A 121,896-nucleotide genomic window follows, 5' to 3' on the forward strand; every position below is an offset into this window, starting at 1 on the left:
ATGGATTTAGAAGTGTAGTGTAGTTTTGAGTATAGTTCGGTGTTGTTGGTCATGTGTGCAGTGTAGTAATACGTGTTCGGGGGTTCCTGTTAGGTTACCTTTTTTTAATAAGTTGTAGGTATGAGTTTATTTTAGTGTGGCCTGTTTGAAGTTTAGTTATTTCCCTAATAATTCTCTTGGTTCTGTGATAGTTTGTTTTGTTTTGGTTTTTTTGGGTTTTTTTTGGGGGGGGTGGGGTGTTAGTGGCTTTTGTAGCAAGTGTTTTAATTTGCTGTTTGATTCCTGATATTTGGTTTGCCACTTTTGGAAGATTTTTCCCTTAATGATATTTTTAATTTCGGTTTATATATTGGTAGGTTAATGCTTATTTCTTCTAGTTTTACTGCTGATTTGGCTGCTTTGTCGGCGTGTTCGTTGCCATACACACCGACGTGAGCAGGGATCCATATTAGTCCTATCTCTTTGCCTAGTTTGATGAGATTGATTTTGAATATCCGAAGAATTAGTTTTGGACCCTTTTTGTGTTTTTATTTTTAATTGCCCGGGACCCGCTCAGTGAGTCTGTGAGGAATAAGTTTTTTTGGAGTTTTTTTAGTTTGGTTGCTATATAAGGCTGTTACTATTCCCGTTAGTTCTGCTGCGAAGATTGATTGATTGTTGGGGAGCCTATAGGATTTGCTTTCTCTTGTAGGTTTGTTGATGTGGGTGCCGAAGCCTGTACGTTTTGTATCCGGGTCAAAGGATCCGTCTGAGAGGATGTGACACCAATTTGGCCATTTTTTTGTGTATGTATGCTAGTGTCGTGGTTTTGGCAGTACTTGGGTCTGTTTCTGGAGAGAGTTATGTCTATTTTTGGAGTTTTCAGTTTGGGTATAAAAAAGTTATTTGGCGCTGTATTTAGTTTTAAATCGTTTAAATTGTGTGTTTAGGATGTTTACTGGGGACTAATATGGGCTTTTTCCGAGCTAGCTTGGAGTCTGGGGCTTATGTTATTTTTAAGTATTCTGTGGATTTGTGGGTTATCTTGGTTGGAGGCCCAAAAATTTATTGTAAGTTGTTCTCGGCATAGGTCCATGGGGATTTCACATGTTTAAAGCCTGCAGTGTTGTATGCGGTGTACCCTGTTGTGTGCGTATAGTTTAGAAGTGATTCCAGAAGGTTTTGGAGTTGTTGTGTAATTATTTGGTAAGAGGTTAGATCTAGTCCAGTTCTAGGTTGTCGTCTTTTGGTTATTTGTGGAATTTCATTTCATTTTTTGGGAATTCCTCACTGAAGTTGCTGTTCCTACTAATGGATGAGAAATGGTTTGCTAGGTTGTTTCCTTTTTTTTTAGGGTTTGTTGAATTATTTATGTTTGGTGGGTTTTTTTGTTCGTTTTATCCCTCGGATTGCGTGTAGTTTGCGCCATACAGTTCTTGGGTCTGTTTGGTGGTTTATTTCCTCGCAGAATTTTTTCCAATTTTTGGCCTTCGCCGTTTGTGCTAGATTTTGTACTTGGTGATTTAGTTGATCATGATGTGCTAGTTGTAGATGCGAATGATATCGTTTAGCTCTATTAAATGCCTTTTTACGCTTTTTCTGGCTGTTTGTATTTCCACCAAGGTACCGTGGTTTTGCCTATTTTGAGTATTCTGTAAGGGATAGTTTCCTTTGCTATGTTAATTATGCATTCAGTCAAATTTTGGCAGTATTTTTCGGGGGTATTATTTTCCAGGTCGGCTGGGTTGACCTGTTGACATAATGTTTTGAATTTGTCTGCCTAATTGTAATGGAATTTTGGTTCTTGGGCCTCATTTGGGTTTTCTATATTGATGTCTCCTATGGTTATGTGAATTGGAAAGTGGTCGCTGCCGAGTGGCTCCTCGTGCACTTCCCACAAAGTGCTTTTGGCGAGGTCGGGGATACATATCGTGAGGTCTATAGCCGACATAGTGTCATATATTTTATTATATCTAGTTAGTTCATTATCATTTAAGAGTATTAGATTTTTTTCTTTGATCCAGTCGGCGATTAGTTTACCGTGTTGGTCTATTTTATCCTCCACGCCACCGGAGGGGTGGTGGGCGTTGAGGACCCCCAAGAAGATGGTGGATTTTTGGCCTTTTTGATTAAGGGTTTCTATGTAATCACTTTTAATTCGTATTAGTGTTCAATGGTAGATGTTAAATATGTTTATTTTTATTTTGTTGTGGTGAGCTATTTGAATACCATTTGCTTCTAGATTTGGTGTTTTTATATTTCCTTGAAGTTTATGTCCTCCCTGACACATATGATTAGGCCATTGGCATTCATAAACACTTATGATATACTGCGGATAAGGTGTCGACAAACTTGAGGGTAGACGACAAGACAAAGGTTGTAGTTCTAAGAAGTGTGATGAAGTCTATTGGTGCACGTTAGGTCGTGTCGGCTTTTGACGAAGTGTTGCGTGGATGGCGTCTGTCTGGACTGCTGGAGTGGTCAGCGATGCCTAGTTTGACACGAGTGGGTAGTCTTGACCCCAGCAGTGATAACTCACTGGATGCCTATTGTGTAATTCCTCTTCTTTAAATGACATTGTTATATACTTGTTACAACCGCTGCACAATATACTGTGTTGGAATTTCCGCCATCCAAAGTGTGTATTGAGGCCGCGAAACATTTCATGCGGACAAAGACCACTCGCATTTTTCGCATTGAATTCACGCTCGAGTTAATTTCAAGATTTGCAGTAGTTGGAATTGTACAATCGACTCTGCTTTGAGCAGAGATTTCTTATAAATGTTGAAAAGGTTTTGTCGCTTATATTATACATGGATGAGCATAATGATTGATATATGACGTTATCATATAACTGGCATAGTGTTGTCATCGGCGAAAATAAGTCACTCTAATGTCTCCTTGATCCACTTTCCTTATACAGTAAACTATGGTTATAACGAACACAGAGGATCACTATATTTTAGTTCGTTATAACCGTAGTTCGATTTAAGTTATGTACAGCATATATACAGCAAATGACCGGGAGCAAAACAATTAATGCCTTATATCCGTCAGTTCGTTTCACAGCCGAATTAATGGGGATGTTAACAGCGATCAAATAAATAGACACGAAAAAACCCTAATCCTTTCAGACTCATTAAGTGGGCTCCAGGCCATAAAAATCCAATCTTAAGAGCTTGTATTCCAACAGATATACTACCTCACAGGTCCACAAACTAATGTTATTGGATATACCTTAAGATCTTGTATTCCAACAGATATACTACATCACAGGTCCACAAACTAATATGTATTTGATATACCTTAAGATCTTGTATTCCAGCAGATATACTACCTCACAGGTCCACAAACTAATATGTATTTGATATATCTTTACAGCTTGTATTCCAACAGATATACAACCTCACAGGTCCACAAACTAATAATATATAATATATGTATTTGATATATCTTTACAGCTTGTATTCCAACAGATATACAACAGGTCAACATTGAGGCTGAAAGCTGCTACACCATAAAGTTTTATTTCACTCGAGTGAAAAATCCAGGTATAGTTTGGATATATACAAGTATAAACAGACACACACACCCCAACCACCATCGCATGCCTGCCAATCAATAATATCTCAAATTCCGCCCCACCCGGCTCACCCAAAGCCAGTCCACACAAAACACCCACCCAACTTATAATCAATGCTGGCTATGGCCCCTCATCCCAGAGGCCCCATCTGGTAAGGTATACATCAAACTACGGATAACCTATACAATCTTGACCTATGCAATATCTGTCACGATAAACCAAATGGTGTTTAATATCTCTCACAGTGGCTGACAAATATGCGGTGTCATAAATCAAATTACTGTAACCCCCTCTAGGTGCCCAGACGGAAATACTCGTAAATTATCGCAATACAAACAAAATATTTACCCACACCCAAGACTTCCACGTGACTGAATAAGGGAGAATACCAAAACCCAGATATGTATTAGAGAAGAATAGCTAGGCGTCACGCTGATTTGGGCTATATTCTAGCAATTTCACGACTTTAAACTCCCCCAACTCAACTATAAACCCTATATCATCTCCATTTCCCCTGCTACTCAGCTATAAACCATATATCATCTCCATTTCCCCTGCTACTCAGCTATAAACCATATATCATCTCCAATTCTCCAGCTACTCAGCTATAAACCATATATCATCTCCAATTCTCCTGCTACTCAGCTATAAACCATATATCATCTCCATTTCCCCTGCTACTACAGCTATAAACCATATATCATCTCCATTTCCCCTGCTACTCAGCTATAAACCATATATCATCTCCAATTCTCCAGCTACTCGGCTATAAACCATATATCATCTCCAATTCTCCAGCTACTCAGCTATAAACCATATATCATCTCCATTTCCCCTGCTACTCAGCTATAAACCATATATCATCTCCAATTCTCCAGCTACTCGGCTATAAACCATATATCATCTCCAATTTTCCAGCTACTCAGCTATTAACCATATATCATCTCCATTTCCCCTGCTACTCAGCTATAAACCATATATCATCTCCAATTCTCCAGTTTCTCGGCTATTAAAACTATACACGTATCTTCTTCATTTCTCCAGCGGCTCCGCTATAAATTCTTTACTATTTCAGTAACCGATTCTCGGCTATAAATCCTGTCATGAATTAACAGTTCAAACTCAACTTTTCCTGCTGGTCGGCCTTAAATCCTAAACCAACTCAACTTCTCCAGCCACTCGGATTTATTTTTTTAATGTGAAGTTTACACGATATACGGTTTTGCCAAGCTCCGACGTTCATACAGTTTGGCCCCCACTCTATGCTCAAAATTGAAATTCGGGAGGATTAAGGGGATTAGGGCAGGGGTATTATAGTTTGTTGCCGTGAACGCTAGCTAGCTAAAAAACTATGTCTTGTGTCGGCAATGGTCAGGAGATGGAACAGACTATACAATAGCACACATTCACACACATACACACAGACTGCATTTGGGCTCAAATGGGGGATTTTAAGCTAACAGGGAACTAACCCTGTGAATGAAGATTCAAATTCATATTGCGTGCCCCTAGGCCTCACTACTATATACCAATGTCTTTACTTTCTGTCAGTTCGCTGAAACCTATTTCCCAAATTCCTCAATATGTTCTCATAGCATGTCAGCATACAAACAGTTTATTAACCTCATAAACCCTATATCGATTCAGTTTTACCAACTACTCGGCTATAAACCCTATATCAACTCAGCTTCTCCAATTACTCCACAGAACTCCACTACTATCAACTCCACTTAATCGACTGCTCAACACCCTCAAAGACGTTTCTATCAAATTGCGTACGCGTACTTGAAACATATTTCTACCGACAACGACAACAACCAGAACGTTTTGTTTAACTTTTGACACTGCCCCTAAAATACTAAATCCCTGCCCCTGAATCTCAAGGATCACCCCCGAGTCTGCGCAGAACACCCACTGTGATGTATGGCCGCCACAGGGTTGCCCTCTCCTTCCATGTGTGTTTACCTTGGAGCCGCAAGCAAACACTGCCCGAGACAAATGAATTACACATACGCGGATATCATTCAAAACAATTGTGTGTGGACACTTATTGCAAACATGCTACTGGGCAATTAACTGATTATACACATTAGTGTTTAATTAATAAACGATTTGGACAAAGGACATGGAACTGGATAGTGGTTTTGACGCTCGTCCATAACGGTGGTATTGATGGCGGCGTCATCTAATCGACGCTCATTTAACCTTGTAAAGCGTTTTATTAGTCCCATTGTTCCTCACCACAAGAATAATTTTGTAGTTGGTGTTATAACCAAAATGTTTGTTGTTTATTCTTTATTGTAGAAAACATTAAAAAAACGGACGTTAAAAATCACCGCAAAAAAATATTCCAGTAAAATAATTATCAGTGAATTCGGTACTGTAAATCTAATTCACACTGCAAAGTAGACACAAATTATGGATAACAACTTCTTTATTTACTGTGAGGCGACGTTTCGGTATAGATCCTTATACCATTGTCAAGTAATGATCTATACCGAAATGTCGCCTTTACAGTAAATAAAGGAGTTGTTATCCATAAATTGTGTCTACTTTGTCATCCGTCAACTTCTAAGTAATGCCTATCAAACAATTTGATTCACACCTACCCACGAGGGAGTGTTCTCGTGAATTAAACTAAAATGCCGGGCAAACTAAAGTATACCCCCATGTTTGATGTTGGCTAAAAATGAAACAAACAAGAAGTGGTTATTCGATAGTGATGTATACTCTTTAAAACAATAGCTTAAAATTTCCAAAATTGTATGACATATTAGTTTATAGTTATAGTTGTATGGTAATAATGAACGAATTGGTAATACAATACAACTGGTAGTGAAGTTTGACAGTAGATGTTATGACAGCCAACGCTCTTGAAGATCTTCATTATCCACTACTTTTAAACGTATATTTTATACGAGAATCATAGTCATGGTTTGGACCTCAAGTGTGCAGTGTTCTGAGCCTAATCACGTTTTGATAACACGCGTAATATTTTTGTGGTCAAATTCAATTTTCTTACAAGTGTGTGCTTTTCTTTTGCACGACAGTTTCGGTCACACGAGAATAAATATAGTGTGTCAGAATTGACGCCACCCGTTTTCTGTATTTATTTTATTTTGTGATGAATATATTTTGACGAGGTTCAATATCACCATCCAGGTGCAAAACTATCTGAGGTGGGACACAGATAAGGTACCTAAACGAGCACAACTCATCCTAAATGAAGTAAGACAAGTTCTATGGATGAACAACTTCTTTATTACAATTAGTGCGACGTTTCGGTGTAGATCCTAACACCTTTATCAAGCAAGTGATGGACAGTGCTAAACAACATAGATAAATATGCTTATTAACACCAATGGAGACGTGGCAATCTCAGCTACCATAGAACTTGGCTTACTTCATGACACCAACTTCTAAATGCCACTTAAAGAAGTCATCCTAAATGGATAACGTACTGAGACAAGACGTATTTAAGCGCTTGATTAACCTGGCATAAACGTGAATATTCATTCTGTATATATTCATGAGGAATTGGACTCTCTTTGATGTGTATAGCCTGAGGAACTGTTACATAGCCCACAGTGAGGCTTCGAACGATTTTGTAGCATCGTATATAAGGAGGATTAAAACACAAATGCCCTTCAGGTGTTGACATCAGCGTTCAAACAAAATGAAACGACAAATTCATATATTACTTAAAATGCATGAAAGGCATCAAATCACATAATGAAGTATGTGTTAAATGGTTCTCATTCGTCTACTTGTTTTGGAATGAAAGTGTGGGGGGCTGAGAAAAACACCCTGCATACCCCCGTCTCCACCCACCAACCCCTACCAACACCCTCACCCTCACCCTCACCCTCACCATCACCATCACCCTCACCCCTTCCGCAAACCTAATCGTTCCCTAACCCTCCAGAGTTGCCTATGCTGGTTTAGCATGTGTGTCAATGTGAGCATCTGGTTCTGGTCGTAAGGTTTTTGCCCTCAGTTTAACACACAGGAAGTGAAGCATTTCGCAAATATTCTCTTGGAAGTATCGCTTTCTGATTCAATTGTGGGTTTTTTCAGAATTGTATAACAGAAGAATTATAATGATGACGGGATGTTTTGGTTTCTTCTAGATACTTTGTTGCAAATCGCTGTGTGTAAAACGTTTTTAAAGATTGTAATCTTAGATCTCACTAGTAAGATGTGGTTTACGTCTCAGTGTGTGTCTCGAAATAACTTCGGCAGTAGAATCTCAGGATATTCTTGTTGTGAGCACAGTTATTGAGTTTTTCAATAAGTAATACAGCTTATTGAAGGATCTTTCATCTTTGTATTGGGTTTTGTAATGCAGTGTGTGTGTGCGCGTACGTGTGTGTGTGTGCGTGCGTGCGTGCGTGTGCGTGTGTGTGTCCAGTGCCGGTTTTATACAGCTTACCGACTGAAAAATCGTGATATGAATACCAGACTAAGATGAAGTATACTTACTCTGAGCTGACCAATACTTGTTTTACCCCCTTAATGACGAGCACCAGGCAGGACAACAACAAGTACCATCTTTTGATATGATGAGGCCAGGAATCGGATATCCGACCGTCCGAGTTCCGGAAGGCGCTCGGTCCACTTCAGATGTCTAGTTTACAGACTGAGAAAGCCACTTCGTTCTTGTCGTAACAGCGGTAGTCCATGCTACCTTGAGGATATGAGTTGAGACGCTGTTGGCGGGGAGAACGACTTGTTCATCCAGTAATATTTGCCAAATAACACTTCACATAAGAAAAGTAGAAAATTGAGGTGTATTTTTTTAAGAGGTTGTGTATGCGCGTTATCTTCATATTCCATATGGGCGGCACGGGTTGCCCAGTCATCTAAGGCGACGCCATTCGCTGTGCAGAATTGCTTCCCTTGGGCACGCCAGAAACCTATAATTGTGGATTCGAATCGAGGTTCGCCCATATGATGTTTCTAGGTTTGTAAACACCGTATCCGTTTCCGTGGACGCCTGAGACCTGCATCACTTCGGGATGTCCTGCCACATCAAGCTGAAATGCCCTAATATAACTGGAATACTGTTACAAACTTACTCACTCACTCACTCATATTCCGTATGGGTTCATACAGAATACTTTCCAATAAAGTGTTGCAAGTTTCTTTTTTTGCCATGAATATTTCGAAGTGAAACTTGAGACAAAGCGGAGATCTTGTCTTTAACATGATAATCTGCAATACAGTGACATGTCCTGTGGGCGTCCTGTGGGCGTCCTGTGGGCGCTCGATAAATGAAGGACAGAGGTATTCAACATTAAGAAGAAACGCAGTTTTGAAGATATATGGTGGATGCAGGGTGTTGGGTTGTACACATATACATGCCTTTAATCCATACGTTTGATGGACGATAGCATAATGGAAGAAACGGAGACATGCTTCAGAAGATGTAAATGATAAACAAATCAATTCCTTTCATTAGTTTGTTAGGCACAAAGCCCATTTCTGGTGTCCCCCGCCGTGATATTGCTGGAATATTGCTAAATGCAGCGGAAAACCATACTCACTCACTCAATCAATCAATCACTCAATCACTCACTCACTCAATCACTCACTCTCTAACTAACTAGTGGCATGTTCAGAAGGAGGTCATCACCACAATCTTTTTTAGGTTTTTCTTTCAGTCAGACTTTTTTTTCATTACCAAGAACAATACAGTCTAAACTATATACAGGTGTCTTCTTGTCAGCTGTACAAAACCATGTAAGAACACGTGACACTTTTTTATGGATAGAAACTTCTTTTATTTTTTGTCATGACGTTTCAGATCTACTTCCTGCTCCTTCCTCAGGAGAATTGGCCGGAGCAAGAAGTAGCTCTTAAACGTCGTACAACGAATAAAAGAAGTTGCCATCCATAAAAAAGTGTCATGTATTCATGTTCTCCCAACTTCTAAATGACTATCAAAGACTTTAAAACCAAGTACATTCTCTTGAAAGTAAACATCGCAAATTTGACAGCCCTTGATATATTTGTATTCCCACGCCCAGTTCCACATTTACATTTTAAGTTTATCTCAGAATTAACAAAAGTAATATATTATAGATGGACGGGCTCACACAATTTGTTTGTTTGTTGTTTAACGCCGCACTTAGCATTCCTGTAAATAATCGAATCTGGAACAGACAATCCAGTGACTGACATCATGAGCTTCGATCTCAGCAGCTGGGATACGATGACATACATCAACCAAGTCAGCAAGCCTGACCACTCGATCGCGTTTGTTGCCATGGGTTCATGAAGACCGATTCTAATCCGGATCTTCAAAAATATTTCATACAAAATCCTATATATTATATTTATAAAGACATTTTATTGATAATTATTCAAGCGACAATTAATAAAAAATTAAACCTACACCAACAAAAATGTTTCGCATTTCTTACTTCATTTGCATGATATAGATATTTTGCTAGATTTGTTATAATATATGTGTCTGGTGATGAGTGAAGCCTATTAGATTTATGAACGCTAGCATGACAATATAACTTTGCTTTGAGATATTATAGTTGCCGTAACTTGACATACGATGGACAAATAAGCAGGAAGTGGTACTCGGTTTCAACACAGTCTAATTTACAAAGTTTCTTAAATTTCTTGGGATTTTATAATGACGTCCATTCTCAATTTCCAAAGTATGACAACTCAGTCTGAATCTCGTGAGGGTTGTTTTCATATTTCGCGAATTTAAGAATGACAAATATGGTTCACATTTAACATAAGTTTTAAAACAAGCATAATATGACATTTTTTTTTAACTTGCAAGAAGTTCACTATGTCAGATCCGCTGAAAATTGTCTTTCAAACGTTGTTTAAACATATTAAGAATTACCTTACGGTTTCCATACATTTCGAACCTCCATGCATCTCCGAACCCAAGTTTACAAAGACAATTCCTTAATTTAGTTACCCAATTGACACGACCTTGTTCATCATACAGGTACAACATATTGTAGCACTTTCCTGGTAAACGGCATCTTTAGTATGTTCAACCAATATTTCACACATGTGGTCAAAGCACATACACCACACATCTGCCACACTCGCCCAATACAACATTGTTTGATGCGGATAATTTTATACCCCCAAACCGTTTAAAAGCATATACGGCATGATCTTCGCATCGAAAATTTGGAAGTAGAAATCAGGTGAAAAAGGTTGTAGCGAATGTATACCTCTCAGGATAGTTATCCATACCCTTTTCGCCTGCAGGGCAATCCTATCCATAGTTTTAGTCCAGTTAAGCCTATTATTAAAATACAAACCCAAGTAAGTATAACCGCAAGCAACTTCAACCCTTTTCCCTTTGTAAAACCACTTTTCGAAACGTGACAAACAACCACCATTTTTTAATACAAAAACTTTGGTCTTAGACATATTAACTGACATTTTCCGAGTGTTACAAAAATTCTCAAGGACGCTTAATTTCTTCTGGAGGTTAGAAACACTAACACCAACGAGTATCAAATCATCTGCAGACAGAAGTGAAAGGATGTGGATAAAGTCTGGATGGAGCTGTACACCAAACGGACACTCCTCTAGATCTTCCATCTCAAGAACTATTTCATTTATTAAAAATCTGGAACAAGAACGGGCTAAGTACACAGCCTCGCCTGACACCCAAAGGACAATGGAATGCCTCAGACATACGATTGTTAGACCTTACACTTGCCTTAACGTCATTGTATATTGACTGCAACATTCTACCCATTTTGTACTTAATCCCCGTTTATAAAGCAAACTCCAAAGAAGGTTACGGTGTATGGAATCGAACGCCTTAGAGAAGTCAATAAAAGCGACGTAAAACTTACCCCCTTTACGTGAAAGGAATCATTGTACAAGAGCATTAAGGACAAAACAGTTATCTACTGTGGAATGCCCCTTCCGAAAGTCTGACTGGCATTCAGAAATATCACAAAGTGTGTCTTTCCAGAAAACTTATCTCTTGCAAAGAATTAAAGTGAATACTTTGCTAAGGACACTCAGAAGGCTTATGGCTCGATAGTTATCTAGAACCGTTGCGTTATCTTTCTTATGTAATGGAATGATAATTCCTAATGCCCAATTTTCAGGAAAAACACCATTTTCATACATACTGTTGAATATAATTTCCAAGTAAGGAGAAATAACATCTGATGAGTGTTTAAGGTATTCGCTTATGATATGGTCAACTCCAGCTGATTTATGTTCTTTAAGGCACGAATACGAAGAATGTCTTCTGTCAGTTCATGAGATTCACATAAGTACGGACTTTTATCGTCACTGTCAAGAGGATCAGTATTTGTGTATAATGTTGAGAAATATTCAGCCCACTCTCCCGCGGAGATAGGATTCTGATGATGTTGACGCCCGGGCACACGTTTGACAATGTCCCAAAAACGTTTGGAGTCACCAGTTGAGTTTATCAGTTCTACTCTATTACGCTGTCGATACTGGTCCCCCTTTGTCCTACACAAGGCCCTGTACTCATTGCGTACCTTGTTGTACTTGGCTAGATGTTCAGTGCTTTGAGTAACCCGAAAAGTGTTCAGTGCATGACAGCGTTCGTGTTTTTAGTAAGACATTCGTTGTCATACCATGGGGAGTCACTATGCCTTTTACATCTATTCTCCCTTTTGAACACACAAGCGGCAGACCGAACAGCATCTGTCAGTAGAGTCACTGCAGTAGATGCATCTGAGAGTGAATATAAAGCTGCACGTTCTAGCATATCAGTGATATATGGCGACGATATATTCATCATGAATGTCTCACGAAGTTTATCAGTCCATATGTATTTATAATGTAACTGACTATCCTCAGGTTCGAACGCATCTCCCCTATGACGAATGCTCACATGGATTGGTAAATGGTCACTTTCTGAACGGGACATAATGTCAAAGTCTGCAATATGTTGAAATATATCTGTTGATGCTAACGCACAGTCTGTGGGGCTGCATCCTATGTCCTATGAAAGTGAAGTCGCCGGAGTGTGCCCCAACCCTTCCATTGCTAATATGGATGCCCAGAAGTGAGCACATTTCCAGGAGAGATCTACTGAACGTATTCACCTTCTGGTCGCTAGATATTCGTGGCACATCGAACTTGGTTAAATGGATGGTATAATGTTCATCCCCTTCCACATACAGAATGATATCATCTCCGATGTAGTCTTGTTCTGTGCCAGTTCTGCTGTTTAAATCCCCGAACAATAAAATAGAAACATCTGGATACTTTTCCAACACACTCAGTAATAAGTTCAAAAGTAAGTCTGCACCATTGCGACTATCTTTGTCATCATACCATGACGAACCTACTGGCTGAATATAGCTAAAAACACATAAGACATTTAAGTCACAACTTAAAATGTCCATGTCAAACAACACGGTTGCCTGTTGTGCTGGGTCGCTTAGTACAAGATCTACATCTGCCTGTGGCCGTGGGTCGCTTAGTACAAGACCTACAACTGCCTGTTGTGCTGGGTCGCTTCGTACAAGATCTTCAACTGCCTGATGTGCTGGGTCGCTTAGTACAAGACCAACAACTGCCTGTGGTGCTGGGTTCGCTTAGTACAAGATCTACAACTGCCTGTTGCGCTGGGTCGCTTAATACAAGATCTACAACTGCCTGTTTTGCTGGGTTGCTTCGTACAAGATCTACAACTGCCTGATGTGCTGGGTCGCTTAGTACAAGATCTACAACTGCCTGTTGCGCTGGGTCGCTTAATACAAGATCTACAACTGCCTGTTTTGCTGGGTTGCTTCGTACAAGATCTACAACTGCCTGATGTGCTGGGTCGCTTAATACAAGATCTACAACTGCCTGTGGTGCTGGGTCGCTTAATACAAGATCTATAACTGCCTGTGGTGCTGGGTCGCTTAGTATAAGACCTACCGTTGCTTTTAGTGTTGATGATGCATCTGTGAGCCGTGGTGCAAAACCTGGTACATGTGTTAGCCGTGGTACAGAATCTGGTACATGTGTGAGTCATGGTACAGAACCTGGAACATGTGTGAGTCATGGTACAGAACCAGGTACATGTGTGAGTCGTGATACAGAACCTGGTACATGTGTGAGTTGTGATACAGAAAATGGTAGAATAGTTAAGGTACAGAACCTGGTACATGTGTGAGCCGTGATACAGAACCATGTGTGAGTCCTGATACAGAAAATGATACCTGTGTAAGTCGTGATACAGAACCTGGTACATGTGTGAGTCGTCATACAGAACCCGGTACATCTGTGAGTCGTCATACAGAACCTGGTGGAGTAGTTAAGATGCAGAACCTGGTACATGTGTGAGTCGTGGTAGAGAGCCTGGTACATGTTAGAGTCATGGTACAGAACCTGGTACATGTGTTTGCCGTGGTACAGAAAATGGTACATGTGTGAGTCGTGTTACAGAGATTGTTTGATGTGTCCCGATTGTACGCTTTATTTCACGCTAAGTAGAAACGCCACGATTATACTGTGAAATGTTGCGTTACTGCCCTTACATCACGTCACATACATGGCGCACAAGTACATGTACGTGTGTGTAGTGTAAGTTCTGGCAATCATTATACGTAATCGGACACGAAAGTACAGTTATGATTCTTGGAAGCAGACATCAACTACTGACATTTAAAAGGTAAGTGACCAACTAAGAAGTAACTTAAACTGTCCGCGAGACAAACTTATATACACTCTTCCAAAAAAGAAACGCACAGGTAGTATGTTGTTCATTGAACCTGACTACACAACAAAACCCGGTGTATAAATTGGATATATATTATTGGAAAATGTTGGTGGCCTGATATTCGACAAACGGTGCGTCAAAACGCAGCCATTGTCGATTTGCAATGTTTTAAACGGCTTTTTTTATACTTTTTCAATCAGTAAAGCAAAATACACAAGTTATGGCATTCTTAACTCGTGGTGGTGGCTATAAAAAGGCAATCATAAGTCAATCATTTGTCATTTAATTGTCAACATTTTTCTAGTTTGAAAATGCCGAGACTCAGCGCTGGCGATCGGAACATCGCCACAGGAGGTATCCAAAGAGGAGAATCGTAGTCTTCTGTTGCATGCCACTTCAACGTCCACCACAGCACCATTTGCCGCCTTTGGGACCGATACACACAGTTCAATTCCACTGCAGACCGTCCGTGAATCGGCCGACCAAGCGTAACCACCCCTCCATCGTCAGCGACGCCTGAAATGGAGCCATACTTTAGAGCCTTGTGGTTTAGTGTGGTTTAGCGATTAATCAAGATTTCTTCTTCACCGGCGAAATGGAACAAAACGTGTTTATCGTCGTCGAAATGAACGTTTTGCCCAACATTGTGTACGTGAATTCAACAATTTTGGTGGACAACGCTCCCTCACACAGCTCGTGTCACGGTAGACTTTCTTCATAATGCCAACATCAACCCCCACCCTGGCTGTCGAGATCTCCAGATCTCAACCCAATCGAACACCTCTGGGATGAACTTGATCGACGTGTACGTCAAACATCAGAACACGCCGCAGACACTCCCACAACTGGCCAACGCGTTACAAGCAGAATGGCGCAGAATTCCGCAGGACAGAATTCTTACCCTTATCCAGTTAGTGCCGAGGAGATGCAGAGCCGTGATTGCTGCCCGGGGCGGTCACACGCGATACTGTTTTCAGCGCAACCCTGTGGACTTTTGTGACATGACAATGAACAGTTTTCAATGCCTTTGTTCAACAACATGTGACTATCGAGCTCCAAAATTTCATATTTGTATCTATGATATTAAATTTAATCGACTTTATTGGGTACAATAAATTTACTAAAAATCTACCTGTGCGTTTCCTTTTTTTGAAGAGTGTATATAAAAGTGCATTTGTCCCCGTTGTTGAGTGTAAGATGGTATTCTTGTATGTTTTTCATAATGGCATCCGACTCGATGGTCAACATTTATGCCGCCTCAACAGATACTCATACCTGCTTACTGTTATTTAACCCTTATAAAATTAACTTCAGCTAAATTCATCTTACACCCCTCTACCCCTGGGTTCATCTTACACCCTCTACCCCAGGGTTCATCTCACACCCTCTACCCCTGGGTTCATCTCACACCCTCTACCCCTGGGTTCATCTTACACCCTCTACCCCTGGGTTCATCTCACTCCCTCTACCCCTGTGTTCATCTCACACCCTCTACCCCGGGGTTCATCTCACTCCTCTACCCCTGGGTTCATCTCACTCCCTCTACCCCTGGGCTCATCTCACTCCGTCTACCCCTGTGTTCATCTCACACCCTCTACCCCTGGGTTCATCTTACACCCTCTACCCCTGGGTTCATCTTACACCCTCTACCCCGGGGTTCATCTCACACCCTCTACCCCGTGGTTCATCTCACACCCTCTACCCCGGGGTTCATCTCACACTCCTCTACCCCTGGGTTCATCTTACAACCCTATACCCCGGGGTTCATCTCACAACCTCTACCCCGAGGTTCATCTTACACCCTCTACCCCGGGGTTCATCTCACTCCCTCTACCCCGGGGTTCATCTCACTCCCTCTACCCCTGGGTTCATCTCACACCCTCTACCCCTGGGTTCATCTCACACCCTCTACCCCGTGGTTCATCTTACACCCTTCTGTCCAGGATTAAACTTACATCCCTCCACCAAGCAACACTGGCGTTCTGATGTGATTCATAGACTGTTGTTACTTGAGTATTAAAGCTCCTATATACTCTGTCGTTAAGAAATATGACGAATTATCACCCTTTAAGTTCACTTGATGTTTGTTCAAAATGTCAATGCACTTAATGTATGTCCTTAATGACTCGGTGCCCACCAGAAAGCTGAGATTTGCACGAACCTTGTTGGGGTATTGCGATGTGACGGCATTACAGTTCGTGTTGTTAATCAGCAGATCGTGATCTGATATCTTCAGTGAGCTGTTTTACGTGGGCGAGACGCCTGACATTCTTCGAGTCCTGTCCCACGATATTTTTCAAAAGTGGGTCCAAGTTTGTGGATCTGTTGAGGTTGCGTGAGGTAGGGGTGGTATCGGTACAGGTGACAGCTTATATTGTTACCTTTGTCAACTGTCAACTACCAACTGTCTTCTTACATTTTAATGAACTACACACACTGGATGATATATAAGCATATGGCATTCAAAATATAGGGAACCAGGTTCCATTAGATCCCGCCTGGGACCGGTCGGGATTCTAAGACTATTGTGTCAGGAATGTCGTATTCTTAAGGTTTTGATGAAAGTTTCCTCTGTATAACTATGACAGGTTATACATGTATTCACACTGGCAGCATGGGCTCTATACTGGCATATTCCCCTACTTCTGGGTCAACGACGGCCTCTGACTATTTACTGTCATCGTCCCGAGTCAAGAGCGTCCACTAGCCTTTTTATCAAAGACTTGTTTCCACCCTTGCCACATCAAGCCCACTTTCCTGTGCTAAATAATAAATATGATTGGACTATCGCACATATCGATAGTCCAATCAGAGAACGTTGCACAAAATCAACATCCACGTCTGGTACACCTTTGTATGAAAGTGATATACCGCTGCCTGTCTTTGTTGACACGTCTTTTTCATCTTTTAAACCCCCAACGATTGCCTATGTTTTCTATGTCAGGGAATGTATTCGTTATCTGTTCTACTAGGTCGTCGCCTGTGGTAGTCACCATCTTTGGGAGCTATACAAAATAAGAATAGCGAGCTGATTGGATATCGCGGTTTCATTACAAGGGGCACAACTCGTGATCTACGCAAGGTGGCGCCAGAATCGAGCCAAGAAAAGTGCCCTTAAAAACTAAGCTTTGATACAGGCTAGTGGACAACACTTTCCTCGGGAAGTTGATTTCCGATGGGAACTGAACATGAAGTCGTCAGGGCATACTAGTTTACAACATGCTTGTTGGAGATCGAGGGTGTAGCAACTCGGTGTGTCGATATCAGGATCCGTTGTTCAGGGGTTCGACTCCTAAAGTCGGTCAATTTTGATCCTAGGTCTGTTAGCACGATGACAGAGCTCAATGATTTTAGCAGAGTGGTGAATTCATGTTTTGTTCCTTTGGTCTTTACTCGGCACTTACAGAACCAGACTGAGTAAATGGTCACACAGGATCAATGCATAATCAACAAAATATTCAAATACACAGATTTAGGTTTACAATCAAATGGAGTGAGTTGGGTTTAACGCTGCTTTTAACATTTTTCCAGTCATATCACGGCGTTTCAGCTTAAGGGGGGGAAAGCCGGAAGTGACAAGTCACGGAAGTTTACCACTTCGGTGAAACCAACGAGCTCGGGTATGGCGCTGACAAACCTAGAAACATAATCGGGGCGAACATAGCGTGTCCAAGGGACGCAACTCTGCACAGCGAATCGCGCCACCTTAGACGACTGGGCCACACGTGCCCCGCAATCATAAAGAGGTAAGACAATGGGTCAAATAAGTGGCAACAACAATACATATCTGGCCTTTTGTCGAATGTCCAGAATAGTTTTCGAAGCGGGCAGGGATTCGGTATTCACAACTAGGTATCCAATCCGCTCTTGGCAAATAGATTAGGTCGTAATGGGTCCAATTTACTTCTTTTCGCTCTTACATAGGTAAAGTCAGCGTTCTAGATAGAAATTGTCCCCAGCAGAAATTTCTCGAATGATCAAACCTAATATGGTCATGTAAACAACAAGGGGCAGATAACTCAAAATGGACTACAAACTCCTAGTGGAAAGCTCCAGTCGCTGACCAAAGCCACAATATTTGATATGTTTTGCTTGTAGTTTAGTATTTGGTGGCCATTGACAGTTACATGGGCGTGGGAGGGCATTTTTTTAATTGGGATGGTTTGCCATTCTCCTATTTTTTGAAGAATGATGACATTATTTCCTTCGAAGCAAAGATATCCAAGAAGAATATAAACGTATTTAAAACCAGTGACAAACATTTAATTGTTTATTGCTTTGAGGTTTGATTACATATTGCATTTAAGGATTGACTGTAGGTTTTTTTCGGTTCATTGAGGTATGAATCGAAAAACCAATGTGCAAACTGTATAAATCCGCGTAACGGATTCTAACAAAAGATTGCACATCAGTTATTCGATTCATACCTCACTAAACCGAATAAGATACACAGTAAATGCTTATAATTATATTCGAAAACATGTTTTATCTACAATAGTTAAACCAAAAACAGGTGTATAAGAAGACAAAAAACTGACGACATTGATAAACATTCCAGGTGTAGGAATACATACTGTGGCGTGACATGAATCAGGGGATTGTTTAATTTATGCACATAACTTGACACACCTACAAAGTCAGTAGCCAATCAACGGAGAGTAGGATCAAAACAATGCCCATGGGACCTGTCAGTCAAGGCAAGAGGCGACAAGAAGTGCAACAGTCAGATTGTAACAAACCGGAACAAATATGTGTCCGGGAGAAGGCTTCTCTTTCAAATGACATCAGTTAGCGCCAGATTCAACCATAAATTCCCTGAGAACGGGAAGGCACAGTTGGGAAAATGCTAGATTTCAAGTTAGATATGAAAGCGGAAGACATGAAAGTTCTGGAACCGAGGCGAGCGGGAAAAAAACAGGCGAGCGAGCCTGCACGTTTGCTGTTTTCATTCCATCTCTGCCTTCGTTCTCAAAGGACAATGAATATGCATGAATTTCGCTAAGTACCCTGTGCATGACGATACTCTTTAGCAGAAAAGGAATTCCCACAAATGTAATTTGGATATACCGACATGACATTCCGCAGTAACAAAAGTAGTCCGTCTCGGTGGGCGTGGCTTAATGTTTTACATTCATTGGGAAATCAGTTCAGCTAATCAGAATGCAGGAATATCAATGAACACAACGAAAATATTTAATTTCAAAATAAACACGGAATTTCAATAATGATATTGTTAAGCATGACAACCAGCTGCATGCAGTATACAGACAATGTGGGCCGTTATCTGACTGAACCATACGGAATTTGTCTCAAACTATTCATAAAGAAATTCAAAGAAATTTCAAGTTGAAAATGATTGATTTTATGTAATGTAAATACAAATAGTGGTGCCAGGATCCATTTTATTTATATTAGTAAAATTTGATCATATTTTCCATAAATCTTTGACTGAAATTGCATATATTACTGCACCAAAAGATGTTGTTTTGGGGGTTCTTTACATTTTATTACATGTAGATCATTCTCACCAATTACATGAAAAGCATCTGACGTGATGACCAGAACTTAAAATTCATCAATATTGCTGGTCATGGCAGCTGCACATTTAGCTACATTGTAGTATTCTGACAGTTTAAATTGAATATTTTTTAAAGTTAGCACTCTTTGATGTATATTTTCGTAAATGAGCTGTTTTTACAAATTTGACTGTTATATTTAATGGGTCATTATTTCTTTCTGGGAAAACAAGTACATTCCCCTAGTTAAGGACGATTTTCAAATCTGATTTCTCAAGAAGCCAACTTTCCAAATTTGTCAAAACTTGACGATTTCTTCTCCATTCCCAAAACACATGTTTTATAGTTTCCAATTCTAATTTACAAAAGTCACATGTTTCATTGTTGACATAGGCCATTTTTTGACAAGTTGTTAGTAGTTAGGATGGTGTGTAAAATGTTGTATTAAAACCACTGTATTAAGTTTGGATCATGTCACATATGTTTTCTATTTATCGTTGTGGCTATCTGTCTACAGTTCGTACTCCCATTTTCTAATATGATGATTTTTACGGCAGTGTTTTTCAATTAATGTTGAATTAAAAAATAACGTCATCCCTCATCTTCTTTTAGTAGTTGGGTGGAAGAGAGGGAATTCAATCTTCAAACACAGATTGGAAATATGGTCATACAGAACCTATTATTCCTAAGAATTCAAGTCAATTGGTATCCACATCATAAATCTCTTCGACTTTCGGAAAGATCAGAAAATGGCCATTTTTATCTATTAAATCGTAATAAGCCCGACCCCATTCATGTTCAATCTTTCACAAAATATACGTTCCTTATCAGTTCTGATTTAGTTGTTGTGGCGAATCGTTTGATCGAGAATGTCTTCATTGTTTATGGAAAGAATACCTTTTGTGAAGTCAGATCAAGCTAAAATACAATCATGATAAAAGCGTTTCTTATATTTGGGAGAATATTTGGTTTAAACTGATTACAATTTAGTTTCTTTGTTTTAAATGAATTTAACTTTTGTATATTTTTTTCAAACATCGCACACCATTTTGATTTTTTTCTTGTAATATCGTTGTATTATTGAAATCTTTTCAGCATAAATTGATTCTTTGAATTTGTGGACTTTGAATCCTCCGTCATTTGTCCAACAAATTATCTGTTTCATGTTTATCTTATCAGGCTTTTTTCTCCGTACAATCTTAAAACGTGTATTTGGAAACTATTAATGATATTATCTGATGGATTAGGTATGGGTGAAAAAAGAGATGGTTAAAATGGATTATAATATTATATTTCTTCCCAGTTGTGTCAAGTTTCTGGCTGACTTATACCTATAATGTCTATATTATTTCTTATCATATTTGCTTGTATTTAGACACAAAGTCAGAACAAGTATGATGATAGGGGTCGCCCTAACGCCTCAGCACAACATGTCCTTTTGCAATGAAATCATTTTATACAGTTAACTAGTCTACCAATGTCATCTTCCCGAGGCAGGAGAGTTAACTGAACTAGGCTGGAATTCCTGGGCTCGACCGTAGCGCCACCAGTGGCTCTTACGAGTTATGTTCTTTCTATGCCTCTCCTATTGACCAATCAGATTCAACCTCTTGTATCACTTGCATTTGCTTCAAACAAAACGGTGGCGCCCAGTCAAGACGATCTAATTGATTATCAAGATCTATATTGGGATAAAACGAGTCTTACATCGTGAAGTGCATCAAATCACGTGAGCACCTTGATTAAAAGCATGAAAAGATTTAGAAAATATCTGTTGACAACGAGTTGGCGATGCACATGCTTTGCAAATCCTGCAGTCGACCGAAATCTGCATGACACTTTACGAACCGGATTTCGATTTCAGTGCGCGATTTTGATGCACTCGTTAGTCCAGCCAAAATGTAACTCCATAATACCAGCCTAGTTCGGCAAGGGTGGAAACTGGACTTTTATAGTCAGTTAACTCCCTTGCCTCGGGAAGATGACCAATGTATGCCTTTCGTTTTAATCCCTTGTCCCAAACATAGTGAACACAAATTACTATAACACCCTTCATAAAAGGATTTTGGAAGTTTCCCATAACTGTTGGGATGCACTTTTTACTTTTACTTGTTCAGGGTTTTAAAAAAACTATGACATGTCTACATATTTACCAGATAAATCAACTGTAGAGGTTGACAATGTTTCAAAAAGCTTGATGCACCGCTTCATCTGACCCTAGATGATTGGTGAGTGAGTGAGTGAGTATGGTTTTACGCCGCTTTTGGCAATATTCCAGCAATTTCACGGCGGAGGACACCAGAAATGGGCTCTACACATTGTGCCCATGTCGGGAATCGAACCCGGGTCTTCGGCGTGACGAGCGAACGCTTTAACCACTAGGCTACCCGACCGCCCCGATTGGTAACTTAAAGTTAAAAATGACAACTTGAGTCAAACTACTAAATGAGGTAATTTTGTAATGTAGTAACGCTATCTAACTTCGGATCTCGGTGGGAGACAAGTAAGCTCCACTCCCATTCTTCAGGCCCTTTCTACGCCTATGAGTTGCTTACATTTACAGCAGTACACTGCCACATAACAGTTCCGCTCCTACATTAGGCTGTCTTGATCTAACTAATATGTTTCAAAGGAGCAATAAACGCAACCCATTCACTCATTATATATTGTAAACATAATATTTAATAATATTCCAGCTACACGATGACTTTATGTAAATAGGCCAGTCTGGTACAGACAACCCAGTGGTTGTCAGCATGAGCATCGATCCACGCAACTGGCATCCGATGACATGTAAATCAATCAAGTCACCTAGTCTGACAACCTGGTCCATCTGGTTGCATCGTACTTCAAGCATCGGTTGCTGGGGGAGCTATATTCTTTCCCGGAATGCCGACGGTTTGTTGTTGTTGTATTATTATTATTATTATTATTATTGTTGTTGTTGTTGTTGTTGTTGTTGTTGTTGTTGTCGTTGTTGTTGTTGTTGTTGTTATTATTATTATTATTATTATTATCATTATCATCATCATTATTATTATTATTGAGGGGCGGTCGGGTAGCCTAGTGGTTAAAGCGTTCGCTCGTCAGGCCGAAGACCCGGGTTCGATTCCCGACATGGGTACAATGTGTGAAGCGCATTTCTGGTGTCCCCCCGCCGTGATATTGCTGGAATATTGCTAAAAGCGGCGTAAAACCATACTCACTCACTGTTGTTATTGTTATTATTATTATTATTATTATCATCATCATCATCATCATCGTCGTCGTTGTTGTTGAATAATCATTTTGTTATGAGTAGAATTATTTGCTTGAGGATATAGCAAATAACACGCTATTTCAGTGAACTGTGAGTATGTATGACCTTCATCTATAATGCGGGGTGGTCAGGTAGCCTAGTGGTTAAAGCTTTCGCTTGTCACGCCGAAGACCTGGGTTCGAATCCTGACATGGGTACAATGTGTGAAGCCCATTTCTGGTGTCCCCCGCCGTGATATTGCTTGAATATTGCTAAAAGCGGCGTAAAACCAAACTCACTCACTCACTCACTCACTCACTCATCTATAATGTACGCCAACCATATGCATGTGACAGAAACATTATCCTGACGAATGTAGTACATCTCCTATCTGAGATATATTTTGACAAATGAGGTAACCGAAAACATATAGTCACACACTATTTCTGACGGTTGCTACGGCGACCATTTTTGTCAAAGGGGAATCTTATGTTCTGTGTAGGTAAAATACAGGAGAAACTCTCCAAAAGCATTCAAAACTAATGTCTTCGCACTGCTTAGAAACGCAACTCTGCGCTGCGAATTGATGCGTCAGATACCACGAGATGAAGATAATATTCTCAGTAAATGGACAACGTTGATTATTTAATTGAAAATAATCATTTTTCACGCTTTGGTTCTCTCTAAAGTGGCTCTCTCGGGCAGACTATATTCCGGGACTTCTTTGAGGGTCATTAAGAAGTTGGAGTGCTAAGTGAGGATTAGATATATGAATGAACAACTTCTCTTATACAATTAGGAACGACGTTCGGGGTAGGTTCCAACACCGGTATGAAGCTAGCGATGTACAGAGTATGGTTGACAAGTATATATACAGTTAGAAGGCAGTGTTTATACAGTAGAGTTGATTAAGATGTAATACACTGGAGTGGCGAAGCCTGTTATGTACACAAAAGGGTAAACATATTGACCAATGAAGCCAGTAATATAAACAACAGGATTATGACTGATTGGGGTCTTTAATGAATTGGTGGTACGCCGGGAGTTTGTAATAGCCTTGGTCACGGTTGATTGACGGTTGGAGTCTTTTGATGTTGATGGCTTCTTGTAGTTTTTTTCTGATTTTGAAGTCTTTGAGGCTGGTGGTGAGGGCTTTGACTTTGTCCCATTGGATGCTGTGGTTTGGGTTGTCTCGGATATGGTAAGGTGAGGTGAAGTGAGGTGAGGTGAGGTGAGGTGAAATGGGGTTTAACGTCGCGTCCAAGATTATTGCACTTATATAGCGACGTGCATGTACGATTTATACTGAGATACCATGCCGCAGTTTAACATGAAAACCCCACTAAGACACAATATACTGACTCCGAGCCGACCAGTCCTTGTTTTAGCCCCTTACGGTCGAGCGCCAGACAGGGTAACAACAAGTACCATCTTTTAACGTCTTTTGGTATGACGCGGCCGGGGATCGAACCCCGGACCTTCCGCTCTCCGGGCGGACGCTCTACCACTAGACCACGGAGGCGGTCGTCTCGGATATGGCCTGATAGAGCTGACTTGGAGTCATCTTTGGAGACTGAGCTTTGATGTTCTTTAATTTGGGTTTTGGGGGGCCTAAATGTTTCGCAGCTCCAGTGTACTACATCCTAAATCTACTCTACTGTTCAAACACTGCCTCCTACCTGTATAAATATTTGTCAACAATACTCTGTACATCACTAGCTTCATAACGGTGTTAAAACTTACACCGAAACGTCACTCAGAATTGTAATAAAGAAGTTGTCCATCCATATATCTTATTCTTACTTATATTCTGGGATGTAGAAGTGTCGATCCTACTGGGGTTATTCCACTATCAACATAATACACTCGGGCACATTCAGCTTATTCCGCTATCAACATAATACACTCGGGCACATTCGGCTTATTCCGCTATCAACATAATACACTCGGGCACATTCAGCTTATTCCGCTATCAACATAATACACTCGGGGACAGTCGGCTTAATCCGCTACCTGTATAAAACAGTCAAATTGTCCACTCAGTTGAAGGGAGCTTACTCCAATATGCTTGTGACTCAATCGAGTAAATCAATAGAAGTGTCATAAAATGCTCCTGTGGCTCAACATTCTTTGAATAACGTGTATTCTACCCGTTTTTTAAGAGGATGGGGTGAGAGAGATATTTGGAGTGTTTTGGATTTTACGTCGATAAACTTGAACTGGTTTGTTTGTTTGTTTGCCGCACTCAATTATATTCATGCTATGTAACGGCAGTCTTTAATTAATCGAGTCGAGAGCAGACAAGCAACTGATGAACATCATGAGCATCGATCTACGCAATTAGGATTCGATGTCATGCATCAATCGAATCAGCTGGCCTGACCACCCGATCCCGTTAGTCGCCTATTACGACAAACAAGGGTTGGGAAGACCAATTCTAACAGGGGTGATATGAATCGGTCTTCACCTAGTAACCATGTGGGGAATCGAACTCAGGACTCAAGCATGACAAACGAACGCTTTAACTACATGAGCATCATTCCAGGCAATTGGGATGCGATGACATGCATCAACCCTTGAAGATCCGGGGTAAAATATATCTTCAGCAACCCATGCTTTCTGTAAAAGGCGACTATGCTTGTCGTAAGAGGTGACTAACGGGATCGGGTGGTCAGACTCGCTGACAAGGTTGAAGCATGTCATTGATCCCAATTGCGTGGATCGATGCTCATGATATCAATCACGGGATTGTCTGGTCCAGACTCGATTAATTACAGATCGCCGTCATATAGCTGGAATATTGTTGAGTGCAGCGTTAAACAACAAACCAATCAACCCAACCAACGATATGCATCAACCAAGTCAGCGAGCCTGACTACCCGACCCCGTTAGTCGCCTTTTACGGCAAGCATGGGTTGCTGAAGACCTAGTCTACCACACATCTTCTACAATGTCTGTTGTATAATAAATAGGAACGGTTCAATTGGAACTTTTTGTCTGGATTAACGAAGTTACACAGTATACAAATAACGTTTTGAAAGAGAAGAAGTCAGGAGACGGGATTCAAAAGTACATGCTCTCGGTGTTGTATTTTTTTTATCAACCACACGTGTGCATATATCCTTCACCCATAGTTCCTTAGAAAACAACATTCCGCATTTCTGACATTATTGTCAGAGAGGTCGAGTGACATTGCACAAACAACAACTTGAAAGTTGACAAGTTGTCCGGATGACAGTTACACTTCTACTTTCAAATCCACGCATTGGTACTTGAGCGGGTTTAGCGGCGATACAGTCTCCCCCTGGCCCATCCCCCGCCCGGCCAATCCCCCAGAGTGAGCGGCGTCTCCTGACCCGGGGTGAATGGTTATCATGGCAACAGGGGCACACGGAGGTGGCTACATCCGGCCATAAAGGGGGCAATGTGAATGAGATATTTACATTATGAAACTGGCGATAAATCTCAACAGCGAGACTCTCCAAGTTTCCAATTACACCTGAGTCACAGAAGGAAGAGAACGCCGTCAGGTGGACATCTCAGGTAGACCCTCTAATTACAGGTAGGTCCTGCTTCTTGGACAATATAACCATGTGACAAAGTTACACGCAGCACGTAGTATGCTACAGTTGATATCAATATTCATAAGGAACAAGTTGCATCGTACTGACACCCGCTTACAATAGGTTACCATGCATTCATGTATACGATGGAGGGGGCCATGATTCTTACAAACATACTCCACCCATTGGTGGAGGGGTGGGGAGAGGGGGGTGGGGTGGGGGGGTAGTGCTCCAGGTGGTCCGGACCTCATTCCTTTTTATAAAATCAAACTTAGTATGGTGGAGGCAGCAAGGAATTTTGATATTTTGGAACCCACACCCCACACCACACCCCACCCCACCCCACCCCACCCCACCCCACATCCCCACCCCCACCCCCACCCACTCCCTATTTAAAATTACTGGATCCGCCCTTGTTCGCCACGCGTTCCCTGTATTCACAACGTGTTACATTTCCTCACCAGGCCATACATTCAAACACAGGACCATGCAGCTATTATCTTATACGAACAAACTCGCCAACTTCCCGCCAACGTCAAGTTACTGCAACAATTGATAAATATATGTTATCATGACTGCAAAATTGTTATAATACCTGAAGCACCGGCATAAATCGTATAAGTTACATGTTGTTGTCTTCTGTTAAGTTGCAAATGCTTTTTAATCTGGCACGTGTATTTCCTATCAAATTTAATATTTTTTAAAGTTTAAATACAGGCTATTTGTACTGCTGATATTTCTTAGGTTGTCATTAAGCAGCTTTAACTCAGTACACATATGCACGTGCTCGTTTACAGCTATGCCCAACACAAATAACGGTCCATATTTTCATATTAGCGAAGGCGTGCTACAGATACACGGCGTGATGTTTAATGAGGTCAGACGAATCACGGGGCATTTAATCTGGTGGCCGCAATCGACATGAATGGCGAGAATGCTAAATCATGATTTCCGGCTTATTGTGAGGCTTCCATTCATCAGACACCGCTAGCCCACTCCGGTATTTTCCGTATATCTCCGGTAACTGAGAGTTGTGCGCTATGAAAATTCACAACCATGACGCCATTGCCTGACCACACTTTATAAGTGCACGCTTAAGCACTTCTCAAGGACCGGCCATTTATTACAGGGTGGTCAGAGGTGTTTGATGCTATGATGTACTGAAATAACGACCCTCCCCTAATGCTTGTAATATCTCTGGATGACCCTCCCAATGACCTTGTACATCTTCTCATGACCCTCCCTGAAAAGACAAAATGCAAATATACTTCATATTTTATAAATATCAATTTTCCATGACCCTCGGCCCCACCAAATATGTGTATTATATTTCATAACCACAGAGATTCTCATATTTTTGGGTGTCGTAATCATGGCGTCAGTGATGATCAATGAGAAACAAATCATCTAAATCTCAAATTCCCTACAGGTGTTGTTATCAAACCTATTGATACAATTGCAGTGAATCAACATCGTAACCAAAGACCGCATGCAATCTGTGCATGGTCTCCTATAACTGTTCTTTGTCTCCGGTTAGTGCTTATCACCCCCACGGAGGACCAGTATCATGGTGAGTGTGCATTGGTTTACATGACTATCAGTGGGTCAGGTCACCCTTCCAGCTGAGGCGGGGGCGGATACCCCCATAGCCACATATCGCTGTCTTATCTCCCATTTATAACCAGCAGAGCGGCACACACGCTGCCTTCCACACATAACCACCGCAGGCTATTCGTGGACTTAACGCAATGTAAATTTCGACTTCCTCCATAGCTCGTATAATTATCCCTTGTGTAATTGTAGAAGATCTTTCAGCAGCTGAATACAGTTTTCCATGTCCGTGTTGACATCTGTAGGGGCAGTTCATTCGGGTAAATGTTGGCGTTTTTTACAATTCATGATTGTATTTTTAATAGTTTCACAATGTTTTATCGTTGTATAAGAAACAGTCATGCTCATGCCCCTGTGTGTTTCTGTTTTAAATGGCTTCATGGTTATGACAACTGACTGTTGAAAGTACTTGAAACTAAGTCGTGAGGTTTCATATAGCTTTAAATTGTGAGCATCGTGTCTATATTATGTCTAAATTCCACCATAATTACATTTACATGTATGTGCTATTATACCGCGCGATGGGGGGCGGGCAACTCGCTCAGCAGGGTTATCACTGTACACGAGCAGATTCGTGAAGATCCAGGTAGAGAATAGGTCTTCAGCAACCCATGCATGCCGTAAGAGGCGACTATGCTTATTAGACTAACGGGATCCGGTGGTCAGGCTCGCTGACTTGGTTTGATGCGCGTCATCGTATCCCACTGGGGTGGATCGATGCTCATGATGTCAAACACTTGATTGTCTGGTCCAGACTCGATTATTTACAGACCGCCGTCATAGAGTTGGAATATCGCTGAGTGCGGCGTTAAACAACAAACAAACAAACACGACGACCCCACACAGTGACACAGGACCTGAGTTGTTGATAGGCATTTCTTAGAAGTTGACGGGTGACAAATAAGACAAAATATTATGGATAACAACTTCTTTAGTATAATGTAATAGCGATGTTTCGGTTTAGTGAATTAGGTGTACCGCTGGGTGTATAACTCATACTTTATACCTTATACCTTATACCTTATACCTTATACCTTGTACCTTGTACCGTATACTCAGTCTTGCTTGACAACGATGTAAGGTGTCTATACCGAAAGGTCGCTATTACGGTATTATAAGGAAGTTATTATCCATATATTTTGATCTTCACAAGACATGAGTGAAATAGTCAGTCTAATAACCTTTACAATCAGTTGTTGATATAGATGTCAATTATATGAACGAAGAACGCAAGCATCGAACACGATATAAAATGATTGATAATGATTTATAAGAGTGATTGATACATAGCATGGTCAAAATCTGCATACGACAATTTGCATATGTTCGAAGAGTATCCGCATACAATACTTTGACACACTCTTTCTAAATACGCCGCCGTCATATAGCTGGAATATTGCTGGGTGCGGCATTAAACAACAAATAAAAAAAACACTAAAACTTTCTAAATACATGACACACTTTATAAGGAACGTTTACTATCTCTTACTGCGTTAATTATATGTTATTACCTTTGGCAATACCTGTAAGTACATGTTATACAGGATTGACATAATCTATTCACAACAATATTTTTAAAAAACTTATGTAAAATACACTCAAAGGTATCACATATTCAAGCAACCTCATGTTCTTGCAGGTATTGCCAAAGGTAATAGCATATTATTAACGTGTAAAAGATCGTAATCGTTCCTTACGTTGGTTTAATAACAGAGGTTTATAAGTCAGCCACAGAGTGATCTGTGACTGACTGAAGTCCTTATTTATACCTATTCAAGTTTTAAAGATAATGTCATTTTCTGATTAACTCGGCAATATCGTTACACTAATGTGGGTACGAATAATGGTATAATCTAATTAGACTGAGGCATTTGAGATAACGGTGAAGTTCAATACGAGGAAGACAAGGTGAGCAGTTACTTGTACAACACGAATGTATGTATACGTTGTACTGTCATTTCATGACCTTATCAGTTAGATAATGGACATAACAGTAAATACAGATAAGGGTGTTGCTATCGTCTTAAAATTGTTTTCATAGCAATATCATGTTTAAGATATTGGAACGTGTTCGGTTAGTAATAAATATTTTTCAACTGTTGGCTACTTTAATTTGCCCATGTTTAAATGCTATACTCCGCCATGTATATGCTATTTATTAAAGTCAGTAAGTATATTTTGAAAGTGGAAATAAATATTAAAAAATATTGCTCCATAAGGAAGTTGTGTATAAAATTCAGTTTTTGTTTCACTGTGTTGATTTGACTGTTCTAGTTTCTAAACTGTTGCATATATAATTTGCCATGCCCAGCTTCTAATAATATTTCCTTCTGTCTTTCTTTGTTGAGGTGAACAAAATGTTGAGTTTCTTCACCTGTATCAAGTGTAAATAAGTATGCTGACATCGTCCGTATATTTTTGCTATAAAACCACCGTGTCAGCTAGAGGAAAGAGAAGCTTGACGCGGTGGAAGACGTTTAACCCTCTTATGAACTCAATGAATATATGTTGCTGACGAAACTAGGATTCGAACACACGCCCCGTGGATCCTTGCAGCTAAGGGGCGCAACTCTGTACAGTATCTACACGAGTGACCCGGGATGTAACGAAGTAACATTGCAGAATGTGTGAGTGGTGGACGGTAGGGCAGGACATGCTTTACCCTTTTCGCGAATACCTGGGGCCATCGCTGATTTCCAGTGAACCATCCATGTACTTTCCGGGGCACGGGTGGCCCAGTCGTCTAAGGCGCCGCGATTCGCTGTGCACAAGTTACGTCCCATGGGCACGCCAGAAACCTATGATTGTGGGTTCGAATCCAGGTTCGCCCCGATTATGTTTCTAGGTTTGTCAGCACCATACTCGTGCTCGTGGGTTTCACCGAAGTGGTAAACGTCTGAGACCTGCATCACTTCGGGCTTTCCCACATTAAGCTGACACGCCGTAACTGGAATAATGTTAAAAGCGGCGTTAAACTCAACTCATTCATGTACTTTTCACCGCTATTTTGCCTTTTATGCCCTATGGAATCTGTTTCTGCGGAAAATCGAGACTGGTTATTCTCTGGCGTTGACATTTTATATAAATTATTTATTCAATTGCTGTTTCAGACCCGGATTTGGTATGACAAGCTCTAGTGGACCGTGTGCACAAAGACACGACACTGTAAACTCCCTGACCGCTGGCAATGGAGGACAAGCTCATCCATGTCTACACAGAGACTGATCTTCTAAGGTACCTCGTCGCCAACAACTTTAAGAATGACAACTCGTGCAACCCTCAGAACATTGAAACCATTGAAGTGTCCGGAGTCAACATCAGGAACCACTCCTTCAAAATGAAATTCATCGGCATCAAATCCTTCAAACAGCTCGGTGTCCACGAAGCAGACGGGAGATGCCACGTGAGCATCATGGTGTTCTCTGAGAAGAAGCAAAAGGACCGCGGCATGAGGGTTCTGACAGTCACCAACGGTAAGAAGGACACCCTTCACGTGAACACCCTCAGGAACCTGTGCTTCTCGATTCCAGCCCTGGTCCGGAAGCACGTGATCCTTGGGGACCTTGCTGACAGGGATCGGTTGTACAAGATGGACGCCAGACCGCGAGGTCTCTGTGTCATTATCAATAACAAAACATTTGAGGACTCCAACGGGAATGATTATTTACCGTCAAGACTGGGGTCCGATATCGATGCCCAAAACCTCAAGAAACTGTTCCAGAGCTTCGCTATGGAGGTCAAGATATGTATGGATCTCAGTGACTGTGATATCATCAAGGAGACCAAGAAGATATCACTGAGAGATCATTCAGACTATGACATCTTCATCTGTTGTATTTTGTCCCATGGTAAGAATGGTTCCGTGCTTGGTGTAAACAATTCAGAGGTTCCGATCCTAGAAATCACATCCACCTTCAGAAACAGAGGTTGTCCCTCACTGGCCGGCAAGCCGAAGCTGTTCTTCATCCAGGCGTGTCAAGGCGAGAGGCCCCAGAGAGGGGTTGTCCAGTCCGACGTCATCCTGGACGAGGAGTTCACGAAGGTTCTGCCAGATGGGTCGGACTTCCTCATCGCCTGTTCCACGGAGCCTGGGTATGAATCGTTCCGTCACACGAGCACCGGCTCATACTTCGTCAACTCTCTGGTGAAGCAGCTACGTGCCTCGGCCGACAGAAGCCTGGTGGACATTCTCACTGATGTGTGTAGCGAGGTGTCGGACCACACTTTCGACAACAACAGGAAACAGGTGCCCTGGTTCACCTCGACGCTCAGGAAGACGCTGATCTTCAACCAGTGTAGTCATTATGTGAATGTCTAGCGAGGAGGGGCGGTCGGGTAGCCTAGTGGTTAAAGCATTCCCTCGTCACGCCGAAGACCCGGGTTCAATTCCCGACATGGGTACAATGTGTGAAGCCCATTTCTGGTGTCCCCCGCCGTAATATTGCTGGAATATTGCTAAACGCGGCGTAAAACCATACTCACTCACTCTAGCGAGGAACAACTGAATGTGTTGCTGAGTGAGAGAATGAGTTGTAGGGTGAGTGGATGGTGAGAGTGAGTGAGTTGGGTTAACGTCGCTTTGACATTGCTGAATGAAGGAAACTGAACTTTGTTCGGGAGATGCTTCAACGGATTCAGGTGTACATTCACCACCAACAGCTGTACATAATATTGTGTTGATATGAATTGGAATTCGTGATTGTCTTATAGTTCTTGTGTGAATTGGTTCAAAATGAATTCAAAAGATTTTGCAAGAGTTGAACAATTAAAATGAACTTGATAACGAGACTGCTCACGCCAGAGACAAATCGAACAAAGACAGTATATGTGCAAAAGGTAGTATGTTTCTGACACTGTCGCAAACTGCTCAAGGAATACAAAGATATATATATATTTCTACGAAATAAATAAAAGTTAAATTATAAGCGTTGTCACAGTTGGATAAAACAGAAGCCTACATAGTGCTGAAACGGACCAAATCACAAAGTTTGGGGTGTGTTTATTCACTTCAAACCGTGGGGATTCCGGGTTAGAAAAGGTCCCCAGCAACCTATGCTGGCTGTAAGAAGCGACTTAATGGAGCTGGTTGTCAGTCTCAGTGACTTGGGTGATGACGTGTCAACATGCACCGGCGGCGTGGATGGATGCTCATAAAATCAGTCACTGGATTGTGTGGTCCATACTCGATCATTTACGGGCCGTCGTCATAAACAATAATCACACTCATAATTCATTTCACGATGATGTGTAAACATTCTGCGCTTTTCTGTCTTTTTGTGAAGATTTCGTGCTCAAAAGTTGTTTGATCAAGGTTACAAAATGCAAGGCCCCAGTAAAGCTTTCAAAACGTTTTATGGTAGACATGTGACATGTTTTGTTCAGATGACACAATATACATAAGATATTTCCAAATTTGACCCATTAAGCCGGGGTTTTTTTGGTTGCGGCAAGCGTTGGGGTGACGTTCCTTGACTAGCGATATAGTTTAGCGTTATGGTCATCGCAAGCTGTTTCGCTGCCATCGCAGAGAGTTAGCCGATGTTTAGGGTTTGGGGAGTTTCATGGGGAGTAGTCTAATAACTGGCCAATTGTATTGGTGTTTTCAAGGTCATTTCGTGAGTGTGTGTTGTTGTTGTTTTTTTGTCAACAAAGCAAAATGGCGAAAGGAAGACTTGAAATTCATGAGTTGACTGCATGGCTATCTATAGTGCAATTTGTGATCGCAGTGCTTCGAACATTGTAGTCGCCATTCGATAGTAACGGAAATAGCATTCAGGGTTAAATCTCATATCTTGAACCAGATTTCTGTAGTGTCAGAAAGTTTCGCGTCGACGTAGTTTTTTACGAATGTATTTTCTCCGTACTCTACGTCGTCGGATATATCTCTATACGCACCACAATGGCCTCATACCACTGAGGTGACCTAGCACTGTGTCTGTACTCGGTGCCATTTTTCAGCGTAAAAGAGTGAAAATATAAAGCGATGCGTTTGCGATGAGAGTTCGGCGGTATCTGTACTCAACGCACCCTGACTTGAGGCTGCTACCGAAGTACAAACCAGTATTCAGTGACCAAAATTTCCGAAGCAATTTCATATTTCGACCTGTGCTTTACAGTATGTCCTTGTGTTTGTGTGAATGGACACTTGACTTGCCTTTGCATGTGTTTGTGATGGGTGCCACCAGTGGCACGGGATACGCTCACCTTTTCACGAACACCTGGTGTCATCACTATTTGATAGTGATTCATAAACACATGCTTATTAGTCGTACAATGGACTCAGTTTTTTAGATTTCTTGTGATTATGACAAAGGCTTTTGTCGCTTTTATTTCCTCGTCCGAGGAACCTGAGGTAACACGAAGTGAGTGACACTCCAGACACAGTGGGTGCCTGTAGCGTGAGGTCTGCATGCGTAAACTGTTCTTACAGAGTTCATTAAGGGGGTGACCGAATGGAACTGCACAGCCTGACGGTGGGCTACTGGTACTCCATTATGTCTTGTAGTGAGTGAGTGAGTTGGGTTTAACGCCGCTTTTAATAGTATTCCAGTTATATCGCGGCGTGTCAGCTTAATATGGGAGGAAAGTCCGAAGTGATGCAGGTCTCAGACGTTTACCACTTCGGTGTATGGTGCTGACAAACTTAGAACCATAATCGGGGCTAACAAGGATTCGAACCCACAATCATAGGTTTCTGGCGTGCCCATGGGACGCAACTCTACACTCAGTCGAGACGACTGGGCCACACGTGCCCCCTTATGTCTTGTAAGAACAGGGGGCTCGTGAGACGGGCGTGATGCCCATATACTACACACAAATGACAAATGACAAAAACTCCAGTAAGTGATTTCTCTGTAGATCACTATGTAAGGGATGTAAAAGGTCATACGACGGAATTTGGACAGCAATACTATAAAGTAGACGTCAAGCAAAGTGCGTACGTCATACATTGTAGGTAGCTGTAGGGTTGATAACTTGCGCATAAAGCCTGCTGTTAATCACATTGGCGAGCGGATGTGAGTTGTTGTTAGGAGTTATGCGTTATGAGTCAGGCAGCAGACATTTACTTTTAACGCATTTTGTGTGAGTGCCAAAGATAGAGCAGAGGCCTGTTCGGGATATTACGCGAGCGCGCGCTGTTGAACACGGCTGACATGTTTACTACTTTCGCGAACACTTTGTGTCATCACTGATTCATTCATGATAAACTTTGCCACAATTTGACATGGAATATGTTGGGTGGCCCAGTCGTCGAAGGCGCCGCGATTCGCTGTGCATAGGTGCGTCCCTTGGGCACGCCAGAAATCTATGATTGTGGGTTCGAATCCAGGTTCGCCCCGATTATGTTTCTAGGTTTGTCAGCACCATACCCGTGCTCGTGGGTTTCACCGAAGTGGTTAACGTCTGAGACCTGCATCACTTCGGGCTTTCCTCCCACATTAAGCTGACACACCGTGATATTACTGGAATACTGTTACAAGCGGCGTTAAAGCCAACTCACTCACTCACGCACAAACAGTGACATTCATTATTGACATTTTCTGCATAAACGGAGAGGGGCGGTGCCTTTCTGTGTCAATGTGTCTGCATGAATTGGGACTATCAGGCAAATATAAGAAAAACAGAGGTATCTGTGATTGAAAGTGTTTTAATGTGGCAGTAGAGAGTGTTGTAAATGTGTAGTGATTTTCAGTGGCAGCGAATGACAGAAGTGCTCGTAAAATGTCGAGTGCTGTTGTCGCCAGGTTGTCTCAAGAAGTGTGATTTAGAGTTACCTCCCTTGATTGCTGACAAACGTGATCATTAAAGAAGTTCCTGAATGGGACAGTTTCTGGAACGCTGGCTGTACCCATATAGGAGCGACACGAGTGCGATTCTAGTTGTGTTACGACCTGACTTGCGTCTTATCTACTTGGCCAATGTGGATTCGATAGTAATGGATACCCGACTAAAAACACCAATTTCTTTTTTTTTCAAGAAATCAAGAGTGGAGCAGGAGCTGGGTATTCATGACTGCACTGACACATGTTCTAAGGCCTGTCACTTATTGGTCCTGTCACTTATTTGAGCCATTGTTTTGTCTTTGGTGATTGTAAACGTAAAACTGTATGTTTCAATATAAGTTGTGTATTACTTCTTGACCTTGTATGGTCACTTAGTTCTATACAAACCGATTTCTGGGTTAACCTTTGGGGTTCAATTTGGAAATCACCTCATTACACTTGCAAAAACACAAACATTGTTATAAATTGAACTTTTTAAAATATAAACGTTAATAAAGTATATGGGGACCTCCATCCAAATGAACAATGAGAGAATTTTGAGATATATGTGTTCTAAAAGTTCCCATTATGATAAATAAGGTACTCGTGCCTTTAGGTACATAAAATAAGCAGCAATAACCCTTGCTACCTACACAAATGCATGTCTGCATAGCATGGTACCTTCCCTGACAATCATTGCTCTGTTTATTGGATATTGACATAGGTGATATAAAATGGGGTTTAACGTTGCGTCCAAGATTTTTTCACTTATATAGCGATGTGCATGCACGTGTGTGTGTGTGTGGCTGCTTGTACTAGTCTTGACTGATGCCAATTTATGTTGCTAGCACGCTGAGTTACCATGCCGCAGGTTAACATGAATACCCAACTCAGACACAGTATACTGACTCCGAGGCAACCAATACTTGTTTTAGCCCCTTAATGCCGAGCACCAGACAAGTAACAACAAGCACCATCTATTAACGTCTTTAAATATGACGTGGCTGGGGATCGAACACCAGACCTTCCGCTCTCTGGGCGGACACTCTACCACTAGACCACGGAGGCAGTCGAATATTGACGCAGAAATGCAAAGATTTTATCAAAAAAGTTGTCAACACAAAACGGAGAACTGGCAATCTCTGTCCTGCACTTTTTTCATAGACTTTCAATGGATGTCAAAGCTGTCTGGGCTTTGTTGTTTCAGAGATTTTGGGGGGCTTGGCATTTATCTAACAATGGCCCAGTGTTCAGGAATTGTTTTGTATCACATACATAAAGAGACAACAGCAATACAATGGATGAAAAGTGTCTAACTCATCATGTCACAGTCAAATACCAGAGAGTAACTACAGAAGCTGAATGTCAACATAGTATTTATTTCTAAGCCACAAGTAACACATATATACAAAGTCCAGGTTCACAACTTCAGGAGAGTGACCCAAGGATCTCCTCCAGTCAAACCACGTCCATGCTACGTCCAGTGTCACCACAGAATGAATACATAAGTCTCTCCCCAGATTGTTCCACGTCACACCATTTCAGTGTCACCGCCTACGAAGAATCCTCTTGGTGCTGGCCCAATCCTGATCTATCTTCTGCTTCCTGAGGAACACTTCCTTCATCAATGTCCGTGACTCCACCTCGTTTATGCTCTCTCGGTAATGTTTCATCAGGTCATATTTCTCCCACGGTTTGGCCACCGCCACCGCCTCCGCCTTTCGCAACCTCTTCTCCGACACATGGAACTCCTCCACCCCCTTCAAGTCCATCCTCTCCCACCTCTCATGCCAGGGCGGTGGACTCAGTTTCACCTACAAGACAGACCAACCCTTAGTTTAGTTCCTTACACAATAACAGACATCCTCTCGTGCCACAACAGGGGACTCAGCCCCACCTAAAACAGAGACCAACCCTTAGTTCCTTACACAATAACAGATATCCTCTCCCACCTCTCATGCCAGGGCGGGGCAGTCAGCTTCACCTACAACACAGGCCAACCCTCAGTTCCTTACAGAATAACAGATATCCTCTCCCACCTCTCATGTCAGGATGGGGCAGTCGGCTCCACCTACAACACAGACCAACCCTTAGTTCCTTACACAATAACAGATATCCTCTCCCACCTCTCATGCCAGGAAGGGGCAGTCAGCTTCACCTACAACATAGACCAACCCTTAGTTCCTTACACAATAACAGATATCCTCTCCCACCTCTCATGCCAGGGCGGGGCAGTCAGCTTCACCTACAACACAGACCAACCCTTAGTTCCTTACAGAATAACAGATATCCTCTCCCACCTCTCATGCCAGGGCGGGGCAGTCAGCTTCACCTACAACACAGACCAACCCTTAGTTCCTTACACAATAACATACATCCTCTCCCACCTCTCATGCCAGGCCAGGGGACACAGCTTCACCTACAACACAGACCAACCCTCAGTTCCTTACACAATAACAGATATCCTCTCCCACCTCTCATGTCATGGCAGGGGCCACCAGTAACACAAGGGAATAAAACAAGAACACACATCAAGATCTTAGCTTTTCTTATGGGGCCTTTACACAGGATGCCATCTTTCAGAGGCAAGAGAGTTAACTGACTATAAAAGTCCAGTTTCCACCCTTGCCGAACTAGGCTGGTATTATGGAGTGACATTTTGGCTGGACTAACGAGTCTATGCATAGTCCATTAAAAATCGCGCACCAAAATCGAAATCCGGTTCGTAAACTGTCGTGCAGATTTCGGTCGATTGCAGGATTTGCTAAGCATGTGCACTGCCAACTCGTTGTCACCAGATATTTTTCAAACCTTTTCACGTTTCACCCGACTTATCACAATATAGATCTTGATCATTGATCAGATCGTCCTGACTGGGCGCCACCATTTTATGTGAAGCAATCGCAAATGATATGAGAGGTGGAGTCTGATTGGTCCATAGGAGAGGCTTAGAAGGAACGTAACTGGTAATAGCCACTGGTGGCACTACGATCGAGCCCAGTAATTCCAGGCTAGTTCGGCAAGGGTGGAAACTGGACTTTTAAAGTCAGGTGACTCTCTTGCCTCGGGAAGATGACAGGATGGGGACCTTTGTGCCTCCCGTGTGCGACCATAGAAATTGCCAGGTCATCGTTGGAGGCTCAGAGGAGACAGAATGGTTGCCTAGGTCATTCCAAGGTGGAACACAGAAGGTTCAGACATCGCCAAGGACGCCATGGTCGCCGTGAAGTTTTGAACATGTTCAAAACAGTCGCCCAAAGGTAGCCGAGGAGGTTGGTTGCTCAAAGGAGGCAGAAGGGAGGCACAAGCATTGCCGTTGTTGCAGATTGAAGGCACAATGTTTTTTCCCGTTAATCTGGGCGATGCTTCTGCCTCCCTCGTGCCTCCTCTGGGTGACCAACAGCGTGCATTGAACTATGACTGTGGCGACCGTGGCAACCCTTGAGACACCATGGCAATGCTTCTGCCTCCTTTGAGCTACCTGTAGTGCCTCCTCAGCCTGCCTATAAATAAAGGGCTTGTACCTGCAGTGTTTCATTGTGGTTGCAGACGTTGAACAACTTGAGCAGTTACTGCTAAACAACTGCTGGAGCAGTTACATAGAAACATGATTTTCTGGCCAGTTTTTGGACGCTCAAAGGTGGCACAAAGGTGGCAGTCCTGTTTAAAGGGGCCTTTAGTGGATTATCTCAAAGCACGGCTACCCCCCAAGAGTACTGACAAGTAAGTTGCTGAAAAGGTTTGATTGATTCACATCAACAAGGCATGACACACCAGTAAACATGACACAGAAAAGATTTGGTCCCGCCACCTGAAACTGATGGCTAAAACAGTCATTTTATCTTCTAGATTGTTTTACAAATCACTTGGAACCATTTCAGTCACACATTATCTAAACAAGTAACAGTTGCAAAGCGGACAAGTAAAAGGGACAGGAACAGTGCTACCTTTAGGAAGGGGTGTGGTCTATTGGGATGTAGTACATAGACTGATCTTCATTGTGTTGATGGGGACAGAGATGCCTTTAGGAAGGGGCATGGTCTATTGGGATGTAGTATATAGACTGACCTTCATTGTATTGATGGGAACCGAGCTGCCTTTAGGAAGGGGTGTGGCCTCCATGTCCATGGGGAAGGTGGAGTACTCAGGGGGACAGTCACGCAGATACATGAGATCCTCATCAAGACGTTTCTCCAGCCTCAGCACCTCCATCTTCTGCACCACAGGGTTATACATCTCGTACATGATTTCCACACCTGCAAACACATCACAGGCTTAGTTTGTGTACGTCACTTGACACAATCAGAAAATATCACTTTTTTTGTTTGCCATTTAATACCAAAGTCAGCAATATTCGAGCTATTTCAAGGATGCCTGTAAATTGAGAATGAGCCAGACAATCAAGTGGTTGATATTATCACAACATCCCCAACCTCAGGGGTCTGATGACATGCAGTACAGACATCCATGACAGTAACTCTTCAACGCTGGAGGTACAAAAAAGGTGTGCAAAAAGGGGAGACAATCTAATGTTGTAGTCAGGACTTTCTTCATGTCGTATGTCTTATTATCAACAACACCTCAATGTAAGGAGCTTGACATGCAGAGATGACACAAGATCGTCAGAGATCAGCTAAATGTTTGTTGCTATGACGGCAGTGTACATGGAAGAGCATCAAAATGTCAAAAACAAAAAATACAAGTATTTTACATGTAGACTAATTTAAGAAACCTTGCAAAAATATGTATCAGAATGCAGGAAACTTTCAATGTGACGACATTCACTTGTGCTACAATCTGGTACAAACAAGAAATAAAAAGTCTGAAATAATTTGACATTTATGATATTTCTTTGATTATCAGTTAACAAGTCATCTTCCCGAGGCAAGAGAGTTAACTGACTATAAAAGTCCAGTTTCCACCCTTGCCGAACTAGGCTGGTATTATGGAATTAAATTTTGGGTGGACTAACGAGTCTATGCATAGTCCAATCAAAATCGAGCACCGAAATCGAAATCCGGTTTCGTAGAGTGTCATGCAGATTTCGGTTGACTGCAGGATTTGCAAAACGTGCACCGCTAACTCTTTGTCAACAGATATTTTCTAAATCTTTTCATGTTTTTAATCAAGGTGCTCACATGATTTGATGCACTTTGCGATGTAAGACCTTGACAATATAGATCTTGATTATCGATCAGATCGTCTTGACTGGGCGCCACCGTTTTGTTTGAAGCAAATGCAAGTGATACGAGAGGTCAATAAGAGAGGCATAGAAGGGACATAACTCGTAATAGCCACTGGTGGCGGTACGATCGAGCCAAGGAATTCCAGCCTAGTTCGGCAAGGGCGGAAACTGGACTTTTAAAGTCAGTTAACGCTCTTGCCTCAGGAAGATGTTAACAAGTATAATATACATATAATGCAAAAGGATAAAAGGACAGTGACAGTGACTGCCTTTAGAGCAAAGACTATCATGTGTCATGGACAAATGGGAGACATTCTCTATTCAGATTGTTTTTAGACCAATTCAAGTCCAGTGAATATCACAAAGCCTTACTCATTATCGTTCTAAATACATTTTACACTAAACTGAATTCCAAATCCGTTTAATTCTAACTCCTTTAGTGATAGTAATAAGTAAACCTATCTGAATAATTCCATGTGGATTATCTCCCCTGACTAACCTTGTCCATCCACCACATTCCTCAGGATGAAGTAGGCTCGGAGTCCATGGCCGCCACGCCGAGTGCAGATACCCACAAACCGGTTTGTCCTCCCGGCTGTATATTTGTCTGCCACCGTGACAGCCAGGATGCTGCCTGAAGCCATACAGGGAACCAATGAATTTGTTGGCAGAAGCACAAAGTCGGGGGTAGCACCTCAACATACTGTAAATCTTGAAATTAACACAAGCATGAATTAAATACAAACAATGCGAGCAGTCTTTGTTCACATAATGAAACTTAGCATTTATGTCTCAAAAATGACTATCAACAATAAAATGGCCTCACTGCACACTTTGGATAGCGGGAATACTAACTTGAAGATAAACACAAACACGGTTTGGGGTCAAGAGTTCTACCCACTTGTGTCAAACTAGGCATCATTGACCACTCCAGCAGTTAGGACAGAGGCCACGACGCAACACTTCGTCAAAGGGTAACACGAACCAACGCGCACCGATGGACTTCATCACACTCCTCATATCTACAGCCTTTGTCTTGTCGTCTGCCTTCAAGTTGGCACCTTCTCTGCGTACCAATCAGTGAACTGTTCTTGGTTCAATTATTTTATTGTCTTTGAACTTCCTTAATGCCAGTCAACAAAATAAACATATAAACTGTGTGTTGTTTTTAGGAAAACACTGTTTATTGTATTAGTGGAAGTGCTTTACTCAGCACAAATAAGCGGTGCTATTTGCTGTTTGATTGAATTAAGGTTAGGATATGTATCATTCCACTGGGGATGGGGTGGGGGAGTCGCATTGATATTGAGTCACATTTTTGGCTGTCGTATAAATTTGGAGATGCATTAATTTCATATTTACAGTACATTGCTCACAATGAAAGTAACAGGTGTTATTCAAAATGTTATCAATATTCACCTGGTATAGCTAACAACTTTCCCAAAGTTACAATAAGAAAGTATTTTATTACGATCTTCTGGTCAGGACACCACAGCACTACAATATCATAACTTTATCGAAAGTTTCTATTTCATCTACGGCAACTTCCGATAATTCAAGGAGAGTCTGGACAGATGCAAAACTATAAATAGACTTCACAACAGTCAATGAACAAGACGCACTCGTATTTTGCAGCAGGCAGTGAATATAATAACCTTCTCTTTACCTCTGTCTATGAAAATTTACACCTTGTGATTTGTAATCCGTAAATTGGTATATCAACATAAATTGTATATTTATATTCTTATCCTATCTCACACTATGCATTTCTTACACCCTTGACAGCAGACCTGCCTTAAAAGAGTGAGGGGTTGAGTTGGGTTTAATGCCGCTTTTAACAGTATTCCAGTTAAATCACGGCATGTCAGCTTAATGTGGGAGGAAAGCCAGAAGTGATGCAGATCTCAGATGTTTACCACTTCGGTGAAACCCACCAGCACGGTTATGGTGCTGACAAACCAGGAAAAATAATCGGGGCGAACCGGTATTCGAACCCACAATCATAGGTTTCTGGCGTGCCCAAGGGATGCAACTCTGCACAGCGAATCGCGGGAACCTTAGATTTGGCAACCCATGCCTACTGCCTTGAAAGAATAAGCTCAACTATTGACCAGCTTCTACCATGTCTGTACAATCTTAAAAAAGTTTGACAGCACTTTCTGCAACATTCAAACCCTATTATATATATACCAAGATCAGCTTCACAACTTGTACTCCTCATCAATCCATGTCTTCAACTTGACATCACTAACATGACAAGACTAACACTCCTAAAATAAATAATTAGGGTACTGTTTGGATTTAATGTGAACTGTAACACGTCCATAGAAATAAGAATAAAAAGTTTCCGAAAAAACAAACACTCAGCATGCTAAGTAGGCTTAAAAAAATAATTAAATGGTTCTCAGGCAATGACTATTAAAAATATAGAGTGCACTGGCGGTGTTTTTTGTGTGTGTGGCTTGTTTAAACTAGTATGTAACCAAATAAACAGTTGCGTACTATCAACCTGTGAAAGGACCTTCTTACATAAACAAGCATACAAAAACCTATTGCCACCATGACCACAACTTGAGATTTGCAGTAAAGGGAAATAACTGCGTAATTTAGGATTTTTTATCTTTTTGGAAAAAGGAAATAAAAACGAAATGTGCTGCAGACTTTACGATGATGCGGGCTGTGCCTGAGAACCAAGACTATTTATTTTTTTAGATTAAATTTTATCCGTAGCTTGACCAGTGTTTATCAAGAACAGTATTCACTAATCAAACTATGGTATGTCAAACAACCTACCAACGTAAAACTCGGGGATGTCCATGTGTTCTCGGCGACGGTACATGTCCTCTCTCTCCAGCAGCTCTCTGACACGGTCTCGGTGCTCCGGACGCGGCGATGGGAGAAACTCATGCATCACATTGCTGTAATACATGTGACTATAGTAAGCGAGTGAGTATAGTTTTTGCGCAGCTTTAAGCAATATCTAAAAAGTTAACAGATACCATGTTTGATAATTGTAGTTGTATCATTTTACTTTTATCATCAAAGATACAGTGGTCAGAGTGAGTGAGTGAGTATGGTTTAATGCCGTTTTTAGCAATATTCCAGCGATATCACGGCAGGGGACACCAGAAATGGACTTCACACATTGTACCCATGTCGGGAATCTAACCCAGGTCTTCGGCGTGACGAGCGAACGCTTTAACCACAAGGCTACCCGAACACCCCTACAGTGGTCAGAACAACATGAACAAGGACTCAAATAGTCAGACAAATAAAGATAATCTTAATTTGTTTTCTCACTGTAAACAGTAACATATTTAGTGTTTACATTATCAAGGTAATTAGGAATAAAATTTGTTATGAATGTTGAGGTATTAGGGTTGGGACAATACACCAACTGCGCAATCCAATACGTGATATCTTGCTCACGATCTGATACGTATCATGATACTTACAAGTGCACTTATCTGTGGTGCCTCAGCCATCTGTTTCAAAGACAGGATTGCCAAATACCTGGTACACTGATGATTTACAGATATCAGTGTCAAGTATGGAGCAATGGATGAAGATATTTACCTTTTCACCACTAACTAGTGTCTGGTGTTACATTTTTTAATGCAAACATTTAAGGGATGAATTGATACTTTTTACTTAGTTATCACACCATTGCTTGTGTCATGGATGTATTACTGCACTGTGGGCTGACCTGAAATCTGGAGGCAGTTCCACATGGCGCCGTGCCCGCACTTCATCCAGGTCCTTCATATCAGGGTGCTGGGACAGTGGCGTTCGCCGATGACGCTCCACTTTCTCATTGTCTAGGTAGTTGATCACCCTGATGTCATTGCGACCTGAAGAGGAATATCAACAAATGATGAGCCAGTCGCTATTCAGCACAAGGTGAAATTCAATGGTAGATCTACATTTTCACTTTCGTAAATAAATGCACACGTATATATTTAGGCTAACATTTCTTTACAACTATCAACTATTATATTACACTCATCATACATATGTACATGTACCAAATAACCGTGAAGATCTGGGTTAGAACAGAGACCATATAATAGATTATCTATTATATGGTCTCTGGTTAGAATAGGTCTTCAGCAACCCATGCTTGCGGCAAAAGGCCACAATGCTTGTCGTGAGAGGCGAGTAACAGGACCAGGTTGTCAGGCTCGCTGACTTGGTTGATGCATGTCATACTGCGTGGATCGATGCTCGTGATCTCAATCACAGGATTGTCTGATCCAGACTTGATTATTTACAGAATATTGCTGAGTGTGGCGTTAACCAACAAACAAATAAACGAACAACATGTACCAAAGAATACTGCACTCGCACGTTACCGGCCTATTTCATATTGTAACATGATAACTCGTGTTTAGCATTGAGATTGCATTAATTTATCAACAGAACAGTGACAAATAGTTTGGTATAACTTCTCCAGAAATTACCTGATACCACCGTTCTTTTACAGATGATATCATAAGTCCTGACTGACAGTCTTAATGACCTCAACTTTCTTGCAAGGGATGCCATGCTTATGCTCCCATTACTGTAATGCGTCGGCGCAGGACACTTCCGCTTCCGGTAGAAAAGGGGGCACCTGTCATGGATGTAAACATGAATACTTCTCGAGATCTTTAACAGTGAGACATATTCTATGAGGATTTTCTTTTAACTGTTCATTTTCAGTATGGATAAGAACTGAACCTGCATATGTTATGTTCCGTGAATTTGAGTATCTTGACTTTACGACCGAATATGCAGCTTGTTGTGTTATTGGTTCAGTTTTCGATCACCATCCTGTACATACGTGTGCTGTTGTAGAACAGTACTTTCTAGTAGGCCATGTTAACACCCATTGTGATAATGCTTCCTGTCCGTATCCCTCTCAAACATATATATAATTAAAAGGATTGAGCTGCAATGCATTCCTATATAACTGTTATATTGGGCAGAAATCTTTTCTCACACTGTTTCCTGTAGTTGTACTAGTTATTCAATGCAGTTTACCAGGCTCGACTTATATATAAACATTGTCTCAGGCTGCTGACCGTGGCTCTTGCTTCTCAGATCACATGTGCCTCTTTGATTGTATCTGTTAGATGTGTAATGGTGAAGGTAGGTTACCCCATCTCGATGCATGCACGTGTGTGTGTGTGTGTGTGTGTGTGTGTGTGTTTGGCTGCTTGTACTAGTCCAGACTGATGCCGATTTATAGTGCTACCTCACTGAGATACCATGCCGCAGTTTAACATGAATACCCCACTCAGACACAGTATACTGACTCCCAGCCGACCACTCGTTATATCCCCTTAATGCCCCTTTTGGTTTGACGCGGTCGGGAATCGAACCCCGGACCATCTGCCATTAGACCACGGAGGCAGTCACCTTTCAAATGAAGACTTGCAGGCTAAAACGGCACCTCAGCAAAACATCACTGATTTCTTGGGCTACAATGGCACCTCATTTGGCTAAAACGGCTACTAATTGTCAGGCAAAAAACTACACATTTATTTTTAATAACGATATAATTAGTTGGATATATGCTATATTACACTTTTTTTATGGAAGGGGAGATATATTTGAAATATCTATAAAATTACTAATTATTTCCTACTTACTAAAATAAATATTAAATATATAGTATACCTGTTTTAAGGCGATTAACATTTCACAATTATTTGTGTTTGCAAGTGACCATGTGAGTTTAATTTCATGCCTTTTTCGCCATGCAATATAAGCTGTTTTCGCTTTAGGCGAGGTACATTTTTCGCTCAGTGATGTTTTGCTGAGGTGACGTTTTAGCTATAACCCCCAATGAAGTACCCCTTTACAATAATTAGGGTTAGGTATTAAGGCTGTGACGAGTCCAAATTTACTACCCGGGTACCTATGCCCCTATTACTTGACCCTACCCGGGTACACTCTGTAGATCTCAAGAGATAGGTACAAACTGTCCGATTGGGAAATGTTTGCCCAAGCAAAATGTATTTAGATACACATATAAAACGATCTGGTCATGTATACACTGAAGTCTACTGTATGAAGTTTTATCTTTGTATTCAAACATATAAAAGTCAGAAGGAATGGGTGCATAGTCAGAAAGAAATGGGAACATTAGTGACTTGTAGTTTAACCATAGAGTTTAGATAATATTTGTCATTAAACAATATATCACATGACTCACCACTGGTCCAGGTAGTTCTGTGGGTACCCGGGTCCTACTCAGTACCCACCCGACCCGGGTACCCGAGTTACCCGTCCCAGCCCTATTAGGTACTAACTACAGTTTACAAGCATACATCCCTTCACAATCCTTAGGGTTGGGAACCCCTTGCTAATCTAACACCCCTTTACAGGTCTTTGGTTAATTTTTGTGATATTCAAGAATCTCTTTGATCTGTTGACAAACGCAGAGCTCCAGATAAGCTTTTGGTGTTGTGGGTATTTTACCCATGCATTTTAAAATCATTGGGTATGAGTAATTCTATCTGGGTATTCAAATTTCTGTTACCCTCTAGTTTTTACACATGAGGGTATTTAAGTTAAATATTTGAAAACACTATTCATCTAGTCACTGCAAACTGGTGTCGTGTGGGTTCGAGAGTTTTACAGGCCTAAAAAATACCACGATACTTCCACTAGAAAGTGTGATGGCAAATGATCATGAAGTAACTGTCATCGTGGAGTTTGGCAAGGTTGACGGAATGCCCGTTTATAATTTCAAAATAAGTTGCTGATTTGCTAATCGAATACGCAGGGTTACTTCACAATATTTTGATGATATGCACAAGTTTTATTTTTGCAGCGTATCTGTAATGTTCGTTGCGTATTTGATACGCTTGGATTTTATTTTACTGCATATTTCTGCATTTCTGCAACCTCCTCCAGCAACCCATGCTTGCCGTAAAAGGCGACTATGCTTGTCAGAAGAGGCAACTAACAGGATCAGGTGGTCAGACTCGCTGACTTTGTTGATGCATGCCATCGTATCCCAATTGTGTGAATCGATGCTCATGATGTCAATCACTGGATTGTCTGGTCCAAACTAAATTATTTACAGACCGCCGTCATATAGCTCGAATATTGCTGAGTGCAGCGTTAAACAACAAACAAACTATCCCCTAAATGAGGCTTATTAGATTTACTCATGTCGACAGAGGCAACTGACAGGATCAGTCTCGCTGGTCAACTGAGTTTGATCCTCCATGCGGTGCTACTGATAACACCAGACACTCATAAATGACATTGATTACTTGTAATGGTCACCATGGCTACAGCACAAGTTCTTCAAAGGGAACTTGTTCTTTACAGTATAATATTAGAATAAGGAAGTTATACATCTTTTACAACATAGATTTAGAAGTCATCATTATTTCAACCAAGAAACTTGGTATTATCAAATTATTATTCATGTTTTATTCCAAACATACCGTATTCGACGTAATAAGCGCCCCGCTCTAATAAGCGCCCACGTCTATATTTGCTAATATATTAGCCAGTAAACAATCCCAATTACACCCCTTCCGATTGATCAATGTACACAAGACTTATTTATTTGTGTATAATACGCACTCGTGTGTTATATGCACCCTTAATTATGGGCAATTAAATTCAGGAAAATATATCTGTCATGTATGATAAGCACATACTTTTCTTTTGTATCATTTCAGGCTGTCAGCATAAACTACGAAATTTAAAATTTTTCAACTCTGTTTTTGTTTCATCAAAATTATATTCTGATAAGAGCCCCCTCTTTCTAATTTTGAGAGCGCCCCGGGCGCTTATTGCTTCGAATACGGTACTTAGATTATGACACTGTCTCTATAAACCATTGTTATATTCTACCCAGATGACTGCTAGACATCCAACCCGACTAAATGGTTGCCAGCCACTGACGCAATGAAGAGAGGGCCAAGTCCTTCCTCCAGTGATGCCACCTCACCAGGAAGTTGTGGCCCCGCCCCGAAGATCCCCCGCACTGGTTCATCTGTCACTAGACAATCGTTCCGTCATCCTCCCAGCGGGCATGGCGCCAGCAGGGGTCCAGATCTGGGGAAGGGTGCTTCCAGCTTTGTCAAGCCAGGCACCAAGACAGCAGGACCCTACATGCTAGGTCGGTTGCTGATGAGATTCTTACCATGCTGGCTGAGGCCAAACATTTTTTTAAACTTTTAAATGTGAGAAGAAAATTATAATTGAAAAGTGTGTTTTTATATTCTGCTGACAAGAAATAAGTAAAATGTTAAAATAACACCTTATTTACTGACTCAATCATTGTAAATAAATTGCCGGGTATTTACATTTATTATTAAACATGTTAAATTAAAGCCTCTTGAAAGTGTATGTAAAAACTCCTGCTGCCACTATTTTTATGTGTTTTTTCTACCTACTTAAGGGGGCGGTCGGGTAGCCTGAAAGTTAAAGCGTTTGCTTGTCACACCAAAGACCCGGGTTCGATTCCCGACATGGGTACAATGTGTGAAGCCCATTTCTGGTGTCCCCCGCCGTGATATTGCTGGAATATTGCTAAAAGCGGCGTAAAACCATACTCACACTCTCACTCACTCTACCTACCTACTTAACATTTTGAAGAAATCCAATTTCTTTTATCAGAAATTGAACCTAATGTCCTAAATGTTTAGGCCAGATATCTGTTAAAAAAGCAGAAGAATAAAAATCTTTCTCAGTCAAATTGTTGAATGAATGTATGACATAAACATGATAAAAGGATGGACGCTCAGATTTTCCCAAACTGATCTGTGCTACAAATATGCAATGTGTCAGATTATGCATGACATTTGTGGAGGTAGGATTAATATTGACATGTTTCCAGCAGGGTTTGACAAATATGCTGGTCTAATGGACACTTGCCTTAAATAAAACATGAATCGTGTCACTTACTATACATGAAAGTGACTGTCGGAATGTGTTTTCTAATCATGCAACCTCGAAATATTTAACAGAGGGTATTCCAAACGACAGTTAGGGGTTTTATGATTCTATCCATACAATCTAGGCCATCTATAAGCCATTTCAGAATGTTCTTTTGATCAGTTTTAAAATTTGTTATCGAGAATACGTCAAAATATGTTTCGAAGCGTAGTCGCCAGTTTGAAACTAGTGTCGTAAAGCTCCCAAAAGCTGCTTTCTGATGGGCTAATGTCAATTTCTTGTCAGTTATTTCATTGGTCAGTCAAAGTTTGCAAAAGGTCGTTCTGACGTGACTCATAATGGGACGTCCTCAGATCTTTGTTTGGCAGTAGCGAAAACTAAGATATAATTTTAATGAGATTGGGTTCATCGACACAGGATTTGGCACTCCCGGTACCAGGCAAATAAAACGAGAACAAAGGAGTACCGCTCATCAATTCCATTACCATATTTATGCATTAAAGTTCACAACTGTTTAAAATGTTCAATCCCGGTCAAGAAGTTCTGAGTTCCGCATTTTAAGTTACACCTAAAATCTATACCCGCCATAGTACAGTTTCTCTCCGCCTATCACACTCTCATTTGTGCATTTGCCATTTTGGTGGTATTATTGTGGAAGAAAAGACTTATATAGCATGCATTTTTACTCAGTGTCATATCGATGTTATTTCAATTATTACAGTTAGGCATATGAAAGTTTTTAGGTATGTTTGATCTTCTAAAACAGGCGCTTTATCTGTGAACACATCCGAATCATCAGTAGACTCAGTGCAGCTGTCATTCGTCACCACTTGCCCCTTTCCGTAACCTGCAAGAAGACTCGTCCCCCTATTGATGAACGTGATGTGATAAAATGCGACAAACCAATCAGAATGCGTGTATGACTTTGGTCAAAGAATTCCTCAGGGATGATTTTTGTTTTTACATGTTTTTACATGTTTTTACATGTGTCTTGCATTTAAAAATAAAGTTACCGTTAAAAGTGTTCAATCAAACTGTATAATACAGTAAGTCTTGATGTGTTTTCAGTAGCATCTGGGGCGGTCGGGTAGCCTAGTGGTTAAAGCGTTCGCTCGTCACGCCGAAGACCTGGGTTCGATTCTCGACATGGGTACAATGTGTGAAGCCCATTTCTGGTGTCCCCCTCCGTGATATTGCTGGAATATTGCTAAAAGCTGCGTAAAACCATACTCACTCACTTCAGTAGCATCTGGAATATATACCTGGAGGTTATCATAGCAGGAGTTCTGTCCCTTGCTAATGTCCCTTTCATTTCAGCTTGACATCACTTCGATGAAAATTATAGCAGGAAACTGGAGAAGACAGTGAGGTGTTAATTGTTGTCACACAAAATTCCATGATCTTATTTCTGTAATACACCACGGTATACAGCAGCTTTTTGAGAACAGCTGCTTTATTGATGTGTGAGTGAAATGTGTAAAAATGGTCAACTTTGGAGTATCAATAACATGATGAAGCAATCCTTTGTCCAACAATTTCAGTCCGGATTTAGACTAACATCTGACATATTTCACAGAAAAAACCTTTGTTAAATTATAGTTATGAAAAATGATAAAAAAAGAGCCCAGAGACTTTCTCCATTTCTGAAACTACAGAAATCTAGACTTGCCAAACATTATAGACGTCCATGGGCTCTATTGGATATATATATGTTTCAGGGTCCGTATGACAGACTAGAAGTCTGGGTTTGTCATATTTTACTGGGTGATAAAGTGACATCATGAATTTGGGTCGGCAGATAAACTTGGTTCTGTATTGAGAGACCCAAGTTAAGACCAGTATTGACAGATGTTTTGAGTTAGTGAGTGAGTTGGGTTTAACGCCGCTTTTAACAGTATTCCAGTTATATCGCAGTGTGTCAGCTTAATGGGGGAGGAAAGCCCGAACTAATGCAGGTCTCAGACGTTTACCACTTCGGTGAAACCCACGAGCACAGGTATGGTGCTGACAAACCTAGAAACATAATCGGGGCGAACCGGGATTCGAACCCACAATCATAGGTTTCTGGCGTGCCCAAGGGACGCAACTCTGCACAGCGAATCGCGGCGCCTTAGACGACTTGGGCACCTGTGCTCCCGACAGATGTTGTGACAACTGTGAAATAATAAAATATCAAAAGAGAGAGGTTGATTAACATTTATTTCAACCAGTATCAGTTTTATATAAAATTAGGGAAATGGACAAGGCGTAACTCAAATAAAGCAATAACTTAATAAGTAGAAATAAGTAGAAATAGTGAATACATGTATATACATCTTAATATAATAATATCAATATTGTACAGAATTCATTATAGTACACTTCATATATACAGCTGATATTTTCTAACAAATAAATAAAAAGTTATTTTAGAAGTGGATACATATAAGTAAAAATATATAGGGGGAAATGTAAATAAAATCTATTATCTCAAAAGTGGGTGGATGTTATGTTCAAATGAATTTAGGATACAGGTAGAGTGAGTGAGTGAGTTTTTTACGCCGCTTTTAGCAATATTCAAGCAATTTCACGGCAGGGGACACCAGAAATAGGCTTCACACATTGTACCCATGTCGGGAATCAAACCCAGGTCTTCGGCGTGACGAGCGAACGCTTTAACCACTAGACTACCCGACCGCCCCGGGTACAGGTGGAAACAGACAGAGTGATGTAACAGCTCAGTAAGGGTTAAACTATGTGTAAAGCATGCACTAGGAACCTAACAGTCTTTACGACATTTCATGTCAACTGGCAGGTTTGAGGGTTCCCCAAATTCTTGTGATACTGACGACCAATGAAGGCCATGTTAAGAGTCATCCAATCACAGCCTACGAGAAGTCTGCCACTGCCGTTTTGGTAGACAGAGGCCTGTCACATGATGAGCAGTGATTGTCCCCAGGGCGTCAAGTCAACAGGGTTTACTGTAGATGAATACCGTATTCGACGTAATAAGCGCCAAGGGCGCTCTCAAAATTATAAATAGAGGGTCTCATTAGAATATTATTTTTGTGAAAAAAACACAGTTGAAATATAAATTTTGTGGTTTATGATGACAGCCTGAAATGTTTATGTACGACTGATATATTTTTCCAGAATTTAATTGCCCATAATTGAAGGTACATATTACGCACGAGTGTGTATTATACGTAAATAAATAAGTCTTGTGTACATTAATCAATCCGAAGGGGTGCTAATTGGGATTGTTCACTAGCCAATATATTAGCAAAAATATTGTCGTGGGCGCTTATTAGAGCGGGACGCTTATTACGTTGAATACAGTATACAACATGATGTGATGGATATGTGAGCACGAGGAGTGCACCCTGGAATGTAATCATAATGAAGACTGACACAACAACTGACATCAAATCTAGTACAGATTTTGATATGTTATTGTATTCACAATATTTAATACCTGTATTATAGGAGGTATGGCCATGTTGACCTTGAACAGGGCTCTAGCCATCTTCCCGAGGCAAGAGAGTTAACTGACTTTGAAAGTCCAGTTTCCACCCTTGCCAAACTAGGCTGGTATTATGGAGTTACATTTTGGCTGGACTAACGAGTCTATGCATAGCCCAATCAAAATCGCGCACTGAAATCAAAATCCAGTTCATAAACTGTCGTGCAGATTTCGGCTGATTGCAGGATTTGCAAAGCATGTGCACCGCCAACTCGTTGTCAGCAGATATTTTCCAAATCTTTTCATGTTGTAAATCAAGGTGCTCACATGATTTGATGCAATTCGCGATGTAAGACCCGTTTTATCACAATATAGATCTTGATTATCGATCAGATCCTCCTGACTGGGCACCACCATTTTGTGTGAAGCAAACACAAGTGATACGAGAAGTGGAATCTGATTGCTCCATAGGACAGGTTTAGAAGGGACATAATTGGTAATAGCCACTTGTGGCGCGACGATCGAGCCCAGGAATTCCAGCTAAGTTCGGCAAGGGTGGTGAATGAAACGTGAAATGAGCGATAAAACATCACTAGACCTGCTAAACATGATGATCTACAATTTTGTCGTATTTCCTGTTGTGCCAGAGACTAAGATTACCGTGTGTATTTGTTTTAAAAATAAGCTGGTAATAGCAATCAGCTGTACACTCTATCATATGTTAACATATTGATCAGAATAGCAAGGCTCAAATGTGAATCATCACACACCATGGCAATACTGTCACAATGTTATATCAAATTGGGGTGTAACCATGGCAACACTGTCACAATGTTATATCAATTGGGGTGTAACCATGGCAATACTGTCACAATGTTATGGCAATTGTGGTGTAACCATGGCAATACTGTCACAATGTTATGGCAATTGTGGTGTAACCATGGCAATACTGTCACAATGTTATATCAATCATGGTGTAACCATGGCAATACTGTTACAATGTTATATCAATAATGGTGTTACCTTGGCAATGCTGTCACAATTTTATATCAATCGTGGTGTATCAATGGCAATACTGTCACAATGTTATATCAATCATGGTGTTACCATGGCAATACTGTCACAATGTTATATCAATCGGGGTGTAACTATGGCAATACTGTCACAATGTTATATCAATCATGGTGTAACAATGGCAATACTGTCACAATGTTATATCAATCGCCATGTAACCATGGCAATACTATCACAATAGTTGATCAACTGTGGCAATACTACCAAGACTGTATCACATGAAGTTTAACTGCGGTAGTATCACCACTAGCAAGATATTTGTGTAGTTTGTCTGGCAGCATCGCCCTTTGTGACAATGCTCACAAGTTACAAATGGCACATCGTCTGTTCTTAGGCAGGCCATGTTTGGTACTCTGTCCACTCCCAAGAGCCCGTGTGTAGGTGAAGCACACTCTGTCTGGCCCGTACTGATCCTGCAGCGCTGTGATGTCCACATCCTCCGTGTACAGCACCTCCACGTGGAGGGTCCGAGTCGTGTGTACCGTCCCTCCCTCTCGGTACAGGAACGGGTTGTCGTAGGGGTCGAGCTGAAGCAGGGTTGCCTCGCAGAATCTGTCTGTGTCCGATTCTTTTATTGTCATGACAACTGTCACGTAATGAGCTTTGTAGGTGCAGTAGAAATCCGTGAAATATATATTTGTGTTTGCCGTGAAGAGCGCTTCAACAGGAACATCCAGTCTCCGGTTGCCGTAATAAGAGGAAGTGGGAATTCTTCCAGTCATTCTGTCGAGGGAGATACTGAAAAAGAGGCCATCAATGTTGTTGTTGATTGGGGAGTGTGGGTCTCCATTGCGGTCTTTAATGTATTTCTCCATCAATCCATTCTTGTTTTCCATGATGTCGTCCATTTTGTCTCGTGGCTTGTTTCGGAACATGACCTTCACCTCATGTGTAGATGGAACTGATATGAATAACTCGGCCTTTTCCTTCAGTCTCTCCAAGTCATCCTTACTCATCACTGTTAAACATAAATTTTATTCAGGGTTAGAAATTATTCTTCTTTTTCACATGTCCTTAAAAATGTGTCTGTTACAGTGTTGCCATCTACCTTTTCATACCTCATTCAGGAACCAGTAAATTAGGAACTGTCTTTCTGGACTAGTAGGGGGCACGGGTGGCCCAGTCGTCTAAGGCGCAGCGATTTGCTGTGCAGAGTTGCGTCCCGTGGACATACCAGAAACCTATGATTGTGGGTTTGAATCCCGGTTCACCCCGATTATGTTTCTAGGTTTGTCAGCACCATACCAGTGCTCGTGGGTTTCACCGAAGTGGTAAACGTCTGAGACCTGCATCACTTCGGGCTTTCCTCCCACATTAAGCTGACACACCGTGATATGACTGGAATACTGTTAAAAGCGGCGTTAAACCCAACTCCCTCACTCACTTCTGGACTAGTAAATTAGGAACTGTCTTTCTGGACTAGTAAATTAGGGACTTGACATTGAAGGATAGGGATTTGTCAAGTAGGGACCATTCATTTAACTAGCTATTTAGAGTCATGGGTAGTCTGTCTTACAGACCCTGATACAAATATATATCAAATACAGCCCATGCAAGTCTATAATGTTTGGCAAGTCTAGATCACTGCAGTATGAAAATGAAGAGAGTTACTGGGCTCCTTTTTATTATATTTTTGTTAAGATAACTGAACAACTGTTTTTATGTACGATATGTTCATTTCAGAGACTAGATTTTAGTCTAAGTCATGGGTGGATGTCGGTGCAATAGAGGACACAATAAATATTTTGCATGCTAAGAGCAAGAGGCTTACAAAAAGACTGTTAATCAAGACTGGTTATCCTCTGGCAATGATGTTTTATATTTAAAAAAAAAAAATGCAATTTGTTGAAGGGGCATATAACATTAGATAATTGCGAAATGCATAATTCATTATGAATCAAGAGCATCTGGATGGGCTATGAAAGAGATTTTTCTGATTAGATAAGGTAATCCATTGATGCCTATAATGTTGAGGGGTGGTCGGGTAGCCTAGTGGTTAAAGCGTTCGCTCGTCATGCCGAAGACCCGGGTTCGATTTCCGACATGGGTACAATGTGTGAAGCCTATTTCTGGTGTCCCCCGCCGTGATATTGCTGGAATATTGCTAAAAGCGGCGTAAAAACCATACTCACTCACTATAATGTTGATTCAATACCTGAGTTCAGGGTGAAACTTTTAGACTTTTGCTGATAATGATACTGTTTGTGTCCATCGTGATCCGTCCGTGTCATCTGCAGGAGAACTCCACAATAGGTTTGCCGGGGGGGTAGTGGGAACGGGACCTTCACCCCAGAGGCAGGCATGGGGGTCTCAAGCAGGTACTGGGTGTCCTCCCGGCACAGGTATATCAGGGTGGTACAGGCATTGGGGAGGCTGCGGTCAGGCAGCAACTTGTAGTCTGCTGGTGGTGTGTATCGTGAAGAAACTTCAAGATCATCCTGTTGAAGATGAATAAGACTTAATTACATACTATATGAAGATTTGTTATCTGATGAAGATACAAACATTTATCTAGCATTCCAAAATGAGTGCCTTTTCGAGTTTTTTAAGTTATGTATTTTATTATTGCATTCAATATACCGATACAGTAATGTGAAACTAAGCATTCAAGCCTCCTCTAGTAAACTGGTCCTGTTATCAGTGAAATACAAGTCACCTCTACAAGCCATAAACATTAGTTTTGCTTATATTAAGAGTAAATTGGTAATTTTGTAAATCCAATTTTAGAAATTTTAATCACAGTTGCTGCAGATTTGGTGCCACAGTATAAATAGGTGAGGTGAAATGGGGTTTAACGTCGCGTCCAAGATTATTGCACTTATATAGCGGCGTGCATGTGCGTGTGTGTGTGGCTGCGGCTGCTTGTACTAGTCCGGACTGATGCCGATTTATAGTGCTGGCCCACTGAGATACCATGCCACAGTTTAACATGAATACCCTACTCAGACACAGTATACTGACTCCGAGCAGACCAGTCCTTGTTTAAGCCCCTTAATGCCGAACGCCAGACAGGGTAACAACAAGTACCATCTTTTAACATGTTTTGGTATCACGCGGTGGTGGATCAAACCCCGGACCTTCCGCTCTCCGGGCGGACGCTCTACCACTAGACCACGGAGGCGGTCCCACAGTATAAATACAATCTGCAGACAGACTGTATATTTTACTTACAGGCCCCAATGATCTAGCTGGAAGTTTGTAGACTGTAGTGAAAAACATTATTCACTCTCTTACTGTAACCATGGCAACAGAAATTGCCTCCTTCGGAGCTAAGAGAACCTGCTTACCAGTTTTTGGAAGAACATCACACTTTCAAGCGGGATTTTTGTTTTGCTGAGACTGAGTGATACTTCTGTTCCTATAAGAAAAACTTTTTTTATACAGATTCTGGTTTCCATGCATCTTACATGTACATGTATTATATTCAATTTGATATTTAGTTTTGCAAGTAGTTTCAGGAGGCACTTGCAATTTTAGACTGGGTCCCGTTCCACAAAGCGATCGTAGTGCAATGACAGTCGTAAGTCTATGTTACAGTATGGGAGTTACGTTCACCTTTGAGCTACAATAGCTTTGTGCTTGTCGTAAGAGGCGACTAACGGGATCGGGTAGTCATGGTAGTTGATGCATGTTATCGCATCCCAATTGCGTGGATCGATGCTCATGATGTCAATCATTGGATTGTCTGGTCCAGACTCGATTATTTACAGACCGCCATCATATAGCTGGAATATTGTTGAGGGCGGCGTTAAACAACAAACCAACAAATGCTTTGTGGAATGGACCCCTGAAGTGGGTTTTAGTATGGACATGGTTAGGAGGGACAGAAATATATCAACCTGTGCATGAGGAAACTCTGCCAGAGTTCACAACTTGAAACATGCGAAGAGTTTGTCGGACATCTGGCACTGTCAGCCCATACACCAACACATGAGGTCTCTCGTCATCTATTTGATCAAGTGTCAGTTCTCTTGTAGCCAGATCTTCAACAAGGTACACGCCATGAAGTGTAGAGAATGGATTGACAATGAACACAATAAGATGTGAAACTTGGTCCTCGCTCCAGGACACTGTCAGTTTCACAGTACGTGTTTCAGTCGTCAAGGAAAACGTGAAAGATTTACCCTGAAAGAGAAATCAAAACAGTTGACAGGTCAGCCTGACACTACTGACATACACTACTGCTTGGTATACTTGCCACTTGCAGTCTTGCCCCCTGTGCATGTACTGATAATTGATCAGTTTTGATTATTGATTAGTATCGATTGCTGATCAGTATTGATTAGTATTGACTGCTGATTGTTATTGATCAGTATTGATTGCTGATCGGTATTGATTATTGATCAGTATTGATTATTGATTAGTATTGATTGCTGATCACTATTGATATTGATCAGTATTGATTATTGATTAGTATTGATTGCTGATCAGTATTGATTATTGATTAGTATTGATTGCTGATCAATATTGATTATTGATTAGTAATGATTGCTGATCAGTATTGATTATTGATTAGTACTGATTGCTGATCAGTATTGATTATAGATCAGCATTGATAATTGATTAGTACTGATTGCTAATCAATATTGATTATTGATCAGTATTGATTATTGATTCTAATCAATTAATGCAAAAATGTCAACAGTGAGACATAATTGGATTTTCTTCAGGGCAAATCATATTTGCATGGCTTCAGATAATTTTTTAACCATTGATTATATATTCCCATGTTATGAATCACTTTGGGTATTCATAATTTTTCTTTCGGTAATCAGTATATAATATTTTCCCAGGAAACCCCTCTATTAGGTTTTTTAAGACATTTGTTTAAGAATATGTCTGCTTAAAATGATACTTCAGTTAACTCCTTATTCGACCTGTTCATGTGCTGTGTCGAATTGTGAAGATCCGGGGTAGAATAGGTCTTCAGCAACCCATGCTTGCCATAAAAGGCGACTATGCTTGTCTTAAGAGGTGACTAACAGGATCGGTAGGTCAGGCTCGCTGACTTGGTTGATACATGTCATCGATCCCAATTGCGTTGATCGATGCTCATGATGTTAATCACTGGATTGTCTGGTCCAGACTCGATTATTTCACAGACTGCCGTCATATAGCTGGAATATTGCTGAGTACGGCGTTAAAAAACCAAACAAACAATTCCAGGTATGTCAATTGTCACTGAGCTCACAACAGAGATATTTTATACATGTCTAACCTACAGTAGGGATGCAGTAGTGAATTAACTGTAGTGGAATTCATGTATAGACGATGCCAGCATTTGATCAGTAAAATCTGTGAACAAACACAGGTATGCAGACTAAAACACCTACACTAGGCAAGTACACACACTGCTGTTACACTGCAACTATTGTTGTTGTTTTTTAGGTGAGGTGAAATATGCACTAGCACTCCAACACTAGCACTCCAACACTAGCACTCCAACACTCCTACACTAGCACTCCAACACTAGCACTCCAACACTCCAACACTAGCACTCCAACACAAGCACTCCAACGCTCCAACACTAGCACTCCAACACTAGCACTCCAACACTAGCACTCCAACACAAGCACTCCAACACAAGCACTCCAACACTAGCACTCCAACACAAGCACTCCAACACTCCTACACTAGCACTTCAACACTAGCACTCCAACACTAGCACTCCAACACTAGCACTCCAACACTCCAACACTAGCACTCCAACACAAGCACTCCAACACTCCAACACTAACACTCCAACACTAGCACTCCAACACTAGAACTCCAACACTAGAACTCCAACACTAGCACTGTACTTACACTGTCCGACATGCTGAATCGCAACTCTGAGCAAGTCCCACAACCAGTGTTAGGCAGCTATTGACTTGGAGTATGTGTTTATCGGATGTAGATCCCAAAAGTGGGAGGCATACGTTGTAAATCCTATTGCCTAATGTCCAGTTCCCAATCCAAGTGTCATGTGTTAACAATGTTGGATTATTGGGTTAGCAGATATTTTTGTCTTTCCTCGTAACGTATGTTGATTTCCTAGATGTTTATTAATAGCTCCAGCTTAAACAGAAAGTAGAAAATTGATCAGCTTCAAAAGCGTCACTCTAGCTATTAATGTCAGTTGACATAGAGGTAATAACTATCTGGCAATAAAGGCTACTGAAACAGACTCTCAGTTCTGTCAATGTCTGTCCAATTTGGTGCCCAAAAAAATTTTATGAAAAAGGTTTAGGGAGTTTGCTTACACTACAGTAATGAAAAGTGTAAATATGAAAAATCAGAAAAGTGCTTTAAAAAAAGCATATGACTGATATTGCCACCACTAAAATATTAAAAAGTTATTTTTTGAATATTATTTTTTACCTTTTGATTATTTTTCGGCGCTACTTTAAGCTCACAGTAAATGTGACTCCTATTCCATCTGTCTCCTAATGCATTATGATAAATGTTTAATCCATTGCTGCAGTGTAATATCAATAAAGGATTGTACACTGTGCAGACATTGTGTCATTTCCAGGTAAGCATGTTGATTTCCTAGAAGTCTAGAAATAGTTCAGCACAAAGCAAATTGAAAGTGAAAGTAACATTTGATTAAGAAAGAGCTGATCAACATGATCAAGGTATGTTGATATGGAGGTTGTTGATTGTGTTATCTGGCTGCAGCAGCAACTGTAAAACAGGCACATGATACTGCTTCAGTGCAAATCTTTTTTTTTAAATATTTACAGATTTTTCCAACCCTACAGTAATGAAATTTGGAAAAAAAGTAAAACCTGAAAAGTTCTATTTTAAGCTTACTTTGATATCATGGTCATGTCACTGTGAAAGCCATTTTGAAAATGTCAAATGTCATTTTTTTCAATACCTCAGACACTTTGCATGTGTCACTATTTAATTTGATATGCAGTATGTGATATGCATAAAAACATTTTTTAAATAAATTGTAAGCATGGTAAGTGATCAGTATTGATTATTGATTAGTATTGATTGCTGATCAGTATTGATTATTGATCAGTATTGATTATTGATTGCTGATCAGTATTGATTATTGATTAGTATTGATTGCTGATCAGTATTGATTATTGAATAGTACTGATTGCTGATCAATATTGATTATTGATCAGTATTGATTATTGATTCTTATCAATTAATGCAAAAATGTCAACAGTGAGACATAATTGGATTTTCTTCAGGGCAAATCATATTTGCATGGCTTCAGATAATTTTTTAACCATTGATTATATACTCCCATGTTATCAATCACTTTGGGTATTTATAGTTTTCTTTCGGTAATCAATATATAATTTTTTCCCAGAAAACCCCTCTATTAGGTTTTTTAAGACATTTGTTTTAGAATATGTCTGCTTAAAATGATACTTTAGTTAACTCCTAATTCGCACCTGTTCATGTGGTGTGTCGAATTATGAAGATCCGGGGTAGAATAGGTCTTCAGCAACCCATGCTTGCCGTAAAAGGCGACTATGCTTGTCTTAAGAGATGACTAACAGGATCGGTAGGTCAGGCTCGCTGACTTGGTTGATACATGTCATCGATCCCAATTGCGTTGATCGATGCTCATGATGTTAATCACTGGATTGTCTGGTCCAGACTCGATTATTTCACAGACTGCCGTCATATAGCTGGAATATTGCTGAGTACGGCGTTAAAAAACAAACAAACAAATCCAGGTGTGTCACTTGTCACTGAGCTCACAACATAGATATTTTATACATGTCTAACCTACAGTAGGCATGCAGTAGTGAATTAACTGTAGTGGAATTCATGTATAGACGATGCCAGCATTTGATCAGTAAAATCTGTGAACAAACACAGGTATGCAGACTAAAACACCTACACTAGGCAAGTACACACACTGCTGTTACACTGCAACTATTGTTGTTGTTTTTTAGGTGAGGTGAAATATGATTTGACAAAGATCATTGCAATTCTATAGTGATGTGCATGCATGTGTGTCTGTGTGTGGCTGCTTGTATTCGTCCAGACCAATGCCGATTTTACCAAGTGCGGTGTTAATATGTCCGGTTCTGGGACGCAAACCCATTGACCATTGTCTCCTACTCTGATGACAGGATAATTCAAGGTTAAAAGTGGTCCCCTGGTGGGTTCCGGTATTTGCTTGAATATTCTGATTTAAAAAAATGTATTCTTGCTCATAAAAATATGAGATACAATATTTCTATTATTGTTTTTAAAATGAAATAAATATGAAATTATTTTTAGAAATACCTTGCATATAGAAAATAGAATATGTTAAACAAATGTCCCACATCTGAGATCAAGTGCTCTAGCACTCTAAAACTAGCGCTCCAACACTAGCAGTCCAACACTAGAACTCCAACACTAGTGCTCTAACACTAGTGCTCCAACACTAGTACTCCAACACAAGAACTCCAACACTAGCACTCCAACTCCAACAGTAGCACTCCAACACTAGCACTCCAACACATGCACTCCAACACTAGAACTCCAACACTAGCACTGTACTTACACTGTCCGACATGCTGAATCGCAACTCTGAGCAAGTCCCACAACCAGTGTTAGGCAGCTATTGACTTGGAGTATGTGTTTATCGGATGTAGATCCCAAAAGTGGGAGACATACGTTGTAAATCCTTTTGCCTAATGTCTAGTTCCCAATCCAAAGTCAAGTGTCATGTATTAACAACATTGGATCATTCAGTAAGCAGCTACTTTTGTCTTTCCTCGTAACGTATGTCCATTTCCTAGATGTATATAAATAGCTCCAGCTCAAACAGAAAGTAGAAAATTGATCAGCTTCAAAAGCATTACTCTAGCTATCATTGTCAGTTGACATAGAGGTAATAACGTTCTGGCAATAAAGGCTACTGAAACAGACACTCAGTTCTGTCAATGTCTGTCCAATTTGGTGCCCAAAAATTTTTTTATGAAAAAGGTTTAGGGAGTTTGCTTTCACTACAGTAATGAAAAGTGTAAATATGAAATATCAGAAAAGTGCTTAAAAAAGCATATGACTGATATTGCCACCACTAAAATATTAAAAATTATTTTTTGAATATTATTTTTTACCTTTTGATTATTTTTCGGCGCTACTTTAAGCTCACAGTAAATGTGACTCCTATTCCATCTGTCTCCTAATGCATTATGATAAATGTTTAATCCATTGCTGCAGTGTAATATCAATAAAGGATTGTACACTGTGCAGACATTGTGTCATTTCCAGGTAAGCATGTTGATTTCCTAGAAGTCTAGAAATAGTTCAGCACAAAGCAAATTGAAAGTGAAAGTAACATTTGATTAAGAAAGAGCTGATCAAGGTATGTTGATATGGAGGTGGTTGATTGTGTTATCTGGCTGCAGCAGCAACTGTAAAACAGGCACATGATACTGCTTCAGTGCAAATCTTTTTTTTTAAATATTTACAGATTTTTCCAACACTACAGTAATGAAATTTGGAAAAAAAGTAAAACCTGAAAAGTTCTATTTTAAGCTTACTTTGATATCATGGTCATGTCACCGTGAAAGCCATTTTGAAAATGTCAAATGTCATTTTTTTCAATACCTCAGACACTTTGCATGTGTCACTATTTAATTTGATATGCAGTATGTGATATGCATAAAAACATTTTTTAAATAAATTGTAAGCATGGTAAGTGATCAGTATTGATTATTGATTAGTATTGATTGCTGACCATATTGATTATTGATTGCTGATCAGTATTGATTATTGATTAGTATTGATTGCTGATCAGTATTGATTATTGAATAGTACTGATTGCTGATCAATATTGATTATTGATCAGTATTGATTATTGATTCTTATCAATTAATGCAAAAATGTCAACAGTGAGACATAATTGGATTTTCTTCAGGGCAAATCATATTTGCATGGCTTCAGATAATTTTTTAACCATTGATTATATATTCCCATGTTATCAATCACTTTGGGTATTCATAATTTTTCTTTCGGTAATCAATATATAATTTTTTCCCAGAAAACCCCTCTATTAGGTTTTTTAAGACATTTGTTTTAGAATATGTCTGCTTAAAATGATACTTCAGTTAACTCCTAATTCGCACCTGTTCATGTGCTGTGTCGAATTGTGAAGATCCGGGGTAGAATAGGTCTTCAGCAACCCATGCTTGCCGTAAAAGGTGACTATGCTTGTCTTAAGAGATGACTAACAGGATCGGTAGGTCAGGCTCGCTGACTTGGTTGATACATGTCATCGATCCCAATTGCGTTGATCGATGCTCATGATGTTAATCACTGGATTGTCTGGTCCAGACTCGATTATTTCACAGACTGCCGTCATATAGCTGGAATATTGCTGAGTACAGTGTTAAAAAACAAACAAACAAATCCAGGTGTGTCACTTGTCACTGAGCTCACAACATAGATATTTTATACATGTCTAACCTACAGTAGGGATGCAGTAGTGAATTAACTGTAGTGGAATTCATGTATAGACGATGCCAGCATTTGATCAGTAAAATCTGTGAACAAACACAGGTATGCAGACTAAAACACCTACACTAGGCAAGTACACACACTGCTGTTACACTGCAACTATTGTTGTTGTTTTTTAGGTGAGGTGAAATATGATTTGACAAAGATCATGGCAATTCTATAGTGATGTGCATGCATGTGTGTCTGTGTGTGGCTGCTTGTATTCGTCCAGACCAATGCCGATTTTACCAAGTGCGGTGTTAATATGTCCGGTTCTGGGACGCAAACCCATTGACCATTGTCTCCTACTCTGATGACAGGATAATTCAAGGTTAAAAGTGGTCCCCTGGTGGGTTCCGGTATTTGCTTGAATATTCTGATTTAAAAAAATGTATTCTTGCTCATAAAAATATGAGATACAATATTTCTTTTATTGTTTTTAAAATGAAATAAATATGAAATTATTTTTAGAAATACCTTGCATATAGAAAATAGAATATGTTAAACAAATGTCCCACATCTGAGATCAAGTGCTCTAGCACTCTAAAACTAGCGCTCCAACACTAGCACTCCAACACTAGTGCTCTAACACTAGCGCTCCAACACTAGTACTCCAACACAAGAACTCCAACACTAGCACTCCAACTCCAACAGTAGCACTCCAACACTAGCACTCCAACACTAGCACTCCAACACATGCACTCCAACACTAGCACTGTACTTACACTGTCCGACATGCTGAATCTCAACTCTGAGCAAGTCCCACAACCAGTGTTAGGCAGCCATAGACATGGAGTATGTGTTTATCGGATGTAGATCCCAAAAGTGGGAGACATACGTTGTAAATCCTTTTGCCTAATGTCTAGTTCCCAATCCAAAGTCAAGTGTCATGTATTAACAACATTGGATCATTCAGTAAGCAGCTACTTTTGTCTTTCCTCGTAACGTATGTCCATTTCCTAGATGTATATTAATAGCTCCAGCTCAAACAGAAAGTGCTTAAAAAAGCATATGACTGATATTGCCACCACTAAAATATTAAAAATTATTTTTTGAATATTATTTTTTACCTTTTGATTATTTTTCGGCACTACTTTAAGCCCACAGTAAATGTGACTCCTATTCCGTCTGTCTCCTAATGCATTATGATAAATGTTTAATCCATTGCTGCAGTGTAATATCAATAAAGGATTGTACACTGTGCAGACATTGTGTCATTTCCAGGTAAGCATGTTGATTTCCTAGAAGTCTAGAAATAGTTCAGCACAAAGCAAATTGAAAGTGAAAGTAACATTTGATTAAGAAAGAGCTGATCAAGGTATGTTGATATGGAGGTGGTTGATTGTGTTATCTGGCTGCAGCAGCAACTGAAACACAGGCACATGATACTGCTTCAGTGCAAATCTTTTTTAAATATTTACAGATTTTTCCAACACTACAGTAATGAAATTTGGAAAAAAGTAAAACCTGAAAAGTTCTATTTTAAGCTTACTTTGATATCATGGTCATGTCACTGTGAAAGCCATTTTGAAAATGTCAAATGTCATTTTTTTCAATACCTCAGACACTTTGCATGTGTCACTATTTAATTTGATATGCAGTATGTGATATGCATAAAAACATTTTTTAAATAAATTGTAAGCATGGTAAGTGATCAGTATTGATTATTGATTAGTACTGATTGCTGATCAGTATTGATTATTGATCAGTATTGATTATTGATTGCTGATCAGTATTGATTATTGATTAGTATTGATTGCTGATCAGCATTGATAATTGATTAGTACTGATTGCTGATCAATATTGATTATTGATCAGTATTGATTATTGATTCGTATCAATTAATGCAAAAATGTCAACAGTGAGACAGAATTGGATTTTCTTCAGGGCAAATCATATTTGCATGGCTTCAGATAATTGGCATTTTATATATAATTATGATTAGGCCACGCCCACTAATGGACTACTCTTTCCTGATTGGCTGATAAAAGAATGGGCAGGGCTTGTTAAATAAGCACTCTGTGAAGATATTGTTGACATATTCACAGTCAAACACTGTTGTGTCAAACTTTGATATGTCAAACTTACAAATGTCTCGAAGTAAGCTTGGTCCCTGCGTACTCCTTTATTAATCATTATTTAACCTCCGATGTGTCAAATCTGATGTGACAAAGTTGTCTCGATTATATTTTCCAGTCCCAAACATGTTCAGTAAACTACGGTTATAACAAACTCAAAGGGACCACTAATTTTTGTTCGTTATATCCGTCATTGGTTATATGCATTTTGACCATCAGACATCTTTTATCCAGTCGTGTCTCATCATTTTACTCAATTGTTTATTGGGGGCGGTCGGGTAGCCTAGTGCTTAAAGCGTTCACTCGTCATGCCGAAAACCCGGGTTTGATTCCTGACATGGGTGCCATGTGTAAAGCCCATTTCTGGTGTCCACCGCCATAATATTGCTGGAATATTGCTAAAAGCGGCTTAAAACCATACTCACACACTCACTAATTTATATGTTATAATATATGGCAAATGGACGGGACCAAAACAACATTTTATCATATAATGGATAGGTTTCTCGGCAGGATAAAGCCAACGGATAAAAATTATATCCGTTGGGGTAATATGCGGATAGAGATGCAAATATCAAAGGTCAAGTAGGACTACTTTCACTGTTTATAAACAAGCATGGCGTCGCCCTCGTCATTCGGCGATCGAGTCAGAATTAACCATCGGTAATCTGGATAAACTAAAGGGATAATTGCTATCATTATCAAAAGAACAGTCTAATATACTGGAAATCAGTGTCTAACTGTGACGTAGCTAAGGCATTTTATAAGTTTTGGCAACTTTGGACATATAAATTTCGAAACAATTTTGCGAGGGCACGAGGCCTAGCCAAGCGGGATCAGTAGCCATATCTGGGCTTGTAGACCTCTGCGGCTTGAAACCTTCCCCACAAATAAAAATAGTTGGATTTGGCCGAAATATGTTTGAATCGTTACCTTTGTTTCGTTTTGTCATTGTGTGTACATCTGACTACACTTCTTAACGTTATGACAGGACAGACCGACTGTCAACAACGTCTGACCGTGGCCGTGACGTCTCATAGACTAGGGTTAGAGTAGCTTCCCTTTGACAAAGGGCAGTTACTCTACTGGACAGACTGATGGATTGCTGCGAAAGACAATTAAAAACAACTGTTGTTTTGCGAATATGTTGCTTCGCCACTGTATAAGAAACAGATTTCAGTTGGAACTATATTGGCTACTGTCACTGTCACACCACTTACCCTGTGACGTAATAAATATTAATGTGCGCATTCCAGGAAAACTTGCAATATTTCGGTAATGTTTGTGAGAGAGGGAAAGCGATTTTAAAGCACAGAATTAAAGAATGACATTATATGATAAAGAGGTTATCACGCTTGTGTGTTTGGGGATGGTAAATATCCTGTATTAGGAATAAACACTATGTATTTAGCTCGCCAAGGCTCGCTAAATACAATGTTTATTCCTAATGCAGGATATTTACCATCCCCAAACACACTCGCGTGATAACCTCTATTTATCCGTCAGTTCGTTATAAGCATAGTTTACTGTACTTCCATCATCACTATACTCTTTTAAGACGATCTCGGCATGACTCATCGGTCATCACAGTTCTATTAACAACTCTTTATAAGACGGACCGCCTCCGTGGTCAAGTGGTAGAGCGTCGCCCCGGAAAGCAGAAGGTCAGGGGTTCGATCCCCGGCCGCATCATACCAAAAGACATTAAAAGATGGTACTTGTTGTTTTCCTGTCTGGCGCTCGGCATTAAGGGGCTGAAACAAGGACTGGTCCGCTCGGAGTCAGTATACTCTGTCTGAGTAGGGTATTCATGTTAAACTGCGGCATGGTATCTCAGTGAGCTAGCACTATAAATCGGCATCAGTTCGGCCTGGTACAAACAGCCACACAAACACACACACGTACTTGCACGTCGCGATATAAGTGCAATAATCTTAGACGCGACGTTAAACCCCATTTCACCTCACCTCACCTTTAAAAGACGGAAATCTCCACTGCCTTGAGTTCAGTGTGTCAAAGGCTTATTGTCTTGTAGTTACACCCAGTGACACCTAATTTCAAGGAAACATTTCACGGATGTGTCAATCAGAGACTATCATATCATTTGATCAACACCAAGGACACAAGTGAACAGAGTCATGTGGTTGTCACGTGTTCATCTTGTGATTACAAGTTGTGGAATGTGTAAACATGGTTAAATAAGTCAGCAACGATTATAGGCAGGGTTTAGTGATAACCCTGTTTTCTTGTCCATCCATGGATGTCTTCAGATTTAAACTAGGGAGCCCTTTTGGTTCATGTCATGAAAAGGTCAAAAGTCAAGGTCACAAGACGGAAAAACTCACAAAAGTGTTTGTGGTTACACTTTCTCGAAAACTAGAGGTATTTGTGGTACTGAGATAGATATAAAAATGAGATCAATGTCATATACAATTTGGGTTGCGGGTAGCCTAGTGGTAAAAGCATTCGCTTGTCACGCCGAAGACCGGGGTTCGATTCCCCACATGGGTACAATGTGTGAAGCCCATTTCTGGTGTCCCCCACCGTGATATTGCCGTGCCTCACACTCGAATGCATTCGCTCTCATCTCGGGGAGCTGACAAGTGTTGGCGATCCAACACCCCTTTTCGGTATTAGGGAGCTGACACGCTTTTCCGATCTTAGAAACTGACAGGCTTTCCAATCCAACATTCCTTTTCGATCCTTAGGGTTAGTCTGGATAGCGCTAGGGTTAGCTGTAAATTATTACTTTTTACAGTGTTTCCAATAACCCAATGCGGGTAATCCTATTAGAGTATAGTCTGTAATAACACGTTTTGTCGCTCGATTGGTTACTCATTTTGATAGACAATGGCAGGAGTGGCTTCTTCAAGAAGATGAATGGAGAGGGTGTGATGTCAGTAACACACGTCCGAAGTTCACTGTGTATGATGGCACTCTTGGTCCAGTGGTAGAGCCTTGGGTAATTAATGCACTAATTAGTCAAGCCGGCTCAACGCGTTCAAGCCCCCACAGCACTAATTGGATCTGTGGAAAGTGCACCCAGTTAAGTGCACTACTCCCCAAAATTAGTCTTCAGCAACCCATGCTTGTCTTAAGAGGCAACTATGCTTGTCGTAAGAGTAACAGGATCAGGTGGTCAGGTTCTCTGCACTGGATGATGATGCATGTCATTGATCCCAATTGCGTAGATCGAGGCTCATGATGTTAATATAGTTGGTCATATAGTTAGTATATTGCTAAGTATGGCGTTAAACAACAAATAAAACAAAAGTTATTTCATTTATTCTAATTTAAAACAATGATGTGTTGAAAGGTTGCTGTGTAATGTATGATTTTCCTATTCTCATTCATCATGAATCATCAATTAATTATTGATTACAAGCCAATGAATTCCCAATACCAATAGACACCAAGTGATAGAGCAAAAAGAATCTTTCTAAATAATTTGCTGTCTAGAGTTACTTCCCCTAAGCGTGCCAGGAACCTTTGATCACAAGTTTCGCTTAATATGAACATTGGTAAATGTCTAGGACCAGTATCACTTTCCTCCCCTGCTCAGCTGAAATGATGTGATGTAACTGAAATACTCACTCACTCTGTCAGATGTCCTGATGATTGCAGGACAAATAGGACCCAGTTGTCCTGCTTCTAGTAAGGGCCCTCTTAATAAGAGATCAGGTGGCTGCTTGTCAAAGTACCCAGACTTGATTATTTCCTGTCCGGGTCTGGAATAGTGTGCACAGAGGCATTAAACAACATTCACTCACTCACTCACTCATTGTGACATAACTTCTGGTTGCAGGTCCACGACTTGGGTCATCACCAGTACGGAGCATCGTCCAATGCCTGGCCAGGAAGGAAGACACAGACGAGTTCTACACCATCAAGGTTAGGGTCAGATCTTGTGCTGTGTCACCGATAGAAGTAGCCGTAAACATCTAAGGCAACATTCTTGTGCTGTGTCACCAATAGAAGTAACCGTAAACATGTAAGGCAACGTTCTTGTGCTTTGTTACTGATAGAAGTAACTGTAAACATGTAAGGCAACGTTCTTGTGCTGTGTCAGTGATAGAAGTAACTGTAAACATGTAAGGCAACATTCTTGTGCTGTGTCAGCCATAGAAGTAACCGTAAACATGTAAGACAACGTTCTTGTGCTGTGTCACCGATAGAAGTAACTGTAAACATGTAAGACAACGCTCCTGTGCTGTGTCACCGATAGAAGTAACTGTAAACATGTAAGGCAACGTTCTTGTGCTGTGTCACCGATAGAAGTAACCGTAAACATGTAAGACAACGTTCTTGTGCTGTGTCAGCGATAGAAGTAACTGTAAACATGTAAGGCAACATTCTTGTGCTGTGTCAGCGATAGAAGTAACTGTAAACATGTAAGACAATGTTCTTGTGCTGTGTCACCGATAGAAGTCACCGTAAACATGTAAGGCAACATTCTTGTGCTGTGTCACCGATAGAAGTCACCGTAAACATGTAAGGCAACGTTCTTGTGCTGTGTCACCGATAGAAGTAACTGTAAACATGTAAGGCAACGTTCTTGTGCTGTGTCACCGATAGAAGTAACTGTAAACATGTAAGGCACCGTTCTTGTGCTGTGTCAGCCATAGAAGTAACTGTAAACATCTAAGACAACATTCTTGTGCTGTGTCAGTGATAGAAGTAACTGTAAACATGTAAGACAACGTTCTTGTGCTGTGTCACCGATAGAAGTAACCGTAAACATGTAAGGCAACGTTCTTGTGCTGTGTCACCGATAGAAGTCACCGTAAACATGTAAGGCACCGTTCTTGTGCTGTGTCAGTGATAGAAGTAACTGTAAACATCTAAGACAACATTCTTGTGCTGTGTCAGTGATAGAAGTAACTGTAAACATGTAAGACAACGTTCTTGTGCTGTGTCACCGATAGAAGTAACTGTAAACATGTAAGGCAACGTTCTTGTGCTGTGTCACCGATAGAAGTAACTGTAAACATGTAAGGCAACATTCTTGTGCTGTGTCACCGATAGAAGTAACCGTAAACATGTAAGGCAACATTCTTGTGCTGTGTCAGCGATAGAAGTCACTGTAAACATCTAAGGCAACGTTCTTGTGCATGTTGGCTAGTGCTCTCCTAAGGCCATGATGGCCTTGTACAACAAACATTGATAATGTGATGTATAATATGTTGAGAAACACTAGGAGGAACATGCCTCACAATGCATCCTCTGAAGGGCAGTTGGGGGACCAAGTGTTTGCTTGTCACGACGAAGGTCCATGTTCAATTCCCAACATGCCTACAATGTGAAGCCCATTTATAGTGTCCCCTGCCATGACATTGCTAGAATATTGTTAAAAGCAGCCCAAGACCCAACTAACTCACTGAAGGCAAACCTTTTTGGAACTGTATAACCACAAGACTTTTATTTTCTGTCAGTTTAAAGGGAAAATATGTTCCATTGTATTGTTCCCATTTCTAGTCTCGATATGGATGCTGTGATTAGTGCCATGTTTGAATTGTAGCCATTTGATAACTGTAAGTAAGATAATATATATCTGTTCAAGTGATGTGCATCATGAAATTTAGGTGATGAACTATTAACATTTGAACACTTAAATCAAACATGCTAGGATTGCCAATAACCCTACAGCCTAGTTGAGCTTTAGTCATGCTGATGGTGCTTACACTTTTGTATTTTTGTGTTTGTGATATAGTTTGTGTTTTCCAGATCCTGACAATGGAGGACCCTGAGAAGGAGAGCCAGGACGACCGCCAGGGAAAGATGTTGATGCACACGGAGTACTCGCTGTTGTCCCTGCTGCACCAGCAAGATGGCGTTGTCCACCACCACGGGCTCTTCAAGGTGCTCACTCCAGCCTCACCCTGTCTACTGTACTGCCTGACCCTGTCTACTGTACTGCTTCACCCTGTCTACTGTACTGCCTCACCCTGTCTACTGTACTGCCTGACCCTGTCTTCACTCCTGCCTTACCCTGTCTACTGTACTGCTTCACCCTGTCTACTGTACTGCCTGACCCTGTCTTCACTCCTGCCTTACCCTGTCTACTGTACTGTTTCACCCTGTCTACTGTACTGTCTCACCCCGTCTACACTCCTGCCTCACCCCGTCTACACTCCTGCCTCACCCTGTCTACACTCCTGTCTCACCCTGTCTACTGTACTGCCTGACCCTGTCTTCACTCCAGCCTTACCCTGTCTACTGTACTGTCTCACCCCGTCTACACTCCTGCCTCACCCCGTCTACACTCCTGCCTCACCCTGTCTACACTCCTGTCTCACCCTGTCTACTGTACTGCCTCACCCTGTCTTCACTCCAGCCTTACCCTGTCTACTGTACTGCTTCACCCTGTCTACTGTACTGCCTCACTCTCTCTACACTCCTGCCTCACCCTGTCTACACTCCTGCCTCACCCTGTCTTCACTCCTGCCTCAACCTGTCTACTGTACTGCCTCACCCTGTCTACTGTACTGCCTCACCCCGTCTACACTCCTGGCTCACCCTGTCTATTGTACTTCCTCACTCTGTCTACACTCCTGCCTCACCCTGTCTACTGTACTGCCTCACTCTCTCTACACTCCTGCCTCACCCTGTCTACTGTACTGCCTCACTCTCTCTACACTCCTGCCTCACCCTGTCTACACTCCTGCCTCAACCTGTCTATTGTACTGTCTCACCCTGTCTTCACTCCTGCCTCACCCTGTCTATCGTACTTCCTCACTCTGTCTACACTCCTGCCTCACCCTGTCTACTGTACTGCCTGACCCTGTCTTCACTCCTTCCTCATCCGGTCTACTCTACTGTCTCAGCCTGTCTATGTTCCTGCCTCACCCTGTCTTCACTCCTGCCTCACCCTGTCTACACTCCTGCCTCACCCTGTCTTTTGTACTTCCTCACTCTGTCTACACTCCTGCCACACCCTGTCTACTGTACTGCCTCACCGCATCTACACTCATGCCTCACCCTGTCTATTGTACTTCCTCACTCTGTCTACACTCCTGCCTCACCCTGTCTACTGTACTGCCTCACCCCGTCTACACTCCTGCCTCACCCTGGTTACTGTACTGATCTTTACCAGTTGATTGTCCAGTGGAGTAAATTACGATTCTGCTATTCAGGAAGAACCACGACACCTTCGGTCTCAGTTGTTTCCAACTCCCCAGTGTTTCCAATTTCAACCAAAATCGAGAATTGTTTTCTCTGGCTTATTAATCTGCAAACAAATTCGAATTGTTAAATTATTCCTTCTTAAAAGAAATATATGACTCTGTAATCAGAAAATCAGGATCAAGGCTTCTAAATTCTCGGTTGTTATCAAAGCATTCAGACAGGCACAATTTATACATCCCGTTGTTTCTTGAGCACCATAGCATCTACAACCTAAAGGGTGTGCTATCAAAGGAATATCTTTTTCCGTGGCCAATTTCTTTTGCTAAATTCAATTAAGGTTGAAAAGAGATGAGGCCGAATCATTTCAGAAAGCTGACATCTGATTGGCTCAAGAACCCACACACCCTTCATGTAGACTGGCAGTCAGGGTTTGATCAGTGTTCACCTGGCACACCCTTCACATAGACAGACGGTCAGGGTTTGATCAGGGTTCACCTGGCACAACCTTCATGTAGACAGACAGTCAGGGTTTGATCAGTGCTCGCCTGGCACACCCTTCACATAGACTGGCAGTCAGGGTTTGATCAGTGTTCACCTGGCACACCCTTCACATAGACAGACGGTCAGGGTTTGATCAGTGCTCACCTGGCACACCCTTCACATAGACTGGCAGTCAGGGTTTGATCAGTGTTCACCTGGCACACCCTTCACATAGACAGACGGTCAGGGTTTGATCAGTGTTCACCTGGCACACCCTTCACATAGACAGACGGTCAGGGTTTGATCAGTGCTCACCTGGCACAACTTTCATATAGACAGACGGTCAGGGTTTGATCAGTGCTCACCTGGCAAACCCTTCCATGTAGATGTCCTCAGAGCTTGATGCAGGGTGGAAGTGTACCAGATGAAAACACCTGATTTTAATGAGATTAGAATAAAACTAGATCATTTTCACTGTTCTTTTAAGATTGTAACAAGTGGCGATATCACCAGTACTTGAACTGGCTTTTGTGTTATATCTCAAATACAACCGGTCATCTTTTGGCATAGCATCTTTCCTTCCACGACTCAAAACTCAGGAAAACATCTTCTAATTTCATTTAATATGTAATGGGCTCACTTGGACAAGGCCACAATCTTGAAGACTGTTTTTTAATTTCAAACTTAGGAATTAGAATATTTTCATGCTAATTCAGTGATCCAGAGAAGGAGCCCTAATTCCACCATTTCTACCAGCATCGCCCTTCTTTCTGCATTAAAAATGGGGGCCAAAGGTGGCCCAGTCGTCTAAAGCGCAGCGATTCGCTGTGCAGAGTTGCGTCCCTAGGACATGCCAGAAACCTATAATCGTGGGTTCAAATCACGATTATGTTTCTAGGTTTGTCAGCACCATACCCGTGCTCGTGGGTTTCACCGAAGTGGTAAACGTCTGAGACCTGCATCACTTCAGGCTTTCCTCCCACATTAAGCTGACACCCCGTGATATAACAGTGATATAACTCACTCACTCACTCACTGCATTAAAGATGAGTTATTCATACTTCCTCCAGGATGAGTGTCTGGAGGAGACCCAGTCTGTAGACAACAACGGCCTGGTGGAGTACACTGGGCGCCGCCGGAAGCGTCTGTGTCTGGTCCTCGACTGTCTGATCCCTCACGACTTCAGCACCATGACGGCGGACCTCATCAACCTCCAGCACTACGTCATCAAGGAGAAGAAGCTCTCCGAGAAGGAAGCCATCGTCATCTTCTACGACATTGTGCGTGTGGTTGACAGTCTGCATAAGGTCAGTTTGGACCCGATTCACACTAGCCAGACTGGTGATTGTGAACTGGCTGAAGAATCATGAACACTCCTGTACATAGACCAACTTTATTCCTTCGGTTCTCTCTTTCTTAGGCTTAAAAAATAAAAAAATTGGTTCTCAGGCAATGACTTTTGAAAATATAGTGCTGGTGGGCGGTGTTTATTTATTTATTTTTTGTCTTGTTGAAACAAGAATGTTACCAAATAAACACTTGTGTACCATCAACCTGGGAAAAGGCCCCCCTACATAAACAAACATACAAACTCCTTTTGCTGCCATGACCATAACACGCGATGCGCAGTAAAGCAGTGCACATGTAAAGGGAAGTAACTGTGTGCTATATTGGATTGCATTGTTTTTAAGTATTAGGATTTTTTAATTGTTTTGGAAAATGGAAATAAGAACGAAATGTGAGGCAATCTTTATGATGATGCGGGCGGTACCTGAGAACAAAGACTATTATTTTGTTAAGCCTTAATGCGACATTTAATCTTTTATCTATGATGATGGGTTAGAATACAATTTCACAACGAATATGTTTTTAGGTTTGTCAGCTACATACCCGAGCTTGTGGGCTTCACTGAAGATGTCAACGCCCACATTAAGATGACATGCCATGATGTAACTGGAATACTGTTGAGAGCGGCATTAAACTCACTCACTCACTCACTCACTCACTCTCATGAGAGCCTATTATAATCCAGTAGTTCCCCAGGTTCAGGGATATACAATTGGTGGGTAGACATGCAATTGCTGGGTAGATATGCAATTGTTGTGTAGATAATGATTGCTGGGTAAATATACAGTTGCTGGTCAGACATGCAGTTGCTGGTCAGATATGCAATTGCTGGTCAGATATGCAATTGCTGGTCAGATATACAATTGCTGGTCAGATATGCATTTGCTGTGTAGATATACAATTGCTAGGTAGATATGCATTTGCTGGTCAGGTATACAATTGCTGGTCAGATATACAATTTCTGGTCAGATATACAATTGCTGGCCAGATATACAATTGCTGGGTAGATATGCATTTGCTGGTCAGGTATACAATTGCTGGTCAGATATACAATTGCTGGTCAGATATACAATTGCTGGGTAGATATGCAATTGCTGGTCAGGTATACAATTGCTGGTCAGGTATACAATTGCTGGTCAGATATACAATTGCTGGTCAGATATACAATTGCTGGGTAGATATGCAATTGCTGGTCAGACATGCAGTTGCTGGTCAGATATACAATTGCTGGTCAGATATACAATTGCTGGGTAGATATACAATTGCTGGTCAGATATACAATTGCTGGGTAGATATACAATTGCTGGGTAGATATGCAAGTGACTGGTGTTGCATGTTGTTGTCTGCAGAAGAACATCGTTCACCGAGACCTCAAGCTGGGCAACATGATGCTCAACATGCGGACTCGTCGCATCACCATCACCAACTTCTGTCTTGGCAAACACCTGGTGTCGGAGAGTGACCTCCTGCGTGATCAGCGAGGCAGCCCCGCCTACATCAGCCCTGATGTCCTCAGTGGTAGGCCGCATTAAAAGAGTTAATATACATATTCAGTGAACAAATCATGGTTTAATTATACAGATTACCAGTATTCATACCAAGGTTCTGTCCGTCCGTCCGTCTGTCTGTCTGTCCATCTGAAAGCTTTGTCCGCGCGATTTCTCTTAAACTATTCAGTGGATTCATCTCAAACTTAGTACATATAATCTGGTGATCATGGTTCACGTACCACTAACGTCCTGTGCGACACAACCCCAGCGACCTGATCACCTGACATGTCCAGCACCCTCATTCTCATTTCTGTTGCTATGGTGTTCGGACGTTATACTTGAACAGAGAAATTTTTATTATTATTTTTTTTATTTATAAAATTTAGATATACGACTTCACTTTTTAAGTTTACCATAACCACTAAGAGTGTGTGGTATTAATAACAATGTCACAGTCTGAGATAGGATAAGTATATAAATATACAATTTATTAGAAAATTTACAAATTCTAAAGAACACATGTAGACATCGTAATGAATGCCCTGGGGCACACGTTCTATCCAGGGGCGGTCGGGTAGCCTAGTGGTTAAAGTGTTCTCTCGCCCCACCGAAGACCCGGGTTTGATTCCCGGGTACAATGTGTGAAGCCCATTTTTGGTGCCCCCCGCCGTTATATTGCTGGAATGTTGCTAAAAGCGGCGTTAAACCATACTCACTCACTCTCTCTCACTTTCTATCCCGGAATCAGTTTTCCTGTTACTAATTCATGTTTTATCCATGACATTCACAAGTGTCGGCGTCTTGTTGTCAGGCAAGCCCTACCTGGGCAAACCAAGTGACATGTGGGCTCTCGGGGTGGTGCTGTTCACCATGTTGTATGGCCAGTTCCCCTTCTACGACAGTCTGCCCACGGAACTCTTCAGGAAGATCAAGTCTGCAGAGTACAGCATACCCAAGTAAGTCTCTGGAATGGGTGAGCTGTGTGCAGTGCAGTACATACACACACCCTGTGCACTCAAAACAACCCACTCCTCCAATGGTAGATGACCAGATGGTGGAAACATGAATATGTACATACACCCGAAACACAGGTGTCAACACGTGTGGTGTCCCCTAGGGCAAGTGACTTAGTTCACATATGGGTATGGGTACCCAATATATGAGGTGGATGTAAAAATCTTCCAGTGCCCCTGGGCAACTTGGGTTGTATACACCCCAGGGAGTTGAGAATGATAACTGGAAAGCGAACAGATCCACTGGTCAGGGAACAAATAAAACCGCATTTAAGCAGATACTGGTACATGGACACCTGCGGTATAGTATAGTATAGTATAGTATAAAGTGAGCTGTATAGTATAGTATAGTATAAAGTGAGCTGTATAGTATAGTATAGTATAGTATAGTATAGTATAGTATAGTATAGTATAAAGTGAGTGGTTGCGAGCATGGGACTGTTAACAGGGAACTAGGCCCGTGAAGATTCGGGGTAGAATAGGTCTTCAGAAACCCATGCTTGCTGTAAAAGGTGACTGTGCTTGTTGGTAGAGGCAACTAACAGGATCGGGTGGTCAGGCTCACTGACGTGGTTGATGCATGTCATTGTATCCCAATTGCGTGGATCTATGCTCATTATGTCAATCACTGGATCGTCTGTCCAGGCTCAATTATTTACAGACTGTCGTCATATAGCTGGAATATTGCTCAGTGTGACGTTAAAAAACAAACAAAACCAATTTTGTTCTACTACCAGGCGACTTGTGCTGGAAATATGATGTAAATATTCTTCGGACTTCTTCTCTTCAGAGTTAAGCCTAAGTGTTGTGTATGTTCGGAGTTAAGCCTGAGTGTTGTGTATGTTCGGAGTTAAGCCTGAGTGTTGTGTATGTTCGGAGTTAAGCCTGAGTGTTGTGTATGTTCGGAGTTAAGCCTGAGTGTTGTGTATGTTCAGAGTTAAGCCTGAGTGTTGTGTATGTTCGGAGTTAAGCCTGAGTGTTGTGTATGTTCGGAGTTAAGCCTAAGTGTTGTGTATGTTCGGAGTTAAGCTTGAGTGTTGTGTATGTTGTCAGTGATGGCCGGGTGAGCAAGGCAACAGTGCTTGTGATCCAGAGACTACTGGTGCTGGAACCACAGACTCGGATGACTGCCGGTCAAGTCCTGGATGACCTCGGGACAATCATTGCCACATGGTACGTACAGCAACTTGATGCAGCTGCCTGTACAACACAGCAATACCTAATCTCTACCTGTACAACACAGCAGTACCTAATCTCTACCTGTACAACACAGCAGTACCTAATCTCTACCTGTACAACACAGCAATACCTAATCTCTACCTGTACAACACAGCAATACCTAATCTCTACCTGTACAACACAGCAATACCTCATCTCTACTTGTACAACACAGCAGTACCTAATCTCTACCTGTACAACACAGCAATACCTAATCTCTACCTGTACAATACAGCAATACCTAATCTCTACCTGTACAACACAGCAATACCTAATCTCTACCTGTACAATACAGCAATACCTAATCTCTACCTGTACAACACAGCAGTACCTAATCTCTACCTGTACAACACAGTAGTACCCAATCTCTACCTGTACAACACAGCAATACCTAATCTCTACCTGTACAGTACAGCAATACCTAATCTCTACCTGTACAACACAGCAATACCTAATCTCTACCTGTACAATACAGCAATACCCAATCTCTACCTGTACAAAACAGCAATACCCAATCTCTACCTGTACAATACAGCAAATTTAAACAGTTTTTAGGGACTGGTAATTTTTTATACGGAGAGGGTGGGTGGCTAGTCTTAAAAAAAGAGAGCCCTGTCTGTCAGTGTCTTACATGTTTTCAACATTCCCTCCCAAGGAGAGCCCTGTCTGTCAGTGTCTTACATGTGTTCAACATTCCCTCCCAGGGAGAGCCCTGTCTGTCAGTGTCTTACATGTGTTCAACATTCCCTCCCAAGGAGAGCCCTGTCTGTCAGTGTCTTACATGTGTTCAACATTCCCTCCCAAGGAGAGCCCTGTCTGTCAGTGTCTTACATGTGTTCAACATTCCCTCCAAAGGAGAGCCCTGTCTGTCAGTGTCTTACATGTGTTCAACATTCCCTCCAAAGGAGAGCCCTGTCTGTCAGTGTCTTACATGTGTTCAACATTCCCTCCCAAGGAGAGCCCTGTCTGTCAGTGTCTTACATGTGTTCAACATTCCCTCCAAAGGAGAGCCCTGTCTGTCAGTGTCTTACATGTGTTCAACATTCCCTCCCAAGGAGAGCCTTGTCTGTCAGTGTCTTACATGTCAACATTCCCTCCCAAGGAGAGCCTTGTCTGTCAGTGTCTCACATGTTGTCAACATTCCCTCCCAAGGAGAGCCCTGTCTGTCACTGGACCAAATCAACAAGTGCCAGAGAACCCACCCTCCAAGCCGGACCACCCTCCTGCCCTGCCAGTCCTGACCCAACCAAGTGACCTGGAGGTGAAGCTGCACCAGCTACAGTCCGACTCCCAGAATGAGGCCAAGGCTCAGAAAGTTCACATTGTGAGGAAAAGGCCAACTAATGCTCAACCCACAGTGAGGAGAATGAATGTTGATGCCATGCCGTTAACAGCAGACGAACTCCGTGCTCACCAACACCTTCTGCCAAAATGACACAAGTAGGTGTCTGTGTTCACTGCAGTCTCCGTCAGCTTTCAGTACTATGAGGTATTTAGTGTGGGAAATGTATTTGAATGCAGATTTGGTGTTATTCCATATCAGTTCATTACTGATCATGCTTGTCTATGAGGGCAGTGTCCCCGCTGGCTTTTGAAACTGCCAGTCCTTGTGGACTAGCAACTCTAAAAATTACCAGTTCCCCAAATTTCAACAAATAAAAAAACGTATGAAAATTATTTGGTTACAGTCAAGTCTCGTTAATCCGACACTCGTTAATCCGACACTCGGCTTTATCCGACACAAATGATGGGAACCGATTGATTCAGTGCTATTTAGTCCCGTTAATCCGACATTCTCGCACTCCGACTCCGACACACCTAATTTGCAACGAATTACCGAAATCACTCATTAATCAGTCTCGTTAATCCGACACAGTGGTCAGCGTACTCCGTGGTCATCTGACCGCGAGTACACAACCCCGTGTTTTGACACGCACTGGCTGCAGAGATTAACTTAACAATTAACAGGAAAAGCTATTCAAACCTGTATGTACAAAGCTATACAAATGTAGTTTACAAATTGAAGCCAGATAAATGTGCATGAAGCCAGTTTAAAATACGAACAGGTATATAAAACATGGTCGACTCACCATGGTCGACTGGTATGTAAACAAGAAAGCATGGATGACTTCATTAATATTCAAAGCCTGGCTACTGATCTTGGATTGGCAAATGCGATTGGAGCAACGCCACGTGGTATTGCTGTTGGACAACGCCCCATCCCATGCTACTGTCGACATAACTAATGTGAAATGTCACTTTTTGCCACCAAACACTACATCGCACATTCAGCCACTAGATGCCGGGATCATTAAGAATTTCAAGCTTTATTATAAGAAACAGCAAATGAAATTACACCTCGACAATGTTGATGCTGAAGAACCACAAGCCCTAGACGTCAAGCGAGCAGGGGACTTGGGGGAGAAATGTGCCTTCAAAATGTTAGAAACAGAAAACACTAACAGACTATTTTAAGTAGATGAAGCAAGTTGTTAAGACAGTAGCACTTTCATTTACAAGAGGAAACGTGTGTCGTTGATCATGTGATATATTCAGTGAGTAATGTCTCTATTGTTATGTATAAATGGGAAAATTATTATTATTTTTGCACAGTCATTAATTATAAATTAAGGAATGAATGAATAAACGACATAACAATATTAATATTTCGTTTTTAATGATTTTATTACAAGGTACACACGGTTATTATCTATCGTGAAGACGCCCGTTTTTCGATCACAAATCACTTAATTTCGTTAATCCGACATACTCGTTAATCCGACACAATCATGTGCAACCAACGATGTCGGATTAACGAGACTTGACTGTATATTGCTTTCAGTGAAAAGATGTCATCTCTGAAGTAACTTAGTTAGATCTATAGGTCATTCACACAAACTCCAATCACAATTTTCTCCCCTTTTTTTTATTTCGAGACAAAGTCGCTACAAATAGATGGACAAGGGGAAGCACTGATGGTAACAGACAAGCTGAATTTGTTTGAAAAATGTACTTACATGAATATCACCAAAGTTTTGTTCAACGACAAAGATTTATAAGGTGCTTTATTTGCCGGTCCACAGGGACTGGCAGTCACATGAATTACCAGTCCAAGCCTGATTTTACCGGTAAAAAATTGGTAATTACCGGTAAATGGGAACGCTGATTAGGGTGAGAATTAAAATCCTAAAATGGCAACATCAAAAACAGGGAATCATGATTTTCACATTTACAAAGTGCTCAATTTATGATTGAAGATTATCATGTACTAAACACAGGGATGAGAATGAATATTTTCTTTTTCAGCTGAAAGGTCGTTGCAATGTAGTGTGGTCCATAATTTGGGGGCGATTATGGGGGAATCCATCAGATTTTAACAAATTTGATGTCACTAAAATTTGCGGACCTGCGGAAGGTTCTCAGCCCTGTAAACAGTGTCATATTTCATTTAAGGCATATGCATGAGAAACAGTTGGCAACATGGATATCATTTTGTCATGACATTTCCTGAAAATACTATTGTAATGTACAGATGTATATAATAAATCATACATTTTTAATAAACTGTGACGTCACTGTGCATGTCAAATTGTTGTCATTTGTAGACAAGTATGTGATCTAGCCGATGATAAAACACACACAATAAAATTTTCATCCTACAGTGTACTATACAAATACACTTCTAGACTATTCTGTATTAGTACTGTAAGATTTTAGCTGCTAACTTTGGAAGGTTGCTGTCAATGTTTTATCATTTCAAGACAAATTCTGCGATTGCAGAAAGATTTGCAGAAAATGTAACTTTCCGCAGAATTGCAGAAAAATCGTTCAATCTGCCTTTTATTTTATCAATTAGTAAACTAATTGTCATCATTTTTAAGCATTTTAATCAAACTTTCCATTCCAATATTGCCCTAAACAATTAATATGTGATTCAAACATGCAAAATAGGACTATTCATAAAACAAAATAATGCTTTTTAAACATTCTTGTGGTATTATGACTATATAAACTGTTTACAGCTAACCATAAATAAATATGTGACACTGTGCATATTTATTTGCATGTCTTGAAATGTCTAAATGCAAGGGATTATAGTTTTTAAAGGAAGAAAAAGAGTTTGTATTAATGACCGGGGGAATGTTTTTACCACAGAATTGTACAATTTTAGCCACATAGTTTTGGTAATTTTCCTAATTTTGATAATTTTACCCCAGAATATGTCTATATGATACAATATTTAAGAACGATTTCCCCAAAATTATTGTAAAAAAAATTTAGTTCCACCAGTAATTCCAGCCTAGTTCGGCAAGGGTGGAAACTGGACTTTTACAGTCAGTCAACTCCCTTGCCTCAGGAAGATGGTACAGGGATATCAGGATGTGTTGTTCAACCATACACTGTGATAAATCTGACTGAGCCATTATGCATGATATTTCCTCATCAAGTCAAGGATGATGTTTATTGTGTTGTGTCAGCGCCACAGCAGTGAGAATGTCACACACACCAGGCACAGCAGCATGGAGTAGACGTTCATCGGGGCACCGCCTGAAATTAGAAATAAGCTGAGTGACAAAGAGCGAGTACATACTGAGACAAGCTGCTGATGTTGCAGGTCATGGTTCCAGTGTTTAACCTGCTTCTTATTATCTTCCCTTGTTCCTGGTGGACTGGCAGCTCTAAACTTTACCAATACCCCCTAATTGTTTTCAGTCCCAACTTTAAACAAATAAAATAACTTATGAAAATTACCTTGTTTTAATGTTCAATAGAATGACATCATCTCTGAAATAACTTAAATAGATCTACATGTTATTGACACAAAGTTCAGTCACAATTTTCTCTCTCTCTATTTTTTTTAATATTCAGAGACTGTCCCTACAAATATATATTTAACCTCGAAACCAAGAGAAATTATATTTCCTTGCACTAAGGATAGACAAGGGGAAACCCTGATGGTAACAGACAAGCTGGCTTCGTTCGAAAAATATACTTGTATGAATATCACCGATGTTTTGTTTAACAACAAAGATTTATAATGGAGCGACCATTTGATTTCTATGGGGGGGGCCGGAAGTATTTACAAATGAATAGTTTGTTGGAGATAATCAGTAAAATAAATAGAATGTTTACTACTGTGAGAAAAATGAATAGTTTGTTTCCAGATATAATTTTGCATGTCATTGCAACATTTATCTATTAAATTAAAGAATTATTCCAGCATTATAAACGTAAAAAATTTCCGCCGCCTTCGGCGCAACATCACTATTACTTTAATCTTATTTGTTATTGTCTATAGCTGTTCATGTTATAATACACCACAGGCTGCATTTGCTGAAATATGATTGCATATTTTACTCTATAATAAAATTGCAAAATTACCATCTGAAATGAATAGTTTGTTCAGCTGTATGTTACAAAAAAATAGTTTGTTAGAAATGGCTTCAGAAAAAAATAGTTTGCTGAGAAAACAACTTCCGGCCCCCCCATAGAAATCAAATGGTCGCTCCCTAAGGTACTTTATTTGCCGGTCCACAGGGACTGGCAGTCAAATGAATTGACCATCCAAGCTTAATTTTACCAGTAAAAAAAAATGGTAATTGCTGGTAAGAAGGATCACTGGCTTCAATGTTTTGGCAATAACAAATATGTTTCCCAAATCTAGAGTGCAACCTCTAGTGATCAAGTCAGGACCAGACAAATCAGTGATGGAGATTATGAGCAACGAGCCACATCGTCGTAGTAATATGGCACACTGTCTACTAACATTCAGTCTGACCACAAGGGCTGGGACAATACACCAACTGTGCAATCCATACGTATCACGGTACCTTGTTCACGATCCACTACGTATCACAATACCTTGTTCACGATCTGATACGTATCACAATATCTTGTTCACGATCCGATACGTATCACGGTACCTTATTCACGATCCGATACGTATCACAATACCTTGTTCACGATACGATATGTATCACAGTACCTTGTTCACGATCCACTACGTATCACAATACCATGTTCACGATCTGATACGTATCACAATATCTTGTTCACGATCCGATACGTATCACGGTACCTTATTCACGATCCGATACGTATCACAATACCTTGTTCACGATACGATATGTATCACAGTACCTTGTTCACGATCCGATATGTATCACAATACCTTGTTCACGATCCAATACGTATCACAATACCTTGTTCACGATCTGATACATATCATGATGCCTTGTTCACCATCCGATTCGTATCACAATACCTTGTTCACGATCTGATACGTATCACAATACCTTGTTCCGATACGTAGGGTGTGGTGAAAGCCATCTGTTTCACAGACATAATGGCCAAATACCTGGTACACTGACGATTTGCAGTTGGCAGTGTAAAGTGTTGGGCAATGGATGAAAATATTTATGTTTTCACCACTAATTTTCACTATTTTATGTTTGTTGTTTAACGCCACACTCAACAATATTCCAGCTATATGAAAAGAAGCAAATCTGAACTAGACAATCCAGTGATTGACATCATGAGCATCGATCCATGCAGGGGTAGAAACTAACATATATAGTCCACTAGTCCTTATAATGATAACATATAGCAAAACCCTTAAATATGGCAAATGTCTACTAGTCCTTATGATACCTTAACTATTGGGCAGTTTGGCAAGGACTACAGGACTAGTGCCAGTTTCTAACGCTGCCATGTAGTTTGGATACGATGACATGCATCAAACAGTGTTAGAAACAGAAATCCTATTCTAACCCGGATCTTCAGGGGTCAAATTTATTATTTCACTAATAATTAGTCTGTGTTGTAACAGTTATAAAGTAAACATTTAAGGTATGAATCATTATCAATATGTTTTTCTTTGCGTGCGACTGTGTTTGTTTTGTTTGTTTATTGTTTTACACCGCACTCAGCAATATTCCAGCTATAATTACGGCGGTCTAAATAATTGAGTCTGGACCAGACAATCCAGTGATTGATATCATGAGCATCGATCCACGCAATTTGGATTGATGACATGCATCAACCAAGTCAGCGAGCCTGACCACCCGATCCCATTAGTCGCTTCTTACAACAAGCAGTCGTGATTGATGCTTGTATTAACAAGTAAATAATTGCAATCCACCGGTTCATTGGTGAATCATCTCACTACCACTAACCACATATAGAGAATTAAGTCACCTCTCCAAACCAGCATATGTTCCTGGTAAGCTACTCTAACCCAGGTTGGTTGGTTGGTTGGTTTGTTGTTTAACGCCGCACTCAGCAATATTCCAGCTATATGACAGCGATCTGTAAATAATCGAGTCTGGACCAGGCAATCCAGTGATTAATATCATGATCATCAATCCATGCAATTGGGATTGATGACGTGCATCAACCAAGTCAGCGAGCCTGACCACCCGATCCCGTTAGTCGCCTTTTACGACAAGCATAGTCGCCTTTTACAGCAAGCATTGGTTGCTGAAGACCTATTCTACCCCGGAATACTCTAACCCAGGCACTCCACAGGGGTACCTGCAGCAGTGTATACCATGATATAGTCAATAACGTACTTGTAATTTCACAATCCGAGATACTCCAAATTATAGTTTTCACAGATGCGATCTCAGCATCAAAGACAATTTTTTGAAAGATGTCACATGATGACTCTTCTTCCCTCAGACAGCTCAGGTAGGTGTTCTGCTGCCTGGAACAGAGAGAACAGCGTGAGACGGAGTTGCACATCATAAGGTTTTGGTTGGTTGGTTGGTTTGTTGTTTTACCCCGCACTCAGCAATATTCCAGCTATATGACGGCGGTCTGTAAATAATCGAGTCTGGATCAGACAATCCAGTGATTAATATCATGAGCATCGATCCACGCAATTGGGATCGATGACATGCATCAACCAAGTCAGCGAGCCTGACCACACGATGTCGTTAGTCGCCTTTTAGGACTAGCATAGTTGCCTTTGAGGGCACGCATGGGTTGCTGATGACCTATTCTACCTGATCTTCACGGGTCGCACATCATAAGGCCTGTTTGGCATGGACACTGAGGTTTGATATCTCATCTGCAAAATGGAAGCCTGTCTGCAGAGCTACAGTAGCAGCATAATTTCAAATATATAAATGTGCAATGACATTATTCGAATCCTCTTACAGCATTGCCATATGTCCTGTATTTTGGCCGCAACCACACTAAAACTCAATCTTCACTGTCAACTGGTAACAATTATTATTGCCAATTTTAATTGGTCACGTATACCTAAGGACAAAAGTGATGATGTTCTAATCTGGACACAGCAAGGTGTTGGGGCAGTGAGAATAATCCTTCCAGGCCTTTTTATTCGAGATTTTACTTAAAAAACAAGCTCTCAAATGTGTTCTCTTTTGCCTTGAAGACTCAAGTGATTCAGCAGAAGATGGGGCCCATAGGCTTTTTTAAGATTCTCTTTTGTCAATTTAGATTGTAACAAATTCTGCCTGTACACACACTGTGAGTGAGTGAGTATGGTTTTACGCGAGATGGTATACACACTGTGGTGAAATGTCTTCTTTAACCCTAATGCCTCTTTAAACTCCATCAAGGTACACTGATCAATTTGTAAACAAATAAAATTCACATCATAAATTCATTTTTATTAAGGGGGGAGGGGGGGGTTGCACAGGGGGCACGAGGTGCGATTTGCTGTGCAGAGTTGTGTCCCTTGGGCATGCAAGACACCTATGATTGTGGATTCGAATCCTGGTTCGCCCTAATTATGTTTCTAGATTTGTCGGCACCATACCCTGCTCGTGGGTTGCACGGAAGTGGTAAACGAAACCAGCATCACTTCGGGCTTTCCTCCCACATTAAGCTGGAATACGACTTAAACCCAACTCACTCACTCATTGTTACAATTCATTTTCAATCTTTAGTAAATAGATTTGGTGACAGTAATATAAATTATGCTTAGGGTAGATCTAAGTTACTTACAAACAGTAAGCACTGGTGCCATTTGATGTGCTGTTCATTGTTGTGGGAGGGGGCCTACAGGCAGTCAATTCACAAGAACTCACTGCCACTGGGATGACCCACACAACCGCCACTGAAACAACCACAGCATCAGGAAAATTCTGGGATGAAGCATTAGGATCATAGATAACTTGAGTTACTGTTGATAGATGGCATAAAGTATGCTACCCAGCTAACAATTTCAGGTTATGGCAACTTTGTGTTTACGTGGTTGTGACGTTAAGATATTATATCCGTCCACAGTTCTTCTGTGGACTATTTGTTGTGATAACGTTGTATTTTACGTTATGGAATGTTGTATTTTACATTGTGGTAATGTTGTACTCTACGTTGTTCTGCCGACTACCATGGACGCTGTCACAACAACGTGAACTAACTTTGTGTTAGAAGGATGAAATAAGTTGTGACGACCCTATCTCATGACAATACCCCACGAAAATGTTGTAAAAACATCCCAAAAACATTTCGCTACATGTTCCGGAATTGTTTTGAAAACATGTCTTATTCAGGTCAGTGTGTATGGTTCGAGATACCCTTTATCAATGTTTTGAAACCAGGGCGTCCAACAGTCCTGTTAACAGTTAGGTTGTGTTTTGCTGACAATGTCCAAAACGTAAAAATACCACCGAGCTGTTACCACATGACTATAACAAATAATCAGACAGGGTAACCCTTTAAGCTTGTACTGCAGGAAACAAAATAGGAATGGCAGACATGGTAATCAAAATATAGGATATTTAAGAATTGAATTTCAAAAGTAGCATTTTAGTGATCACTGGCATGTTTTGTTGTTTTGTTGTTGTTTTTGTGTTGTTGTTTTTAGGGGGGGGGGGTTCTTATCGGGTTGTTTTTTTTTATCAAATCGCTGATAAGATAATCGTCGCCGATAAGTATAGAATCGTTTAGAATGTTTTGGAAAATACGCAAACACGAACGCCGAAGTGTACATTCCGCCATATTGGATAGATTTCACAAAATCACGTTTCAGGTATGCCGGCTATGAGACGCCTAATATAAGATCACGTATATTTCAAACTCAGTTGCGATACATGCATCCCCGAATTCCACATACATTTTGGAATTAAATGACAAATAATCTTTGTCACCAATTTAAAGTATCTAGTTGGAATCAAGCGAAATAAATTAGATCTAGATATGGAAACGAACACTGTACTAGTAAAACTGTACTTGTTGAAATGTAAAAGCAAAATTCAGATTTTACACTGTGTAGCATTTTCTCCTATCCATCGTCTAGTATTGCATACATTGGCTCACGCGTTTGATGCTATTCGTGGGAAGGGTATCGTAGCACGAATTATGGAATTTAAAAATATAGATCTACAATACAACAAGCAAGTAAATTCAACAGAAATCGTAAAAGTTTCCGTCCTGAATGACTCCATGACTGACGGAAAGTCACGCACGACGACGGTAGTTATTTGCATTTCTGACTAATTTTCTCGGTTACATTGAAAAACAAATAACAGTACGCAGATAGTCAGAATGTGTCTGATTACTTACATGACACATTTATGTATTTACGATCCCTTAATCAACCAAAATCCTCCTGGAAATCCCGCGTACTGTTGTCAATGAACACGCCAATCTATAAAAGTGATATATCTGGTAGTGATGTCATACGGAAGTAAACATTGTTGTAGATATTTGGTCATTTCTTTGAGGTGAAAACTTTAAACTCGGCATCCAGCGTGTTCTTTGATTTTATCTAGTTTGCATCATCAACATCGCCTTGAAAACTCACAGATATGGCAGAAACCTTTTTGTGTAGGGTCACATTATTTATACGTAGTAAGCAGTACGTCGGATGGCGTCACTCATGACCGCGGTGTTATGTATTAATGCGCCACTGCGATCATCAGAATATAGGCAAAATGTATCGATTCGATGGTGAAAAGATGCGATTTTAGGGTGTGTAAGAAACAGGTTACTGCACTCGTGTCTGCCAGATACCATTGATCTTACAACTCGTTGTTTCAAAGCGTATCTAGCTCGCTTTCATTCGTTGTAAGATCAGTGGTATCTGACAGGCACTCGTGTAGTAATCTCTGTTTCCCAGTCCATTTTTGCACGTTGCAGACCGCCGCTAATTTGCTAAGATTCTTAAAACATTTGCGATAACTGTTTACAGAATCAGTTTCACACACTGATTTGTTAAATATGTTTGTTGTTTACATAAAATGTCATATTACGTCAATATTGTTTCGCCTTCGCCTAGGCTAGATCGGAAAAGAAATGTTTCTCACAAAACATACGCTATACCGTAATTACTAAAAGCAGGAACTCTAAGATCATAAACTCTTGTTTCGAGCATCTTACCACAAACTAGAATCACTGAGGCTATTACGTTCATCATGGAGTGTGTAAAAGATCACGTTTTCCGACCAGTGGACGTTGTCGTTTGGGAGGAATCGTTTGGGTCAAAACTCCGTTTGGCGCCCGTAACTAGTGTATTGGCAGTTTTCAGGGCGAAATAGCGCTGCGGGGAGCTTGCGGTTTGAACGTCATTTTCATAACGCTCTCCTTCCCATAGTTCTTTGCGGTAAACCAGTAAGCGCGGGAAGAACGTCTGACAATCACTGTGCGACTACGGGTCACAATTATTATTGTCGTCTCAATTGTGACAATAAGAATGAACTCCCCTGGTAAATGGTAGCCGATGGCAAAAAAAAGAAGCTTTGTAATGAACATGATCAAGATTTAACTAATCTTTACTAAAATATCCGAAATGTATTTTCAGAGTGTATGGATATCCAATAAGGGGTGCAGGCAAAAACGGCAAAACGTCACCGATTTCTCTGGCGAAAACGGCTACTATGTGTCGGGTAGATGAATGTCTCGATGAGTCTACTTTAGATGTCGTGATAACTTTTATGTCTTGGTAGACCGTATATAAGGCCACGTAGTATCATTCGTCACCGTTCGTATCTTCCCGGAATGGGACTAGTTGGTCCAGAATGCCGTAATATGTGTTTTCGAAAATAGTTTCGTTTCATGAAAAATCAATCATTGAAGTGATAAGATAAGATGAGACAACGCTTTTTCCGAAGAAAAGTGGTCTCGGCCACATATACAAATAAATATACAATCACAAACGTAGCCTAATTGACATTAAATGTAGCGCTAGTGAATAAATGCTCAACATTTTTTTTGGTTCTCAAGCTTTAAGAAGCTGACACTCCGAAATCTCTGCCAAAAACAGAGTCGATTGTACGATTCCGACTATATCATCATTGGTTTATGTATCACTCTCAAAACCGGTGGCATTCGTCACAAACACATGCAAAGGCAAATCAACCGTACGCGTGAAACAAAACACGGGAACACATGGTACAAGTGAAACTAGGGAATTGCATCGGGTATTTTTTTTTTGTCGCTGAATCGTAAATGTCCTCCACATGCCTACAATAAAATGTGTTGAAAGCTTTAATGAGGCCTTGAAGTTGTGACCTTATAAAACAGCTTCTGAGTTACAGTCGTATGACGCGCGTTGAAATCTTGTTAGAATTTTTAAGAGCATGCTCGATTGTACCTCGAAAGTTGTGAAATGTAAACACCAAAGACTGGAGCTGCCGGTATATTGCTCTACATAAAGGAAAAGTTGACTATTGGAAAGTTGAAGTCATCTCTGTTGTCATACGGGGCGGTCGGGTAGCTTAGTGGTTAAAGCGTTCGCTCGTCACGCCGAAGACCCGGGTAGAATTCCCGACATGGGTACAATGTGTGAAGCCCATTCTGATGTCCCCCGCCTTGATATTGCTGGAATATTGCTAAAAGCGGCGTTAAACCGTACTCCCTCACTCACTCTCTTGTCATACAGTCTTGTGGAGAGTGTTTTGTCACTCTGAATCTTTTTGCACAGATCTAAATATGAAACAGATGAGGCCTTCTCAATGGTCTCCTTTATTTCTAGTTCAGGTGCATGGGTAAATCAGTGGAAGGCTATTTGATCATTATTGGAGGACATCTGACCATCGATATACCTGAAGCTTAAGTTAAACTTCTTGGCCAAATTACCTTGTTTTGATTTTGCCGAGCAGAAATTATGATGCATATGCATAAAGAAACAGATCACTAAGAAGGGGAGCATTTAGTGCCAATAGGGATGCCTACATCTTCACCTGATGATGATGATGGTATGGTATATATATTCTGTTTGTATCCCGTGTGAGTTGAGAATCAATGATGGTTCCCAGGTATTATATTTGTCCACATTACTTCATTATCAACAACAACTGGATATACACATGAGTTATCTTTCCCAAAATCTAATACCATTTCATTTGTTTGGGGTTTTTCACATTTAAACACGGGCAGTTATCCTTACACCAAGATCCAAAATAACGTCTCAGATAAGACCTGCAAGTGAAGCGTAATCTGCACATCGTACAGGAAAACCAATAACAAAACGGCTAATGCATTCATTGGCGTACAGCATTAATAAAATGGGCGGGATGGCACAACCTTGTAGGGCCCCTGTAGAAGCGCGAACAAGTTGAACGGGTCCCATTTAGGGCGATGGACTGTGTTGACAATAAAACATTTGACCCATTTGAAAATACGTGAGTTAACACCCATCTTTGTCAGCTTTTGCATAACAAAGTGAGGCTGAATAATATTAGAAGCGGATGAACAATCGACGCACACTCTCATTTTATACGATTTACTGTTATCTAGATAGTTATAAATTTTATGCAGTAGAGTATGTGTTGCGTCGGACTACATGCTCCTGAAACCACAGGAAAAGCATGCTTACGTAATTTAATAAGTTATCACTCGAACAGTGAGTTGGGTTCTAAAACGCTTTTGGAAATAGGGTATTACCAATCATGAAGAATAGTACAATTTAAGTTGCCGGATGTCTTATTTTATATCTAACTATAAAAAATAACATTGTCATTTCGCTATCGCATCAAAGTGTTACGAACACTTAACGTGCTAAATAGAAAAAAAACATTAGTTTGCTAATTATTGGAATGCTTCCATCCTAAATGAAAAAAAAGTATCGAAACGTTTTAATAAACAATAACGGTTGATCTATATGCAACACATGTTCCCGAGGCAAGAGTGTCAACTAGACTTTATGATGTCTCCTTTATCAAAGCCTGGAAACTAGGCTTAGATATATGGGCTAGTCTGTCGGTCATACCCTGGAGAAAAAAAATAAAAAGGAGACCACCTTAAGTTTAGAATTAATGATTTGGCAAGTCGAGATCCTGAAATTAAGGATTGTTCTGGGCTCCATTTGGATTTTTTATTTTTTTCATTTTGTAGATATATATTTTGAAATAAGACAACTTATTTCACGGACTAAATGTCAGTCTATATATAGTACAGGTTGTGGTATACTTGCAATGATGACAAATAGTTGCAGTGATGAGAAAGCTCTTTTTCCACAACCACCATACCCCTCTGCCAATCTGTTCACCAGAGTCGTCACAGTGTTGCACGAGAACGAATTTCGTGATTCGCCTTACACATGCACTACCGTTGTCAACTGTGCCAAGGTACCCACACGCGATAAAATCACAAAAGCGGAAATGAAAATAAATCGATTTTTGACCCTCAATGTTACAGTGTTCATAAAGCGCAGAGTTCCGCTGTTATATTTTCTGGATCGCATTTGTGACAATGCTTTAGTCTTTATTTTCGCTCGCATTTTATAAAATTGTATCAATCTACATGTGTGACGAAGTGCCAAAAAACCATAAGCGTTTCGCATCAGGTTTTACATCTACAATGGTGTGGGACGAGCGGTTTTAATAATTGAATGTAACTATACAGTGTAGAATTGATTGATTTAACAAGGAAATACATGTGATCAAATATTTATATAGTATATTTGTGTAAAGAGTATATTTTCTTTTTCTAGCTAAAGTAATAGTATTTTTTTTTTCGTTTTAAAAACAACACCTAGGTTATCTATATTATTGAAAGACTACGAAAGCCTATTAGGGCCAAATTCATTGATAACATTTTTTATTTAACAAGTGATTAAATATTGTCTGTTGAATAATTGTATTCTTTAAAAACAGGTGATTAACGGCATAGATGTATTCCATTAAATATAGCAATTTGTTGATATTTTGGCAGCAAAATTTAAGCACATATTTTTGTATCGTATTTTTTAGATTGGCGATTTGAAAAATGAAGTAAAAATTGGTTCCCATGCTCGTTTGAGTTTAAAACGTCGTCAAAAAAGTAACATATTTTGAACACTGTCCAAAATTCAGTTTCCAATATATTTTCGGAGCAAATGTTTATTGTATGATGATGAGACCCCCAAAATTCAGCGATGTTATGCTCATTCGACAACACTTTTTAACCAATCAGATCAGGGAACATACCTACTTTTATGTTACAATAGACAACATAACTTGACAATTCCTAAATTATCTCCCTTTGTGAACGAAAATTAGTGTCACTTTCAAATTTTGAAAAGAATTATGGATCTAGATAGATAAAAATATAATAACATCATCTAAATTCAAATAGCTTGATATTGTATTTGAGTCCTTTGTTTATTCGTGAAATGTTTTGGATATATATAAAACAAACAAACATACGTTGTCATTATAACTCGCTCGTGGGTGCGCTGCTTCATGAACAAGTTTTGTTTTGACTGTTTCCAGGTATACTGTTGGTGTTTTCTCTAACTTGACTTTTGACACAAACGGAAAAACAAGCAGTATTGTGAAACTGACCCAGCACACATCACGTAACATCAGACTTGAACACGCAACTTAAATGTTTAACGCCTGCTGTTCGACCAAAGGTCTCGGCATTGTCATTTAGAATAATGTCCCTTACTTTCGTCCTTAACCTTGTACGCGATGTGTTAACATAAAGTTCTGCGCGCTCGCGAGGGGACCATTTGAAGGGAAAACAGTGAAGGATCTTTTTGCACATTTGTTCAATTCTAATTACTATAGTGTGGTAACACTACACTTATTGATTATAACACTTATTGGGTTTGCAAAATGCCTTTGCATGACACACGAATGATATTTGTGTTCGGGTAGTCATCTTTTATCATAATAACAAAACGTCTACATGTAGAACGTATGTAGGATTGTACTGAATGCTACTCAGATAGTTGCGTGTTAAACAATGCGATCTGACAATGTGATCATGAATTCCGTGTCACTTATCTTTGTTGTTGTTATTGTCAGCAGCTGGGAAATCCGTGACGTCATTGGGAAACACCCCGATTTTTCGATCTCTAACACAAATGAGTTCTCTGTCAGAGTTACGATAGGTATCATAGCTCTGAGCGATCTGTGACAGGTTTACGATTGTTTCGAAAATCTATCTATCTTAACTTTTAGATATCTTATCTTTGAACAAAAGTAGTTAAGATTTATCGTTTCAAAATCTAGACCCTACACAACAGGTGGCACCCTTTACAAAAGAAGACCATTAGTAGGCTCTTGTAGCCTCTATCAAATAACCTGTTCACTATTTGGCCAAGGGCCTCTGTCATCTGCATCTTTGAAAACATTTACACGTTTTTCCTTTATTCACACAAAACTACATTTGCATTTAGATTAATGTATCGTTTATTGAATCATCTAATTTACATACTGCATGTTACAGCTTGTTTATGTGTTATTCCAACCATCAATTTGACCTTGTTTTATCTCCTGCTTGGTGTCTATCCTTTTCTCCTTCTTGGTGTCTATCCTTTTCTCCTTCTTGGTGTGTACCTTTTTCTTCTTGGTGTCTATCCTTTTCTCCTTCTTGGTGTCTATCCTTTTCTCCTTCTTGGTGTGTACCTTTTTCTTCTTGGTGTCTATCCTTTTCTCCTTCTTGGTGTCTATCCGTTCCCCCTTCTTGGTGTCTATCCTTTTCTCCTTCTTGGTGTCTATCCGTTCCCCCTTCTTGGTGTCTATCCTTTTCTCCTTCTTGGTGTCTATCCTTTTCTCCTTCTTGGTGTCTATCCGTTCCCCCTTCTTCGTGTCTATCCTTTTCTCCTTCTTGGTGTCTATCCTTTTCTCCTTCTTCGTGTCTATCCTTTTCTCCTTCTTGGTGTCTATCCTTTTCTCCTTCTTGGTGTCTATCCTTTTCTCCTTCTTGGTGTCTATCCGTTTCCCCTTCTTGTTGTCTATCCCTTTTTCCTTCTGGTTGTCACCCGTGAAGATCCGGGGTAGAATAGGTCTTCAGCAACCCATGCTTGCTGTAAAAGGCGACTAAGCTTGTCGTAAGAGGCATCTAACGGGATCGGGTGGTCAGGCTCGCTGATTTGGTTGATGCATGTTATCGTATCACAATTGCGTAGATCGATGCTCATGATATTAATCACTGGATTGTCTGGTCCAGACTCGATTATTTACAGACCACCGTCATATAGCTGGAATATTGCTGAGTGCGGCGTTAAAAAAACCAACCAACCAACCTCCTTGTTGTCTATCCTTTCTCTTTCTTTGTGTCTAGTTTTCTTCTTCGTGTTTATCCTTTGCACCTTGTTGTCTATACGTTTCCCGTTGCGGTCTTGTAGCCTAGTGGTTAAAGCGTTCGCTCGTCACGCCGAAGACCCGGGTTCGATTCCCGACATGGGTACAATGTGTCAAGCCCATTTCTGGTGCCCCCCGCCGTGATATTGCTGGAATATTGCTAAAAGCGGCGTAAAACCATACTCACTCACTCACTATACGTTTCCCCTTCTTGGTGTCATACTTTTCTCCTTCTTGGTGTCTATCCTTTCTCCTTCTTGGTGTCTAGCCTTTCTCCTTCTTGGTGTCTATCCTTTTCTCCTTCTTGTTGTCTATCCTTTCTCCTTCTTGGTGTCTATCCTTTTCTCCTTCTTGTTGTCTATCCTTTCTCCTTCTTGGTGTCTAGCCTTTCTCCTTGGTGTCTAGCCTTTCTCCTTCTTGGTGTCAAGCCTTTTCTCCTTGGTGTCAAGCCTTTTTTCCTTTTTGTTGTTCATCTTTTTCTCCTTGGCGTCTATCCTTCTCGAACCACACGTAGAGATAACGGTGTCATGATTGGGAAATACAACCTTTATCGCAAAGACTAAAAAAGAATATACTTCTATTTCCGACAGTATACTTTATAGTCTGTTTAAGAATTGAATTCAGTATTGTTTGTGTTTATGGAGATATAAACGCAATAAAACTTAGCAGTATTTCGGTTAAATCACAGCGTACCCTGCATGCAGCTATAAATGTGTGAGGATAGTCCATGCTGAAGCGGATCGCTGACGTTAAGAGTTACCTACGAACACGATAGACCGTCACCTTGCGTGGCCAACAGGTCGCCGCCTAAGGGTCGGGATGTGGGGCATAATGACATCTCACATGTTGACACAGGTGCATATAGTATACGCGTGTGAACCTGAACGGCCTCTGGGCACATCACACGGCACAGTCAACGCATAACAAGGGACGGGGTGTGGCGGTCGAGTAAACAGTAAGTCCAGTTTAGTACATGAATGATTATCAGAACTTGTTTATTTTATCCCAAAAAATATGCATGCTATTGATGTCATACGTCGACTTTGTCAAACCATAACTAATGTTATCCTATAGATTTAACCAGCGCGCTTGCAGGCGGTTCACCACACAGAGTCGGACATCCAGACATATGGAATAACCTTTCACACGGTTTATTGTGTGTGTAGGAGAAAAACAGGATTTTGTTTGGAAATCTAAAAATCGATGGGGAAGGAATATCGAAGGCCCGAGGGCAATTCCGACCCCGAGGGTTTACAGTTTCAAAGAAATTAAATTGGAGGTTCATACTTCTGGACGTGAACCTCTAGCCACTGGTCTGTCTTACAGACCCAGATACAAATATATATGAAATACAGCCCATGCAAGTCTATAATGTTTGGCAAGTCTAGATTACTGCAGTATCAGTATCCGAAAATGAAGAGAGTCACTGGGCTCCCTTTTATTATATTTTTTATTAAGGTAACTGAACAACTCTTGTTTTTCTGTACGATATGTTCATTTCAGAAACTAGATGTTAGTCTTCTCCAGCCACGTATATTGTATTATTACTGCGTGAAGCTGACGTGGTCCACTTTCAACAGCTGTTGGCCACCACGCGACATATGTTTTATGAGTATCTGGTATGACACGAAACATGGTTAAGACTTTTAGATTAAGAAAATATATGAAATTTAACTCAATGAGGTAACGCATTAAAAAAAGTGAGTTTAGAAAATATAATATGAAATTAAACTCATTGAGGTAACGCATTTAAAAACAGTGTGTTTAGACACTTAAAAAAAGATGTGATGTCCTGATATAATACCATTCCAGCTTGCGTGACATCGACATGTATATATATATATTGCCTAACCCAAAATAAGACGTTGTACATAAACCTACCCGACTGAGCCATACCTTTTATTGTTTGTTTGACGCCTCACTTCTCAATACTCCAGCTATAAGACGTCTGTCAATAACTGAGTATCGACCAGACAATCCGGTGATTGAAATGGATGTGCCTTATGTGGTTGTTTGTGAACTCTTAACGTCCTATTTTGTTACTGAGGTTGACTGATCATAAAAATGGGATGTCGGTAATTTGAACATCCATCTTCTAAAGAAAAGGAACGTTTTCAGCTGAGCTTATAACTAAGTTCATACAAACAGGGAGAGTATATAAGAATCATCTCTCTCTCTCTCTCTCTCTCTCTCTCTCTCTCTCTCTCTCTCTCTCTCTCTCTCTTTCTCTCTCTCTCTCTCTCTCTCTCTCTCTCTCTCTCTCTCTCTCTAGTCCTAGATGGTTGTAACACTACCACTTCTAGAATTTCGGCGCGATAGACAAATGTACACCCAGCCCTACTCATTAAGGCAGAGACAGAAAGTGCTTAATCTCAGATTTTGCTTTGTTGACAGTGATAGGGTTCGTTTGGCACAAACCAGTAAAATCTTCAAGTCACTTTCAGATTCAGCCAGTTGTACGAGTTCAGAAGGTCAACTGTCCTGTTGTCAATCAATCAGTTTATTGGCCTACAGTACAATGCGTATTTACATGTAGGTGACGTGGTTGTTAACTAACAATTCTGTTTCTATGTGACATAGCGTGATAAACATATGTTGCCAGGTTACATAACATAGTATCATTAGATGAAGTTAAAAGATCTACAAACTTATGGTCATTCGGGTGTACAGAGTAGAAAGATGGCAAATATTTATCACGTAAATGTTTGTAAGCTTGACATACCAGGAGAAAGTGAAACTCATCTTCAATTGAATTTGTGTTACACGTGCATATTCTGTCTCTTCTATCAGTGTGATTATATCTACCAGTCTCTATATACAGGTTGTGAGTGGAACATCTAAATCGTGCTTGTGCAATTCTAATTTTTTTAAACTCAAGTTTACAGAGGTACGCCTCAATTTCAATATTACTTTTCATGATTCTATAATATAAACATTTATTTGATTTGGACATTAATTCTAACCATTTCTGCAAATACATATCTTTTAGGCTCTGGGGGAAGGACATTAAAAAGAGCGGTTCTGATTCTACACACTGATTATACCACACATAATTTAAACCCGTAATAAATAATTATTATTTTACGTTTGTTACCCAATTTCGTTTTCCAGTACTGTCGTAGATGTTTAACATATCATAGCACTTCCTAGGGTTTCTATCATTAGTAATGTTTATCAAGCGAATCCAGTATTTAATCACTTTTAAGTAGGATTGAATATACAGCGGATATCGTCCCGTTTCTCCATATACCATTATGCTGGACGTACTATTTTTAACTCCTACATATATAATTCTTGCAAACAAACAAATGTACTTATTTAATTTGATCATGAATTTTTATACCCCAGACTTCAGCACCATAGTGTAGTATTGGAATTATCTTTGTATCAAAAAGTTTAAAATATGATCTAAATGAGATGTCTCTTAGAAATGGAGACTGTCTATGAAGATGTGGTTTCCAAAATTTCTCCATTGTGAAACCGTTTTTCAATTGATGCTAGTTTTCCCCCATTTTTGAAGACTATAACTTTTGTTTTTTCTCTATTTACAACTAAGTTTGATTCTTTACAGAATTTTTCAAGTTCATTAATTTGCCTTTGCAAACCAATCACTGTCGTGGAGAAATGTATGACATCATCTGCGAAAAGCAACAGAAATAATTCCGTAAGATCTGGATGTAACTGTATACCATGGGAGCAATTTTCTTGTTTTTGAGTAGCTAATTCATTAATGAAAAAAGAAAATTGAAACGGACTCATTATACAGCCTTGTCTAACACCTAAATCAATAGTAAAACTTTCTGACAGTTTGTTATTATTTCTCACGCAGGCTTTGACATTGGTGTATATACTTCTCAAAAGATTACTCATTTTCAAGCTAATTCCGTGCGATTCTAACAGTGTCCATAGTTTTGTTCTATCTTCTCTGTCAAACGCCTTTGAAAAATCAACGAAAAGTGCATAAAATGTTCCACCTCTTTTACTAAGTATTTCTCTATGAGCCTCTGTAGTGTAAAAATAGTATCGATGGTAGAATATCCCTGTCGAAAACCAGCTTGTGCTTCACTAATTTTCTGCCCAATTCTGTAATCTTTTATTTATAATGTATATGAACAATTTACTAAAGACGCTTAAAAGTGTTATACCTCGGTAGTTATTGGTATTGTTAATATCACCATGTTTATGGATGGGGACAATTATGCCAAACGTCCATGATTCGGGGAAATTCCCACCCTGTAGAATATGATTAAAAACAAATGATAAATATGGTATTATGATATCTGCACAGTGTTTGAACAATTCCGGTAGCATTTTGTCAATTTCCGATTTATTGTTTTTCAAATTATCTATGCTATTCATTATTTCCTGAAAAGAAATTGGAGAATCTAAAATGTCAGTTACGACATCATCGATTTCACGAATTCGGTCACACTCTGTAGTATGTACATGGTCTATATCCATATCATTTCTATTTGATTCGAAAAGAGTTTTACAGTGAGAAACCCATTCACCTGTGCTGATATCATTCCCTTGGGAATATTTTCCTCTAAGTTTTCTTAATATTGACCAGAACTGGGTTGGGTCATCTATACTGTTTGCTGAGAGTATCCTTTGTTTTTGGAGGTAGTTATTTCGTTTTTGTCTACAAATGGCATTGTACTTATTTCTTGCTGCATTATAAAGTTGTAATGAATCCCTGTCTTTAAGTTGTCTAAACCTATTTAAGTTCTTACACCTCTGTCGTTTCAATTCTTCACATTCTCTATCAAACCACTTATTAACCCTTTCCGAGTAATTTGAACTTTTAACTTTCCTTTTCATTTAAAGGCAGCTTTTGAGATTGCCTGAACTATACAATCGATACTCTTATTAATATTGACGGACACTTCTTCCTGTGACATGTTTAGCACAGTCTGTACCTCATCTGTAAGTAAATTTTCTCTGAAAGTTTCACAGTGCTGGACATCCCAAACAAACTTATGAGAAACGCTATCACTACGAGAACTATTGTTGCTACATGGGTGAGGATGAAGCGTCCGTAAAGTCACAGAAACTGGAAGATGTGGAGTCAGCACGTGATGAAGTCTCGAAATCAGCTACATAGTCAAATATAAAAGATGATGCAATTACATAGTCCACAAGACTGGCACCGAGTGATCCAATAAATGTGTAATCTCCACGTCCTGGGGGGCGGTCGGGTAGGCTAGTGGTTGAAGCGTTTGCTCGTCACGCCGAAGACCTGGGTTCGATTCCCGACATGGGTACAATGTGTGAAGCCCATTTCAGGTGTCCACCGCCGTGATATTGCTGGAAAATTGCTTAAAGCAGCGTAAAACCATACTTACTCACTCCACGTCCTGAGTCTGATCCACATCTCACATTCATGATATGTACATTGAAAATTGAACACAAATCTAGTAAAGATCTACCAAAGGCATTACTGTTCTTATCCACAGAGTGTTGTCAATGACGACGCCACTGGAAAGGCGGTTAACTTCAGTGATGAGGCCATTTATATACAGGTTGAACAGTAATGGAGATAACATACATCCTTGTTTTAGTTCCCCATTCGCAACACACATTGGCGTAGATCTTCCATTTATGTGAACGCAGTATTGTATCACTTCTTATATTTTATCACAATTTCCTACCTCAAAGGATGTAGGCCTAGATCTAGATCTCTAATATTTTATTTAGTTTGTGTGACTTCATGTTTACACTGAGAGCCATACAACAACCAGCTGTATCGCGGAATAAAATAGTTCCTCATTAGGAGCGGTGACGTGAGCGTATGTATGCACAACTTGTTCTTCAGAAACATCTTACACAACACGTCTTCAAATAACATCACCGTTAGATGTTAAAAAAGGTCTGTTAAGAACTACTTCTGTAAGTCAATCACAATGACGGCGCGTTGTAATACATTTCCATCAAGTTCAAGACGTCAAAATGGCCGACACCATAAACGTGACGGCAGTGATTTAGGAAGTTGTTTTTGAACCTGTGGGGGTTACATGTTTAAGTCATCATTGATCAACTGGCCGATCATTGAAAGGTGATTAAAGATGTGTCATATAGACACTAAGGTAAAATCATAGATTGCTGTAGACTGTCACTGTCAGCCCGGACACACCCCCTGATGTTTCTCAATGCATACTAAAACGCTGAGTTCAAGATTAAAGGGTCTAAATTATCAGAAAGAACGCTTCTTTATGTATTCATGCGAGGGAATTCCCAGGAATGTGGAAGTCGTCCGTCAGTGTTTACGTCATTTCAAGAATGACACGTCATTTCGTGAAAAACGTATGAAAGTCAAATTGTGTCGTTCATACACTTATGGACGTCAATTTCGCAGTCATGTGACCTACCTCTCGTCCAATGAAAAAGCCGTATATCGTGTAAACTTCAAATTAAAAAAAATATTTAAAGTTAAGCTATAAGATAGCTTCATATGAATTGTCTAATACCAAGACATTAATCTTATGACACGCTTCATTTCTTACCAGGGACCCAACGCCTTCTGGCTACACACCAATGAATTGATTTGTGGTTATGTCCAAACCACGTTTTGACTTTTGGAAATAAATTTATTTTATGGTCTTTGGAAAATCGTCTAAACGGAACTTTTAATTTCCTTAGTATTAACGGTAGTGTTAATGTACATTAAAACCTGACATTTAACCCCTTGCAGCACACAGTTAATTGTTCATTACGCAAGCAGTTAACGATGACTTGGTGGGGGCTGTTGGTTCCCACAACAGAACAGAAGAAAAGGCTTAATTTCTTTAGTATTTACGGTAGTGTTTATGTACATTATAACCTGATAATTTTTCATTACGCAAGCGGTAAACGATGACTGGGTGGGGCGGTTGGTTCCCACAACAGAACAGAAGAGAAGGCTAGGCTTATTCACAAAGATCAAACAAAGTGAAATAGTGATACAGCTATTTACATTTTCTATATACATTTGTTTAGACAGCTGTAATAGGGGTAGACATTTATTTACAAATTTAACAATATTACATAATAAGGGGACGTAATCAGACATTATTAACTTCAAAAACGTTTCAATATTTGGAAACGTGATGAAATAATTTGGAACGTACAAGACACGATATTTGTTTAGAATAGGACAAACAAGCATAAAAAGATACCCGTCACCAGAGCTTTTAAGTTACACAAAGGTCAGAGGCTATTTTTTCAATAGGATTATTTTGCCAGCGACGTTTCTATTGGAACATACTAATCATTTAGTAGCATGTGGACTTGCTCGGGATAGGCCAGCTATTGTTGTTGAGGGTGTATGACAGACTAACGTGGTTCATTAACTTCAGTTCCGGATGGACAAGGCAAAGGACCAACACTCATTGAAGCTGCTGCGTGTGGCCGAGGACTTCTGCCAGGGACAGATGGTGACAACAATCACTCATCTATATCGGAACAAATCTCGGGAGTACTTCGATCAAGTCCTGAACAAGGAAGATGGCCTGATGTTGCCCTACAAGAAAGACAACGGGGGCGACCCATCCTGCCCCATCAACGGCAGATTGAAGGGACTGTTCTTTGCCGCTACGTTGGTGCAGGGGAGAATTCCAGAGGCATCGCCATTCGGAAATACTCGGTTGACGCTTCCAGTGGAAGAGCTGATTGGACCAGACACGAACCTTTACTTCGCCGATTTCTTCTGCATGCCTATAATGTCAATAAATAATAACCACTACATTGTACTGGTGGTGACGAAGCAGGGATCACCCTCCGACCTGTTCTGCAACACAATTCTCCCTCAAATCAACATCAATAACAACTTATTCCTAACACGGAGAGACGGGCCAAATGGACCTTCTTTTACAATACCTTTCAAAACAGGGTTTGATCACGACGGGCGGCCTCACAAGTTGTGGATCGAGGTAATGTACACCGAGGCCATTGATATGGCGAACATGCTAATCAAATATGGCGATGCCATAGTAACAACGTGTAGGACATTCGGCGAAGGAAGCAGCAAGAAGGAAACGGGTGTGAGGAAACATACAAACTGTACAATATGTAGTTATAACCCTTGTGTGAGGTGCATCTGTTGCAAGAGAGTTCTCTCTGGTCGAGATTTTGACTTGTGACCTTGACCTCCATTGACGTGTCAGCGCGGGTGTTGTGTCTGGTCTGTTAGGGTTTAGAGGGAACCATTTTACCTTTTGTGCAGCTTTTGGCACAGGCGGGACACCGAGGACAGGCTGAAGAATTTGTAATCTTGTTGGAATCACATCCAGTATTGGAGACGAGGTGGTCACAGTACTTGGCTATATCCCATCATCCTTTGATTGGTGACTGGGTTGGTTGGTTGGTTGTTTAACGTCCACTCAGCAATATTCCAGCTATATGACGGCGGTCTGTAAATAATCGAGTCTGGACCAGACAATCCTGGGATTGATGTCATGAGCATCGATCCACGAAATTGGGAGCGATGACATGCATCAACCAAGTCAGCGAGACCGACCACCCGATCTCGTTAGTTGACTTTTACGGCAAGCATGGGTTGAAGAGCTATTCTTGCCCGGATCTTCACGGGTCTATTGGTGATTGGGTCACTTGTCAGAAGAAGCATCTAACCTCGCCCTGTGGTTCAGATGCTAAGCATCTCCTCTGAAGATAATTTCAGCAATTATTTATGTTGCAAAGTAAAATTGTATTTGAGTTAAATGTGTTATCTTCTATTATTTTTATAGCGGGTATTTATCAGATATAGAGTGAAAGAATGTGCAAAAGAAACAAGCATACAGAAATAAGACCAGGTTCACGATAACCATAATAACCTTGACCTTTGAAACACATCAAGATATCAATTTTCATAACTGTAGAGAGTGTGAGTATGACAACAAATAACTGAATCTGGACCAGTCCATTCCAATAGGTTGATAGGAGCAAAAGGTGTGTTTAACGCCGCACTCAGCAATATTGAACCTAAATGATGGCGGTCAGTACCTGACAATCCAGTGATTGACATCATGAGCACCGATCTAGGCAATTGGGATACGATGACATGCATCAACCATGTCAGCGAGCCTGACAACCCGATCCCTTTAATCGCCTCTCGATCCCTTTAGTCGCCTCTCCTGAAAAGCATAGTCGCCTGTTAGGGCAAGCAAAGCATGGAATGCTGACGACCTATTCTACCATGGACCTTCACAGGTCGCCAGCCTAGGTATTGGCTATATATATATGTAAACATTCCGATAAATAGGTGCAATCAATGAAAACAAAACTCAAATAGAGAAAAAAACTTTCATAGAATATAAAACGTATAATGTTTTAACAATGGAATATGTAATGTCAGAACATATACATGCTTAAGATATTCCAGTAGACAGGTACACACAACTTCAGCACAGTACACCATCTTGTCTGACAGAGACAGTGCAATATCCTCATTCATTAATAGCACCAACCATAACCACTCAAAATAATGTAAATGCTGCACGCTTTCATGGCAATACCTGAACATTCAAATATATCGTCACAGAAAAACATGATTGACAATGAACTATACATGCTAAAGATGCATACTTACGTCCATGGGTAACGTGGGTACAAAAAGGGGAGGCATCAGCCAATGGGAAGGGACACGTGGGTAATAGTGAATTAAGGGTATGGACACCTGGCTTAGGGTGAATTAAGGGTATGGACACCTGGCTAAGGGTGAATTTAGGTTATGCACATCTGAGTAAACGTGCATTTAAGATATGGACTCTCGGATAATAATGCAATAAGGCTATTATGGACACATGAGTAAGGATGCAATAAGGCTATTAGGGACACATGAGTAAGGATGCAATAAGGCTATTAGGGACACATGAGTAAGGATGCAATAAGGCTATTAGGGACACATGAGTAAGGATGCAATAAGGCTATTAGGGACATATGAGTAAGGATGCAATAAGGCTATTAGGGACACATGAGTAAGGATGCAATAAGGCTATTAGGGACACATGAGTAAGGATGCAATAAGGCTATTAGGGACATATGAGTAAGGATGCAATAAGGCTATTAGGGACACATGAGTAAGGATGCAATAAGGCTATTAGGGACACATGAGTAAGGATGCAATAAGGCTATTAGGGACACATGAGTAAGGATGCAATAAGGCTATTAGGGACACATGAGTAAGGATGCAATAAGGCTATTAGGGACATATGAGTAAGGATGCAATAAGGCTATTAGGGACACATGAGTAAGGATGCAATAAGGCTATTAGGGACACATGAGTAAGGATGCAATAAGGCTATTAGGGACACATGAGTAAGGATGCAATAAGGCTATTAGGGACACATGAGTAAGGATGCAATAAGGTTATTAGGGACACATGAGTAAGGATGCAACAAGGCCATTAGGGACACATGAGAAAGGATGCATTTGGGGTATAAGGGACATATGAGGAAGGGTGCAGTAAGGGTATGGGTATGCACATCTGAGTAAACGGACACCTGGATAACTGTGCATAAGAGTATAGACACCTAGCCCCAGCAATAAAGGTATCAGGGACACCTGGGTAAGGGAGCATTAATGATTAGGACACCTGGGTTAGGGTGTATTAAAAGGTATGGAACGTGTGAGGCTTGACACTTATTGTAGGGTTGAAACATGAGCACTAAATGGGAAGAGCAGTCGACTTGGTTAAGGTCTTACATTAGTAGGCATCAAGATATTGCCAGTAAGGTCAGACCTTGTGACTGGATGACCTTTCTGATGAAAATCAAGGCCTTTCTTTGAAGTCCCTTGGCCAAGTATAGAATGGAACACTGGTATGATGGGAGGGGGATGATGGGAGGGGGATGATGGGATGATGGGAGGGGGAGATGGGAAGAGTGAAAAGGTAATATAGAAAACAACATTAAAATAAGAGTATAAAAATGATACATTCAAACAAAATATGCCGATAACAAACTTTGAACACTTCAGAAGTTCATAAGAACTTGCAAGGTTGACAGGTACTCTCCAGTGCACTCTACCTGGCTGGCAAGAAGTGCATTAACATCAGGTGGGAAACAGCTGGTCAAATTATCCAAGAACACTAATTCTGGTCAGTCGGGTTTCAAATGGCATCTTTGACCCATTGACAACACGGTTACATTCAGACATACCAAGTGGAAAAAAATCTGATAATTTCATATTTCCGTTTGTTCAAGGAATTTTTAAATATTACTCAAAATATATCATTGTGAAACCTGAAACAAGATTCACATGATCCTGACAAGTCTTTCGTCATAGTGTAAAGAATTGTGAACTAAACTTTTCATACTAACACCTTCACCAATCACTGACGCTGAACTATACAGACAAATATCTCAATGAGTTTACTCCCGTGTTAAACCATATATGTAATACCTAACCAGCATGATATTCTTCATAACATCCTCTAACACTGCTATTGGTCTTCACTTGACAACTGTCTACTTGTGCTGTCTTTTTGTCGAGGGCAAACCCAACTGAAGGTTGCACAAATTGCACCTGGTATTCTTTGGAATGCCCATAATTGAGCTATGTCCTTGCCCAAATGTTTCGACATTTTCAAAATACGCATCATTCCTATGTCTGTCTAACAGCCACCCAATGTCCACATTTTCTGTGTAAAACACTTCAATATTCAAGCAAACCGAGCATGTGCATGTGAATACCTGCCAACCATACACTGAGTTTTCTTTATACAGGAAGGGGTTGTTGAAAGGATTAAGCTGACGCAAGCATGTCTGACAAAACACATCTGCATCTGAACCCTTCCTTGTCATCACTAGTGTGACATAATGAGGACCTCTACTACTGGTGCAGTAGAAGTCTGTGAAATACAAGCAAGTGTCCATATCGAACAGTACGTCAGCAGGAACGTACAAACGCTTGTCACCAAAGCAGGAAGTTGAAGGTACTTTCCCTGTCGAAAATTGGACCGATGCACTGAAAAACAAACCATTGAGTTTCCCGTTGATGGGCGATCCCTGGTCTCCATTGTGGTCCTTCAGGTAGGGCTTCATGACACCATCGTGATTGTACAAGATGTCTCCAAAGTAAGGCCTGGGCTTGTTCCTGTAGAAGTGTTTAAGGTGGTGGTATTTGGAGCGACTCTTGCAGATGAACTCCTCGGCCATTTCTTGTAGTTTCTCAAGGTGTTTGAGAGTCAGCGCTGCCAATCAAAGAACAGTTTATAAGAGTCTGTAAACCATTAACTGGACATTAATGCCATTATCTTTCCATTTGACCTGAGTTAAAATTGATAATATAATATTTAGGCTCTTTTAATAGATGAGGTAAATTCATGATTAGGGAGTGGTCATTTATAATGGGGAGGATGGGTGTTGAGATTATGGATGAGGGCGGCATGAAAATCTCTCTCACACACGCCCACGCCCACGCCCACACCCACACACAAACACACACTAAAAAAAGGCCAGTCTCCAGTAAGTGTTTAAATTATTTTTTTCAGAAATACATTTGGAAGGTAGGAGTCTATTTTCGGATTATTGTATTTTTTATCTAACCCCAGGAAGAGAAAGTTAAATAAAATCTTACATGTGGTGAAGGTGAGGAAACTGGATACACTGTTGATACTGAAAGCCCTAAGTGATGCTGCTTGTCCATCCAACTCGAACATACGAGCTTCGTACTTCTCAGTTGCAATGAGTGAGAACGGGATGTCCAGTTCACCATTCTTCATGCGTCCCCGGATGAAGTAGACCTTCCCAGACTTATGGAACCGCAACAGCAGCAGCATCTGTCTGTCCTCAAGGTCAACTCTTGGAGGCAGCACCTGCCTGTCCTCAAGGTCAACTCTTGGAGGCAGCACCTGCCTGTCCTCAAGGTCAACTCTTTGAGACAGCACCTGCCTGTCCTCAAGGTCAACTCTTGGAAGCAGCACCTGCCTGTCCTCAAGGTCAACTCTTGGAAGCAGCATCTGTCTGTCCTCAAGGTCAACTCTTGGAGGCAGCACCTGCCTGTTCTCAAGGTCAACTCTTGGAGGCAGCACCTGCCTGTCCTCAAGGTCAACTCTTTGAGACAGCACCTGCCTGTCCTCAAGGTCAACTCTTGGAAGCAGCACCTGCCTGTCCTCAAGGTCAACTCTTGGAAGCAGCATCTGCCTGTCCTCAAGGTCAACTCTTGGAAACAGCATCTGCCTGTCCTCAAGGTCAACTCTTGGAAGCATCACCTGCCTGTCCTCAAGGTCAACTCTTTGAGGCAGCAATGGACTCTTCCATTTCACATTCTTCTGACCTGAGGCTAACTTATTCTTAGCTTTTGCTATCTTTCTCAATTTTTTCTTTTTAGCATTCTTAGATAATTGGTTACCACCAACTGTTGAGTTACTCAATTCACTAAAAGGTCTCTTTCTTCCAGGCTTAAGATTTTCAACTTTCTGTTGAGCTGGTTGATCAGAGACTCTGACTTCACCATTTCCAACCTTTGACCTCTTCACAGGTTCTTGCAGAGTTTCAAAATTTTCAAAACCTAAAGATACTCCCCCCTCAGAGTCACTGTCCAACACAGTATGGTTGTACCCATTAGAATGAAGGACAACAAAAGCAGACCTATCTGCAACACTTTCCCTGGAAACCGCATTGCCAAGGACAACAGCTTCACGGGCAGTAACAGCATCACCTGTGGCAACACCACACCTGCTAGCAACACCACACCTGCCAGCTCCACCCGTGGGAACCCCACACCTGCTAGCTCCACCCAAGGTGAAACCAGAGGCTCCCATGTCACCAACATTCATGGCAGTAGTGGTAGGATGTGACCCATGTTTCCTTGTTCTGGACTGAGTAATGACATTTCTGTTCATCTCATCAGTGACATCCCAGCCAGTGATCGGTGAGTACTGGGAGGTGCACTTGTTGCTGCTCACGGTGTCAGAATCGTCTGCGCTGGTCGATGCCGCAGACAACTCGGACAGTGAATCATAACACAATAAAGGGCGTAAGAACCGGCAAGGCTTGACAGCATGAGAAACATTACATGAAGTCCTCACTGTGTTGTTCCAGATATTGCAAATATTGTTTTGTGTACGGTTTAGAGTGGTACATTCATTACTAGTTTTTGACTTGATTGGTTTGTGTTTGGCGTTCCCAGTGGTGGTTTTCACGACTGCCTTAATACAGGCTTGTGTACTGACTAGTGTAGCATGTGTTTCTGTTTGGTGTGAGCTGGTGTTCTGCGTGGAGCATGAAGTGATGTCTCCTTTCAGAGCTGTATGGGCAGTGGTAAGGGCAGTGGTAAGGGCAGTGGTAAATGCAGAGCTAGAAGATTGGGGATGGGTTTGGCCAAGGAGTCTTGACCCATGAGCTGATGTGGCAGTGGTTGTGGTGGTCGTTTTCTCAAAGACAGGTCCTTTTGCAGAATGATCAACCCCTCCATGTCCCAGTTTGGGGGCACCTGGATCTTCAACACTCATTTTGTAATGGGTCTGCACCAGCAGCTTTGGGAACATCTGAAAAGATTCCTGCAAAAGAAGGAATTGCCGTCAATATTTGTAATTGGATTGGACCTATTTGGTACAATGTTCATCATTGTGTTCATCATAGTGTTCATCAACCAGGTCACAGCTTGAGTGAGTGAGTGAATGACAATTTGTGATTGATCACTGCGCAATACTTTCCATCAGGGGGCACTAGAAAACTGTCCCAGAATACCCACAGGGATCTAAGAATGGGGTACTGGGAACCTATTCTATCCCAGAATACCCACATGGATCTAAGAATGGGGTACTGGGAACCTATTCTATCCCAGAATACCCACATGGATCTAAGAATGGGGTACTGGGAACCTATTCTGTCCCAGAATACCCACAGGGATCTAAGAATGGGGTACTGGGAACCATTCTGTCCCAGAATACCCACAGGGATCTAAGAATGGGGTACTGGGAACCTATTCTTTTCCAGAATACCAACAGGGATCTAAGAATGTGGTACTGGGAACCTATTCTGTCCCAGAATATCCACAGGGATCTAAGAATGGGGTACTGGGAACCTATTCTGTCCCAGAATATCCACAGGGATCTAAGAATGGGGTACTGGGAACCTATTCTGTCCCAGAATACCCACAGGGATCCAAGAATGGGGTACTGGGAACTATTCTGTCCCAGAATACCCACAGGGATCTAAGTATGGGGTACTGGGGACCTATTAAGTCTCTTAGAACATATTTATTCTTAGAAGAGATGTTTACTTCCAGGTAATTTACTGAAGTTCCCTGTTAGAATTGATCTTCAGCTCCCCATGCTTGTTGTTAGAACAGGCCACGAATGTGATCCGGTGGTCAGACTTGGTGATTTGGTTGATGCACATCACCAAATCACAACTGTGCAGATGATCCCCATAATGTCAATCACTGGATTGTCTGGTCCAGACTCAATTATTTACATAGCGCTGTCATATATCTGACTAATATTGCTGACAATCCATTATCGTGGTCTTTCCATTTAGAAAATTTCACAAAGACGATCCAGGGAAGCATCAGTTTCATCTTTAACAATTCCACAGTTCTATTTCTACACAGCAGCCATTTTAGCCACCAAATACCCATTCTAGTCGTCTTGCAAGAAACATGGGTTAATGGGATGAAGTCTGCTCCTGAATCCCAATGGGATGAATTCTCTGCAAGAGGCAACAATGTAAAGAGGAACTTTTCTGATGCCGAGCTTAGTGTTATGTGACATTAATTTTGTTATAGGCAGTTATGATAGGCACTCATACAATAGCTAGTTTTGTTAGTGACCTCGATAGCTAGTGATAATGAGTGACTTCCCTCAGTGTTTACAGTCTGTCCCAGCGCCTGACACTTTTGTTTCCCTCCCATGAGACCCACTGAGGAGCCTGCTTAAAGGCTTGTTTACAGGTTTACACATCTGAAATTGTCGACTTCCATTACTGTTTCCTTCATTCAAGGGCCGAGCACAGACCTCATTCAAGAGCCGAGGACGGGCCTCATTCAACAGCCCAGCACGGGCCTCATTCAACAGCCCAGCACGGGCCTCATTCAAGAGCCGAGGACGGGCCTCATTCAACAGCCCAGCACGGGCCTCATTCAACAGCCCAGCACGGGCCTCATTCAACAGCCCAGCATGGGCCTCATTCAACAGCCCAGCACGGGCCTCATTCAACAGCCCAGCACAGGCCTCATTCAACAGCCCAGCACGGGTCTCATTCAACAGTCCAGCACGGGCCTCTATCAACAGCCCAGCACAGGCCTCATTAATTTATTAATTGTTCATCGATCTTGTATGGTCATTTACGAATTTCACAATCAAGTTCTGTACATTTCAACTTGGAAATCAACACATAACATTAGTGACATCAAAGGATCAAACCTTCATCACAAGGGCATCCATTAGGCTACGATCACACGTCTTCCTCCTCAGCACTAAAGTCTCCCACTTGGAATAATCTGAAAATACATAAATGCAAAGGAAGCATGTTAAAAGTTTCAAACCAGTCTGAAATGCTGTTTAACTTTCCTGTAATAAGGTCACGACACGATAACTGTCCCAATACTATGGGTGCAATATGATTCATATCCCGAAACAGTACTCGTATTTCATAAGTTAATATTCTTTCTTTTCACGGGGGAATTACCATGACTACAACCCTGAAACAAGTGTTTCTAAATTTCAGACATCAAAGATTCTTGAGTATAGTGCGCACTTTTTTTCCAAAAAACACAGCTGTGTAGAAGGGGGTGCCCCTAGCAGAACAAAAAATACAATTTAAACGGCAAATCAACATGTATGGTGATATTTTATCTTAAATTTCGTATTTGTACTGACCAAATTTCTCATCACCCGTTCGTTTGCCGAACTTCGCTAAAGGGGTACGATTTAAAAAAAAAAATTGTTTTTTTGCATAATTGTGTCTAAAAATGCCAAACTGAAAGCCTATCTTCACTATCACAGACATAATCATTCAATTTTCAAGCCCTGATCAATCTCAGCTCTTATGGAAATCAACAAGATTCAATGGAGTCTTTAGTGGAGTTCTAGTGACAGGCTTCAAAGTTTAAATAGCCATATGGTCATATGGCTACAAGTATTGTTTTCCAGGTAGCCAGTGGTAAAATCAAGAAGTCAAGCCGATATTGTAGGTAGCCAAAGGCTTTTGAAATTATCTTTTCTCAAATAACTATTACATGTACAAGTCATAGCACTAGTCTTGGAATTGTATATTAGTGGAAACTGTACATGCTGTACTTGAGTTTTGTTATTTGGGACAATGATGCAATTTATATTACATATCATATAGGTATATCTTTCCTTATCTAATAAACTATCAAGTAAAATAAAATACTCATTACATTAATATTAATGTATACTCAACAACAAAAGTTCCTGTGACACCAATATTTGAGTGTATTTTTCAAACAAGTAAAGTTTGGTTTTCAATATTGTAGTACATGTATGGAATCAAGTCACAAAAAACTACTACAGAAAAGCATGCATTCCATGCAAAAGTTGCCTTTTATGCAAGCACCATACATTTCACTACCCAAGAATGGGTATAAAAACATTGTTTAGCATCGTGCTGACAACAACCACTCAGAAAAACAACAAAATTATGCAATTATTCAACATTAAGAAAGGCCAGGCCTGTCCGAAATGAGCGTCTACGAGCCATTGGTATGCTTGAAGCAGTTTCGAGTCAATGTGATGTTGCAAAACAAATTAACGTCCACAGAATCACCATTTGGTGTTTATGACAGTGTTGGCAACACACTAATGCAGTCAGAGACCATCCTCGGAGTGGCAGGCCATGCATAACCAATAATCAACAAGACAACTGGATACGACAACACACCTACGAAATCGATTCCAGACAGCAACGGTGACTGCAAGAAGCATCCCTGGCCTTCGACGAATATCTTCACAAGCCATACGTCATTGCCTCAGATGTGCAGGGATTGTCACCAGAAGACCCCCCAGACAGGAAACCACCGTCAAGCACGTCTACTGTGGTGCAGACAACGTCTACGCTGGACGGCCATGCAGTGGGGACAAGTTCTATTCACTGACGAGTGTCGTTTTCACCTCAGCCACAGCGATGGACGGATTAGAGTGTACCAACGTCGAGGTTACGTCAATCATTGTGTCATAGAAGAAGATCGGTTCGGGGGGATGGGATTACAGCAAGACAGAGGACCTGTTTGATAGTGGTAGAGGGAAATCTCAATGGACAACGCTATCGTGACAAGATCATCCGCCCTGTTGTTCTACTGTTTTTGCATCATCATGGCCCAGGCATTACCTTTCAACATGACAACGCCCGGCCTCATATTGCTCGACTTGTTCAGGAATCTCTTCAACAAAACAATGTGAATGTCATCCCCTAGCCGGCTCGCTCCCCTGGTCTCTCACCAATCGAGCACATGTTGGATGAGATGGATCGGCGCCTTCTACATCAACCACGTGTTCCACAGACACTCCAGGAACTTTTAAATGTGCTCCAGCAGATATGGACAGATATCCCACAGGACTTTGTGCGACGCCTGGTCCATTCCATGAGACGAAGATGTGTTACTTGCATCATAAACAGAGGTGGACACCCATGCTATTGATTTGTAAATTGACATTTTGGCATGTTCATGTTTTTTATGAAATCACACATTTTCTGAAGTCAGTATGGCAAATGAAACCATTTGAACACTTACAGGAGTCTTTTATCTGTTGCAAACCGAAATTGTTTCAGATTTGGTAAAAAACATAACTTTGCATTAAATCTTATTCAATGTCAAAGGAACTTTTGTTGTTCAGTATATTTCAGTTCATTGTTGACTTTAGGAGGAATTATTTGTGAGTACAATTAGTAGCAGACATGTTGGTTTTTTTGTGTGTCTACATATGAGTAGCAATAGAATTTAGTCGCCACAAGATATTTTTCAAGGTAGTCATTTTGCGACCTCTGAATTTGAGACTGCAGACAAATTGAAATTTAGGTCGCATTGGCGACCGTTTTAGTCGCAACTTTGAGGCCTGAGTGAGTGGAGCATGTACCTCTTGAATATCTGCAATGGCTGAAACTCATCCTGCAAATAATTACCTCAACATGCTCAAACACATCCAGAACAGACCCATGAAGATTGGGGGTAGAATAGGTCTTCCGCAACCCATGCTTGCCGTAGGGTTCCTGTTAATTTACAGGGCGCAACTCTTCACAGGAAATATGGCTCCCTATAGAAGTTGAGGCGACTATGCTTGTCATAAACGTCGACTAACGGGATCGGGTGGTCAAACTCTCTGACTTGTTGGATGCATGTCATCGATCCCAATTGCATGAATCGATGCTCATGATGTCAATCACTGGATTTTCTGGTCCAGACTCATTTATTTACAGACCGCCATCATATAGCTGGAATATTGCTGAGTGAGGCGTATAACAACAAACCAACCAACCAACATCCAGAACAACTCTAACCAGTGTCATTCAGTGGACGTGGCCTATTTCTGTTTGTCTATAGAAACAAATGGAGACAAAACTGCTTGTTTAGCCAATCAAATGCCACTGAATCCATCATAATTTATTTATATATTCACAATAGAGGGAACAAAGAAACAAATGTTTGAGCAATTGAAAAGGATCAGCCATTCCACTCACCTTTAGCAAGTGTCAGTTTCACAGTTTTCCTGCCACTGACTGAAACATAAAAGGCTCCACTGCTCTTCCCGACCTTCCCAAGGCCATACACCTCAATCTTCACTCCCTTGTCCCCAAACAACGTGAAGGTGTGAGTGCCCGGCTTGTCCAGCCACAAGATGTTGGTGAGAGCGTTGTCGTCGTCGTCGTACACGGCCACACAGACGGCAGCCAGATCCAGCTTGTCCCGCTTCCATGCCACTAGCAGGGACTGGAGGAAGGGCTTCATCTGTCTCAGCTGAGTGGTGATGGTCTGACTGACGGTAGCGGAGGTGGGGGGCCTTGTGTAGGGCTGGTCTAGTCTCTTCTGAACATACATAAGGGTTGGTTGGTTGGTTGGTTTGTTGTTGAACACCGCACTCAGCAATATTCCAGCTACATGACGGCGGTCTGTAAATAATCAAGTCAGTACCAGACAATCCAGTGATTGATATCATGAACATCAATCCACGCATTTGGGATCGATGACATGCATCAACCAAGTCAGCGAGTCTGACCACCCAATCCCGTTAGTCGCCTTTTACGACAAGCATAGTCAGCTTTTACGGCAAGCATGGGTTGCTGAAGACCTTCACGGGTCACATACATAAGGGAAACCATGAGCGATGTCCTGTTTATTGTTTAACACTTCACTCAGCAATATTTCAGCATTATTATTAATATGATTAAGTGTGTACCAGACAACCCAGTTACTGATAATTTGTTATGATACTTGCAGCAGGGGTAAAATGACACTATTGACAAAGTTTCAAAGCTTGTCGATCCAGTCTGGTAAGTCGCCTTGTACGCCATACATAGGTCTGTGTGTTTATTATTTAATGCTAAACTCACCAATATTTCAGCTATATTGCGGCAGTCTATAAGTAATGGAGTGTGGCTGCTTGTACTAGTCCAGACTGATGCCAATTTATAGTGCTAGCACACTGAGATATTATGCAATGGTTTAACCCCAATCAGGCACAGCATAGCCCAATGACTTGGTTGATGCATGTCATCGCATCCCAATTGCGTAGATCGATGCTCATGATGTCAATCACTGGGTTGTCTGGTCCAGACTCGATTATTTACAGACCGCCGTCATATAGCTGGAATATTCCTCAGTGCGGTGTTAAACAACAAACAAACAGTATACTGACACCGAGCTGACCAGTCCTTGTTTTAGCTCCTAAATGCCAAAAGCCAGACAGGGTAACATCAAGTACCATCTTTAAACGTCTTTTGGTATGACGCGGCCGGGAATCGAACCCTGGACCTTCCGCTCTCCAGGTGGATGCTCTACCACTAGACAACGGCGGCGATATTAATGAGGGAGCATCTAGGATTCAAACCAGTGCTCATAGGATTCTGGTATGATTAAGGGACACAACTCTGTAATCTGCAAATGGCATCTACGACAACTTACTCATCATTGCCAATGGACAATTGAAATGTATCGATTGTTGGATTAATAACATCTCTGTTCATGTTCATTTTTTAGATACCAACCTTGTTCTTTTTATGTCGACGACGCATTGGGCCATGGATCCAATGTGGTGACTGAGGAACTGGGTATTGCATTGGAATTGGATTGGGAGCCAGGAACTGTTGCTGGGGAAATGGTTGCTGGGGAAACGGTGTCTGGGGAAACGGTTGCTGGGGAAACAGTTGTTCGGATAGGTCAGAACACCAGGACACAGACCAATCTTCTTCAGGCTGGTTGTTACACGGAGGAACAGTTTGTTCAAGGCCCTCGAAATATGCCGAAGGGTCGGAGTTCCAGGTCAGGGATACATCCTCTGTAAATTGGACATCATTTGGTGGTGCCACTTGTTCAATACCGTTCCAATATTGTGGGTACAACTGAAAAACATGACATCAAATGATCAGTGAATGTCTGAAGGAAGTCAATTAGGAGTCCTATTTGCTGCAAGGTGACGGGAGATGTGGCTTGTATACTGCACCACCAAAAAGCTGTGTCAGTTCAGCATGACAACATGCCAAGACCTGCCACAGCTTTAGTTGAATTATAACATCTTGAGGTTGTCTATGGCTTTAAGACTTGTTGATGATTACAAAAACAACAGCTTTGAGATATATTGTGATTATGAAAATAATTCTTTCTTTTTTTTGTTTTTTAACGCCGCACTCATCAATATTCAAGCCATATGACGGCGGTCTGTAAAATAATCGAGTCTGGACCAGACAATCCAGTGATTGACATCATGAGCATCGATCCACGCAATTGGGATCGATGATATGTATCAACCAAGTCAGCGAGCCTGACCACCGTTTTCGGCATGCAGATTTATTGCAAATTACAAAAACAATCTTTTCATTATCAGGTCACAAACAATGAGTAATAAAATGTAGGGTCAGCACATTTTATATATGGGTCAGTCAGGTAATCAGAACCACATTACTTAAACCTTATGTGATATATCCAGTAACTTAGACAGGTTGAAGACAAGGTGAATACATTATTGTGATTGTACTTATAACATGCTCTTGAAATACTGGTTAATGGGTAGTTACAAAAACATTGTAAATATGTTCTCCTGACAACTAGTTCCCATTAGGAATGTAACATCAAACTGTCAATGCATTGCATTTGTTTGTCCTACAATAGTACCATATTGATTGGAAGGGAAAAATTCCAACAGTATTGTCAATAGTATGCATAACAATCCATTGTTTCAATAGATGCAGTTAGTTGTGAGTTCAAAACCCGCCTGTATGTTGGTTGGCAACAATAAAGAAAACTTCAGATTAGAGTTACTTCCCTTTGGTTTCAGTAGTGACAGGGAGGAAATGGCTGTCTGAGATTGACAGTGTAGCGGCCATAAAATTTCCAAGTCCCGTGATAGGATTCGAGACCATGGACCTTCTGATCCGAGGTCGGAGAAAGGAAGGAAGTTTAAAGAAGTGGACCAAAGGGCCAATCAGAAGAAAGGTAGCATCTGACAGGTATTAAAGGCAGTCAAGATGCTTCACAGTGACATGAAGTGGTGGACATATCTAAAAATAGATAGGGGGAAGTCCAGGTAAAGCTGGAGAAATCACAGAGGCTGCAAAAGGGTATCAAGGTTGATGTTAGTTGGCTGACATTCAACTGCAGACAAGGACAACATATAATGAACACAGAATGAAGTGATGGTGATAATGGATGAAAAGGTATATATGTATATAATGAATACTAGGGGGTTATAAGTGGGTGGTACTTATGTGGTTAACTCATTCAGAGTTATCAACACCCGGCTACATCAGCAATGCTTTATTCATTTCTATTACATTGATTAATATCATTATCAAGCCTTAAAGTTGGTTAACTACTATTGCAATACTACTGCAACTACTTGACAACTATCTCAGTACTATTACAATAGTGTTTGAGCACAACTATCTCAATACTATTACAATAGTGTTTGAGCACAACTATCTCAATACTATTGCAATAGTGTTTGGGCACAACTATCTCAATACTATTGCAATAGTGTTTGGGCACAACTATCTCAGTACTATTGCAATAGTGTTTGGGCACAACTATTTCAATACTATTGCAATAGTGTGGTGTACTATTGCAAATTGGGATGGGTATTGGAGGTTTAAAGTGTGTCACAATATTTTACAATGCACAATGCATGTATTGCAATACATATCACGATATATTGTATAATTCAAAATTTTGAATTCAGAAGCAATTTGAAACATCAATGCAGGAGTTGATGTTCATCAATGAAAAAATACCAAGATGCTGGAACAGCATAATGTTTACTCATTCAATAATACACAAGGATGAACGCTCCGGGACAGTGATGACTTGGTGTTCCACCACTGCCACAGGAGAACTCCAGAATGCGAACTTGCATTTTGGAATTACGGAACATTTCGAAGGTACATGTATTTGGCAAGTGTTTATCATTAAGCACACAATATAAATCGCTATTTATACCGAACATGATATTGTGATGCCTATCATGGAAAGAATGAACCTCAATTTACCGATATACCAGTAATACTGCGCACCCTTAATTACAATAAAATTGCAATAGTGAAAATAGCCTGAGTAGTTATCCCTTGTTCCCATGGTTTCCAATGCAAGATACCAGTAATTCCAAGTGAAATGATGGGTCAGTCATATCAAAAGCAATTCATTTATTGAGAGTGCCAAACAATGAACACAACAAGCACATTACAAGAATTATACCCCACTCACCCCTGGAGGACTCCATGAGTTATCCCCCATGCAACTGTATCCCCCCTCAGATCTGTTTGATCCATCATTCTGGTCCGGTCTGTACCAATGGGGCTGTAGCGATGGTGGAGGCCTCATTGGATACGGGGGTCTGAATCTGGGGCGAAAGTACCGAGGGAATTCTTGTTCGTGATGACCTTTACCTCTCTTCTTGGCATTGTGGGTAACCATGTTGTAATGGTTGGTGAGGTAGTCCATGTTGGGGACGTTGCACCAATTCGGGAAGAAGTCCATGTTTGATAAGGGATCCCACGACATTGTGAAAGGACCCTGAAATTAAATCGGGACAAATTTAAGTTACAGCTGGTTGGTTGGTTTGTTGTTTAACGCCGCACTCAGCAATATTCCAGCTATATGACCCGGTCTGTAAATAATCGAGTCTAGACCAGACAATCTTGTGATTAATATCATGAACATCAAAACACGCAATTGGGATCGATGACATGTATCAACCAAGTCAGCAAGTCTGACCACCCAATCCCATTAGTCGCCTATTACAACAAGCATAGTCGCCTTTTACGGCAAGTATGGGGTTGCTGAAGACCTATTCTACACCGGAATCTTCACGGGACTTTTTTGTTACAGTAACTTTCATCAGTGAAGAAGTTATTTAAAGTATCTATCATCAGGGAAGAAGTTATTTACAGTATCTATCATCAGTGAAGAAGTTATTTACAGTATCTATCATCAGTGAAGAAGTTATTTACAGTATCTATCATCAGTGAAGAAGTTATTTACAGTAACTATCATCAGTGAAGAAGTTATTT

General features: G+C 40.8%; 8 protein-coding genes across 10 annotated transcripts; 3 read left to right on the forward strand and 5 right to left on the reverse strand.

The window, feature by feature from the left end:
- The first annotated feature begins 26,441 nt into the window (after window positions 1-26,441).
- LOC139474069 (caspase-3-like) lies at window positions 26,442-33,079 on the forward strand. Of its 2 annotated transcripts, none has more exons than XM_071256927.1 (2): window positions 26,442-26,574; window positions 31,297-33,079. In XM_071256927.1, exon 2 carries the CDS (start codon window positions 31,374-31,376, stop codon window positions 32,502-32,504), a length of 1,131 nt encoding a protein of 376 aa, XP_071113028.1. In that variant the 5' UTR covers window positions 26,442-26,574; window positions 31,297-31,373; the 3' UTR covers window positions 32,505-33,079. The 2 variants fall into 2 exon arrangements, with proteins under 2 accessions (XP_071113028.1, XP_071113029.1); XM_071256928.1 differs by lacking the exon at window positions 26,442-26,574 and adding an exon at window positions 28,378-28,446.
- Window positions 33,080-37,319: 4,240 nt separating this feature from the next.
- LOC139474483 (large ribosomal subunit protein bL19m-like) lies at window positions 37,320-45,695 on the reverse strand. Its single transcript, XM_071257522.1, has 6 exons — window positions 45,595-45,695; window positions 44,841-44,985; window positions 43,928-44,052; window positions 41,634-41,768; window positions 40,018-40,205; window positions 37,320-37,763 (listed from the first exon to the last, which is right to left on the reverse strand). Exons 1-6 carry the CDS (start codon window positions 45,677-45,679, stop codon window positions 37,497-37,499), a joined length of 945 nt encoding a protein of 314 aa, XP_071113623.1. The 5' UTR covers window positions 45,680-45,695; the 3' UTR covers window positions 37,320-37,496.
- A 28-nt stretch (window positions 45,696-45,723) lies between these two features.
- Window positions 45,724-83,350, forward strand: LOC139474693 (serine/threonine-protein kinase 40-like). Its single transcript, XM_071257789.1, has 9 exons — window positions 45,724-45,789; window positions 48,999-49,262; window positions 70,887-70,972; window positions 72,806-72,940; window positions 75,757-75,993; window positions 77,383-77,551; window positions 78,335-78,479; window positions 79,590-79,709; window positions 80,907-83,350. The coding sequence occupies exons 2-9, from the start codon at window positions 49,049-49,051 to the stop codon at window positions 81,187-81,189; spliced, it is 1,389 nt and encodes a 462-aa protein (XP_071113890.1). The 5' UTR covers window positions 45,724-45,789; window positions 48,999-49,048; the 3' UTR covers window positions 81,190-83,350.
- On the reverse strand, window positions 52,386-65,936 carry LOC139475101 (phytanoyl-CoA hydroxylase-interacting protein-like). Of its 2 annotated transcripts, none has more exons than XM_071258345.1 (5): window positions 65,729-65,936; window positions 58,397-58,682; window positions 57,845-57,915; window positions 56,713-56,995; window positions 52,386-55,515 (listed from the first exon to the last, which is right to left on the reverse strand). In XM_071258345.1, the coding sequence occupies exons 1-5, from the start codon at window positions 65,738-65,740 to the stop codon at window positions 54,857-54,859; spliced, it is 1,311 nt and encodes a 436-aa protein (XP_071114446.1). In that variant the 5' UTR covers window positions 65,741-65,936; the 3' UTR covers window positions 52,386-54,856. The 2 variants fall into 2 exon arrangements, with proteins under 2 accessions (XP_071114446.1, XP_071114447.1); XM_071258346.1 differs by lacking the exon at window positions 65,729-65,936 and adding an exon at window positions 60,363-60,570.
- An 878-nt stretch (window positions 83,351-84,228) lies between the features above and the next one.
- On the reverse strand, window positions 84,229-91,143 carry LOC139474692 (uncharacterized). Its single transcript, XM_071257788.1, has 4 exons — window positions 91,107-91,143; window positions 88,731-88,842; window positions 87,326-87,459; window positions 84,229-84,302 (listed from the first exon to the last, which is right to left on the reverse strand). The coding sequence occupies exons 1-4, from the start codon at window positions 91,141-91,143 to the stop codon at window positions 84,229-84,231; spliced, it is 357 nt and encodes a 118-aa protein (XP_071113889.1).
- A 5,245-nt stretch (window positions 91,144-96,388) lies between these two features.
- On the reverse strand, window positions 96,389-98,841 carry LOC139475286 (cylicin-2-like). Its single transcript, XM_071258518.1, has 2 exons — window positions 98,803-98,841; window positions 96,389-96,907 (listed from the first exon to the last, which is right to left on the reverse strand). The coding sequence occupies exons 1-2, from the start codon at window positions 98,839-98,841 to the stop codon at window positions 96,389-96,391; spliced, it is 558 nt and encodes a 185-aa protein (XP_071114619.1).
- Window positions 98,842-104,580: 5,739 nt separating this feature from the next.
- LOC139475287 (phytanoyl-CoA hydroxylase-interacting protein-like) lies at window positions 104,581-105,357 on the forward strand. Its single transcript, XM_071258519.1, has one exon. It carries the CDS (start codon window positions 104,581-104,583, stop codon window positions 105,355-105,357), a length of 777 nt encoding a protein of 258 aa, XP_071114620.1.
- Window positions 105,358-108,684: 3,327 nt separating this feature from the next.
- Window positions 108,685-121,387, reverse strand: LOC139473790 (uncharacterized). The gene is made up of 8 exons (XM_071256550.1): window positions 121,082-121,387; window positions 118,384-118,737; window positions 116,860-117,205; window positions 113,586-113,662; window positions 111,537-111,719; window positions 110,286-111,437; window positions 109,796-110,033; window positions 108,685-109,409 (listed from the first exon to the last, which is right to left on the reverse strand). Exons 1-8 carry the CDS (start codon window positions 121,385-121,387, stop codon window positions 108,685-108,687), a joined length of 3,381 nt encoding a protein of 1,126 aa, XP_071112651.1.
- Window positions 121,388-121,896: the final 509 nt, after the last annotated feature.

Source organism: Haliotis cracherodii, unplaced genomic scaffold, assembly GCF_022045235.1.
Source record: "Haliotis cracherodii isolate W230 unplaced genomic scaffold, xgHalCrac1.p SCAF_3, whole genome shotgun sequence".
Taxonomy (NCBI): Eukaryota; Metazoa; Mollusca; class Gastropoda; order Lepetellida; family Haliotidae; genus Haliotis; species Haliotis cracherodii.

What these genes read in the sequence shown, in the direction of transcription:
- LOC139474483 (XM_071257522.1), bottom strand. Translation starts at nt 45,679, where the DNA reads ATGGCATCCCTTGCAAGAAAGTTGAGGTCATTAAGACTGTCAGTCAGG. An exon ending in GAATGTGGTGGATGGACAAG is followed by an intron (nt 40,206 to 41,633) that starts GTTAGTCAGGGG and finishes ATGTGTTTGCAG; the next exon opens with GTGTGGAAATCATGTACGAG. An exon ending in TTCCCATCAATACAATGAAG is followed by an intron (nt 37,764 to 40,017) that starts GTCAGTCTATAT and finishes TCTGTCTTGTAG; the next exon opens with GTGAAACTGAGTCCACCGCC.
- LOC139473790 (XM_071256550.1), bottom strand. Translation starts at nt 121,387, where the DNA reads ATGTCGTGGGATCCCTTATCAAACATGGACTTCTTCCCGAATTGGTGC. An exon ending in GTCCTCCAGGGGTGAGTGGG is followed by an intron (nt 118,738 to 121,081) that starts GTATAATTCTTG and finishes CATGTTTTTCAG; the next exon opens with TTGTACCCACAATATTGGAA. An exon ending in TTTCCTCACCTTCACCACAT is followed by an intron (nt 109,410 to 109,795) that starts GTAAGATTTTAT and finishes TTTGATTGGCAG; the next exon opens with CGCTGACTCTCAAACACCTT.
- LOC139474693 (XM_071257789.1), top strand. Translation starts at nt 49,049, where the DNA reads ATGAAGAGAGGGCCAAGTCCTTCCTCCAGTGATGCCACCTCACCAGGA. An exon ending in ACGAGTTCTACACCATCAAG is followed by an intron (nt 70,973 to 72,805) that starts GTTAGGGTCAGA and finishes TGTGTTTTCCAG; the next exon opens with ATCCTGACAATGGAGGACCC. An exon ending in GGGACAATCATTGCCACATG is followed by an intron (nt 79,710 to 80,906) that starts GTACGTACAGCA and finishes TTCCCTCCCAAG; the next exon opens with GAGAGCCCTGTCTGTCACTG.
- LOC139475101 (XM_071258345.1), bottom strand. An exon ending in CAGAGTTTCCTCATGCACAG is followed by an intron (nt 57,916 to 58,396) that starts GTTGATATATTT and finishes TTTTTCTTATAG; the next exon opens with GAACAGAAGTATCACTCAGT. An exon ending in TGATGTTCTTCCAAAAACTG is followed by an intron (nt 56,996 to 57,844) that starts GTAAGCAGGTTC and finishes CATCTTCAACAG; the next exon opens with GATGATCTTGAAGTTTCTTC.
- LOC139475287 (XM_071258519.1), top strand. Translation starts at nt 104,581, where the DNA reads ATGGACAAGGCAAAGGACCAACACTCATTGAAGCTGCTGCGTGTGGCC.
- LOC139474692 (XM_071257788.1), bottom strand. Translation starts at nt 91,143, where the DNA reads ATGATGAACGTAATAGCCTCAGTGATTCTAGTTTGTG. An exon ending in CTCAGTGATTCTAGTTTGTG is followed by an intron (nt 88,843 to 91,106) that starts GTAAGATGCTCG and finishes TGGTTGTTTCAG; the next exon opens with TGGCGGTTGTGTGGGTCATC. An exon ending in CTCGGATTGTGAAATTACAA is followed by an intron (nt 84,303 to 87,325) that starts GTACGTTATTGA and finishes TTCTAATTTCAG; the next exon opens with GCGGTGCCCCGATGAACGTC.
- LOC139474069 (XM_071256927.1), top strand. Translation starts at nt 31,374, where the DNA reads ATGGAGGACAAGCTCATCCATGTCTACACAGAGACTGATCTTCTAAGG.
- LOC139475286 (XM_071258518.1), bottom strand. Translation starts at nt 98,841, where the DNA reads ATGTCGCGTGGTGGCCAACAGCTGTTGAAAGTGGACCAC. An exon ending in AGCTGTTGAAAGTGGACCAC is followed by an intron (nt 96,908 to 98,802) that starts GTCAGCTTCACG and finishes GGTGACAACCAG; the next exon opens with AAGGAAAAAGGGATAGACAA.